We start from the raw sequence: 140,104 nt of genomic DNA, 5'->3' as shown, positions 1-140,104 counted from the left end.
AAAAGAAGAATTACCAACAGCTGCAGTCCTGGTGTTGAGCACTCCTTTCTCCCTTACGCTTTTAAAATGCAAAGATCCTCCAAGCCCTCTGTAGTGGAAAGCCCATCAAGTCACTTTTCATAGTAATAGGAGAGGCAAAAAGAGAGAATGGAAGGAAACTAAAACCTATTTGCCATAAACTGAATTAATATGTTGAAATCTAATCCGTATGTGATGGTGTTTGGAGGTGGAGCCTTTGGGAGGTGACTAGGTCATGAAGATGGGGCCCTCACAAATGAGATTAGTGCCCTTATAAAAGAGACCCCAGAGAGCTTTCCTGCCCCTACTACCATGCAAGGACACAGCAAGAAGAGGACCGTCAATGAGGAAGTGGATCCTCAACAGACACCGAATCTGCCAGGACCATTATTTCGGACTTGCCAGCCTCAAGAATTATGAGAAATGTATGTTTGTTGTTTGTAAGCCATCCAGCTTGTGATATTCTTGTTGTAGAAGCCCTAATGAACTAAACACTATTGATTACCTCTGATGTGCCAGAGACTATTCAAAGGCCCTTGCAAACATTACCTTATGGAACCTTCAAAACAGTCCTATGGGGCAACTACTTTTACTATTCCATTTTACAGATGAGAAAACAGTCCATGATGAGCATTCTACCCCAGGTCTTTGCTGCTCTGAATGTGTTCCTTGCACCAGGAGCATCCATCATTGCCAGAGGTCTTTTAGAAACAAGGTCCTTGGGACATGCCCTAAACCAGCTGAATCAGAATCAGTATTTTAACAACATCCCCAGTGGTTCTTCTGCATACTAAAGTTTAAGAAGCACTGGGTCTTGATGACACAAACAAGAGAAGAATTAGGATACAGACTAGAGCTAACCGCTCTTAACAGGTTGGACAGCAGAAACGCAAGCAGCATGGTGTGAAGAAAACAAGTTGACTCATCACCAACACAAGTTGGACATGTCACTGCTACATTTGATTGCCTGTCTACTCTGACAAGTATCACTCCAGAGCCATCTGCAATATAGAGAGACGATGACTTGGTGACACGTAGAGGAAGCAGGCCTGGGAGTCAAAAGGACAGGGCCAAACAGCTCAAGCCACTCCGTAGCAATGATGTTAAGAAAGTTGCTGACCCTCCCAAAGCCTCACTTTCTTCACTAGTAAAGTGGGGAGGCTGGAACACTCCTTTTCAGCTTGATCGTGCTGTACTTTCCATTGCCAGCATGTTGGGCTGCCTGGGCTCCTGACACAGAGTGGAAACCACTTGCTTCTCCAGATTACAACATCTATCTTAAGTCAACTCCTTTGGTAATTGCTATGTCACTTTCCCCAAACATAAAAATAGCTTCCATTTAGCATAGCAAATAGCCACCACCTTCCAGGGGCACTGACAGTCTAACAGCACCCCCAAATCAGAGCTTGCAGCCAGCTGGATCCCACAGATGCTCAGGGTCTCCTCCCAGAAATCAACTAACCACCACTGTGATGCTCCCTTTTTCCTAAGGGCAGAGGTTGCATTCGTGCTCTCTCCTATCTTGGCACTTTGGGATGGGAGTCCCTAAATACCGGGTCACTGTTGTCCCTGCCACCAAAGTCTTTTCTCTGCCAAAGAAACCAGAGCCAGCCCCCCTAGAGTGGAGCCAGGGTTTCTCTCTTGTCATCAGAGGCCACTTCATCCCCATCATACAGGAAGACTTCTTGAACTCATGGCCATATTCCAGACCCAAAAGAAAGACTGCCAAATCTTCTTGGATGCCCTTCAACCTGGCCCAGATTTTCTCAGGGGCCGGAAGAGAAGTTTTCCCTGAGTATTTTTATAGGGGGGGGAAGTCCAAAATTTTGTTTCCCATTCAGTCGGTACATCCCCACCATCATGAGCCCTTCCTCCATGAACAGTAGATGTCAAGACATAGATTCCCAGAAACCGGGTGACTCAGTGCCGGCTCCCGTTGGCTCACCAATAACTTCCCCAGGAAGCCCACTAGCCTTGCACACCATCATCCTGCCCGAGAGATTCGAAGACATAGTTTCCAGCATCCACACTGAACTGGTCACTGCAAAGCTATAACCTGAGGAATTCTACTTACAAAAATATCAGTAGTGGCCCCTGAACATGGTCCAACTAGCCCTGTGTTCTGGCTCTGTGGTTCCCAAGCAACAGCCGTGAGACCAGGCTATTTGGCTTAATGGAGTCAGTGGTTGGTAATCTTAGTACTCATCTGGCACCTGTCTCTACTTCATCTTTCTGGGCTCTTTTAAAAGCAATCAACCTGTTTGCTTCAAGCAAAAATCCGTTTTTCTCACCTTTCTCTTACACTTTCTTTCTCCAGTTGTTCAATCCTTTAAGCAAACCCTCTTTGAACGCTTGCCACATTCCAGGCACTGTGAATACAAAGATGTGTAAACATAGCCCCTGCATTAGAGCAGCTGCCCAGAGAGCAGAGGGGACAAATGTGCACAGAACTGTGACAGGGCACTCAAATCCCAGTGCTCAGGGGACATGAAGTGGAGGAGGAGGGTGCTGGCCAAACAGGGTAGTTCAAGCAGGTTTGAAGAATCCATTTCTGATTATCCTTGATCCATGTAAGAAGCAGCCTCAAGTAGGCAAAAACTGACCAAATAATAAGGTACAGAACAATATGGGTAAGATATCCCTTGAACACAAATATTCTTTTGTCTCATGTCCCCAGGTTTCCAGTTCTTCAGACAAGAAAATGAGCCCTAAGGTGGCTTTGGAGGCAGAAGAGAATGCCAGATATTTAAACCCTGGTAGAACTGAAGGCGGACCTGTGATTTCAGGGAATGTGCTAGCCCTGTGATCACTCTGTGGTGCACAGCCTTCAGGGCATCCTGTGCTTCCCCTGCGATCATGCTTACTATACTGTATTATTCCTTAAACTCCATGAAAGCAGGAATCACTTGTGTTCTATGTATTGCTCTACCCTTATCACCTAGCATGTGCCTGGCAGATGGAAACAAAAACAGACTTGTTTAAAAAGTACATGAAACAGAATACCAGACCAGTACTCCTCAAGACAGTCAGGGTCATCAAAAACAAGGTCTGAGAAGCTGTCGTGGCCAAGAGGTGCCTAAGGAGACCTAACAACCACAGGTAACGAGGTATCCTGGATGGGATCCTAGAGCAGAAAAAAGACATTCAGCAAAAAGTAAGGAATCCTGAATAAAGTATGGACTTGGTTAATAGGAATGTATCAATATTTGTTCATTAACTGTGGGAAGTGTGTCATGCTAATGTAAGGGAAGGTATGGGAACTCTCCGTACTAGATTGGCAATTTTTCCTTAGATTTGAAACTCTTCTAAAATAAAAGGCATATTAACAAAAATATGGGCAATCATCTTCAAGCACCTTGGTGCCCTCCCCCTTCCCAGCTAGCCATCCATCGTAGCTCTGAGCTTCTGCACTTGCTCTTCATATTCTCAATAAAAGACCTTCTCTCCTTTCTAAGCCTGGAGCTGTAGTATGTGCTCTGACCTGGCAGTGGGAGGCCTGAGTCCTAGTACCACCTCTGCCGGCATCCCACCGTCCGACCTTGAATAAATGAATAAATCGTTCCCCCTCTGTGGGCCTCGGTAATCATCTGTTCAGCTGGAAGGTAAGACTAGAAGGCTTTAGGTTGCCGCATGAAGGCAAGGACAGTATCTGGCTCACCTCAGTACCCCCAGCTTCTGAGGTAGCCCCAGGTACAGAGCAGGTACTGAATATGTTTGTTGAATGAAAAAAATCAATGAACATTGCTTAGTACTCTGACTCTAACTATAGTCAAATTGAAACCTCTAAGTCAGCCCAACATTTCTGAAATCTCCTTTCTTGTGAATTTGTTTTTAAGCTCCCTTTGTGGGAAGCTTAAAAGAACATTGCTCATAGTGGTTTTGTAAGTATTTGGCCAATAACTGAGAAGAGATATACCCCCTGGATCAGGCCCTGCCAGCTTGGAACTCTCCCGAGTTTGGACAGAGTGGAACCTGTTGAGATGGCAGGGATGTCACCTCTAGACTCTGTCATGCTGAGTGTCATCCTGGCTTCCAGAGGGGTTCTTCCCGAGGGACCCATCAGCCCCTTCTTAGCATCCTTTTCTAACGAGCCCAGTGTGAGAGAAGCCTAGAGCTCCCAGGCCCTGTTTAGGAGACCCTGGCAGATATCTCAGGTGAAGACAGTTCAAGCCCAAGGAATGAATAACTGGAGGTCACAACAAAAAAATCTCTGGTTCCCCAAGTTGCCTAGAGGCCTGGTTTTAGTTCCAGGCCCCTCATCTGCTCATCACCCACAATCACACTGGGCAAGCTTTTCTCATGCCTCTGCCTGGCCCTCCTCCCAGAGCTGGGGTGGGGGTGAGCAAAGACAAACACAAGCGTTCTTTCCAGCTCCTCAGAGGGCCTGCACTCCCGTATCTCTGGGTATCCCCTCTGCACAGAGCAGGTTCCCTGCTAGCCGCTCACCCTCCACCCTTCAGACCGCAGGCTCCTGGCACACGCTGTCTCTCAAGTCTCCCCTGACGCCTTGCCTAGACTCATTCCATTGTCTCTATGAGGCCCGGAAGACACTTTGTGCTTTCCCTGTCCCAGAACTTACACACTTGACTACAGTCGCTCATTTATCCGTCTCCACCAGCAGACCAGGAGGAGCCCATGGGTCCTGGTCACCACTGGGTTCAGAGCCCAGAGTTGCTGCCTGGCACACAGGCCATATATCGGGTCTTGTTGACTAAACAGATGGTGGTGATTGAGTGAACACATGCAGAAATGTGTGGACAAATTTTTCAGATAACCTACCCCAAGTTTCCCTGGAGGGCTAGTGAGGGTTTTTTTTACAGCATCTGTAAAAAAAATAGCTCAAATAGCTTGTTGTCACAGTTGTAAATTCCTGCAGGGTTTTCCCTGGTGTGCTTCAGAAGAGGGAAAACCACCCCCCAGCTGCCCTCTAGCTCCCTTCCTGCCTCCCAGTTTCCCCTTCCCGACTACCTCCTCACTCCCTCTGTGTCTCTGTCCTCATCTCTGTCTCTGGTTCTCTTTTGCTGTCTCTGTCTCTATTCCTTTCTCTTCTCACTGTGTCTCTCTGCCTCTGTCTCTCTCCTGCATTTCCCATCCATCCCATTCGCTCCACACATTGAATTGGTTTCCAGGTGCCTTACAGATGAGACGTCACTTTCCTTCCCAGCCACCTGGCACTGCCTCATTTGTACTCTGGGAGAAGCAGTGGTCAAAGAGTGTGAGCTTGGGGGTCACGCGGATCTCACTGGCTCCAGGCCCAGCTCTTCCATGCGCTAGCTGCGTGACCTGGGTCAAGATATCTGACTCACCTCTCTGAGCCTCAGCTTCCTTATCAGCAAAATGAGGTGAGTGCCCCTCTCAGTGGACTGCAAGGATTAAATTAGATGATGGGGAAGATGCTCAACAGAGCGGTAAGGTGCAGGAGACAGGAGCTCTCTCACTACTATCCATCCTTCTATGGCAGGTACTTTTGTTATCCACAAACATGAGCACCAGAAGTCTTCGTGGAAGATGGTGAATGTGTCTGAACTGAGTATTTCCCCCCAAGGATCATTTCAGCTCCTTCCTCCCCCAAACCAATGATCTTTCAGAGCCCAGTTTCCTCTGGCTCTGACTCTCTGGCTTGTGTGCCTACTTTAATCTGGGCACAATCTATCTCGTGGAGACATCACCAAACCTGGCCTCCCCAGAAATCATCTGAGGAGCTTTTAGTTCATTGCAAACATCCAGGGTGAGTCCAGGAGCATCTGATTCCACAGGCCTGGGGTGACACTCAGGAATGGATATCCTCAAAACCACCCAGAGTGACTCTGATTAGATAGCAGGCATTTGAATTTCTGGTCTAAACAGAATGGACACTCATGTGACAATGAGTGAATGAATGGGTGAATGAATGAATGAACGGTAGGTCTGCTTCCGTGGGAAGAAACGTTAGTGTTTTCCCCCAGACCTGTGCTCTGGACTCCCCTATGTAGGTTCATTTGTCCCACAGCTTTTCAAAGCACAAAACCTGAGCTGTCGTCCCTCCCCTGCCCCTTTAGTTCCTGTAGTTTCTCCTGTCCTCCCTGTCCTGAGGAGCCCTGGGGCCTGTTTCCTCCAGCCTCTCCCTGCCTCCCTCCCTTCCTTTCTGATTTCCCACCTCACTGCTCTTCCTCCTGACCCCGCAGCCTGCTCACTGCACCTCCCACTGTAACACTGGCAACCTGGGAATCCTTTCCCCATCTCAAGACACCGTGTGAGAAGAGGCTTTGGATATAGTTACACAAAACAGATTTATTTGATCTGTTAAAATTTTATTTATTTTATTGCAGTGACTAACAGGGTCAGAAAATAGCACAGTTTCCAAAGAAGGGGTAGGTGGGGGATGAGGGAGCCTCACCACTGGCAGCCTCTCCGACTCTCTGTCCAGGACCACCAAGGCAGGAAGTCTCTGCAGGTGCCCCAGAAGGCCTTGGAGCATTAGACAAGAAGCACCCTCTTCCCTTCTAGAATTTTCCTCCAGCCTTGACTGGGTGCTTTCAGAACAGCCCTAGGCCAAGAAAGTGAATCTGGAAGATTCTGAGTGATGGGAAGACTAAGCTGAGCAGAGACCCGTCCCCTTCTCCCTCTGCCCCCAGAGCTGGTGCCATCCCACAGGTGGTCAAGACGGCCATTTACATGAGGCTGGGCTCTTCCTGCCTCCATGGCTCATGGCTTGTCCTTAGGCGCAGAGTCCTCCAAGAACAAAACCCGGAATACACACACCCTGCCCCCAGCTCACCAAGGCCCCACCATCAATGTCATCCTCAAGGCCTATCTGGCGGCATGATGCCGGCAGCCCTGACACGGCGGCTCGGGTCACTGTTCCCAGCCCCCCAACCCGGCAGGAGGAGCCCAGGGGTCTGATTCTGATGGTGAAGGAGGAAAAACACCACCCAGCACTTTCTACCCCATGGCCAGCAGGTGGCCTTCTTAGAAAGAGGGCCACACACCCTGGGAAAGGGGAGAGTGACCAGGGCAGAGGGGAGGGGGAGAGGGCCAAGGGAAGCTCTTAGCCAGCCCCGTTTCCCTCAAGGACCTAGCGAAGGACAGGGACCAGCGCACGGGATTTCTCCAGGCCTTGGGCACGATGGCTTTGAGGAGACATCTCCCTCCAGGACACCAGCGCCAGCCCAGACTTCTCTCTTAAAGCACGGACCAGCCGTCAGAGCCCCCAGTCCAGTGGGGGTGGTCTCCTTCTACTCTAAATTGCCTCACTATGTCCTTTCTTCCCTCAAGGACACTGTATGAAGAGCAGAGGGATGGTACAGAGTAAGGGGTGAGGGGATGTCCATCCGAGTGACAAATGACACAGGCACAATGCTCTTCCTGTTATGCTCATCTGTGCTGATACATATACACACACACAATTATATATACACACACACACGTACACAAAGCAAGCATCCCACCCCAAAGTGACTTGGCACCAGGAAGCACCAGAGCACAAGAAGTGTCCTGGGATGATGGGATGGGTGAGGAGACAGGAGGAACCCCTGGGGCTCACAGTCCAGGAGGAGGCTAGAGGGATGTGGATTTGGGGAGGGAAGCCAAGCAGCATTAGACTAAATGCTGACTCCCACCTTCTCCAACTTCCCTTCCCAACTCCCCGCTCATATAAAGAAACCCGGGAGCCCATTGTTTCATCAACCCCATTGCCTTCCAAACTCAGGGAGACGTGAGGTTGGATGAAAGGGTCTGAAGAAATCTGTAGAAACCTTACGTAGTTGGCATCATGGAGGGGCTGCAGAAAGGGGGGACACCACCCTTTCTGGATTGCTCTACCCACAGTGCCTGAAATTACAGCCAACCCATACAATTTGGGGGAAGTTTCGGAGCTCCCAGCTGCAGAGGCTGGAGCACACTCCACTGAGACCCAGCCCACCCCACCCTGTCCAGTCCCTTCCGGCTCTGGGGAACAGCATAGAACAGGGGCAGTGTTTGCAAGCCTCAGGATTCTTAACCCTTAGGAGCCCTTCAGAGAAAGGAGGTAAAATAAGAGGGAGGAGGATGCGCTATGGAGACGGGGTTGGAACCAGAAGTTAAGAATTGCAGAGAGAGGGGACTCTCTTGTCCCTTCCTGGCTTGAGCCAGGAGCTCTGTCTTTGTGCTTTCTCTCCAAATAAAAGCCTCTGCCTTGCTCTCCTGAAAAAAAAAAAAGAAAGAAAAGAAAAGAATTGCAGAGAGAGGGAAAAACCAAGGGGAGAGGGGAGAGAAAACTAGAAGGAAAGGAAAGGAGAGAGAAAAAAAGAGGTGGAGGTCCAGGGAAAGGGGCAAGAGAGGAACTTTTACTGAGCCAGGACATACACATCATTTTAGTGTCAGTACGACTTCCCCATTTTTATACAAATGGAGAAACTGAGGCTCAGAGAGATTAAGAGACTCATGCAAGGTCAGTCTCACGGATACTGAGTGGCTGAGCACAGGACTGCAGGTGCCATGTCCTTCCATGAAACCACAAACTCTGAACAAGACTGCAGGAGAAGACAAGCCAGAGGCAGGAGGCAGGGAGCGGCAAAAGGGCCACGTGCAAGGGATGGGTGCCCGGGTGCTCCCTGACTTCCAGACAGCAAGGGCAAAGGCTGGGGAGGGCCAGAGAACGGACGCCAGGCTTCTCTCTGAGCTCGGCTCTAGTCAACCACAAGGGTCTCTTGACTATAGGGGATGGATTTCTCCTGCGTCTGCTCCCCGCCCTTCCCCGAGTTGGCGCCGGGCCCCTGGCTGTGCCCCGAGGAGTAGCTGGCCGACTTCTCACCGCTGCTGCTGTGGGAGGCAGCCCCGCACCGGCTCTGGCGCCAGCAGAGCACAGAGGTGCAGGCCTGGCGAAAGCGGGGGTCGAAGAAGGCGTAGAGGAAGGGGTTGAGGCAGCTGTTGACGTAGCTGATGCAGGTGCAGTAGGGGAAGACGTTCATGAGGAAGAGGTCGAAATCGCAGGGCCAGTGCAGCAGGCTGCCCAGCATGTAGAGCGTCTTCACCAGGTGGTAGGGCATCCAGCACAGGGCAAAGGTCACCACCAGCACCACGATGATGCTGAGCAGCCGGCGCCGCTTGCGCAGGCCCTCGATGCGCTCCTTGCGGAAGTGGCCGGCGATGGTTTGCGCGATGAAGAAGTAACAGGTCAGCATGACGGTGAAGGGCAGCACGAAGCCCACGGCCGTGGACGAGACGCCCAGGCCCACTTCCCAGGCCCACTCCGAGCTGGAGCTCGCCACCATGGAGTAGTCCATGTAGCACTGCACCTTGGTGGTGTTCTCCAGGTCCGCGGTGGAGCGGAACACCATGACCGGCACGGCCAGGAGGGCGGCCAGCACCCACAGGACCGCCGTGGCCACGGCGCCGCTGACCCGCAGCCTCAGCCGAGCATTGGCCACCGGCCTCACGATGGCCAGGTAGCGGTCGAAGCTGAGGCCGGTGAGGCAGAAGACGCTGGCGTACATGTTGACGAAGATGAGATAGCTGCTGAGCTTGCAGGCAAAGGTGCCGAAGGGCCAGTCGTAGTCCCGGTACGTGTAGGTGGCCCACAGCGGCAGGGTCACCACGAAAGTCAGATCGGCCACTGCCAAGCTGGCGATGAAGATGTCAGCTGAGCGTCTCTTCTCACGGCTGCTCCGAAACACGGTCCAGAGCACCAGGCCGTTGCCCGTGGTGCCCAAGAGGAACACCAGCATGTAGATGGCAGGGATGAGGGCCCCCGAGGACTTCCAGTCCGTGTACTCACACTCAGACTGGTTGTCTGCCCCGTAGTAGTTGTCGAAATCGCCGCCTTCCTCCATGCTGGGGAGCGTGGAGGAGATGGGCAGGGGGCTCCCTGGGGCACCAGCTCCGTGGCCGTGTCACCAGCTCAGCAAGCACCCTGAGCTTCTGGCCTGAGCCTCAGAGGCGGCGAGAGGGGCTGAAGGTGTCCAGAGCCCTTCCCAGGATGCAGGAGGAGCTGCCCCCTGATCCTCCGGACTCCGGAGGGTGCCTCACTTCTGCAGACTTCTCCCCACCCTCTCCCTCTGGCCCCAGCCTCAGCCAAGACACTTCCTCGCGCCCTCCTGGGTCTGTCTCTCCTCCTTGGTGTGTCACTCCCCACTCCACCTCCAGACCAGCCCCTCACTTGTGAGTCTTAGGATCCTTAAGTTACAGCCCACTTTTTTTTCTTGTCCCTGGGCAAGTGAACCAAATTGACCCCTGCAGTGCTGGGCAGAATGTTATCTGCAGTTTGCAGCCTGCTGTCCTGGCCCCACCTCCCTCTCTCTGGTTTTCCTCTGGCCTTTGGAGCACCCCCTCCTCAGTCCTCTCTACCCGCAGGTTCTCACCCCCTCCCATCCCCTCTAAATGGGGTAAATTATGCAGATTGGGATCCAGCCTGAGCTGGAGCCGGGCTGTAGGGGGCAAGGAGGGTGTGAGATTTCTCTGGATGGTCTGAGCATCTGGCAAACCCTCCTGGCAGGCCGGTCGGGCCCCCACCCTCCTCTCCTGCCCTCCCAGCCCCCACCCAGACCAGACTTCACTCCTCTTCACCCCCATCATCCTCCTTCACACCTCAGCTTGGACCCCCTCTCTGGGAACTTTGTGGTTTACAGACACACTTACGTGGAGATTTCTCTAGAATTCCTAAGCTGTTAGACTTCAATTTGCAGATGGCATAGAAAGTTTTAGAAGGTCAAAGACATAGTCACAGAAGAAAAAAACCCCAGACAAAAGGATCTCTAATCAAATCATTAAACCTATGGGGAAACTGAGGTAAATGTCTTGGCTATGGTCCCAGGATAAATTTTGTTATGGTTTTGTTGTTTGCTTTCCTTCTTTTCCTAACACCTAACAGTGCCTTGCCAGTAGTAGTAGGTAATCACTAGATGGTTGCTGAGTGAATAAACAAAAGGACAGATGAACTGAGGAGTGAAAAGAGAAGCCCATATGTAGAAGAATGAGTATATGAATTACTGTGAGATGCAAACATGGGTACATTTCAGTCCTCAGGTTCTTATTGTCCTTCATGAACCAGAAGGTGTTTGTAAAACCTTGTGGGGGTCAGGAAGTTGCAGCTAGAGGAGGGGACAGAGAAAGGGGCAGCCACTGAGGGGATGCTGTGGACACAATCCCATAAACACTCACTTTGCTCTGTCCGTTCACCTTTCCAGGAACTCTGGGCAGGAAGGAGGGAAGAATGCACAAGATAAGATTTTTTAAAAAAAGACATGTAGCCCCAAGAATGGAGGAGGCTGTCTAAAGCTGGGCAGGGATGAGATGTAGCAAAATCAGGAAAGAAGTCTTGGCCACATTCAAAGCAAAGAGCTTACAAAACTAGAATCCATGTCTCAAGGGAAGGCTGGACAGAAAATCTGCAGGCATCTTAAGGCAGGGGCCCCAAACTGAAATACCCACAAGGACCAAGTTAAGAGTGTATATGGGTAAAACAGCCAGTCTGAGACAACAGGGAGTGGTGGAGACTGTGGCAAACCAGAGCAAGCACACCCCATGAAAAGGAAGCCTCCTGTTCCAGTCTCTGGTTGCCATGCAGAAATGTAGAGCCCAACATTACCATATCTTCTGCTATTTCAACGTAATTTCAAACTCTGGATTTTATGAGCAATTTCCAGGTTTGCAAATTTGGAAAATTAATCCCATTTAAAAGACACAGGGCAGGACATGTAAAACATGTCCTCAGGCCCCCAGTTGGTGCTCTTTGAACAGGAGCTTGCCAAGTATAGAAAGTGGGAGAACAACAGAGTGGAGAGGCCAGGAGGAAGATACACAGAGTACATACAGAGAAATGGAAACAAACATGGCCAAAGTCTTAGGGGCCAATGGAGAGATACAGGAGAGAAGGCTAGAAAGAAAGGTAAGAAAGATAAGGGTCTTGGATGACCTTTACCTGAGGCAATGTGTGAAGGAAACATTGGTATTTCTCCTGAGGATTACATAGTGAGAACTCGCTACATGCCAGGCATTCTTTTAAATATTCTGCACATTTATACATGTTTACCAACTCTTTTAATAGGCACAGTGACTTTAGGAAGTAGGTGCTCTCATCAATCTCAATTTACAGATTGAGGAGACTGAGGCACAGGAAGTGAGGTAACTTGGCCGAGGTCACCCACCTAGTGATTCTCAGAGCCAGAATTTGAACTAAGGCTATCTCGAGCCCAAGGGCTAACCACTAACTTCACAAAGGAAAGAACTCTAGCTTTTCTTAAATTTGGTTTGTCTTCTGTTGAGCATTGCAGAAATGTAGGATGGTGCCAGGATACATGTAACGTATTTTACAATAAGCTTTCTTGGGTGCAATTAAAAACAGATTGACTAAAATATTTTAGAGATATGCCCTACTCTTGATGGAACAGGGAATAAGAACCCTGCCAGGCAATAGGCCATGGTCTGCCCAGAGGGTTAGGGCCATAGCTTAATCCAGAACTTCCCTGTGACCAGCCATTCCCAGAGAGGACTCCTGGTTGCCTGATGCCATCTGGAAAGTTAACAGGACCCAGCCTCTGGAATCTTGGCAGTCTGCAAAATGGTGATCGGGACACCTGGTAGGACCCAGAGCTGAGAATTCCTGTTTCTATGGCACCCAGGGTAGGGGCTTCTTGGGGCCTGCTTGCTTTTGCATGTTTGTCTAATGGAAGTCTACACAGGACACAGAGCAGCATTCATTATAACCTGAAAGCAAGCCTGGGTGGAAATGGTTAATCTTCGACCACATCAGACTTGCTCAACCTTGACCTATCAAAAGGGACCCTTGAGAGTTGTGCAGGAACAAATTTGGCTCAGGGCAGGGTACAATCAATGGCCCCATTATGAATAAAAACAACGACTGCTCCGGACATCCCAGGATAAAGGTCAAGTTCTACGACACCGGTGAATCCAGATCTTGTCTGGCTCCCCCAGAAAGAGGCAGGTGCCCGTGCCCTTTGCAGCTCAGAACATGGAAGGAGGAAAGCAAGTGAACTCAGGGTGTCCCCAAAGGCAGGTCTCTCTCCTGAGCTGTTTCCACGTGGATCAGAAGCCAGATGGAGACCCCAGGGAAAGGACAGGGACCCATCTCTTTAATCCTCTGGCCTCCAGGCTCTCTGCCTCAGGGGGTTAAGGAGCCATTAATATCACCAGACAGGCCAAACTGGTTAAAATGGGAGGGAATTAGGGGCCAAGGTTGGAAGGGGACCCCTGACTGGAGCAGGTGGGGTGGAGTGTGGATGAGATCAGGCCTCTGGCCAAAAGTCACCTGAAAGCAGATGGCCTGAGTGCCCCCAGCAATGGCAGCCAGGGACAAGCAGAATCAGCCAGCCTCGCTCCGCACCCAGCCTGACGCCCAGGGCCCCTGTCTGTCCAACGCAGATGAAAGTTGAGTGAGTAGGACCAGTACTGCAGGCTGACCTTATGTGTCCCCACGGTCTGAAGTAAGCCCTCATCAGACAGAGGGCACCTCACCTGGGCAAACACCTGCTCCCCATTCTGGTACCCCCGCCTTGGCACCTGGTAAATGCCTGTTGAATTAAAGCCAAAGGAATGCACTCAGCAAAAGGATGGGAAAGGCTCGGACCAGGGCCCCCATTTGCTGAACTGACCCAGAAGAAGCCACCCTGAGCCATCTGGCAAGCCAGCAGCTAAGGCCGGACTGTGGGCCAGTGTCCCGGGGCTGGCGGGCCCTGGAGGGGCCAAGCGGGTTTCCTGGGAGACCTCTTTCTCTCCCGGGTGATTTCTCTGAGGTATTGTGATGAGCCAGAGATGGACAGCTCCTGGCAGAGCAGCGCCCCAGACCTGCCACAGCGCCTTTTCAGGAGGGCCCAGACTGCTGGCGACCCCTGGAGTCAGGGATTCAATAGCCCTCACCCACCCCTCCCCCGGGCTGTTCCTGGCCCAGAAAGCAGAGCCTGATTTGGGCCATTGCCAGTGATCCTGTGGCTGCCTGCCCTTGCGAGCAGGGCTTGTGTGTGCCATGGGCCAGGTGCACACTGGGTGCCTGCTTTCATGCACCTAGTGTGTGCTGGGATCTAGGATCCAGATAAACATCCTTCCCGAAGGGCAGGAAGGGGTGGTTCATTGAATCTCTCTTGGCTGGGATGAAGGGAAAAGCCAAACTGGCTGCGGGACCTCGCCCAGAACTTGCCCCACGCACTGGGTGGGGGACATCAAAGTGGAGCTGCCTCTCTCGACCCCTGCTGACTTCTCGCCTCCTCCCTGCAGCCCTGCAGCAGCCCCTTTACTTCACAGGCTGCTTTGAACTCCACAGCCTAGATCGCACCCAGGGTGGCAGGGCCCTTTTCTCCCCTTCCTAAGAGAAGGGCGCAGCTGTGTCCCTCCCAGCTGGTGGCGTTACCTGAGGGAAGGGGGGGGGACGACAGGGAGCAGGCAGGGTGAAATCCACTGTCCAGTCCACTCTGCAACCCCTCTTGCCTCCTCCTTCCCCATCCCAACTCTACACACACACACACACACACACACACACAAGCTCTGTTTTAGCAGCAATCAGACCAAAAAAACAAATGGCCAGCTGCTTTCTTACAATCAAAGCAGATCCTCCCTCTGGCCATTTGGTGCTACTTTAAACTCCCAAGCCGTATTCCAAACTCCCAGAACTTCCCCAGGCTCTGGGGACAACAAATGTGGGAAAATCTGGCAAGCCAGGAAATATGAGTTCCAGGCCCATCTTGGCTACTAATTCATTCAGTCAGTAAATGTTTATTGAGCAGCTACTATGGGCCAGGCTCTATTCGAGACCCTGGGCACACACTGACTGTGTGAACAAGTCAGACCGTGTCCCTAGTCACCTGCAAGTACAGTCTACAGGTGGGAAGAGACCAGATGGATGAACAATAGGTAAATGCACTGAGCTCAGATAATGGTGAGTGCTACAAAGTTAAACTGGAAGGTGACACAAAGAATAAATCGAAAGTGGGTGGTGGTAGACAGGGCAGACCACCGGCAGGAGGGTCCTCTTAGAGGTGCTGACATGCTACCTGAAACCTAAATGACTAGCTTGCTGCATGACCCTGGATGAAGCCTCCTATGTTCTCTGAGCCTCAGTTTCCCCATCTGTACATGGCACATTGAACCAGCCGGGTTCAGCTTTCTGTGACCCTGGGAACTGCGGCAGTGGCTCCCAGAGGTGGTTGGAGAAGCGGATTTCTTGCTAAAGAGGGAGACAAAATAACAGTGTAGCAGGTCAGTGGTGGGCAGAATCGGAACAGAATCCATTCTCCCCACCACGGCACCAAGCCCCACCTAATGGGCTGTTTGCTAAGCCATGAGCGATGGGGGTCTGGAAGCCTTTTCTCCTTGCCCCCCACCCTTACCCAGCATTCCCACCACCACCACCACATTATTTACCACAGCACCCTGTACATATGGGCCTCTAATAAACACATGGGACCATTTGGCTGCAGTAGGACCAGCATCTCTATAAACTCAGTAGTAATCAGGGCTCTCTTTAGGACAACCTGGATGGGGGCGAGGTTCCCGTGGCTTAGAATAGGAAGGCTTCCCAAGATTCATTTAGTTCATTGGTCGCAAGCTGAGCTCAGAGGCCCTGGGATATAGTGACAGGGGAGAGGAGGTAGCACAGAGCCAGCCTTCCCCAAAACCTTTTGGAGATGGCACATAGCCCCCTAACCCTTATGAGGTAACCCTCTCTAAATGTCAAGTGATTCGCACTACTCAGATGGTGGCTCTGGTTACTCCATGCTGTGCAGTATGGCTTTGATGAATAAAACACAAGAGAATAAACTAATTATGATTTAATAAACAGAATGGGTTAGACAAACAGAATCCTCCCCAAATGACAACTCACTGTGGGGGTAAGAACAGAAATCAAGCCAAGTGGCCTTTGCCAGTGAAAAGGTTGCAGCCGCTACTCTATTCCACATCCTCAACTTTGCTGACAAGGAAGGCGAGACCCAAGGGGGAAACAGGGCATCATCCAGGTGTCCCCACCCAGTCAGCACACCACCTTCTGTGCCACTCTTTGTCTCCCACCCCTAAAGATCATGCCCGGAGGAAGCCTTTCTCCTTGGAGCTCTCTGGCCTTTGTTAGGTGCAGGGGAGGGCCTTGGGCAGCAGGCAGCCAGGACAGGAAACAGAGCAGAGGCCGGAAGGAGGTCAGGAAGAGGCGGACAGGACCCCGGCCCCGCTCGCGCCCAGCCCTACCAATCTTCAGGAGAGCAACACAGTATTTCCAAAAATATTTACAGTGAGTCTAAATTAATGAAGTACTGTATCAGTGCTGACAATAGGAGGATGTGGGGCTGGGCCCTCCAGGGGAGAAGATCAACGCAATCAACCCAGAGTCTGCACAGGGCGACTAGGGCTTGGGGAAGGCCAGCCTTTCACAGCTGCAGGAGGCAAGCAAGCCTCCACCCTGAGACCAGAGCACGTACTGAAGACAGTGGCGCCCCATCCACCCTGCCTGGAGACACCCTCCCCAGGGTTGGGAAGACATCCTAGACCCTCACAACTGCACAGAGCACCATCAACCTACCTCCCTGCCCCAATCCAGTGCAGAAATCTCTATTGCACCCTGGCCTGACCAGCCAGGGGCCTCTTGAATACCTCTGTGGACCAGACACCCACTCCTGCCCCTGCCAGCCTATGCACATCCCAACTGGGGGCACGGCCACTCATTAACCAGTATTGCCTTCAATAGAGCTGCGTGGTTCAGAGCACACTGCTGCAAGGGGCCCGATCATGCCAGGCCTCAGTTTTCTCATAGGCAAAATGGGAGTCATAGTACCTACCTGATGGGGTTGGTATAAGGTATCAATCAGAGGGTGGAGGTAAACTACCCAACATGGAAGGATGCCATGCACGCAGAAAACCATACAGAGATGCAAAAGAAAAAGCTTAAAATGTACTGAGGCTAAAGTTAGATAAGGCTGGAAAAGCCAACCACCATTTGATTGCCATTAAAGTGTCACTGAAAAGCTTGACCCACATACCACATGTGGCCATCAAGCATCTGAAACTTGGCCAGGATGAAAAGAGAGCTAGAAAATTAACATTACATACGTAGTTCTGCTTAGCTGAAAGATCCGATCTAAGCTTTAAGACGTTCCCTCTGGAGGCATCTCTGAGGGTTGGCTGGAATGGACAAGCTCACTGGGAAACAGATGCCACTGTCTGGAGCAAAAGCCTGTATAAAGGGGAACACTCAGATTATTTTTTTTTTTGTTACAGGGTAGAATCTGGGAGGGATGTGATTCCTCTTCTCCCTAAGCTAGAACACCACATAAACAGAAGCACAAGTAATCAGTAAAGCTTTCCCATCCCCACAGGTAAAGTTCGTGAGGCAGTGCATAAGCACATGTAAATGCTTTCCCCAACATAATTTTCATAAAAATAAAAAAGAGTTTTTCCAAAAAATTTCATAAGATAACTTAGTGTATGATTCCCATTTTATAGGTTACTAAACCAAGGTTCTGAGAGTGACATCACCGGCTCAGGAGCACATGGCTGACAAGTAACAGAGGGAGGATTTGAACTCTTGACTTTGATCCCAGAAGAGCTCTACAGCCAGGATATTCTCTCCCCGTGCAGGGCCAAGCCTCTGCACCCAAATAGGACCTGTTGGTGCTTCACTGAAGGGAACATCAGGAAATCTACACAGAGCCTGCACTACCCTATGGCATTAGCCCAGTTGTAAACCCCAGTGTGAGGTTGAGTGAAGGAAATTCACTGAGGGCTCTCATCCAGCACTCAGGAATTCACAGGGCTGTGATAGCAGATGCATAATTTGCAAGACCAACATGCTTTGCAATCATTAAAAGAGTAAACTCTACGAGCAAAATGCCTGGTTTCAAAATCCTGGCTCTGTTACTACACCTCTCCAAGCATTGGCTTCATTAACTATAAACTAGGGGTAATAACATACAGCCATTGTCAAAATTATGAGATACTAGACGCAGACTTGGGTCTGTGCCTGGCAGTGAGCAATGCTCAGTAAACACAGCCTCTGCCAATTTTCCCATTTAATCAGTGACATTAGACATTAAGAAATTTGTCTAAATCCCTCAATTCCTAAGTATTAAAAGCAGGATGTGAATCTAGGATGTCTGGTTTCGGGGTCTGTGGTATTAACCACCATGGTATACGGCTCATGATGTCAAACAACTTGTAAAGTCATGTTTTCTTCTTGTCTTTCATTTTTAATGACACCTTCTACCTTAGTCTCTTGAAGTACGGCAGGTGCCTGCGCTACCTGCCCAGTGCTTGGATAGCAGTCAGGGGATTAGTCAACAGCTTGTGTGAGCGCATAAAGGTAGCTGCCTCGGGACGCCACAGGGCTTGCCCCAGGGCTTCACAGATACCACAGGAATCCGGCTGCCATCCACCTTTGCCTAGAAGGCACGGGGCAGGAACTACAGCATCTTGTCTCAGGCCTAGAGGTGGTTGGGAGATGGAAATGAACACTGGACATGGACGTCACTGCCAGACAGGAGCACAGAGCTGCCTCCCGAGGTACAGTGAGAGCCTGGTGGGCCTCCACTGGGCAATGCTGACCTCTGGTGGACATGACCTGGTACTCAGCCTTGTCCTTCCCCAAAGCCCGATTCCCAGCACTGGCTTCCAGACCTCACCTTGGGGCAGAGACCCCGCAGGCTGTTTCCACGCAGCTCAGGTAGGTAGACCTCCTCCCTCTCGGCTCCTGTGGCATCTGGAATGGTCAGTCCCAGAGTCTTCCAGCTGTAGGGCTGCGCTAAGAATCCTTAGCAAAAGGGACTACCCACAGGGTCAGAGCAGCTGATGATTCTTTGAACCCAGCTCGGGCTCCCCACCTCCTGGAGAATCAGGCTCTAGGCCCCTTCACCCAGCTCAGGGTGTTGAGCTATATATTCTTTCCTGAAATGTGGTTGCATTTCACTGTAATTACCCAGTATCATATTATGACGCTGATATGGGAAATGTTCTTGTCATTTTTTCTTTGGGTAGTGCAGGAATAAAACCCATCATCCTCAATATTATTCATGTCTCTCCTTCAAGCATGTCATTTTCTTAAGATACACATGAAAGGGGAAAATGTAACTATTTTATTAAAGAAAATGATGGACTAGAAAGAGACTAAGGGATCTTTTTAAATAAACTACAGATAAGGAGGAAGTCCCCTCTCTGGAGGCAGGAATCTCATCGCTGAGCACGCAGCGCCACCTCGTGGCTGCTCGCATGACCGCAATCCCGGCCTCCACCACTCACTTCCCACCTAGCCAATTCGAACACTGAGTATTTATCTGAACCTTTTATCTCAACCAACTTTGCACTGAAATCTCTCCCACTACACCCACTAATTCTAGCACTGGAGAAAAGGGACTCACAGTTGAGTGGGCCCAAGCAAGAGGTGTGAATATACAAATATTCTTCGTATTTCAACCTCCAAACCATTCCTACTTTGAAGCCCTGGGGCCCCAAAGGCCACACAGATTTGACTAATCATAAACTTTTTAAAGTGTGTATGCTTTTCCTTTTTCTCTCTCTGGAAATACATTTTCCTATTTCTCAGGCGCAGAGAGGTGGGAGACAGAGCTAATCAGAGGCAGAGCCGTGACAAGCCTGGAGCGCCAGACTCCTGTGATTCACTCACTCAGGAATGCTTACTGCTTCTCTCCTCTGGGGGAGACCCTGTGCTAAGCTCGACAGTGAGTCAGATCACTGCCTAGGCCTCTTCGAGAGAGACAGAGCCTTGAGCAGAGAACCAGCACCCACTAAGGGCACAAAAACTGCAACTGTGGGAAGTATTACAAGGAGGGTATATGCACAATCAGAGTTTCGAGTCTCTAAGAGGCTGTAAGTACTGAAACGATTAGGACCATCCCCTCCATAATCAATTTAAAATAAAAACAGAATAAAAAAGTGCAATGAGATCCACAAAAAGTCCTGCTATTCCATATGACATCTTCTTTGAAGTTTCTTTTTTTAAGTTAAATAGCATTTTATGAAACATCAGGAGCGATCCTGTTTTACTAATGCCTGAAACACAAAATACATACCCAGACTGCTTATGGGGGAATCCAGGACCGGATACATTTACAACAGAGGTCTGACCTACTCGGGAAAAGGTCTTCCCTGGGAAATGGTAACTGCTCTGAGAGCTCCAAGAGGAGAAGGCAGGCGGGTCACAAGGGTGACAGAGCATGACAGCAGGCACCAGGCAGACCACCGTGAGGGTCCTGCGGCTGCCTGGGGCTCAGCAAAGCCGAGGCCGAAGGGAGGCAAGGGAGGCTGGAACAGAAGACAATGGGGACTGTGTTACAAGAGGAGGCCAGGGAGGAGGCCTCCGGGCTCAGTGGGCCACCTTGAGGATTTTTGTCTTCATCCTCCAAGCAATGGAAAACCACCTACAGGTTTTAATTAACAGGGCACAGTGACAAGATCCAGTTGGTTACAGAACAGCCACTCCTGCTATGTGTGGAGAATGGATCCAAAGGAGGACAAGAGTTCAATTAGAAGACATTTATCCCCAAGAGAGGTGACAGGAGCTTCGATGAAGTGTGCAGTGGTCAAAATGGAGAGTGAATAGATTTCAGAGATATTGTGGACTGGATGGAGGTATAAGGACAAGGGAGATGGGAGGGCATCTGTTAGGCTTCTCACAGGCTGGAACTAAATGAATAGGGATGTCATAGGTGGAAACAGGGTGCGGCAGGAAGTGGCAAGTGAGCCTCAGGATCTATTTTTCCCTCTCCCTCTAGTGATTGCACCGAGGTCCTCTTGTGGGTCACTTCAGATTCCTCAGGCTCCCCTGCCTTTGCTCTGTGAGGGCTCTGATGGACCGGAAGCAGGCACAGTCTGACCTATGACCTGTGGTCACACCTACTTGCCTTCTGCTCTGGGGCTTCCATATTGAGGTCACTGGTGCCCATATCCTTGCATGCAAACCCAGAAAAGCAAAAGAATTACTATCCCAGAGGACATACTTTTGATCAACAGGAGACAGAAGCCAGTGGAGACCTTCCCTCCCAAAAGGCTGGTTCTTGGGGGCAGTTTATACAACTTGGAGTCACAGCCTAACAGATTGGCCAGTTCATATGGGCAAGTTCATTTTCTCTCTCCCTCCTTCCTGCCTCACTCCCCGTGTTTCTTATCCCTGTTCCCTGGGAGTTTATTCCCTATTAAATTAAAGTACATAAGCTCCCTGCCTTAGACACTGCTCTGAAGGAAACCCAGTCTAGGCAGTAAAATAAGCCCCCCACCATGATTTAATGGCCCAGAAACAGGAGGTCCCAGCTTCCTCACCGCAGGTGACCCTCTAACTGCAGCCTCTGACTAGTCCCCAGGATATGAGTAGAAGTGATATGTGCCTTTTCTGGGTCACATCCTTTAAAAAGGAAGTTGCTTAGTCTTCACTCCCTTTCTCTCCCCTTCCTGGAACACGGACCTGGGGCCAGCGAGCCAGCCTCAACCGGGCAGATGAAGACCGCAGCTAAAAGAATGGCAGCGCATCTGGACACCATGTGGAAGACAGCTGGACCGTGCATCTGTCTGTCTGTCTCCCGTCTTAGCCTGTACCATAACCAACATACAGGAAATAGAGGAACAGGATCCTGTTTGGGGAAAAACCCATGAGTTCAGTTTTTATATTTGAGCAGTATTGGAGAAATCCAAGTAAAAGGGCAACTGATCAGTTGCCTGTGAACCTGGAAGTCAGTGGAGAGGCCTGGACTGAAAATATCAGTTTGTGAATCATCTCCCTCTCATGTGTGGCTGGTAACTAAAGTTGAAATGTGTCTGAGGTGGTCTACGAAGAACGCAGAGAGTGAGGAGAGAAGGGAGCCTGCAGCACGGGGCTTCTAAGGTGGTCCCAGTGCTCTCCACGTCTTGTTTTTATGCCCTTGAATGTGGCCTGGACCTAGTGACTCACTTCTAAAAAGTAGAGTATAGTAAAAGTGCTAAGATGTCACTTTCAAGACTATGTTGTAAAAACTAGCTTCCAAGGGTGCCCGCCTTCTCAATCACTTCCTCTGGGGACTGTCAACTGCCATGGGTTTAAGCTGCCCTATGGTAGACCACACAGCAAGGACTTGAAGGAGGCCTCTGGCCAACAGCCAGTGAAAAAGTCCCCTTAGTTCAACATCCTGTGAAGAGGTTAATCCAGTCAATAACCACATAAGGGAGATAGGAAGCAGATTCTGCAGTCCCAGTCGAATTTCCAGATAACTATTCGGCCCTGGCCAACACCCTTAATAGCAGGCTTCTGGGACTCCAATCCAGAGGCACATATTTCTGGCCCAGAGAAACTGTGAGATGATAAATGCTTGTTGTTCCAAGCTGCTAAGTTTGGGGGCAATTTGTTTCTCGGCCTTCGATCACTAAGACAGAGCGCGCATGCCAGAAATATGAGGATCTCTATCCTTTTAATGGCTGGCAGAGGAGAACAAGCCTGCAAAGGAGGCAAAAAAAAACCAGCCATGGGGCATAGGAGGCCATCCGGGTGGATGCCAAGTCACAGAATACAAGAGAAGAGGACATTTCAATAAAGAGGGATGAGTTAGCAGTGCTGGGATGCTACTGACAGATCAAGGAAGATGAGAGAAGAATACTTGGTGGACTTTGAGGTGCAGAAGTCACTGGTGACCTTAGGCTATAAGCTGATCTTTCAAAGTGAATAGGTCTGGAAAATCTATTTAGAATGATTCAGGGGAAAGTTAGAAAGGAGGAAACAGAAATTTTACTAGAACTTTAACAGGAAAAGCTAAAAGAAATAGAGCAGTAGTTGGGAGCAGGATAGAATTATTTATAATGGCAAACAATAGAGCTTATTTAAAAGCCAAGGGGGACTTCTGGGATGGCAGGATGAGAATTTAGTGCAGACCCACTCCCCAGGAAACAACCAAAACTAATGGAAATAATTATTAAGCCCAACCACTTAAAGTCTCTGGTAATTATCCTAAGGGAGTACAGTAAATGAAGAAACATTTATTCCAAAACTAATCTCAGTAAGAACAACAACAGTCTGTGAAAACTGAGCCATGACATGCTGCCTTCCTCCCACCTCTTCATCTTAACAAGACAATGGAAGCTCCAATCTGAGCAGATATGGTTTTAAAAATGGACCTCCCTCTTAAGTTCCCAGTCAAAGAATAAAGTATCTCACTGGGCAAGGCAGACTACTAGCCTTTCTCATTTCCCCAAACCCCAAGCTGCAGAGGCTAACCCCCTGGTAAAGGTGGCCAAAACATCAGGGGCTCACTTAGTCCACTCACCTCTCACTCACAGACCAGAGGCTCACCACCAGGCACAGAAGGCTAAGAATATAGGAGATGACTGCCCTCAGGCCAGTTCAGTTGTAGGGTGAAGGTTCTATACCGTATAACCTAAAAAGACTAGAATGTCCATCTTTCAATGCCCTGCTCATAAATCAGGGTTGTCACTCTGAAGGAAGTGGGCCCCCAGCTCTGGAGAAAAGGTTCAGAGATTTTGCCCAGGAGGAGAGGAAGTTAATTAGACTGGAGAACTCCAAAGCTCTCCCCAGAGGAGCTGAATTTATTTGGAACAGAGTGTGGGGAATTTCCAGTCTAAGAGTGCCCCCAAAAACAATGAAGATTTTGATGGTAGCAACAGAGAGGCAGCTAATAAATAGATCCATTCCGTGCAACAAGTTAAACCACAGGCCAGCCGGTTTATCAAAGAGAATCAGGGTAAGAGACAGCTAAGAAGAGTCTTCCTGGGGTCAGAACAAACCTCAAAGACTCGCCAAATTTAATTGGATTAGGTTGCAGAGCAGTGGATGCCCCAGGGCACTGTCTACAATACTAGAACAATCAGAAAAATAGAAAATTAGGGGAGGCTAAAAGCCAGATGTAATAATAACAGAGGCAGACAGCTTAACAGAGATATCAGAGAGAGAGATATCAAAGAGGGTCCTGCTGAAACCAGTCATCCCAGGATGGCTGTGTGAACGCCCAAAGTTACACTCCATAAAGAGTAACATTACAGGCTTCATATTAAGGGGGAAATATAATTTGCTAAAGTAGTTCAGCAAAGGAAAGAAACATACACACAAAAACAAACCATGCAGGGAAAAAGTGTCAGTCTCCAGGGTTCCTATACTGAAAATGTCCACGTTTCAACAAAAAAATCTCAAGACATGCAAAGAAACAGGAAAATGTGGCCCATACAAAGTGTGGAGAAGCAGGCATCAGAAATCGCCTGTGAGACAGCCCAGATGTCATGTCTGTCATACAAAGACTTCAGAGTAGCCATTATAAACATGTTCAAGGAAGCAAAGGGAATTGTGCTTAAAGAAGTAACAGAGATGTGATGACAAAGTTTGATCAAAAAGCAAGTATCAATAAAATGGGAGAGCTTATATTTTCTTTTTTCGTATCATTAATATACACTTACATGAACAACATTGTGGTTACTAGATTCCCCCCATTATCAAGTCCCCACCACATACCCCATTACAGTCACTGTCCATCAGCGTAGTAAGATGCTTGTCTTCTCTGTGCTATACAGCCTTCCCCGTGCCCCACACACACATTATGTGTGCTAATCATAATGCCCCTTTTCCCCCTTATCCCTCCCTTCCCACCCATCCTCCCCAGTCCCTTTCCCTTTGCTAACTGTTAGTCCATTCTTGAGTTGTGTTAGAACTTATATTTTTTTAAAAGAGCCAAATAGCAAATCTGAAGTTAAAAAGTACACTACCTAATACGAAAAATTCACTGGAGGGACTCAACAACAGATTTGAACTGATAGGAGAATGAATCCGTGAACTTGAAGATAGATTGATAGAAACTATGTAATCCAAAGAACAGAGTGAAAAAAATAATGAATTAAATGAACAGAACCTTAGAGAAGTGTGGGACACCATTAAGCACATAAAATATACATAATGGGATTGCTAGAAGGAGAGGAGAGAAAGGAATAGAAAAATATTCAAAGAAATAATGACTTAAAACTTTCCAAATTTGATGAGAAACAGTTAACACATCTATGAAGCTCAACAAACTCCAAGTAAAATAAATATAAAGAGCTCCACACCCAGGCATATTCTAATAAAAATGCTGAAATCCAGGGATAAAAAGAAAAATTTTAAAGCAGAGGAAAAATGCATTTAAAGAAGAACTAATACTAATTCTTCAAAAATATGTCCAAAAACAATTTAAGAGGAAGGAATATTCCAATTCATTCTCTGAGGCCATAATTACTCTGATACCAAAACCATATAAAACATCACATGGTAAGAAAACCATAGGCCAAAATCTCTTATGAATATATAGACACAAAAATCCTGAAAAAATACCAGCAAACAAAATACACCAACATACATACATATATACACCATGACAAAATGGGGTTTATTCCAGTAATGCAAGGTCAGTTTAACATCAATTAATGTAATGCACCATATCAAGAGAATAAAAAACAAAAATTGCATAATCATGTAAATATATGTAGAAAAACCATTTGACAAAAATGAATACCTCAACATCATCAAAACACTTGATAAACTAGGAATGAAAAGGAACTTCCTCAACCTGAAAGAATGTCTACATAAAATCCACAGCTAAATCGTTATAGTGCAAGACTGATGCCCCCTAAGATCAGGAACATGACAAAGATTTCGGCTCTTGCCTCTTCTATTCAACATCGTGCTGTAGTCCTACACAGAATAATTAGTTAAGAAAGTGAAATTAAAAGCACCCACATTGAAAAGATGTGTTTTTAAATGACGTTTAATTGCCTTAACATCTTTAAATGCCTATTTAAAGATGGCTTAAACCTTTATAGAAAATCCTAAGTAATCCATTTAAAAACTATTCGATCTAATAAAACAATATTAATATACAGAAATCAATTGTATTTCTATATACTAGCAAACAATCTGAAAATAAAATTAAGAGAACTTTCATTTATAAACAGCACCAAAAAGAAAAAAAACACAGAAACAAAGCTAACAAAGACAAACAAACTTATACTCTGAAAAATGTAAAACAGTGTTGAAAGAAATTAAAGAATACCTAAATAAGGGCAAGGCATCCCATGCTCATTCATGGATTGGAAGTCTTAATACAAATACTGCTCCCCAAATTAATCTACAGATTCAATACAATCTTCATCAAATTTATAGCTGGCCTCTTTTCACTGATTGACAGGATTACCCTAAATTCTTATGGAAATTCAAGAGACCCAGAACTGCCAAAACAATCTTGAAAAAGAACAAAGTTGAAGGACTCAAACTCCTTGATTTCAAAAACTACTACAAGACTATAGTAATAAGGACTGTGGGATACCAGCATAAAGATGGGCAGTATAGACACACGTATCAATGGACATGAATAGAGACTACAAAAATAAACCCTCAGTTATGGTCAGTCGATTTTTGGCAAAAGTGCCAAAACAATTCGATGGGGGACAGAAAAATCTCAACAAACACTGCCAGGACAACTGGATATACACATGCAAAAGAATGATGTTGAATCCCTATCTCACAACACATAGAAAAATTAACTCACAATGGACCAAAACCTAAATATAAAAGCTAAAACTACAACACTTTTCAAAGAAAACATAGGCCTGCTTTTGTCATGACCTTGGATTTGGCAATAGTTTCTTAAGTCTGACACCAAAAGCACAAGCAGGAACAACAAAAAATAGATAAATTGGACTTCACCAAAATTAAAACTTCTGTGCTGCAAAGAACCCCGTCAAGAAAGTAAAAAGACAGTCCATAGAACAGGAGAAAATATTTTCAATAATGTATCTGATAAGGGACTTGTAGCTTGAGTATATAAAGGACTATTACAATTTAATAATAAAGACAACCCGATAAAAAATTGGCAGAAGGTCTTAGTGGACATTTTTCCAAAGACATACAAATGGCCAATAAGCATGTGAAGAGATGTTATCAACATCATTAGCCGTAGAGAATTAAAAGCAAAACTACAGTGAGACACCATTTCATGCCATAGCAATGAGATACCACAAGGAGAGCTATAGACAGATGATAACAAGTGCTGGCAAGAATGTAGAGAAATTGGAAGCCTCATACTCTACTAGTGGGAATGCAAAATGGTGTAGCCACTTTGGAAAACAATCTGGCAGCTCCTTGAAAGGTTAAACATAGTTATCTGGTAACCCAGCAATTCCATTCCTAAGAGTACGCCCAAGAAAAGTGAAAACACATGCCCACCCAAAAACATGTACATGAATGTTCATATAAGCATTATTCATAACAGCCAATAAGTGGAAACAACCCAAATGCCCAGCGAGTAAAATGTAGTATAGTCATACAAGGAATATTCTTTGGCAATAAAAAAGAATGAAGTACTGATATATACTACAACATGGAAGATTCTTGAAAGCATTATGCCAAGTGAAAGAAGTCAGTAATGAAGAATCCCATATTTTATGATGTCATTTATTTTAAATGTCTAAAATAGGCAAATCTATAGGGACAGAAAGTACATTAAGGTTGCCTAGAGCTGGAGGGGAGGAGAGGTGGGAAGGGTGATGATTGCTAATGAGTATGGGGGTTTTTGCAGGATTATGAACATGTTTTAAAATTGATTGCAGTGATGGTTGCATACTGACTACATTATGAACCATTAAAAGTTACACTTAAACAGGTAAATTGTACGGTATGTGAATTATATCTAAATAAAGCTGTTATTTAAAAAGTAAATGTCAATGGAAAGGATCCAGTTGAAAGGAGTAAAATAGAAGAAAGCAAAAAGGGATAAACTATAGTTTAAGCAAGGGAGGGACCCAAAGCACAGGGGGGAGGCCTAGCTTTAAGCAGGACAGAGAAACTCTGCTTCCCCAGGGACTTAGGATGAGTGCAGATGTCAGGAGGTCTGAAGGCTTGGATTTGAGAATATGGTTGTTCTCAGATGACAGATGAACAGGGAGACAGAGGGTAGCAGGTCAGAGGACTGAAGAGAATGGAGACAGTACGAAGCAGTTGTTGTGGACAGTGAAATGAGGGTCCCAACCCTGATGTTGTCCTCGAGCACTTCCCTTCCTGCTTTTCCCTTTGGGCCTCCCCGCAGTTCATGAAGGACGTCCCAGACATAGGCATCTATGGGTTGGAGGGAAATGGTTGTCAGGCCAATGAAAAATGGACAACTTAATTCAGACCTGGAAAACAGAAGGGAGAGGAATGCAAAAGATAGGAGGCCGACCAAGTGGAAGGCAGAGGAGAGGAAAGATAACCAGCATGGACTAGATGGGACCTGAGGTTCCCTATAAACAGGGCAGCTTCCTGGGTGTGCAACGTGTACAGCCAGCCACCCAGTGCTCTGTGCTGAAATTGACTCCGTGCTTGGTTTACTGCTTTGCTGTCACTGTCTTGAAATTCTTAATAATTTTTTAACAACGGGCCCCACATTTTCATTTTCCCACCTTATAAAGAACTATCCAGAACATGGCCAAGAATGGCTACATAAGCAAAAATGGTTTCTTTATTGCTGGGAAAAATGTTATAAAGCTTAGTCTTAGATCAACCCAAGAATGAATCCCCATGTCACCTATCTCCCTAGCTTATTTCTCATACTTTAGACAAAATTTCAGTGAGGATCTGTGGTGGCTTTCTTGTTCAACAGTATTTATTGCCACTCCCTAGGAAGTGGGGATTATACCTCCCCACACCACCGGCATCTGGCTTGGCCATATGATTTGCTTTAGCCAGAAAATGTGTCACTTCTAAGCAAAAGCTATGAAACCCAACACGTGGCTTACCATGTTTTATTTTTCCTCTGTTACAAGAGCAGTGATGTCCCAGATACAGGCTGCCCCATCAGCAGAATCCTAGAGAGAAGATACATGGGGTAATGTGGCTTTAAGTCATTGGAATTCTAGGGTTCTTTGCAACTGCAACATAATCTAACTTACCCTGATACAGAACGGCCTCTGTTTTCCAGGATTGCCTCAACTGAAAATCAGCAATGATATCCTCTAAGGATTTTCTCTGACTTCTGGAACCCAATTTGATGCATAATGTGTATTTTTGGAGCTCATAAGAGAGAACTCCTGTTTCCTCTGAGTAATAGCCAAGCTCCTTTGTGTGTATCCAGAACTCTCCTTGGTCAATCTGCAGTTTTCCCTCCCACTAACATCCAAGCAGCTGATTTGCTCACTTACCTCCACACACATTTCATTTGTTCATTCATTCATTCTTTTATCCAGTACATACTGGTACCTACTCTGCCATGGTGATTGTGTTAGATGCAGAAATGTTTACCAGGCACGGTCTCCATGTCCTGGTGCTCTGAGTTCCCAGACCTCGGTTGTGATGTTTCTCTCTGCCAAGAGAATTGTTCTGACCCCTCTCTGCCTACTGAATCTGCTACCCTCCTTCCAGACACAACATAAACCCCACCTCCTGCTGACCCGTCCCTCACCCCACTTCCTCTGGAGCACCCTCTCCTTCTACACCAATCATTTTCTTATAAATCACTCGGCAATTAGTAATATCCTGCCTGATGGCCTCACTCCTGTTATGCTTTGAAGAGCTCTTTAAATCTTATTAAAACATTTATACCTTTTTTTTCTCGTGTCCTTAAATAGACACATATAGGCAACACATTGCCTAATGCAGACAATTAATTAAAGTCAAGTGAAGTGACCTTATTTATTTTATAAGTCTTGCTTATACTCAATCAACTTTTGACCTAGAAAAATAGCAATATCCCATGGTTCAGCCTAAGAGTTGGCTTTGGAGGCCACCCTCTCGCTTGGGTTTCTGTGAGAGAACATGCACATCGGGCTCTTGCAAGGGTCCCGCTTACTGCCTCTCAGCTCCCACCCTAAACGCAAAGGCCCAGGCACCCACTAAACTCTACGTCACTCAAAGAGTGGGTAGGGGAGGGAATTGTCTCTGGAACATCACTTCCTTCCAACCTCCTGACCAAGTCCTTCCCTCTCCTCCCACACTAGGAGTGTTTCCAGCAGAAAGACAAGAAAAAAACGAATGGGGAGAGTAATGTTTGCTGAGCATCTGCTCTGTGCCGGGCACCTGGGCCAAGCGTTCCATGTGCACATGCTCACCTAATCCTCCAGGACAATCTTAAAGGTGAATGTTCTCCATTTTCCAGGGAGGGCCACAGGCTTTAGGGACGTGAAGTGCCATGCTCAGGGTCACTCAGGAGCAAGCCCAGCATTCATGACATCCAAGACATGACATGCAGCCTGACTGACCGTGGTTCTTGGAGTATTTTATGATTTGCAAAGCCTCTTCCTGACTCCTCACAATCACAACTGTCCTGCTCCATGGGGATGGTCTTCTCCATCTCACAGATGCAGAGCAGGGCCCCTGAAGATGCTGAGTCTTGCCTCTCCCATCCCATGGAGAAGGGCAGGCAGGGGGCTGCCACAGGGCCCACTGGAGTCACCCCGCTCAGCAGCCTGGCTCACTTGGCATGGCTGAACTGGCAACAGGGCGTACATGCCGGGTGGCTGAATCACCACAAGCAGCACCGCCTGAGCTTTAACCACTATCATTTTAAAGATTATCATTCACAGTTGTTTCAGCTAATTAAGCCTTGAGCACCGGCCAGCTCGGCTTCCAGCTCAGAGAGGGAATGCAGGCTCGACCGCCCATCTCTCTCTCTTCTGGGATTTAGAGCTCAGAGCCTGCTTGGAAGAGTGAGGAGGTAAGGGGAGTAAGGAGGGGTCCTCAACCTCCCCTGTGCCACCACCCATCAGGGAAACAGGAGGTCTGGTCACTGCCGCGCGGGAAGGATCCTGACCTTCGTCACCTCTCAGGAATGAGCAGCCTGTTCTCTGCAGGCCCAGTGGGGAAGAGCCAGGACTGGCTCGGAGCCTGGGGCTAAAGCCAGGAGAGGTGAGTTGGAGTCCCCACAATCTGGCTTAGTAGCTGTGAAGGTTTGGCCGCTCCCTGTTTTACTCACTGCGTGCTGTCTGAAATGTGGTTCTGGCACATACATCAAGAGGCAGAATGTCTAGTGCTATGCCCGCCACAGTGGCTATGAGCCATGTGTAGCTACTTAAATTTTATTGAATTAAAATTAAATTCAATTAAAAGTCACGCTCTTCCTTTGCGCTAGCCACGGTTAAGTGTTCAGTAGGGTAGCTGCATTGGACAGGGCAGCCAGAGACCATCTCCATCATCACATAAAGTCCTACTGGACAGCACCGCCCTGTGACTAGGGGACAAGCACCCATGTTCCATGCACAGAAGCGAACCCCAGCCCCGCAGTCTCCTGGTAATCTTGGGCAAGTGACTTAATCCCCTTATTTTCTCATTTATAAAATGGGGCACGATAGGGCCCAGCTCACAGACTAAATGAGAACTGTATGTAAGACAGAAGAATGCCCCGTAAAGGCAAGCGTGCACATGTCAGCTCTTATGATATCTACGGGGGTGTACATTCCCAGTGATACAGGGCTTTAGTTTTACAAAGCGATTTCACAACTGCTATCTTGCCTGCATGTCACCATAACTGTGAGGCAGGCAGGGACATGAAGAGCCAGCTGAGTGTTTTACAGACAAGCAGATACATGACTTGTCGAATGAGTGGCAGAACCAGGACTTGAATGAAGAATTCAACAACTAACATTTGTGGACCCATTCATGTCCACCGTCCTGAAACATCTGGGAGTGTCCTATTTCAGCCTTAGCCTGAACTCCTGAGGCCAGGAACTTTCCTCCCTTCTAAGAGGGAAGTGATCCTTACGCTCACTAGCACTTGCACAGCCTTTACTCTGCCAGGCACCGTTCCAAACACTCCTTTAATCTCCACAGCAACCCCATGGAGTAGGTATGCCTAGCAGTCCCAGTTTAGTCATGGGAAATATGAAGCACAGAGAGGTTGAGTCACTTTCCCAAAGTCACACAGCCAGGAAGTAGCGGAGTCAGGACATGAGAACCCAGGAGTCTGACTCCACTCTGGTCCGAGAGATCTCCTGCTCCACACACCCACAACCCCAGACAGGAAGGCAGCAGGTGAAGGACAAAGCCACCTTGTTCTCAGGACTCCTCTCTGCCTGGCCATTCTCTTCCTCTATCTCCCAAGTCGGAGGAGAGTAGAGCACAGTCTCCTCCCCCAGCCTCAGGGGCTGCAGGCGGGAGGTGGGGGTCAAGTATCCAGGAATCCCTGCCAGGCAGGTGGCCCAGATGCCCTGCTATGCCTGTCACATCACCTCATTCATTTGCTCAGGCTTCCATATAAATACCACAGACACGGTGGCTTATGCAGTGGACATTTATTTTCAGTTTGGAGACCAGCCTGAGAGCAGGTGTCGGCAGGGTTCGCTCCTTCTGAGGGCTGGGAGAGAAGGCTCTATTTCAGGCCTCTCTCCTCAGCTTGGGGGTGGCCTCTTCTCCCTGTCTCCCCCTCTGTGCATGTCTGTCTGCACAGTTCTTCTTCTTATAAAGACAGTCACATTGATTAGGGTCCACCCTAGTGACCTCATTTTCATTGAATTACCTCTTTAAAGACCCTGTCTCCAAATACAGTTACCTTCTGAGATTGAGAGGGCTAGGAATTTGGGAGTGAGGGGACACAATTCATCCCAGAAGACACCCTGTCTCGAGATCTCCATGCTGCCTGACCCATTTCTCAGCCACCTGGAGGAGCCAATGGGGGCATTCCCAGGGCAGAGCTGTGGCGAGCAGGTGAAAGGGAAGAAGGGTTCACAAAATGAAAACAAAAACTCCAGGAACAAAAATGACCGCCTAAAGCACTATCCACCAGGGATGGCAGGAAGGAGAAGGTGATTAACCACTGCTCTTGACTGACAACTCTCTCTGCCAGGGCCGTTCACACATCATCTCATTTAATCCCCTGGACAAGCCTGCAGAGTAGACATTGTTATCCTGTTGATAGATCAGGAGAATGATTCCCAGGGTGAGGAAGCCTGCCTAATGTCACAGTTAAACAGCCAAATAATTTTTTCTATTTGGTCGTTCTGCTCCTTCCAACTACAGGACCCTTGCAGATGCTGTTCCCTTCTGCCAGGATGCTTCCCCATGTCCACACTCCATTTGTTCTACTTAATTCCTGCTTCTCCTTCCACTATCAGCCCAAGCATTTCCTCTTCTGGGAAGCCTTCTGACTGGATCCCAAAGCCGAGTTCCTTGGCTATTTGTCCTCACAGCACTGTGATCGTGCCCTGTGCCCACAGCTAATCCTGAGAAGTCTGGTGCCCCCACTCCCATTAGACTATCAGCTCCTTGAGGTCAGGGACCATGTCTGTGTGTAATCACCACTACACCCCTAGTGCCTGGCATATAACAGATGCTTAATAAATACCTATTAGAATAAATGAATATTCCCTCCTCTCAACCGCCTTAATTAACACTCCTTGCCCTCTGAGATTCAGGCTTCCTTCCTCCTTTTAGTTACCAAGGCAGTTACTTTTCATTTTATCTCAGCTCATCTCACACTGAACTGTTCTAGTGATGTTTATCACCCTTTCTACACTATGATTATTTGAAGATAAGGCCCAGTTCCAATCCATTTTTCCATTGCAGGAGCCTAGCTCATAAGCTGGTGTAAATAATCCACTCTGAACTGACAGCAAGGGTAGAGACTGGAAATGCATCCTGGTAGTGAGAGTCCCCCATCAGATAGTGTTCAGAGAGCCAAAGATGCTTCTTGGAGAACCAGTTGCAGAATCAGGATAGAATCTACATAACTGGAAAGTTTTTCAGCCTTCAGGTATGGTTGGATCTAGGAGCTCACACACAATGGCATCAGGAAGAGGCCTCTGTTCTCTCAACAACACATTCTGCTGTGTTAGCCTTAGACAGATCTCCTCCCTGGACTTACTAAGTTTCCAAAAACTCCAGGCCCATGTCTTCCCAGCTGTTAGTCCAATGAAAAAGAGACTCTATTCTCCAATAGTACAAACAAAAGTGCACAAATGGAATCCCATCATGCTGGATTGGTCACATACCTCCCCCTGAACCAAGCCCATCAGCCTAGAAGAATTGCTATTGTGATTGGTCAGACCTTGGTCACTTGCGCAGCCCTGGAGCTGGAAGCGGAGCCAACACAACTGAACTCATGTACCCAGGAGAAAGGGCAGAGAAGACCCACCACACTCACTCTGACCAGTCTTTACGAAGCTGTCAGAAACGTTGCTGTAGACTCAGGGAGGCACTTCCCACTCTCTGCGGCTCTGAGATTTAACTGCAGTGAAGCACCACCTGGCTGCTCCTCACCCTGCTCGCTCTCCTCGCACCCCCCCCACCCACCAGACCTGGTGGAAGCCAGGGAGTCCCGGACTGCCGGACTGCGATGCCCAGGGATGGAGGTTCCCGCCCCACCCCCACCAAGCTCCTCATGCAGGGGAGGACCCACCACGAGGGCAGAGGGGAGGCCCGCAGCCCTGACGCTGGTTTCCTGTCACTGCCCTTCCCACCAAGAGGCCACCTGCCTTGCTCCCTTCCACACTCCCCTGTTTCTTCCAGCTCCTGTTAAGGAGGCAGCAGGACTGTAAAAGGGTTTCTCCAGTTGCCCCAGTGCGTCAGGCTCCACCTCCCTGTGGAGTAAAGACTCCCTCACAGATTCATAGAATTAATTTTTAATGTTTTAGTTTGGCGGGTGGATGGATAATAGGATGATGGAAGGCAGAGTGGATGGATGGACGGATGGATGGATGGATGGATGGATGGATGGATGGATGGATGGATGGATGGAATGCAGACTGTGTGAATCAGTTCTAGGTACCCTTAGAATACCCTGTCTCCTTGTCTTCTCCTTTTTACCATCTCAGGCTCCAGATTACTGTAAGAACAGAAGGCACTTTTCTTTGTCAGGCAATCAGTTTCCCAGAACTCTTGGGAAACAACCAGCTGATATCTATCTAACTTGGTACGTTTATATCAGGCATTCACCCTAGTTAGGTCCTGAGATAACCACTCTCTCAGTCTTCACAATAACTCCATGGTCTTGTCTGGGTGCTGTCATTGTCTGCAATGTACAGTTAAAGAAACCAAGGCTCAGTAGTAATTTGTCCAAGGCATCTAGCCAACCAATGGCTGAGCCAGATCGCAAAGCATGTGAGCTTACCCACTATTAGCGGGCCCCGTGAGCGAGGAACCTCAGGTGCATCCACACCAGTGTTCTCATTCTCCCTTTAACATGACCTATCTTCACTCATGCTCTCTGCCTGGAATAGGGGCTTCTCCCCTCCCCTCTCTGTAGACTGATAGCAGGAAATACATTAGTCGGGGCAATGCTAGGCTACATTGCTAAACGAATTAACCCCCACAATCTCAGTGGCGTATCACAACACAGATTTATTTCTTGTCCATGTCACAGGCCGATGTGGCTCAAGTGACCTTCCTCTGTTTTACAGATGGCCACCCACAGGGGAAAGCAGAGATGGAAGGGAAACCTTGGCTTTAACCTGCCACAGCCTAGAAAATACACATGTCGTTTCTGCTTACATTTCATTGGCCCCAACCAATGAGTGTGTGGGCATTTGGTGAACACCTCCTGTCTCTGCTGCAAAGAACCACACAGCTCCCACTGAAGCACAAGCAAAAGGTAAAGATTCAGCCAGCCCGGAAGGTGAAGCTGCAGAGGACCAAGATTCAGGCTGGCGGCTGGGAAGTCGGGAGGGAGGGACAGGATTCGAGATTGACCCAGTACCACAAGCTCCAAAATCCAATGCTGGGGGCGGTGCTTCATGTCTATTGTCTTGAATATTGTTCAGAAGAAGTGAGCCAACCCTGAACTTCTTGGCTAAGCCTCAAAACTCTTGTTATCTAGGTTTGGGGCGGCTGATTACAGGATTTGACCTGTATTAACGGAACAATGTAATAAGAATAACAATCCTGCCTTTCCAAACTTTAGTTCACATGTTTTTCCCACAGCCAAAATCTCATTTGACCTTCACAATACCCCTATGACGTAGGTACGTTATCTCTATTGTATGGTAAGGAAGTTTAGAGAAAGATGATGTAATGGACCGAAGTCACAGAAAACCTGTGCGTGCTAGCACACGTGTCCTTGCCAGTTTTCTGAACCCAGGCTCAGGGATTCTTTCTTCTACAGCTCGGCTGCTGCCCATGCAAATTTCTGTGGAACTGATGACATGAACATGAACATCAACAGACTTTGGATAGAAGAGCTTAGGTGTTGTGGGTATGGAGAAGGAGACAATTTCAAAGTGCAGGTTCTCAAGGCAGCCAGGCTTTGAATCCCAGCTCTGCCACCTGCTAGCTGGGTGATAGTTAGCAAGTTAATCTATCTGGGCTCACTTTCCCCATTTAGAAAACAAGGATGAACTGGACTTAACCCATAAGGTTGTAGTGGAGATTTAATGAAATAAAGACTATAAAAGAGTAGAATGCCTGGCTCAACATTAGAGCTTAATACACATTGACTGATGCTGCTGAAACCCTTCTTAGAGGTAAAAAGATGCCACTGTCCCTTCCTTCCTCCCCAGAGCATGATCGTGTCTCACTACGTTACACACTTGGCTTCAGCCAGATGATGATCTGACCCCCTAACCCAGCTTCACACACAGCTGCCTCCAAGAAGAGAATGTTCTTTCCTTTTCTTTAATTTTGTGGGCTTTTTAAACCACTTTACTTAGATATGATTGACATACAAAATCCTGAACATATTTATTGTATACAACTTGGTGAGTCTGGAAATAAATATACCCATAAAACCATCACCACAATCTATGTATGCATAAACACACCTATCACCTCCAAAACTTTCCCTCCTGCTCTCATTCTTTTTTGCGTGTGATAAGAACACTTAACATAAGATCTACTGTCTTACCGAATTTCCAATCTACAACACAGTATTATTAACCATAGGCACTATGCCGTACAGTAGATCTCTAGTGCTTACTAATCTTGTATGACCTTAGCTTAGTACCCCTTGATTAACACCCCCCATTTCCCTCTCTGCCCATCCCCTGGCAACCACCATTCTATTCTCTGCTTCTCTGAGTCTGACTATTCTAAATTCCTCATATTAGTGAGATCATGCAGTATTGTCCTTCTGTGACTGACTTATGTCACTTAGCATGATGTCCTTCAGGTTCATCCACATTGTTGCAAATGGTAGGACTTCCTTCTTTCTCAAGGTTGAATAATATTCCACTATATGTTTAGGGCACATTTTCTCTATCCATTCTTCCGTTGATGAATATTTAAGTGGCTTCCCAGTCTCGGCTATTGCCAAGGCTGCAGTGAACGCGGGAGTGCAAATATCTCTTCTAGATCCTGATTCCGAATCTTTTGGCTATATACCCAGAAGTGGGATTGCTGAGTCATACAACAGCTCTACTTTCGATTTTTTGAGGAGCCTCCGTCCTGTTTTCTCTGTCTGGGGATCAGCATGGGCCGTTGCCGGCTATCTGTGGGTCATCATCTCAGTGTTGCTGCCACCCAGGGGCCATTTCATGCCATGCAAGGGTTACTTTTTGGGCAGTAGTTCACAAAGTGGGAAGGGGCTTGGTGGGGGGAACATGTCCCACTCCCTGGGGTCAGTGAGGCTCTGACGGTTGCAGGAGCCCCATGGGGGGACCTGATATGCTCCTGCTCTCTACGCCACTTGAGACCCACCAACTGAGGCAAAGCTCAAGAAAAGAAAAACGAGGGGAAAGGGGAAGTAGATGGAGCCTGTCTATTTCACCAGCACCAGGAATGCATGTGAGCTGTGGCCTCCAAGGGCCACAAGCTCTGCCCCGTGAATGAGCCAATATTTTGTTTCTGACGCAGTTCTCCAGCCCATAAACATGGCAACAGGGAAGTTATGAAACAGCCGTTCCTAAAGATTCTGAAAAATAAACTGGCAGGAGGGTCTTGTATCCAAAATATAAAGAACTCTGACCACTCAGTAACAAAAAGACAAATCAGAAAAGGCTCTGATCAGACACTTCACCAGAGAAGGCATATAAAAGACCAATATGCAAACGAAAAGATAGCAACATCAGCCATCAGGGAAATGCACACCAAAACCACAAACCACCCCACACCCGCTAGGATGGGTAGAATCAAAAAGGCAGGCTGGCCAGGATGTGGAGAAATCAAAACCTTCACACACGGCTGGCAGGCATGTAAAATCGTGCAACTGCCTGGAAAACAGTCTGGCAGCTCCCCCAAAAGGCTAACCATCGAGTTAATTTATGACCGTATGACCCAGCAATTCCACTTCTAGGCATATACCCAAGAGAAATGAAAACATATGTCTACACAAAAGCATGTACACAAATGTTCATAAAAAGCATTTTATTCATAACAACCAGAAAGTAAAAACAACCCAAGACTTGTCAAATAAAATGTAGTCTAGCCGTGCATGGAATATTATTTGGCAGTAAAAAGGAGTGAAATACTGGCCATGCTGCAACACGGATGGACCTTGCAAACATTACGCTAAGTAAAGGAAGCCATTCACAAAGGGTGACGTAGTACAAATCTGTATATATGAAATGTCTAGAATAAGCATATCTATAGAAACAGAAAGTAGGTCAATGGTTGCCTAGGGCTGGAGGTGGGGGAAGGATAGAAGATTATGGCTAAGCCGTGCAAGGTGTCTGTATAGGGTGACAAAAATGTTTTACATTGATTGTGGTGATGTTTGCACAGCTCTGTGGTTATACCAAATACCACTGTATGGGTGATTTGTATGGTAGGTGAATTGTATCTCAATTAAGCTGGTAAAAAGAATAAAATAAATCACATTCTCCCTTTGACACCTGCTTGAGGCAAGGGCAGCTTCTAAGCCCCTGCATCCAGTATAGATCACAGGTTAAAAAACAAAAAAAGAACAGGGCCTTCTGGCATTGTACTACAGCCCCCATGCCCAGAGGGCTCTTCAGTGGCTAAGCCCAGCATGGCCAGGGTCCCTGAAGCCAGAGGTCATGCCACAGTGGGCTACCACCTAGCCCCGAGGAGAGTAATGCACCTCCACCAGCCTTAGACATGGCTGCAAGGTCATGCACGGGCTCCAGACCCACAAGAACCTTCACTAAAGACAGAGAAACAGAGTGGAAGGCACATGAGCTTTGGCAACAGATCCAAACTAGCACCATGTCTCTTCTGCCTATTAGCTCATGACCTCAGGCCTTTTCTTCATCTGTGAAAAAAAATTCAATAATAACGACACTCATGTAAGCTCCCTTCCTCCCTGTTTTGTCTTATTCTGTTTGGCCAACATTTATTAAAGTTTTACTCTATACTAAGCAAATGCTGCCCATACATTATTATCTCTTTTAGCCTTCTCGGCAGCCCTGGGCAAAGCCAGGACTATTCATTATTATGCTGTTTATGACAGTGGGCACTGAGGCTCAGAGAGGTCAGACAATAATTAGCTTATTGTCACACAGCTAATAAGAGGCAAAGCCACAATGTCCAGTCAATCATTTTAAGTGCCATGCTGTCTATGCTCCATCCATACAACAAGGGTGATATTTCATAGTGTAGGAAAGGAGCTTGGCCCAGAGCTGCACCGTCAGAAAGGAACTCCAAGAACCAGGGTGCCAAAGTCCTGCTCCCTGATGGTGTCCCCATCCAGAGGCCACAGAGAGGACACCTGGCAGTGACAGGGGAATGATAATGCTTCTGATACACACCTCTCTTGAGTACTATGTATCGGGGGCTATATTATGCGATTTCCTTGCACATACCAGAGACTGGCTATGCTCCCTAAATACTGACCAGAGGATAAGGCCCAGGCAGGGCCGTGAAGCAGCCAGTAGGTTCAGGAAAACAGGTTTTCTTGCCATTTCCCACCCAATGAGAAGGCTAAATTCAGTCTTCCTGAGTCCAGCCACTTCTCACCCCATGTTCCAGGTATTATTGGGGTAACAAATTACCCCAAAACTTAGCAGCTTACAACAACCATTTTATTATGCACCTGTATTCTGTGGGAATTTGGACAGGCATGGGGTAAACAGGATGACCAGGGGGGTGACATCGCTGTTCCATGATGTCTAGGGCTTCCACTGGGAAGACTCAAAGTTAGGGAATGATTTGACGGCTGGGGGCCCAATCCTCTGGGGCCCGTTCACTCACTTGCAGGATGCCTGGGCTGGGCAGACTTAAAGATGGACTAATGACAGAGCACCTAGGTGTGGCCTCCTGGAGCAACTCGGCTTCACGGCAGCCTCGAGGTAGAGAGACTCCTTCCATGGTTGTCCAGCATTCTAAGTGAAAGCATTCCATAAATACAGCCAAATCACCTTATATGCCTCAGACGAAGTCAAAGCATCATTCATTCCCCACGCACCACAAGCCACCCAGATTCCAGGGCAGAGACATCCTGATGGAGGAATGCTGAGGAATTTGGGGACCATGTTTCAGGGAGGAGGTGAGCTCCAGGGTGCACACGGAAGAGACCATCTAATGAGGAGCTTGCTTCCCTGTTTCCTGCAGAATCCAGGGGGAGCAACTCCCGGGCGGAACAGTGAGCTAACGAAGCCAGACACAGAAGGCTGCGTGTGTACTGTGTGATTCCACTCACACGACATTCAGGCACAGACAAAACCAACCTGGCATCGGAATAGGAGACACCTGTGGGGGGGGGGGGGGCAAGGGGTAAAAGGGAGGGAGCCTTCTGGGCTCTGATATGTGCTAGATCTTCATCTCCGTGGTGGTTACACAAATGTATTCTTATGTAAAAATCCATCAAGCTCTACCCTTAAGATTCACGTGCTGGACACACTGGTCAGTGAAGGATTTTCAAGAGTTAGCAGGCAGGAGCAGCCCCACTCACCATCCCTGCCCCAGCCAAGCTTTACATGCCCTAGAAAAAGAAGATCCCCAATCCTCCTTTCCAGCTGGTGGGTGGGGTGAGGAGGCTCTCCCCAGGGGCAGGCGGCGGTTCTACCCCTTCCTTTGGCCCTTCCGCCCCAACTTCCTTCCTTCGCAGTTTCAAATCCTAAAACTTCCCAGAGTCAGTGCCAGAAGGGCCAGTCTCCTAGCGATTATATCCCGACTCCTGATTTTATGGAGGAGAAAAGCAGGAAGCAGAGGGGTGGAACGTGTTGAGTGTGTACCCAGAGAGGCGTCCCCAGCTCCCAGCCTGGGACACCGGCCCCACTAGAGGGACCAGGCAATCTGACACCCGAGGGTTGTGAGGGCCCTGAAGGCCGACCTCGGCTCCTTTTCCTCTCTGGGGGCACTGAGCAGTCCACGGCCCATCAGACTCTGCTTAGTGAGCTCTTGGCACAACCATGCCCACCCAGATGGGAGTCTCTGGAAATCAGGAAGGTTTCCCACTTTATAAGTTTCTGGGACCCACCCAGCTGGGCGGGGCTTTCACAGAGCCAGGCAGAAAGCCAATGCTGGCCCCTCCTTGGGGCGTGGCCCAGTGACCAGCCCCGAGGAATGCAGGCCTGAGAGATCTCACCACTCCCAGAATTTCCCAGCACTGGGGCCTGGAAAATGACAGCTTTCTCTTCCCAACTGTACTTCCCAGGCCAGATCAGATGCAAGCACCTTTAAGTCCTAAAACGTGAAGCCTTTTCTACTCTGGCTCTGTTCATTCCCATCCAGGCCCTTGTGTCCCCTCTTCCACAGTCAACTCCTGTTATGATGGGCTGATCAGTGGCCCCCCACAACATTCATATGTTGAACTCCTGACCCAGGTACCTAAATTGTGACTGTATTTGGAGACAAGGGTAGTTACGTGAGGTCCTATAGATGGGCCCTAATCCAGTATGACTGGCGTCCTTATGAAGGAGATTAGGATACAGTCATCCACAAGGAAGACCATGTGAAAACACAGCCATCCACAGGCCAAGGAAAGTCTTCCAAGGCAACCAGCCCTGCCAGCTCCTTCATCCTGGACTTCAGGCCTCCAGACAGTGAGAAAATACGTGTCTATGTTTAAGTCCCCCAACCTGCGGTGCTTTGTTAAGGCAGCCTGAGCAGACCCAGACAGCTCCCATCCTCAGTGTCCCACGTTGTCACACCCAGCCTTGGCCCAAGCTGATACTCCAGCCCCGCCCCACCGGAGGTGCCCTTCCTTCTCTTTTCCTCCCACCCTTGACTAACTCCACCCTCCAGTGGTAGTTACGTGCGTATCTTGGGGTTGAAAAGACCCCAAATTTACCTGTGTGGTGAAGCAGGGATAGAGGTTTCTGATACCCTAGAGAGAGCACAGGCCTTGGAGTTCAGACAGACTGGGGTTCGAAGTCTAACTTCTTTGCTGCCAGCCAATCAAATGAGCTAAACATTTAGGTGAGGGGGCCCAGCATAGCTCTGGGCCTTTGGCGGGTGCCCTTCATCCATGGGGTGCTACCCTTCTGATGTCTAACTTGCCCTAGTATTGAGCATGGACCACAGAAGGCATTCTGTTTGGGGCCAGCCTGGCAGGGGTTAACAAGAGAAAGGCAGGTTGTTTCTCAAAAACAAAAGGCTGAGCAAATAGATCTGCAGCAGCAGCCATTGATCTCTGAGGGCAAAGGCTTTGTGGGAAGCTGCCAGCTGGTTTCTCTGCAACATCTAGAACAGAGCGATCCGGGAAAGCCAGGCGGAGGCTCCAAAGGCCCAGCGGCATGTCTGTCCTGGGGTTAACATCCTTGGTGCACAGGGCTCCCTCTCCCCACTCCCCAGAACCCCTGGGGACCAGATGGAATCACATGGGTTTGAGAACCAGAAGGGGGGTCTGGGCATCCTCTAATTCCATTCTTCGTCTGGGGGTCCATGTTAGGATTTCAGCCATCTGTGAACTTAGATTGAAGAAAGAAATATTCAAAAACCACAATGAGATACCACCTCACACCAGTCAGGATGGCCACCATACAAAACACAGACAACAACAAATGTTGGCGAGGATGTGGAGAAAGGGGAACCCTCCTACACTGCTGGTGGGAATGTAAGCTAGTTCAACCATTATGGAAAGCAATATGGGGGTTCCTCACAAAACTAAAAATAGAAATACCATTTGACCCAGGAATTCCACTCCTAAGAATGCAGGAGCCAAGTTTGAAAAAGACATATGCACCCCTATGTTTATCGCTGCACTATTTACAATAGCCAAGAAATGGAAGCAACCTAAGTGTCCATCAGTAGATGAATGGATAAAGAAGATGTGGTACATATACACAATGGAACATTATTCAGCCGTAAGAAGAAAACAAATCCTACCATTTGCAACAACATGGATGGTGCTAGAGGGTGTTATGCTCAGTGAAATAAGCCAGGCAGAAAAAGACAAGTACCAAATGATTTCACTCATATGTGGAGTATAAGAACAAAGGAAAACTGAAGGAACAAAACAGCAGCAGACTCACAGAACCCAAGAATGGACCAACAGTTACCAAAGGGAAAGGGACTGGGGAGAATGGGTAGGAAGGGAGGGATAGGGGGAAAAAGGGATATTACAATTAGCACACATAATGTAGTGGGGCGGGGAGGGGGGGACATGTGGGAAAGGCAGTATAACACAGAGAAGACAAGTAGTGATTCTACAGCATCTTACTACGCTGATGGACAGCGACTGTAATGGGGTATGTGGTGGGGACTTGATACTGGGGGGAGTCTAGTAACCACAATGTTGCTCATGTAATTGTACATTAATGATACCAAAATAGACTTTTTTAAATCCCCATGAAAAAAAATTAAAAAGAAATACTCATAAACTTGTAACTGAAATTGAGCATTTCTTCCTATCATGAACACAGGCATCAAACCACAGTAGGATTAGGAACACTAAAGATAACAACAGATCTTTCCATAGCTCATTTGTCACAGCAGAATTCTCAAAACATTATTATTATTACTACCTGAAAGTTATAATAACAATTGGACCTACCACTAGCTCATGTTTAATATGTTAATAAACACATATATTGCTAATCACAAATTTGTATTTTAATATTTTGATAGCTGTATTTTGGTATAATTAGTTTCCCTTGTGATCCTATGTATTTTATTTTAGCAGCCTGCCAAAAGGATCCATGGCTCAAAAAGGGTTAAGAACTCCTGCTGTGGTTCACACTCACTGTAGGTAGGGAGACCAAGGCCTGGAGCAGGCAGTGCTTTCAATGGATGGGTGGGTGGGTGGGTGGATCAATGGGTGGACAGATGGGTGAATGGATGGGTAGGTGGGTGGGTGGGTCATGAGTGGATAGATGGATGGATGGATGGATGGGTAGGTGGGTGGGTGGGTGGATGGATGGATGGATGGATGGATGGATGGATGGATGGATGGACAAACAGGTGGGTGGATGGATGGGTGGACGTGTGGGTAGGTGAGTGGGTGGATGGATGGAGGGATGGATGGATGGATAGATAGATGGGTGGATAGGTAGATGGATGGGTGGGTGGGTGGATGGATGGATGGTGGATAGATGGATGGTGGGTGGTTGTGCAAATGAAAAGACAGCACAGTAATTATAACAATAACTCTTATTGACTGCCTACCTTGAGCCAAGCATTGTTTTAAATAATTTAACACTCACAAAAGCCCTAGGAAGAAGATAATGTTTTTACCACTGAACTGGTAAGAAAACTGAGGCATAAAGACATGAAGTGACTGGACACTTGGCACCCAGGAGGTTCCCACCTCTAGGGCCTGGCGCTGTCCCTGGGGTGGGTGGTGTGCGGCTGAAACCTGCCAACACTCTTCCTGTCTGTGTTCAGCACTTGCTGGCAGGGGAGGGGCTGGAGACAAGGCGACCGCTGCAGCTGCCAAAGGGCTTGTCCCAGGTGAGCTTAGGCTTCTAGCTTGGAGAGAGGCCCTGGAAGCAAATCAACCCAAGAAAATCCCATCCACGAGCGGCAGCCTGCTCTGGGCCCCCAATCTAGGGCTTACGCCTCCATCAGAACTACCTGTCTCTGACCCTCTCAGGATGGGCTGTGACCACGGGCAGGTGCCTGACCCCATCTGGGGGTAGGATGGTGGAGGAAGGCAGTGCCAACAATGGGCAGCAACCCTTCAGACTTCCCACAACACTACCACGCAAATACCGAGGGCACCGTGGGCAAGAGCTAGCTTCTGAAAGGCTCAACACGGTCCCAAATGCCAATTCCAGCTCCTAGGTTGTAGGGAATGGGGGACTTGCTCTCTGGGCCCCGCTTCTGTTTAGTTCCCAACGGCTTCTTCTGTTGCCTGGCATCCAGTTCCTACATGACGGGCTCTTGGTGAAGGCCTCAGAAGCAAGGGATGTGGGGGGGAAGGGGGAGCCGGGGCTGAGACCCTGGGATGGGGACCGAATTCTGAGAAAGGACAGCTCAGCATTCTAACATGTAGAAAAAAGGTTTCATTTCTTGATAAACACACTGAGTTGCGACCTTCAAAGTGGTCCCAGAAAGGCTGTACACTTACTCTAGCGACTCTTCCAGAACTCATTCCACAGTTCACACTGCCTTTGGAGCTACCTTTGACCAAAATTGATCAGCCTGCTTGATTGTCTAACATTCCCCCAGTACAGGCATCCAAGTGATTTTCAGCTGTTCCAAAATCCAAATCCAGGTTCAAGAGACCACAGCCTGCCCCCTGGGAGGCCACTCCTAAGAACCCCCAGCACAGTCAGATACCTGCCTTTATGGTCAAAGCTTGTACATGTTGGTCCCCCCACCCCTAACTCCCAACAAAGGCCATGAACCATTCTCCCGACAGAGGGAGGGTGTGGAATCACCCCCAGCCACATACCAGATCTGGCTCTGCCTTCCCAGGAAGCAGGGCCCCTGTCTCTGCTCCCTCCCAGCAGAGCCCAGGCACCAGGACCAGTCCAGACTCCATTTGTCCCACTAATGAGTCTTAAGTATTTGGCTTGGGATCCTGCCAGTCTGCTCCTTTGGGGACAGGAGGGTGGAAGAGAACAGGACAAAACTCATGCCAGTTGGGCTCTGCTGGTTCCTGGGAGGCTGGCATGGAGACTGCCTGGCACAGACCTACCCAGGGCACAGCCAGGCACCCCCATAAGGCCCCCTGCCTTTCTTTCTCCTCCACTTCAGGGGTATCCCCAAAATTCAGATAGCCAGGCATACCTACTAGATGGAAACCTGGGGTTGGCCCCAGGAATGTGCATTTTAAGAAGCACCGCAGGAGATCGTGTTGTACAGTGAAGATTAAGAACCACTGCTCTAAGAAGTCGATGATGGGAGTTCCCAGCTGGTTTGTGAAATTGTGCATGCATGCTTTTACAGATCACAGCAGTAGTCAAATTTTCAAATTATATCAGTAGCTCCCATACTTACTAAAAAAAAAAAAAAGAAGGTGGTGGGGCTAAGATGCTCTGGTGAATGGGACGACTTTAGAATTCACCTATAGCTCTGACCTGCAGCTCAGTGACTGTTCAGAGCTCATCAAGGCGGGACCACGGGGGCCTCTCCTTTCCCCAAGCCCCAGGGAAAGACTATGCTGGCCCTAAAAGAGGCTGGCAAGTCTGGGGAGCCCAGGATGACAGAGGAGGCAGCTGAGGGACAGTAGGATGCCAATGGGCAGGGGCTTGGGTGGGAAGGGCCAGAGCCTCGGGGACATTCCAGAATGCATGGTTTGAAAGGACTCTTAGAGACCACAATCCCCTGGAGGGGAGGATTTATTTTTCTTCCAATATCCGGTCCTCTATCTCTCTGTGGCCACACAGCTCAGCTGCATTCCCTAGTCTCCCTTGCAGATAACAGGGTTCATGAGTTGAATTCTAGCCAAAGAAACGTAGGTCTCCAACAGCATGTTCCCCTCTCTCCCCTGGTTGCCACGGAGGACTCCACGGCCCCTGCAGGTGACTGAGCCACCACAGGGAAGGAGCCTGGCTTCCAAAAAGACAGCAGGGTGCAGAGTGGCCCCATCACTGGCCCACCTTGTGCCATGAACAGAAAATAATTTTATGTGTTATGCTACTGACATTTGGGGTTGTCTGAATCTGCAATCAGCCTATTATAACCAATACACCCTCCTTGGGGACACTGAGCCCAGGAGAGCAAAGGAAGTGACATACTCAACATCAGAGTGAGCTCCTGGTGGGCCAGTGCCAGGACCACACACCACACTACAACCTGGGCAGCACCAATTCCCAAAAAACTTTATTGTTTCAAGTGGCAAAATGTTTGGTCTCGGTGGGGCACCTGGCACGGTGGAGGGAGACCTGGGGTGGGGCTGGGGCAGGGCTTGGCCCATTACAAAAATCAAAGGCTTTTATAAAAAATGCTATAAATTGGTATCAAAAGAAAACCCAAGGGAGGCTGGAAGAGGGAGCAGAGAGGGAGGTGGAAGGAGAGCAGGGGAAAACCGTCGACCACCAATGCCTGAATCCAGGTTGGGAGGGGGGTGGGGGGAGAGCTGGGGCGGTGATACAAAGTGCATAAATGTGCCGCCCCCAACGCCCCTCAGAGGTGGAGGGGGGCAGAGGCCGCAGCCTGAGGCATGGTGGGGCTCCAGCCGTCTCCTCGCTGGGGACCCCACAGGACTGGGCACTGCCTGAGGCTGCCAGATGGGGGGACCTGCAACACAGAGGGCAGAGAAGTCAGGCGGGAGAGCTGGGCTCCCTCGCCCTGCGCCCAGCCCAGCTCCCCCAGCTGAGCCCTGCTGTGAGGACGCTCCCTGCTGGGGACCTTGAGCCAACTGGGTGAGCCACTGTCCCCAGGGGTCCCAGACCGGAAGGGCTGGCTGACCACACGCAGGCCAGCCGCAGGGCACGGAGGCTGAGCCCAGGGAGGATTACAGGGATGGAAGCGCCCCCTCCTCACCCTGCTCTATGGGCACAATCTAGGGAAAGCCAAGGGACCCACCAAATCCTGGAGCCTGGCCTCCCCTGCCTGCTTCCAGCCTCACAGAGAAAAGGGGATGGGGAGCGAAGGTCTACAGGAGAGACTGGGCCTCCTGAGTCCTCCAGGGCAGGCCCCCCTCACCCGTGAACCCCACTCCCCACCCCAGGCTGGCCCCAAGCCCAGGAACGTGCTCTCACCTCAGGGACTTCTCACACCTTCTTTTTCTTCAGCTTCAGGGCTTGTAGCCAGTTGGGTGATGATCCTTCTGACCTGAAAGGCAGAAGGCAAACCTTAGGAAAGCTGGACAAAATGAAGGGAATAGCAGGGACAGGAAACCCCCATCCCCTTCAACCAGAAGAGGCAGCCTGTGGTTTGGCTGTGAATTTCAGATCTCTGACCCCAACTTAATACAGTTAATTTGAGGCACATTGACCTCCTCCCCAAATCTCAGTTTCCCCTTCTGTAAAGTGGGGTTCCCTTTTCAGGCCAACCCAATGAGGTCAGTCAATGCTGAGGCCAGTCAGAGCTGAGGCCACCTACCCTGAGGATTTCTCTGGCTTGGGAGGTAACACAAGAGGCTTCCCCAGCCCCGGGACTTTGCAGGACTTGGAGCGCTGGACCGCCGAATCCTTCTGGCTCGACTTGCTCTCTGCCAGCTCCCCCTCTTCAGCTGAGCGGTTCCGGGAGCGCAGTTTGGCCTAAGAGACAAGTCCAGGTGCAGGCAGGTGTTGGACAGGCAGAAGGATTTCCTTCTGAGGGCTGGGTCTTCCCAGCAGTATGCAGTCCCCAGAATCAGGCACAGACCCCTCTGAGGTTCTTTTACCCGAATTGATGGGAAGTCCCTTAAAGACAAGCCTCCCCTAAGAGCCGAGCCATGCTTTGCACCTTGCAGGCCCTCAGAAAGATCCTGCGGAATTGAATTCTAACTAACTGAGCTGGCCAAAGCCAGTGGTGACTTCCCGTCCTGTGCCTCCGCGTGCACTGTTCCCTCTGCCCGGAATGCCCCACCACTCTGCCCTCCACAGCCAACTCCTGTGCATGCCTCAGCGAAGGTCAAATGCTTCCATGAGGCCTTCCCCAGCATGCTCTCCCATCCCGCAGCACCTCAACGTTAAGAAATACCTCCTCTCTCTCTGGACAGGCCCAACCCTTATTTGTACCTCCCCAGTGACTCCTAGCCCTCCTCCTTACCAGAGCTAATTATAGACATGGCTGTGTCCCCCACGACCCCGTGAGGTTCTGGGACACAAACGCCGCTCTCAGCATCCCCCTTAGCACACAGCGCAGGAGCCACCAGGGCCCTCGCCGTTGAGTGGAATGAGAGGAGGAACAGGATGGGGTGGGGCACGAAGAGGCAGAGAGGAGAAAGGCTGGACGCGAGGTGGCCCGCTGGCCAGGCGGCTGGGTGCATCTGCCGAGTGATCAGATGGTACCTTCAGGGCTGATGGGCTCAGGCCAGGAAAAAGGTTGACTTTCAGCCCCTTGGTGCCCAAGGACATCCGTGTCCGGCGGTTCTGAGGCTCCTCCACCACCTCCTCATCTGAAGATGGCACCCGAGAAGCTCGTGGCTCTGCAAGGGCCCAGACAGGGGGCTCAACACAGACAGCACGCCCTCCCTGCCCCTGCACGGCCCCCAGAGGCAGAGCTGTCACCCAACAATCCCCCAGCCCTACCCGTAGAGTCCTGGAACAGGCGTGCATCTGAGTCTGCTGCCTCCGACAGGCCCAGGGTGCCTCCAGGCCGGATGGCCGGGGCCCGGTGCCCACGCTTGCGCCCCAGGTTGGCACGGCTCCGGTACATGGCACTGTCAAGGATCTCAGTGTCCTGCTCAGGACAATGGCAACACCATGTCATTGCTGTCCCATCCCAGAGGAGCCTCCACAGCAGCTGGCCACGAGCTGATCCCTCCAGCAGCTTGCAGTGCCCCAATCATGTGACTGTCCACTACCCACCTCCCACCCTGAGACTGCTCAGGGCACCACGCGGCTCAGGGCAGCCCAAGGAACGTGGCTCTGGCTGTGCCACCCATGTATCAGCCCCCAACCTCAAGCCCACCCACTGCCCTGGGCCCACCTTCCACTGACCTCGATGAAGGAGAAGTCCTGGCTGGGGGAGCTGGTGGGGAGAGGACCCTGGGCTGGCTGCTGCCTTGTCAGGCCCTGCTCGCCCTGCCCAGACCCTGAAGGACCGCAGGTGCCGTCCACCTCTTCTGCCTGGCTGGCTTCACCATCAGGCTGCGGCCTCCAGGCGGGCAGAGGGTCCCTGCCAGGTTCCAGGGGCTCCCCTCGGTCAGCACCTGCTGTGGCTCCTTCCTCCTCCAACAGGCCGCTGTGGTTTGAGGCTGCTGACTCCCTGCGGGCCACTGTCTTGGAGCTGCTGGCAGCCAGCATGTCCTCCACGAGGCCCAGGGAGCCAGAGGGTGGGGAGCGGGCCGGGCACACGCCAGGGCTGCAAAGGAAACGGACCAGTTCACTACAAGGCCACATCTCCCCCCGCCAGCAAAGCCACTTCACCAGGTCTGCTTCCCCCTCCCTCAGGCCTCCCTCACTCGTTCAGGAGGACATGGCCACAGCCTTGCACAGCAAAGAGGACATGAGCTGGGCCAGCCTGGCAGTTTTAAATCCCAGATCTTACTGAGACTTTGGATAAGCCCCTTCACCTATAAAAGCCTCAGGATCCTCAAACTTTATAGAGCCCTTTGGGAGATGTAAGGATTCTAAAGCACAATGCCTGACACTCAACGTGCGCCCTATAAATAACTCCTATTGTTATTGCTGCCATTGGGGTTGTTGATACTGTCCATGTGTCCCTCCCAGGGGCACCTGCGTGTGTGGTCCCTCTCCTTGGGAAAAACCAGGTGTTGGCCCATTGGGCTGTGTAATCTCTTCAGCCCCCACCCCATGCCCCAGTCTCACAGGACAGCCAGGGACTCTCAGAACATGCCAGGCCCTCGCAGATGGCTGCATGTCTGGACAAGCTGTTCTCCCACCCCCAAAAGCGTCACCAGCAATCCCTCACTCTCCCTGCAGCTCAGCTCCTCTTCCGACGCTGACCTGCTCTCCTCCCTGAGGACAGCCCCTCCTCAGCCCTGCAAGCTCTGGGCTTCCACCTGTGCCAGGCCTGCCCAGAGTCTGCACTTTTTTGTTCCCACAGCTAGTCTGTAAGCAACTCAAGGGCAAAGTCGGGGCCCCGTTTGCCTTTGTGCCCCCAGCACCTGGCTCGGAGTCTGGCCAGGAGGATCAGGACTAAGCAAATGTTTGCCAAGCAATTGAGAGGCTGGGTCACCTTGCAGCTCAATGCAGCTCATGCATCTTCTGCCTTCCGCTCCCTCAAACATGACACAGATGCGCCATACAGAGCACACCACACACCCACTCACACACCCCACACGAGGAACCTGTGTGCCACCCCCGAAATACAGACACACTCACGGCACGCCCATGAGGGAGGTGTGCCCTGGTCATCAGTCACTCCCAGACACACCTAGTACCCATCCCCCCTGAAGCACAGCTGAGCCACACCCGGTCACCCACACCCACACCCACACCCAAGGGCGTGGGAAAGGCCGGCAGGGCCGTGCCCGGAAGCCAGGCCTTGGAGTTCCCGGGATTGGAGGGGGAGGACAGCGAGGCAGGTGAGTCAGTACCAGGCAGGAAGCGGGGAGGGCGGGAGGGAACGTGTGTCAGTCTGTCCTTCCACAAGCTGCTGACAGATGGAAATGTAAACGGTCTGGGGAGAGAGGGCGGAGGCGGAGGCAGAAGTGCAACAAGCGGGAGCAGCCCTGGATGGGAGGTAAACCCCTCACCCTGCAGCTCCAAACCAGAGGCTGGGAGGGAGGGGCAGTGGCCGCGCCCCCACCCCCAGGAGGCCCTGCCCGAAGCCCCTCCCTGGGGTGGAGCCGAGGAAAGGCTTAGGGCAGGCCCCCTGGGGCTCTGGGGAAGGCCATGAGGGGACATGGGGAGGGCGGAAAAATCACAGTGCACATCGTCCTGGCCAGCCTAACCTCACTCACCCTTCTCCCCCTCTCCGGAGAAGCTGTCCTGCCTCTGAGCACCCAGAGCACCGATGACCTGAGCTCCTCCCCAGCGGACGACAGGTCAGGGGCCCGTGCTGAGTGCTGCCACTCCAGCACAGGTAAGGGCTCCATCCCTCCTAGGCCTGTGGCCTTGGCAAAGTTACCCACCCACTCTGAGCCTCAGTTGCTTCATCTGTAAGGGAGATAATAAAAGTAACACTTTGCTGGGCTTGTTGGCAGAAATATGAACCCAGCACATAGTTGGCACATGATGTTTAGGCTAATCATCTTCCTCCTCAACACAGGTTCCTGGCCTAAGGACTTCTCTCATTCCACGGATAACCCTCCCCCACCCAGACTTTGAGTATCTGGAGGGCTGGGACTGCATCTAACCCCACCCACACCCACACCCACACCCCCTCTGGGCACAAACCAAGGGAATGGCATGTAATAGATCTGTAAAAAATCCCCAGTGTTCAAGGCTCCAAGATCCAAAATGAGGGCAATTCAGGGCTGGAGCTGGAATGATGTGCCTGAAGGGGCAGCAGCTGGCCTTGACCCCAGAAAGGCAGAAAGAGTGCCCAGAGGCCAAGCACAAGGCTGGGGCTCAAGGGAACATCACAAGCTGGGGGCCTTGAGTCACAGTGCCTCTCTGGGCCTCAGTTTCTCCCCCCATGAAATGAGGGAGCTGGCCTCAAAGATCCCTGAGGGTCCTCTGAGAGTCTATGTCCGGGAAACCAGAGACAAGGGGGCAGTGCACCAGCTCTCGGGGACCGAGGAGCAACACTCCCCCCAGGACAAGGTGGCCCCAGACACAGCACAGGGGCCTGAGCTCTCCCCACATCCCGCCCACCCCTATGCTGGTCTGGTGGCAGCAGAGCTGGACAGCACCCCAGCCAAGGCCCGCCCACCATCAGGGGGACCTCTGTCCCACACCGGGATGATGTCATCAATGTCCCCAAGGGCTCTCACACCCACCCAAATGTGAAAAACAGATACAACTACAGGTATTTTCCAGTGATCACCATATGCGGGTTCTAACTCAAGCCTCACAAGAGCCCTGGGAGCAATTACTCCCAATCACAGGCAAGAAATAGGAGGCCCTGCAACAGAAGGCATTTGCCCAAGGTCACAGGGGGGGTGGCAGAACCAGGGCCCAAACCGGGCAGACAGGCCCAAAGCCAGAGTACACTGAGCGATTCTCAAGGACCTCTCATTACCAGAGGAACCCCGAAAACGTCCTTTAAAGAGCAACTTCCCAGGGTGTAGAATTTCCCTAAGTCAGATGCTCGGAACACTAGCCCCTTGGATATTAGTCAGATCCGGGAAGCACTGCGTTAGGGGAAGGTAAACAGGTGTCCTTACTCCTGGCTTTCAAAGCGCTAATACACACTAATGCACATGATGCTCTGCATCTCCTGTCCGGCCAGAGTGCAGGCATTTCCCAACTTACACCACAGCCAGAAAACCTGAGGGTCTTTAAAGGCATGGTGGAGACCAAAGCTCAGACAGCTGAGGGCTGAGGACTCCCGGCTTCTCTGTGAATCCCCCCACCCCCCACCCACACCACCGCACCCCCAGCATCCAGGCAGACCTCCCTCCATCCTTAACAAAGGACAAGATATCCCCACTCTCCCCTTCTCAAGAGCCACCCAACCGGAGGGGAAAGGTGCAGGGCTGTGGGCCCCACTCCTCGGGAGTCTGAGGGTCCGGATCGCAGCGGCCACACCTGACAGCAGTTAAAAAGTCAAAAAAAGGCCCAGCTGCTCTGTGACCTTAAGTGGGTCACACCACTTCTCAGCCTGCAAACTGAAGATGATAAAAATCCCTTCTGCTTCACAGGGCAACTGTGAAGATCAATGAGGTCAGAGGTGCAGCTGAGTGCCAGGCTCTGCGGGCTCCGGGAGTCCCAGGAAGAGAAATGGGGAGCAAACACAGGGCCCCTCTAGTGCCTGCAGCAGCGATGTCAAAGCTCCGAGTCTTATGTTAGAAAATGAGGCTCAGAGTAGCCCAGCAACCTGGCCAGGATGCCTGAAGCCTCTGAACACCAGTCCTACATACAGCCATCCCTGCAGTCTTAATACCACCTCTGCACCCCTCTACCTCTCCCTTAAGCAGCTGAGTCCAAGAACGTCCCCTCCTCAGCAACCCCAGCACCCTGCCCCAGGCTCTGCCCACCTTCCTCTCCCTCCTTCTCCTCCATCCACCCCAAATGACAGCCCAGTCTAGGATTCTCTCCAGCCCCCTTCAGGTACCTCCTGCGCCTGCTCCCACTTACAGCACAGCCCTCACCCAACGCCTCCCTTCTCTTCCCCAGCCAGAAGCCCACCCAGAAGCTCTGGCTCTGAGGTTAGAAGAGATGTAACTTTCCACTCCGCCAAGAGGATAAAACCAAATCTCAATGGATGGAAATGTTAACAAAATAGACACCATGTCTTTTTAGCACCCTTTCCAGGTGCAAAATCACCTCAGTTTGTTTTAGAGCATAAAAATCCCTGAGAAAGACTGTGGTTGGCTTGTAAAAGTACCAGTTTGTTCCTTTGGAAAGCTCTCTTTCACCAACTCTGTGCATGGAGGCCAAGGTCACAGGGTCAGGAGCCAGGCACCAACACCCTCGAAGTTTTGGACTGTTGCTCCTACAGCCTTAGCACAGGGCAGGCAAGAAACACCACGTTCCTAACCTCCGTAAGAAATATATAATGAGCCACTGTCCACTCTACTCCTGCCCTGCAGTGGCCCAGGCAAGAGGTCACGGGGTCCTCCCTCCTACAACTGGGAAAGCATCCGTGTTCCCTGGCTTGGGAGCAGAGGCCAGCGGAACAGCCTTTGTGCACAAGAGTGGAACCCACCAGAAACCATCGGATGGGACACACACCAGTTCCTCCAGGACAACCACAGGAGAAACCACCAAGAAAGCCTACAGCATGGACTGCAGAAGAGCACACCACAAACGTCCCAATCTTCATCACAAACAGAACTCACCTACACGTGTTATATTTCATTTAACAAAAAAAAAAAAAGAACATGACTTTTCCCATGTCGACTTTACAAACACTGAATGTCCCCGGGGAAAGCTGTTTTTCTCCTCCTCGGAAAGGCTGCAACCTTTCAGCCGGCCATCAGTCACACCTTCCCTCCCACCCAGGCACGGGGCTCCCTTACCTGGCTCCAAAGCTGGGGGCTTCTCCTGTCTCCATTCTGAGGTCTGCAGGGCAGGTCTCCACGGAAGGACAAGAGTTATCTTCACCCTGGGTCTCTGGCCCACCTGTCTCACCTAGCCCCATGCCCCTGGCCTCGGAGGGGTCTCTGGCCTCCAGGCCAGAGGACAAGACACCACTGTCCCTGAGGCCTGGCTCTAGGCACTGACTGACCTCTCCCACCCCACGCTCCCTGGCTTCGCTCGGGGCCCCAGAGAGCTCCATGTTGTGGAGTCCCAGGTCTTGGGTCCAGTCCATCTGCCCCACTCCACATCCCCGCAGCTCCAGAGAACCTCCAGACTCCAGGTCACAGGGCAGCTCCAAATTCCTCGGGCCCAGATTGTTGCCCCAATCCACCTGGCCTGCCCCTGGGGCCACGTTTCTCAGCCCAAGGTCAGGTGTCCAGTCTGCCTGCCCCACTCCACGCTCCCTTGATTTAAGGAACTCCCCAGCCTCCACACCCAACCAGTCAGTCTGCCCCACACCACTCTCTCTGGCCTGGCTGAGGCCTCCTACCTCCCCCACACCAACCAAATCCCTGCTCCCCACCCCAAGGTCAGAAGTCCAGGCTTTCTCCCCAACGCCAATCCCCCTGGGCTCCTCAGACCCTCCAGTCTCCAAACGGCTGGCCAGGTCCACATCTCTCAAGCCCAGGTTGTCCGACCAGCCCATCTGTCCCATGGCATCCTCCCTGGTCTCACTCGAGCCCCCCGAACCCACGCAGCTGGACACTTCCAAGTTCCTGAGGCCCAGCTGGTCAGTCCAGTCCAGAGGCCCAGCCAAGGCCTTTTCGGGAGGCACAAAGCAGCCCCCTCCCACCTTGCCGGCAGGGGTCGGGCCAGCACCGCTCAGCCGGTCATTGCCAATGACACCAAACTGAGAGCTCCGGCCTGGAGCCTCCACGCAGAAGTCGCCACTCCAGGCCCGCTGCCCTGGGCTGAAGGTCACATCCTGCTGGGGGACCACACCGAGGCGGAAGTCGCTGGCCCAGCCACGCTGCTCCCCCTCCCTGTCTGGGAGGTCAGCAGCATCTGGGCCCTGGCCCGCGGCCTGCTGTCTCCCCTGAGGCCCACCAACATCCTGGCCGGCAGGGCTGCCCTGCCAGCTGCTCCGGTCTGTCTGCTCCACAGCCCCATCCTGCGGCTGGGGGGCACTGGGCCCAAACAAGCCCCGCGACTCTCCCTCTTCAGGTCGGCCCAAGTCCCTGCTGGCCTCGCCCTGGCTGTCTGCCCCACTCGGGACCTTCTTCTCAAACTCCTCGTCCTGCTGTTGGGCTTCCTCGGGGCTGAACCCGGCGCTCAGGGCTCTCACTCCAAAGACTCTGTCCGGGGGTCTGAGGGCAATGGGGCTGCCACTGCCGCTATAATCCCCCAGCCAGGCATTCCTAAAATCCTGGTCAGGCTGCTCTGCACCCAGGCTGCCATAGGTGCTGAGCAAAGGATCTCTCTTCCCAAACTCCTGGTCCTGCTCGCCTGCGTCCTGGCTGCTGTACCCTCCACGGTGGTCCTTCCTTCCCAGTTCTGGACTCTGCTCGGTCACATCTCGGCTAGCGTAGGTACCCAACGAATCTCTCTTCCCAAATTCCCAGTCCTGAAGGCTTGTATCTTGACTGCTGTGAGTACCCAACGAATCTCTCTTCCCAAATTCCTGGTCCTGGAGTTCCGCATCCCGGCTAGAGTAAGTGCCCTGGGAATCCCTCTTTCCAAACTCCCAGGCCTGAATATGCGCCTCCTGGCTCTGAGTGCCAATCTGAGCTGGCTTTCCAGTCACCCAGTCCTGGGCTGTGAGCCCCCCTGGGGCAGACGCTCCACTCCCATTTTGGCTGCCGACCTCTATTTCCTCCTGGCTGATGCCACGCCTGCTGGCCCACTCCATGGCGCTCCCTTCCCCCACTCCTTGCCCACACTTGCCCGCCCAGTCCCGCTCTCCAAGGTCTGGGTCCCCTCTAGGGCTGGCCTCCCCGAGGCCATAGTCCTGAGAAGAGTCTTGGGACCAGCTGGAAGGACGAAAACTGCTGGGATGTGGGTCTGCTGCAATCCCAAATTCACTCTGCAGATCTTTTTGGGCCCAGCCAAGGAGTCCCTGGGAATTAGAAAAAAAGACAGTGCTTAGAGTCAAGCAGGGTGGGAGTCAATCCAGAATGAGAGTCAGCACTGCCTAGTATCTGAGAGCCCTAACACCCTACCCTAGCAACAGAAACCCTAGGTTTGGAGCCTAGCTGTGTAACCTTGAGCAAATCACTTAACCACTCTGAGCCTCAGGAGCCTCATCCTTAAAACAGGTAATTCCTACTGCCTGGAGTGGTTTAAGAGGATTAAACAAGATCACCTGAGCCAAGTCTCAGCCAACAGCCTGGCATGCAATGGTCACTCAGTGATCCCATGGTTATGTTTACAGTCCTTAGGCAATACTTGGCTGACTGCCACAAGAAAGGCCACCTGGTAGAGTGGTCTTCACATGGGTATGGGGGGTGGGGAACACTTCCAAGTAGGGAAGGTCGAGACTCAAAGCCCCTCCACAACCTACTTTCCAACCAAGGTGAGCTTCCAACATGACCCTTAGCCCTTCCAAGTCGCCCCCAAGCTCCCAGGCCCTTGCTCCCTAAGGAAGGCACCCTTCTGCCTAGCCCTCCCCAGGAGGACCTCCCAGCCCTCATCTGGGCCCTGGGGGAGACCCAGCCAGGGCTCCCTGCACCCCCCATCCCATACTCCCGTACTCCCTGACTCACTCCCTCCGGCGGCTGAGCCCTGGGCTCAGGGCTGCGGAGCCTGCCGGCCTCATCCCGCAGTGCTGCGTTGGCCAACAGCCTCTCCAAAATAGACATGCTGGGCTCCACGTCCCCAGGCTGGGCCATTGCCCCAGCCCCTGCCCCCTGCCTGCCCCAGGCTGCTGGGTGCGGCAGGCGCCGGGACAGAGCTGCGCCGCTCCCCTCGCCCAGACCTGTCCGACAGCCCTGGCCCCGCTCCCTCCAGAGCAGCTGCAGCTCTGGCTGAGGCCCCAAGCCAGTTGAGTCACCCACATCCCCTGACGGACACACCTACTGCAGGAGCCAGCTTGGTCTTAACTCCTTCCTGCTCCTCCTCCTCCACTCCGGCTCCACTCCCTCTGCCCCAGAGGCCCGCTGGCTGCGCCTTCCTTCCAGCCCTGCCCTCCACCAGCCCAAGCTGGGCTTGAAAAATCATTTCAAAAGCCACCTGGACTCCAGCCCTTAAATTCAGAGGCAGCCTGGTAGGAGAAAGGGCACTGGCCAGGGGAACTGGTGCCCTGGCCCAGGCCCAGCCACCAACTTGCTGGGTAACCTTGCAAAAGGCTCTGCCTCCTCTGGGCCTTAGCTGCCTGTCTACAGGCAAGTCTTGAGCTCAATGGTAGTAACATTCACAGAAGCTACCACTTAGCACTCATGATGACCAACACTATTCTCAGTCCTTTTTAAGTATTACAGCTCATTTTGTCTTCAACATCAGACGGTGAGGGAGAGCTCATTGCTGTTATCCCTGTCTTACAGATGGAGAAACTGAGGAGGCACAGGTAGAAAAGTAACTTGATCAAGGTCACATCTGGGCAAATAGAGAGCAGAGCAGGTGAACCCAGGCAGTCCAGTTCCAGAGCCCACGCTTTAAGTGGCTGCACTGTTACCTTTCACAGTAATACTTGTCATGATGGACTGACCGCTCAGTACATGCCAGGCATTGCACCAAGCACCTTCCACAGCTAATGTTACCTGCAATATAGCCCCAGGAGGCAGATATTATGAAAGGACTCTCAGGCTTAGTGGTTAGGGTACATCCCCAGGCCCATTCAGATAGTGGAAGGAGTCAGATATGAACTCACACTAAACCCTGGGCACCATCCCGTACCCTGTGCTCTGTCAGCTTTGCCAGACTGGACAGCTATGAGGGCTGCATCCACAGGTTCTCTGCTCATGAATCCCAAGTTCTTGACACATAAAATCCACGCGGAAAGAACAAAGCCCACCAAAGCCCTGGCTTCCATCCCGTGGCCCCCCACCCTCCCTGTGCCCCCAGCCTCACCTCGGAGCAGGCACTTGGGGTCTGCGTGTCCTTCAGCTCAGGCCCAGCTCCCTGCCTTGCACTACTGGCACTAGGTGGTGGTGAAGCCAGGAGGTCATCGAGCCAGCGGGAGCTGCTCTCAGGGCCTGCAGGTTCAGGGGACGCCCTACAGCAGTCTTGAACCTCTGTTCTGGGTAGGGTGGTCTCAGCCTGGGCCAGGGTCACGGCCTCCTCCTCAGCAGGCAGTGCCTGCCCCAGGTCCATGGTGTCAGCAAAGAGGACACAGGGCTGGTCAGGGGATACTGGCTGCTGCTGCCCCAGGATCGGCTCCAGGATGGGCAGAGCAGCTTCCCTGGTGGCCAGAGGGAGCGGGGACTCCTGTCCGGCCAGGGGCTCCCCCTCCTCATGCCTCTCCTCTGCCTGCAACAAGGCTGACCCAGGGGAGACCCCTGTCGTTGGTAATGGCTCAAGGGGCACAGCTGGGGACCGAGGCTGACTCTCGCCATCGCCTTTGTGGGTTGAGAAGATGCCTGGACCATCCACCTGCGCCCAGGAGCCAGGCCTTCCTGACCCCTCTGGGGCTGACTGGGCTCCGTGCCCCTGCTGGGACACGCCTTCTTCCCTGCCAGACGCAGCCCAATCACCAGCCTCAGCAGCCTCCGCAGCCTCAGTGGCTTCGGTGATAGGGGAGGGAGGCGGGGAGTCCAGCCTCCAGACCCCAAGACCTGAAGGCCGCGTGGGGAAGGTCCATTCAAAGGACTGTGATAAGCTCCAGTTGGACTCTGTCCCACTCCCAAAGGGATGATCCAGGGCCAACTGGCTCCCCTGGGTTTGGGGCAGGGCAGCCAGTGAGCCCCCCAGCTTCTCCTGGTCTTGGCTAGGCGGCCTGAGCACACCCTCAGAAAATCGGCGCTGAGCCAGGCTGATGGTGCGCAGGTCTACATCACCCTTGGCCACATCCCCAGATGGAAAAGTCCGGGCAAGGTCCAGCAACTCACCCCCCTCCATCAGGGGCCGGGGCGAGGTGGCTGGGGGCTGCTCTGGGCTGTGGCACCCCAAGACCTTCTCAGGGGCCGGGCTGCCAGGTCCGTGGGCCTCTGAGGCTCCCGCAGCAGGGAGCCCTGGGCTAGAGGGACGGCAGGAGCCCTCATCCAGCAGGACTGCCGTTGAGGATGCTGGAGTCACAGGGAGGCAGGGAGAAGGCCCAGAAGCCACGGGACTCTGGGCTTCTGGCAGCTGAGAGCGGCACAGAGGGCTCCCATCAGGTGAGTGAAGTCGCAGGGACCCGGGATCTGGGCCTGAGACTTCAGTGGGGAGGCCTGGGCTGGTGGTGCCTCCATTCTCTGAGGCAGGGCCTGGACTTGAGGGGACCCAGGGCTTGGAAACCTGCAAGAGAAAGGTCAAGAGCCATCACTCACCTCTCAGCTGGGTTGGGGAGGCCCCTGCAAACCCCATATAGACCCCCAGGCCAGCTGCTTCCTCACACTCACACTCCACAGACCAGGGAGAAAACTAGAGCTCAGAAGGGGCCTCTCAGGACAGTAGGGAGAGGACCCAAACACGATTCAGGGCTTCTTAAGCTTCTTAGGGTTTACAGACCCCTCCTTTAGGCCCTTTCCCCAGAAAATGCACACAACCTCATTCCCATCATATGCTCACACCACTTCAGGTGGTTCAAATCCTCCCACCCGTCCCAAAGGTCACTAGAGATCTCCTAAGACTCCATGGTTCACGGGTCAAGATCACTGGCTTTGCAAAGAGAAAAGGAAAATTGGGCATTTGTCTTAGAACAGGACTCCAAGCCCAGTGCAGGCCCAGACCAGCTCTGAGGAGTAGCTCCGGGGAAGGTATGGAGCCCCCCACTCTGATCTGTGTGTCCACAGGTCCCACAGCTACCCAAGGAAGCAGGCAGGCCTCGGAATTGAGGAGAAAGACCCTGGGGGACGTGAAAGCACCTGGCCGGGTGGCACCCCAGCATGGCCACTTTTAAACTGGTGCCTCCCACATGGTGGCCACTTGGTCTTTCTGAGCCTCAGCTTCCTGATCTGTACATTGGGGTTCACGGCAGCAATATCGGTTCATGGTGTGAGGTCAGGATTAAGTAAGATTTGTGCACATGCCCCTTGGGTTAGGACATAAAGAAGAGCAGATGGATGCTGGTTGGGGAGGCAGGGGCGGGAGCAAGGGGAGGAAGGGGCCCCGAGCACCTAGCCCTCCTCCTCTCCGCCCAGCCTGTCCCTGGACGATGACGGAAGCCTTTCTCTGCCTGACTTTGTGCCCATAGAGGTTACGCCTCCCTTGCTGCCTCCCCGGTGGGGCTCTCCTCCGACATCACCACCCACTGGGAACGGGCAGGGAAGGGGTCCCGCTTGCTTCTCAAGGCCCCTTCCATTCCCCCCTCCTCCCTCCTCTCCACAGAACTCTAGTTTTTAACTAGATTTTACTGAAACTGCCCCACCCACAGGCCCGCCTGTTGGAGCCCCTACAGACCCTCATTCCCTGAGAAGCTTAGCCCCTGGATCAGTGCACCACCACCACCCTGCTACCCGCCCCAGCTCTGAACGTTTCAACAGCTGCACAGGAGACACTTGGGCAGCCAGGCTCTGCTCCTTGACCTCCCCTCCCGCAGGGTCTCCCGTCCCTCTAGCCCAGGGTCACTGTGACCCACCTCTCCCAGGCTCACACCCAGATTTGCTGGTAACAGCAAAACCTCCACAATCTCCATCTCAGGGGTCCCAGGCCATGCCCTCCTCCTGTCTGTCCAGCTCCCAGCTCCCTCGGCCCTTCTGTGAAGCCTGGTCCACGAGCCCTCCTTCTAGCTTGCCGTCCCCCACTTCCCTCCTGCCTCCCTTCTCTGTTTACCACCATTCAGGTCACTTTCTTAGACAACCGCCTCACCTGGCCCTCATCCTGCGCCACCTGTCCGCACACAGCTCTCCACCTCAGGCTGCCCCTTGCAGCCCCCCATGGCCGGAGAGAAGTATGTGACCAGGAGCTTCAGCCTCACCACCACTCAAACCCCTAAGGCCCCCGAGGTACCCAGCGCGCCTACTACATCCCCCCTTCACTCGCTCACCCGCGCTCCCAGGCAATGCTTAGCATCTTGTCTCCTCAGGCCTCCAGCCCCTCCCATCCTCTCTCAGCTGCCGGCCTGGCTTCCTGTCCCTGAAAACAGAAGCCATGGGCAGAGAGCACTCACGCTGGCTACCTGCGTGAGCCCAGCACGCTGCTCCCCTCCTACCATCCAACTGTCCTTGCTCTGGGCTAAGGCCAACCCCTCCCCTCTCCTATATCATTGATTTTTCCTTCTCTGCTGGCTCATTTCCTTCAGCACACAAACTGCTCTCATTTCTTCTATCTTAAAAAACAAAAAAAACACTCTTGGCCCTCACCTCTCTCTCCAACCACCACCCATTCTCCCTTGGACGCAGTACTTCCATTCACTGTCTACCGCCTCTCGCCGCATTCTCTCTGGAGCCCACTCCAAACAGGCTTCTTCCTTCACCAGGCTACCTAGCTGCTCTTGTCAAGGTCGCCAGTGACCTCCCTGAGGCTGATCCCATTCCCAGTGCCCACCCTCCTTGGCCTGTCCGCAGCATCTGACCCTGACAGCCACCTCCTGCAGTCCTAAAAGCTGACTTGGTTGGGCCTCCAGGGCTCTACCCCTGCCGGACACTCCTGCCCTCACCGTTGCTCCTGCGGTCTCCTGGTCTCCTGGTCTCCTGGTCAGGCCTCAGGCCTCTTCCCTCCTCCACCTCACCCACTCCCTTGGTGATCTCAGCTGATCTGAAAGATGATCTGTGCACTGATGAGTCCCTGGAAGCCCAGACTCATACCCAACGGCCCACCTGACATTTCCACTTGGATGTCTAAAAGGCATCTCCAACTCAACAAATCCTGAAGCAAATTTCTATGTCCCCCAGTTCTGCTCCCCACTTCCAAGTTCTTGTCTTGGTAAATGGTCAGCGCATCCTCCCAGTTGCTCAGGCCGAAAGCCATGGACTCATCCACAATTCTGAACTCTCACCTTCCTCGTATCAGTCTATGTGCAAATCCTGTCCACTTGTCTTCAAATGCTATCCAGACTCGACCACCCCTCACCATCTCCACCTCCAGGGTCCAAGCTGCCTTCATCTCTTACCTGGCCTATTACTGGCCCCCTAACTGGTCCTTGCTGCTGCTCTTAGCTGCCTGCCACCAAGAGGGTGAGGTGCTTCTTTACAACTAAGCCAGTAGCATGTCACTCCTCTCCTCCAAACCCCTCAATGACTTCCTCACCCACTCAAGCCAAGGTCCTTCAAGTGGCTTACAATGCTCAAAACAACCCAACCCTTCACCCACTGACCCTCACTGCCACCCAGCTCCTCTCCTCTAGGCAATCTAGGCATCCTGGCTTCCCTGCCAGAGAGGTACGTGACCCTGGGTACCTGCAGTTCCCTCTGCCAAAAATGTGTTTCCCAAACATCTGCACAGCTGCCTGTCACCTTCAAAGCAAGGCCTTCCCAGTTACCCTAATCCCAGAACCCTCTACGTTCCCAGGTCTCCCCGGCACCTGTCTGATGCACCACACATCTGCTCGTTCACACACATTATCTATTTCCATGTCTGCCTCCCTACATTAACAGGTGAGCTCCCCGAGAGCAGAAATGGTATGTATTTTGCTCTATACTATTTCCCCAGCACATGGCTCATAGTAGGTGCTCAGTAAATATTTGTTGGACAGATGAATAGAGTCAGATCTCCACCATTGGGCAAATGGGAGAGACACTGGCTAACAAGGCCTTTATGGGCCAGGAGGGCCACCCTTTACATCATTTACTCAGGAAAGCTGGCTGACCACCCTCTGAGCTCAGGGTAGGGAGAGGAGGGGCTCTAACAGGGAACCCCCAGGAAGAAACTCTCTTCTCTTCTGAGCCCTGAGAAGGCAGCCCAGTCAGACAGTGTCTCCAGCCCAGAGACACTGGAGTCAGGTACCTCAGATCCTCCCTCAGCCCGTGAGCCTTGGTGGCCTCGCCTGGGCCTCACCCCTCATGTGGGACCAACAGGGCCTATTCTTTTCTAGTTATTACAAAGATTAGGTTAGTCAGCATCCCTGGAACATGCCTGCACACAGTAGGTACTTAGTGAGTGGCAACTATTAAGGATATTGTAGTTATTCTTTATAACAAGGAGCTCAAAGCCTGACTCACACTTAGCCACCTTAGTGATCTAGAGCACAAGCCGGCTGCTGGGCAAGTCACCTTCGCCAAGGGCCTCAACTTCCCCATCGGAACTACAAGGAGGTGGAACACATGATCTCAGATGACCCTCCCAGCTCTAAAATACCATGACTCTAATTTCTAACAGGAGGATAACTCACATCAGTACATGGTTCAGAGCTGGCCGGCTGAGTCAGGTCCCCGTTGAATGCCAGGTCCGAAGGGGAGTTCCTGTGAGGGAACAAGACAGGAAATGGAGGCACAGAATGGAGAAGCCTCTCCCAGGATGGGTAAGGCGACAGCTGATTAAGAGTCTGCCTAAGCACCTTTAATAGCACACCAAGTTCGGTCCCTACCCCAAGGCATTTACTACTGAGCCCTGCCCAGAACCCGCAGACGTAGTGCCCACTCTCTACCTGCACATCAAGGGTTAAATTCCCCCAGCTCCTTTGGGAAAAGCACTGTGCATGTCCAGACCCCACAAAGGTTCCCCAAAAGATAACTCCTCTTTCCCCTAGCCCATGAGGAGTTAACGCTCCCCTCCGGCCAGCAAGAGTGCAGCTGGTCTGGGCTGCCCTGCCAATATTTCTTGAAGGATTGCAGAGGGAGGAGGAGGAGGAAGAGCATTTTTTCCAAGGTTGAAGTTGTTCCTCTTAAGCTCTGCTTGGAGCCAGGGAAGGGAGGAGGATGGAGGGCAAAGCCAGCCCAGGCAGGGTGTGACCTCCTGGAGCCTGGGCCTGGGACAAAGGAAGGTTAATTGGAGGCCCTGCCTCCTAGGCACTTTCAGGTGAGAGAGTCGCAAGGCTGGAGAGCAGGGTAGGGCAGAGGCAGGGGCAACATATTCCAGCTCAGCCCAGACCAAAGGAGCCCTGCCCTGCACAGCAGGAGGCGGCAGGGAGCCTCTGGGCCCGTCAGAGCCACAAGGGCCCAGGGGGCCCACTGTGCTGACCTGGCTCTCCTTGCCCTGAGGATGGCCTCCAGGCAGCTGCGGCTAATGGCAGATCCCCCATCCTCTTCCTCCAGTGCCCTGTGCCCACCAGTCCAAGGGGCACCTCCTTGCCTGCTTTCCTTTATACTGGCACCAACCCCGCATAAGTGTATCACATGCAACAAGTCTCCAATCTGGCTGTAATCTCTGTGCACTGACACCAGCTGGCCTGGCATCAAGGTGGGTTCATGTCATATCTTTCCCATCAGACTCCTCCTCGTGGGCAGACTGTGCCCTACTCATCCCGCTGCATGGATACACACACACAGAGCCCCTGGCATGCTGCTCCACCCACAGCAGGAACTCCCAATTAAGAGCACATGCTGAGAATCAAAGAGACCTGAATTCAAACTCCAATTCAGTCTCTTACTTGCTGAGGGACCTTGGGAAGTCACTTTGAGTCTCAGTTTCCTCATCTCTAAAACTGGTCTAATATTCCCTTCACTGAACAGCCTGGCTATGGATTAAATGAGGCAAAGGTCAGCCTTCAGTATAAAAAACTAAAAATAAGCTTCCATTACTGTACATTTGAGCTCTATTGGAAACACACATCAATTCTGTAAAGAGAATCACAATCGTGAAAAGAATATAGTAATGAAAACACCATCTGCCGGGGGGGGGGGGGATGCTTTGTGACTTCAACCAGGCTCTGCCTCCACTCACAGCGCACAACTCGCCTGAAAGTGAAGGTCACAGCCCCAGATGGGGCCACCCACGTCATCCTCCAGGCTGCAACAAAACATTCAGCCTCCCACCCCTCACCTCTCCTCGGGGGTCTTGTTGTTCTCCTCCGGGCACTCTGTGGGAGACTCTGCCGGCCCCTCCTGGGACCACCTCCTGGAGAGGGTCCCGCCATCCTCATCCCTCGGACTGGCAGCCACGCCATAGGTCCTGGGGCCGTATCTTGAGCTGCCATCATGGTTGAAGGTGAGGCGGGAGCCCCAGAGGCGGTCAGGGCTGGCGGGCACCTCCTTTCGCGGCTGCTCCATCTTGGCCAGGATCTCCTCCACCGTGGTGGCTGCAAAGCGCTCCGAAGCTAGACGGAAGGGGGCAGGGGCCTTCCGCACGCCCCCCGGGGCAGCACATCGAGCTGGGGGTGTCAAGGGGGGCATCTCTTCTTTCCCAGACTCCTCTTTCCCAGTCTCTCGGGGGGCTTCCCCTCCAGCAGAAGCCTCAGCCATAGGCTTTGGTGCAAAGGGAAGAGGACGCCTGCTGCCACCGTAGGGCTGGGGTCCTGCCAGCATGTTCATCTTCCGGGCAGAAGGCAGCTCAGCCAGGGGACCCCGGGGAGGCCGAGGCCCAACAGGCACCAGCAGGCTAGGCTTGGCAGGCAGGGCTGGCTTGGCAGGCAGGGCCCGGGGTTTGGGCTTGACAGGGGGTTTGGCCCGAGGGTCACCTACCAAAAGGAAAGGATTGGTTGGGATGCTATCAGAAGAACCAGAAAGCAGAGACGCACCTCCAACCCTACAAAATCATAACATTCACATCCTCCTAGGCACAAGCCAAATGCCACCTCTTACATGAAGCCTTCCTTGATATTCCATACACATCCCAGAATTATCTTCTCCCAGCTCCAAATTCCCAAAATGTTTTAGTCAATCCCCCTTATAAGCTAAAGCTACTTAAGGGCCCAGGTGGCACCTCATTTCTCCTCATATCCCACTTTGCACCTATCACACATTCTTATCAAATGGGAGATTGAATGAATGGCCAAACAAGCCAAAAATGAATGCCAGCCTGCCATATTAAGCAGTCAGCCCCCCATCTCCCCAGTCCCCTCCTTTCCTCCTATGTGACAGTCTGCTATACTACCATTCACAGTAACCATTTTACCCCAGCTGAGCTTCCCCACTCCGCCTCTCCGCTGCACCCTCGCCACCGTGCACACACAGGCTGCCTCCCCACTATCATCCAGTGTGTGATCAGGAATGCAAACTTACTATTTACCTAAGCCAAACAGAAGTAAATCTGCTACAAGGAAAAAAAACAAGGCTCGAAACCTACCTTCTATATAAGGCATTCCAATGCCAAATAAAAGACCTTAGAATTACTCATGGCCATGGCCCTTCTAATAGAATCCTGTATCACCCACTCATTCGGCTCAGAGCAAGAAAGGAGTCTAGACAGGGAGCCAGGAGACCTGGTTCAAACCCCTCTACGTGCATGCCATTGCCCTCTAGACCTCAATTTCCCCCTCTAAAATACCTGGCTTGATCCATACCATCTCCAACATCATCTCAAAGGTCAGTCTGGTCTCACTTGCTGGCCATCTATGACCTCAAACGGTCCTGAAGGGCCTCAACAGGAGTGTAGAACCTTTCAAACTCATCCTGCACCACCCACCCACCCATTCCCCACCACCTCACATAATCATCACTTGCCCACCCCTCCAAGTTGAGACTCTGCCTGTCCCGCCCTGCTCCAAGACACCCTGCTCCACCCTGCACCCATAGGTACCTGGCTCAGAGCCAACAGATACCAGCCCCTCCTCCATTTCCCGGGGCGGCGGGGAAGCCGTGGCTGTACCTTCCCTGAGAGCAGACACTTTCATGACATGCGGCAGAACCTGCATGAGAATTGGGGAGAGAGGGTTGTGAGCTGGAGCAGCTGAGGACCCAGGAAGAGAGAGAGAGAAGACAAATAGGGCTGGGCGCCGGCAGTAGGCACAGCTGAGGGAAGTCCGCTTCTGGCCCAGGCAGTGTGCGACACCAAGAGAGAACTTCAGGAGGGGGTGACAGGAGGTCAAGGAAGGGCCTCAGCAGCCATACCCTCCACTCCTCCCAGATCCCTCTCCACCTCTCATCTCCTAACCCCAAATCCTGAAGCTTCAGGAAGCCACCCACTGCTCCCTCCCCTGGCAAGCTCTCCCAGACACCCCACTTACCACTGTTCCCAAGCCACCCCTTGGGTCTGATGGTCCCACTTGAGGTATCTACTCAGGGGCAGAGCAAGAGGGCCACAAAGCCTGAAGTCTCTCTGTGAATCACCTCAGGGGAGACGGGAAAAACCCGCTCCTCCCCAACCTGGGGCTCCGCCCCACTGCCTGCCCCCTCTTCCCGCTCACCCTCCTTCCCCCCTCCCTCCTGCAGCTGGGAGTGGTTCCCTCTCCCCAGTCTTTCCCCCTCCTCCTTCCTCATCCATGCCCACTCCCGCCTCCCTCGGAGCTGTATCATCCAAACACGGAAAAATAAGGAATAAAAAGTAAACATCTGGAATACATTTTTTTCTTTAATTTCTCAATCGCTTTGGCTTCAGCTTGGAATTTGATGAGGTAAAGCCAGGGCCTAGTCCTGTTGCCATAGCAATGGCCTCCCACTGGATTTCCAGAGCCCAGCCAAGAGGAAGGAGGAGCCGGCCCAGGCCGGGCCTGGGAGAATGGGACAGGGCTGAGAACGTCCGGGGGGTGGGGCAGCTTGGGGGGAAATCTCCCTGGGGTTCCCCCTTCTAGGACAGTCAGAGTGGGACATCCTCCGCCTATAAAACAGGGATATGTGGACATCACTCACCAGCCTAGGCTGGCCTGAGGGGCTTTGAGGGTCAGAAGAAGACATTTTAAATCAAGTGACACAGCCCTGTGATAGAAGCCAAATGGTGCCCCTCCTCTAAGCCTGTAACAGGCGATCCAGGGTCTGTTATACCAGGACTCAAATGCTGGCTGGGTCTACCACTTTCTAGCTGTGTGACAGCTGGCATGCTGTGAGGCTCTACTAAGCCTCAGTTTCCCTACGTGAAAAATGGAGTTACTGAGACTGTTGGCTTACATGAGACGCATGCAAATTGCTTAGCACAATGCCTAGCACAAAACAAGTGTCCAATAAATGTTGGCCATTATTAGTATGATTCCACTGTCATCAAGAAGCTAACACCCTTGGTAATCACCTCCTCCTCTTCCGAGACCACAGGCTGCCAGCATTCCAGACCATCCCTCACCCCCTAGGCCCCATGTCACCTGTTCTTCAGACACCCCACCTCCTCCTCAGGTCCCATCCTGGCTCCTGAAGCACCATCCCACCCAACAGACCGACACTGCCCCCCTCCCCTCCCTTTCCAAGGGAAGGGGCTGTTCCCTACCACCTGGTATGCACACAGTCTGTGAGGTGAGGACAACCCAACCCAACCCTCTCCAACCTGCAGCAGTGCCGTCACTCCAGCCGGTCTGCAAACACCGCTCCAAATCCTGAGGAACCGCTGCAAAACCCACCCACCACTCACCTTTGACCCTGCCCCCAGCTTGTTTCAAAGATGGGAGACACCCTGAAGAGGGTAGGGAGAAACCCAGGGCCGTCAATCCCTTGCTTAGCGCACAACCAAGGAAGACCGCTCGCTGCGGGTGGGGGGGTAACTGCAGAGCCAGTCCAAGTGTACGTGGGGAGGGGCACGTGACAGAAAATATAAAATTAAGAAAACACAAGACCGTTTCCTTGTCCTTGAACATTACTACAACTGACATGGTGTGGGTGGTTAGAAATGAGGATGAACTGGCCCAGAACCGAGGAACCCTTTCACCTGAGGGCCTGGTGGGGACACCTCTACGGTTTGAGGAGCTGAAGCAATGAGGTGGGGGCTTGGCTTCCCCAGTTGAAAAGTGGGGCACAGCAGCTCAGAGACACAGCACCCCAGCGAAGAAACCCAGGTGACAAAAGGCCGGAGCCAAAAGCTATAGAATTCCGGTGGCACTGAGCGCTCCACACCCCGAGTCTGGGAGACTAGCTGACCCCCAAGAGCAAAGACCGCCTAAGGGCTGGGGGAGGCTGGGAAGTTCCCGCCGGGGGAAGGAGCCCAGAGAGGCATCGGCACAGGCGGGGTCGCCCCTATGGACCCTGGGATCTCCGGCCGGATCCGGGGCCAGATGGGTCGGCAGAGACAGCCTGTAAACTGGAGGAGGGCGGACCAACGGGAAGACGGAACAGCCCGGGGTGAGGGGCCGTCTGGAGGGGCCCAGTGGGACGCTCTGGACACAGAGGGGCCGGCGGCAGCCGAAGAGAAGAGGAGGGTTGGGAGAGAAGGGGGCGGCGGCGACAGAAGCGAGGATCTGCGAGCGGGATGTGAAGCAGCCGGCGAACAGACGGGGGGGGTACTGGGGACGCGGCCTGGGTGGAGATGGACTAGGGTGGCTGGGGGTGTGCCGAGGGAGCCGGGGGAGGGAGGGGGCTAGAGCGGCCCGGGGAAAGGGGAGGCGGGGGTCCCTCCAGCGGCTCCGCCCGCCCCCGGCCCCGCCTCAAGCCCTCGCCCCCTCCTCCCTTTCTTCTGGCTCAGCCAGCACGAGCTCCAGACGGTGCACCCTCCGCCCCCGAGCACACGCGCCAGCTCTCCCGCGCCCCCGGCCCCTGCAAACTTTCCTGGTGACCCCCGCCCCACCTCAACCCGAGGTTCCGGCTGGAAAGCGCCCACTTCTTCCATTCCTCTCCCCCGCCCCAATCCTGGACCCCGCCCCCGCGCACTCACGCGCTCCCCCTGGATCTGGCTCCGCTCGGCTAGGGCTCGGCGCCCCGACGCCAGTTGCCGCCGCCGCCGCTGCCGCCGTCACCGCGGGACCGAGCCAGAGCGAGCTCCGGCGGGGCCCCGCCCCCATCCCCGCCCAGGCCCACGCCCCCAGAGCGCCCTATGAATATCCATGAGCCGGCGGGAGCCGGCGTGGGAAGCTCGTGCCGAAGTCGCCTGATCGTATGCAAATAGAAGCTGCCCGGGTACTCAATTATTCATGATCTTGCAAATGAGGGCCCCGCCCCAGGTTCAGACCCAGGAGAAACTGACGCAATTCGACAGCCAAAAGAGCTCGGGCAAAATGGCCACCGAGACGACTGCCTAGAGAGACTACCTTGAGACGGCCCAATCCTCAGGCTCAGAGCCCCGCACCGATTGCAGCACCAGAGCTAGAAAGAAGGGAACCGTTGGACAACTGGAGGGGTTTCCCATGACAACACCTGAGAACCTACGTAACGTGGCCCACCCCACATGTGTAAGTTCAGACTTAGAGCCACCGTGAGGAAGACTGGAAGCTCTATCTTCCTCGTTCCTTATTTTTCTCCTGTTATGCCTCCTCCCCAGAGACGTTCCTTCCAACCTCAAAATCTGGTGTATACTCTTCCTCACTGCACAAAAGCTTCACATACTCCATACCTCTCCTGCATCCCCATCAGACTGCCCCTACCCCCACACACACCACTCACCCTCCCCAACACTCCAGGCTCAGGTTTCCATTCCCCTGGCCGCAGGGAGGCTAGTCAATCCTGATTCCATTATCTAAAGCCCTGGAAGACCCTTGACTCATAGGTGATTAAGGATGGAGCCAGAAGCTGCCCCCGCCAGCCCCCCACTTCGTGTGGCTAATGGAGTGGAACTGAGAAGAGACTTCCTAATCAAATCAGCTCTCATTTCTAGACTCTCAGGTGGCCCATCCCGGCAGGAGAGTTAGAAAACCAATGCTTGTCTGGCCGGGAACAGAAGACGACATACCTGGAGACCAGCCCTCTGTCTAGCCAGCAGGGCCCTCCCTTTCAGAAGTGTGGTAACCACCAAGAGTGGGAGCAAGACAACAGGGTTAGAGAGAAGGCATAAGGACATGGTTTCCAAAGTCAGTTCCCTTTATTAAATGTTGATTTCACAGACCAGAAATACAAAATAAAAGTACAAATAGGCCCCAGTTAGGAGCTACAGGCCTGACCTCACATGACCCTGCTGCAGCAACTGGAAGGAGCAGCAGCTACATGCCAAAGTCAGGAAAATAGGATGAGGATGTGTATCCTGCATTGCCCTGCCTCCCATCCTCTCTCTCCCCAAATTATAAAGAGCCAGGGTAAGATGCCTGCCCTGCTGCCCCAGTGAAGTGCATACCACCAGGAGAACTTGCTCAGATGGCACAGAATCCAAGGGTTACATTTCATATGAGAAACTGGTACTAAAGCATGGGGAGGAGACGGTGGGGGGGTGACAAGGCAAGCCCAAGGAGAGAGAATTTTCCTCCTCTCTACTCATCGGATCCTGATGCTGAGTCTTCTGAGCTGGGGGGAGTACTGGCCAGTTCCTCCTCTTCAGAGTCCTGAAAATCAAAGGTCTCTTAAGGGGAAAGATGTAGAGTCCTGGTCTCCCAGCCACTTCGGTGGTGAATGGCCCCGAACACTAAACCCCTCTCCCGCATCTCCAGCATTAGCCTCAGAACCTCAGAATTCCACCCATTCACTCCATCTCATCACTCTCAGAGACCAATCAGAAGCCCAGGCCCCAAAACATACCCAACCCCCACACAGACTCTGATGCCCCACACCCCCCAAACTCCCGCCACACCTCACTCCGCCTTCGCTTCTTTTTGCTCTTGTTCTCTCCTGAAGAGCTCTCGTCACTGGACACGAACTCCTTGCTCTTGAAGCTCTCACTGAGCTGCCTTGAGGGTGACTTGGATGACGAGCCCCTAGAGGGCGCTGATTTCTTTTCCACCTTTACCTTTACTTTCTTCTTCTTCTTTGACTTGTCCCTATAGTATCAACAGGGAAAGGGGCTGGGCCTTCAGATTCCATCCATCTTCAAAGCCAAAACTCTCCTAGCTTTACAGGGCCTCTCCCAATACAGCCACAGAGTCCATCTCACTCGACATGGAAACGGCCAGCCACGTTGGCCCAACGTGCCCCACAGGAGAGCACCGTAAGTGAACGAGCAGAAGAATCAGGGACTGGCCTAAAGCAGCCTGAGAGGCAAAACTTGACATATCTTGCTCTACTTTTAAAAATCCATGTGAATTGTGCTACACAATGAATTTTTATTAATTCCCCTATGCCTTCAAATAAACTGACCCTCAAGAAAGGGCCCTGTTTATCCAGTGCCTCCAGGAATTCTCTAGCACATCACCCATGTTTGGGCAACTGCCTGACCAGTTTGCAGAAGCACTACCCTGCTGCAGTCAGAAACATACCTATTATCTTTAACATCCTAATTCTCAACCCAGACCTGCAAAAGTATCTGCTAAAAAAGCAGTTACTGGGCCATTCTGCAATTGACACTCACCTCTTAGAAGACTCACCCCGGCCCCCTTCATATTCTTTCATGGCTTTTTCATACTCCCTCCTGGCATCTTCAGCTTTGCGATCCCACTCCTGTCTCATACACACACACACAAAAAAAAAAAAAAAAAAAACAAGAGTGGATAAGACCTCTTCCCTGATGTAGGCAAAATTTATACAGAGAAGCTCCACCAATGGCCCACTTCCCTCTATCAGCTGCAAGAGTCACACCTCTCATCTTTGCACCTACTCACCTCTTTCTTCTCTTTGGACATTCCCTTCCAGATCTCGCCTGCCTTCTTGGAAAGATCCGTGATACTGATGCCAGGATGGTCTGCCTTGATCTTCTCTCGGCTGGCATTGAGCCACAGCATGTAGGCAGACATGGGCCTCTTGGGGGCATTGGGGTCTTTACCCTTCTTCACCTTCAAGAACCCAAATGCCTTCAGCCATCTATTTCCCACAGACCCCGCATTCTCCCAAAGAAATTATCTGGATCACCTACTTGGGAGAAAAACTGGAGAAAGGACTAAACAGCATCAAGCTAGACTGAGAGCTCCATGAGGGCAGGACCCATGTCTTCCCTCCGCTCCCATGCCTAGCTTACCGGGGGCCCTTTTCCTTGGGCTCCTGGGACAGAAGAAGCCTGTCTCCTACATCAGACATCCCAAAAGCTAATTATCTCAAGGACCTGAGAGAAACCATTTCCAAGAAGATACTCCTCAAGGCCACAATCACTGGCTACGAAAAGCAGCCCCAGGAAGACCAATGGACAGGTCCTACTGGTGGTGGCCCCAAGGTAAAGGGAATAGCTTCCCTGACACCCTCCCATTTAGAGGAGAGTCTGCACCTCCATAGGCTTCTTGCGGCTCTTGCGATCCTTAGCCATCTTGGCCTTTTTAAGCTGTTTCCGTTTCTTCTCCTCCCGGTCACTGTCACCCTCATTACTGGAGGAGCTGGCAGAGGCGTTGCTGTCAAACCTGCCAAGGAGAGGGGGGTTTAGACTCAGAGTGGGAGGACAGCACCCCAGCACCTCGGGGAAGGAGGGAAACGAGTCCAAAGCTACCGGCCCAGAAGGGAAGAGGAGGACCCCCACAGGACCTCCACCACCAGTCCCCAACCCTGCCTCCTCCCCTTTGCTGACGTGGCTTCAACCATGCACTCTCCAGACGCAGCCATGACTATGGGGTATTTGCTGAATCAATCAATAAAAAATGAAAGAAACCAGTGGGCTTCGGCTGCTCTTTGGTCATGGCGTTGGCCAGGTCCTACTCTATCCCCATGCACGAGGGACAGAAGCACTGCTGTACCCCAGAGTATGCTCCAAGTCTACTTTACCACTTCCTCTGAGTTAGTCACCTTGATCTACTCTAGTCTCTGATGAAGAGATAACACATTACTATAAAGAGTAAGGAAAACCAACTTCTGTCCAACCCAGAACATATGCATACAACTACAGTCCTGTCTGATACACGTGGAACTCCTCAGTCGATGGAACACCTGCTACCTACACAGCGCTGAACGGTTTTCAAGGCATTTCACAAGCCTCTGCTCACTGATCTTCCTAAGTATGGGGTAAGCAGAATTAGACGACTCCTGTTTTTTTTTTCTGCCTAACATTACATTACCAATTCTCCTGGATTAAGAGAGCTCCAATTTCCAGCAAGGAACCACCCTGCTCCTGCAAGGAGGGGCTCATTCCAACCACAGGCTCCAAAGGTGGGCACAGAGCCTCATTCTGGCCCAGCAGGGCACATCTACCTCAGACTGAGGAAGAGGCAGTAATCATGCTATTTACTGTGGCTCTGAAAGAGGAACTTCCGGGTGTTAAACCAGTAGGATTAAGCCGTCCCTGAGCTTCTGAGGGTCATTTGACACCACACAGGGCAAACCTACCTAAGAAAAAGAAAATCGGAAGAAACCGAAACAGATACCCCACAACTTTTGAGCACCTGGATCAAGGTGCCTGAAGCCAATCATATCCCTAGACTCTCCAGTCAACACCAACTTACAAAATTTCTTTTTATGTTAAAGTTAGAGTCACACTTCTGACACAGGCAACCAGCACAACAGGACTCCCACGTCTCAGAAGTGAGGACACTGAGATTCAACATTGACCCAAGGACTCCCAGCCAGTAGGTGAGCACTGCTCTCAGTCCCATTCTCTCCCCACCACACTTTCCTGGCTTCACAATGTGGCTTACACTTACAAGAAGCCCTTGACAACTTTCAAAGCATTTCCATGCATCATCTCATTGCAGGTCACTTTTCCACCCTGGGTCGGTAGTGAATGCTGGGACATGAGAAATGTCCAGAAACCTTCTGGTCCCTTAAGCTTATAGGCCACCACCTGACCCCTAAGAGGTGAAACCAAAACTCACTCCTCTGCCAGGTCTTCCTCCTCTTCACCTGGGTTGAATGACTCATCTGAAAAAGAACACAGGCTACATCAGCTGTGCCCCCACTGGAAATCCCTCCCTCTTACCCAGACACCCAGCTTGTCCCCAGGGTAAGCCCAGCCCTGGCCTCAGTGAAGAGCCTGGCACCCCTGTGCCCAGCACTGCCAAGGCTGGCCCACCGGTTTCTTCTCCTGAGTCATCACTGCTGTCGTTGGCATTCTCTTCCCGGATCTTGCCCTCCTCCTTCATCCGCTCCAAGTAGGCATCATGCTGATCTTCATCAGAGTCAGCATAGTCGTCGTAGCTTGGGTTCATGCCCTGGCCAGGGAAGAGATGAGAGTGAGCGCCAACTCAGCCTGGCGCCAGAACCACTACACACTCAAAAGCACTCCCCATGCCTGTAAGACCAGAGCAGCAGCTCCCAGAAGACCCTGGGGCTGGATTGTCCACACACAGCCAGCGTGCAGGGCCTGTGCCCAAGGACTTCCTGCCAGCTGGGTTAGTCCAAGCCCCTCCCTCTCCCAGCCCCACTGGGGGCTCCTGCAGGGCTGCACAGACTGATCTACGGTCATGCTGAGGAAACCTGCACCAGGAGGGGGAAGGGCCACACGCACCTCTTTTTTCTATAAGGGTAAGAAGAAAAGAGAAAGTAAAAAAAAGAAGCCAGACAAACCCATGCCCCCTCCCTCTATAGAGAGAACAGAAGTGGCTCAGCCTTCCCCGCCCAGAGATACCTCTTTCAATCCTCGGTTTTTGATGTTGAGTTTTTTTGCATTGACGAAATCAAATAGCTTCCCATATTCCTCCCTGTGAGGGGAGATGCACCATGTTACCACACTGATAGGGCCATAGGGCCAACACAGGGGTGAATGCATGCTGCTCTGACACCATCAGCCAGGACAGCCTGAGGGGCCTGGAGTCCTTGACCACATTATCCAACCCATCAGCTCTGAGAGCCCTGGAGGACAGCAGTAAGGCAGGCAAAGGAACATACAGGGTCTCAAGAGTTCTGGGAAAGAAAAGGCAGGAAAGGGTGTGCACTTGCCAAATATACACAGAGCAGGGAGAGGACATCAGAGGAAGGACATCTTTTTACTGGTCTGAATTTCAGACTTCACAGAATTGTTATGGGGATTAAGTGTGAAGATGTTCGTAAAATGTTTGGTCTGCAGTGAGCACTCAATAAACATTAGCTGCTGTGTTCTCAGGCCAAAGCTCATTCCAAGAAAGAGAAAGAGAGAGCATTTCCATCACAGAGGAATGGAAGAGAGTAAGAACTAGTACTGAACACATACATTTTTCGTAATAGGAAAACAATTTTTCAAATGCAGAAAAAGCAACAGAGAAGCTTCCAAAGGCTGAGTGCTCCAAGAAGGACCAAATCCCAGGAAACCAAAGAAAAATTCTGCTCAGAGCCTGAAGTCACAGGGGAGTGTCACAGGCTGGAAAGGGCACTGGGCCATGCTAGCCTTCCTGGATGAGGCTGGGTCAGGACCAGCATGCCCAGGAAGTGACTGGCAGAGGCTCTCACCGCTCAATGCTACTGAAGGTGTACTGAGTGCCCTGCTTGGTCTCAATTTCAAAGTCAAAGGAACGAGTGGTGGTGGTGCCACGGGCAAAGTTGACGAAGGAGATCTCATCGAAGCGGATGTGCACAGGTGGCTTGTGGACGTATATGAAACCCCGCTCCAGCGGGTACAGGAGTCCCGAGCTCGCCTTGTAGGAGCAGGTGATGCACTGGGCCCCTGAATGCCTGGTGGAGGACGCAGGGAGCCTCATCAGTGCCTACCATGGAAGCAGGTGGCAGAGCCAAAGGGCACACATCTTTGGCAATGACACCTGTGCTTAAATGAGTAAAGCTCACTAAGCTGCTCTGATGGAGGCAACCAATACCCATCACAATCCATCCAACCAGGCCTCTAAGAGGCTACATTCCCATCCCAGGAGGGGTTTACTGAGGAGAAATGGTATAGCCCATCCCTGGGCAGGCCAGGACCCCAGGCCAGCACTCACCCTTGGAAGTTACCCGGGACTGTGATCTTACGGTTGACCAGCGCTTTCATGACCCGGCTGACCATCTCATAGAGGGAGCCCGACATGTTCTTGGTAAGCCGCCCCTCAAAGCGTTTCTCCACCTCTTCCCTACCAACAGAGGCAAATGAGGCCATGCACACAGTTGCCTTCTCATGGCACACTGTCTGCTGCCAGGACAGCATCAGGACGCGAGCCCAGGGAGACACTCACTCATTCATGTTGAGAGTCAAGGAGATGTCCTCATCCTTGGAGAAGAGAAGGATCAGAAAGTGGTAACGGGTTTGGCCCTGCTTGATGGGGGGATCCAGGCTGATCTAGTAACAAAGCGCCAACAAGGTTTAGCAGCAGTTGATGCTTCACAAGAACTTGCTGATTAACTGAACACCAGTGAGATCCATCTACAAGGGACTCGGGCAAAACCAGAATAATCCACCCACAGTAGTGTAGTGTCTGCTTACCACGAAGAACATCTGGCGCTGGTCCTTGTGGGGCAGCAAAAAGAGACGCAGCACCGTGGTGTAGGGGATCTTGTAGTCAAAGGTCTTGCCATGCAGGTGCAGAAAGGTGGGGTAGATCCGAATGTCGTAACGGCCTCTAGGAGTCAGACACTGCAACTCCCGGAAGATGCAGATGGCGTCTCCAGTGGCCTGGATCACATCTGCCTTAGACAGCACATTCTGGGCAAAGGCCTGAAGAAGCACACACTGGTCATCAGGCAGCAGGAGTCCTGCTCCCAGGCCAGCTGGGGCCTGCACAGCACCACCTGCTCCTAAGGCAATGTGGGGAGGTCTCACCTCAACAGGGTCCACACCATCTTCCTGGGTGGGAGGCACGTAGAAGCGCACCTCCATGAGAGACACCTCTGCATCATCATTCTGGTGGAATTCCAGGGTCACCTCATTCTTGCCTGTGGTGCACTGGGACACATTGCTGAGGGGTATCTCAAAGACCGGCTGGTCACCAATGTCAAAGGAAAGTAGCTGCCCTGTGGGAAAAGAGCTTATCAAGCCATAAACTCCTTGCCTCATGTCTGCATAAGCAACATTCCCACCAGACTGTAGGTTCCCTGAGAACAGAGCACTGAGCTCTTTTGTTCACACTGTACCCCCCAAAACCAGGCATGATGTCTGACACATGTTGGTCGTTAATAAATACATGCTGAGTTACAAACGGATAGGGAATCAAAGAGACAGCAGTAGGAAGGCAGCAAAAGGAGGTAAACGCTGAAACCTTTCATCCCTGGCCTCCCCAGGACTCACCACCAAACTTCACCGTTCCCCAGTTCCAGCCCTTCACACATAGGTCCTTCTCCATTAGCTCAAGGCGATAGTGAGTTTTAAAGAAATCAGAGAGTTTCTCAAACTCCTGTGGGTGGAGGGGAGACAGCAATCCCAGTGAACCCTGGTGGTCTTCACACAAACTTGAACTTGCTGGGATGATCTATTTCTGAGAAACTGCCCCAATATACATTTTATCAGAAATTCACGCTGACTTAGAACCTCAGCTATAAAATTGTTTAAAAGGCTGTTGGAAGTTGTTTCTGGGCACCGGATCTCAGGCTGGGAAAGGACGAAAGTAAGGAACTGACATTCCTGGTTATGGGCTCACAGTGCTATCTGACTTTGTACATGTATTGCTTTAATGGAAGTGGAAACTAAAATGCAGTAAAGTCTTCAAATCAAGCAGTAGAAATGGAGGAACAAAACCTAAACTAAAACATCAAGCTAAGACTCTGAACCTGGATAAAGGCAATGAGCACCCACCAAAAACTCCAAATAGCAGAAAATCTTCTGGAGTCAAGGCATAAGACACCCAAAGGTGAACAATGCTTAACGGCCTCAATGCCCTGCTCTAAGGAGCCAAAGCTGGCAATTACAGTTATCAGAAGAAGACTACCAACTCTCTAGAAAACAAAAAGTAAACAAGACAACACAGTACAAAGGGGATTTACAGCAAAAGGACATCTCACCGACTCTCGGAAGCCATCATACTTATAGACATGACCATTCTTTGTGAGTAGTTTAAGTCCATGGCCCAGAGCAACACGGCGCCAAATGCCTTCTGTCAATTCTGCAGCCTGGATATTGTCCACTTTGCCCGTCTTGCTATTCTTGAAGATGATACCCTGGCGGCTCAACCTCAGCCGACCATCATTCTATTGGAAAAACAGGCCGAAATGCACGGGGATGGCACATGTTGAGTGACTCACAGTCCCCACCCAATGCCCATACTGAATGTGCAACAGGTGAAGTAATAAAGGCCAGAAAGAAGAAACAAGTGGCCAGGAAGTCTGGATGCTAGTCCTGACCCTGGTATCCAGAAACCTTGCCAGGTCCTCAATTTCAGATTTGGTCCGAGCAGCAGGTACAGTCCCTTCCAACTCTGAGACCCTATCACTCATATCAACAGTCCCCGGTTCTTGATGGCTCAACTTAACGATTTTTTGACTTTAGGATGGTGCAAAAGCAATAAGCATTCAGAAGAAACCATACTTCGAGTTTTGAATTTTGAACTGGGAGCCACAGCTCCATCAGTCATATAGTCAGGAAAGTAAACAACCAATACACTTGCAAACATTCTACATCTGTATGACCATTCTGTTTTTCACTTTCAATCAAGCATTCAGTACATTGCATGAGATATTCAACGCTTAGTAGGCTTTGTGTTAGATGATCTTGCCAGATTACGGGCTAATGTTAAGTATTCTGAGCACAATGAAGGTAGGCTAGACTACGCTATGATGTTCTGTAGGTTAGGTGTATTAAATGCACTTCCCACTTATGATGGGTTTTCGGGAGGTAACACCATCATAAGTCACTCGATGTCTGTACTATTCCATCACTACTGCCTTTCGCTGGGGAAACACCAGGTACACCTTATACTCTGAGTTCTTTTCCAAAGTAGCAGTATTATCAAGGCAAGCTCCTGTTCGTGGACAAAAATCCACTCTCCTCTCTCTCCACCTGTATTAAAAGCCCAAGCCCTTCTTACCATGGAGCCTTTCACTTCCTGGTAGACATCGTTGAACTCCAGTGTTTCTGCCATGCTGACCTTCCCCTGTTGGCCTCAACTGGGAGCTGGCCCCAACTCCTGGGTGGGTGTGCAGATACTCAGCAAGTTGGGAATCTGAATTCAAGAGAAAGATAGATAAGCATGAAAAGATAACACCTCACTAGGCCCACGGATGGAGCAGGTGGCAACCCTGGCTGAGCCTGGGTGTCTCAGGATCTCCACTGACTGGAAACCTAAAAGCGGACTCTGCAGAGCTCGAGGGACCAGGCCCAGCCCGAGCTAGAGAACCGGGCCTGGAGAAGTGCTTACACCCCAGGAGACACCCGCTCCGGGCGCCCCACCGGGCGCCGTGGCAACGAGCGGCGGAACCCCAGGGCCTCTCCGTAGCTCGCACCTCGCCCGTGCCCCAACCCAGCTCAAGGGTGAGGGTCTCCCTCCCAGCGCTCCCACCGCGATGCGGCCCCAGGCCCACAGCTCCCGCTCCCCGTAAAATGGATTCACTCTCTGCCCGTGGATTTGAACGCTGGACGGTCGACCTCGAGCATCCCGCGGGGAAGCAGGGTCCAAGCCCTTCTGGGCACGGGGTGGGCGACCACCCACCTCCTCAGGCTGCAGCCTCGCAACGGCCCTGGTGAGGGCGGTGGGCGCACTAGGGGACGCGAAAGGGGGCGGGGACACGGGGGATGCGGAGAAGCCGGGGAGGCTTTTCCCGCGTGCGCGGCCCCGCGTCCCGCTACCGGAAGTCGTGCACGGACCATCGAGAGGATAAGCTAGCTAGAGAGACGCGAGCCCTGCCCGCCGACGAGGCGGTGGCCTAGAGCGTCGGACCCGTGGATGACCTGAGGAAAGCCGGGCTGCGGTTGAAGTCCACCCGCCGGAAATCCGCCTGGAAAATGGAAGTGTGTAGGACTCTTTTAATAATTACAGTCACTTCTTCGGTGGAGGCCTAGGTTCTGAAGAGAAATCGTAACGTTTTGTCTCCTCAGACTTTCCACAGATGCGTGTGTGTGTTGGAATGATGTGTCCCTTTCTGCTGCACAATAGTGGTTTCTTTAGAGTAGAAAGGAGTCAGTGGGACAAGAAGAAAAAAGTTGTGGAGAGAAATGATCCCTCTCACTGACTGCAAAGAAAATGCTGGTGTCAGTGTCATAGTGACTGTACTCTCCCCTGTCACATGGGACTGGGACCTTTTTGAAGTGAGTTCACTGTCCGCACCCAAAAACACATCCACAACCGCAATGTGTGGGTTGCCTGGAAGAGGCTGGCAAATGGCAGCATCAGTTTCAAGGGCTGGTGTCAGGTTCACCTTGGAGCCAGAACTGATTTGAAACCTCATCAGCCTGGAATTCCAGGAGTCATGCACCCCCAGGTAGTCCTAGGGTTCATCTTGCAAAATCGGAGGCCAGACCAGGAAAGATGTTTGAATTTGTCTACTCCCTCCTCCTTTTTACAATTGGGAAAATTGAGACCCAAAGAAGATTCGTCCAGGGTGTCAACGGGTTGGCAGCAAAGCCAGAGACTAGAACCCAAATCTCTTACCCCCAGTCCTGTTCTCTTCAGTCATAATCACAGTGACTTTACATTCAGAAAGATTGATAATATGTGTCCTGTATGAAGACATTAGGACAGAATATTTAAACTCAGCATTTCTCTGACAATCTGACAAAATAGTTACACAAGCTTTCTAACTCAATCCTGGGACAAGAGACAATAGGAATGTACTCTTGCTCCCTGAATTTAGGGCTTTAACCTCTGGGTAATGGCTAGTGAAGCACCATCTAGCAGCATAAATTCAACCGGATTCAATAAAGATGTAATGAGCTCCAACACAGTTCTAGGATGTGAGGAAGCTACTGAAAAAGATGGTAACAGCCCCAGCCTTCCAGGAGCATGTAATCTAATAAGTGATTCAGATAAGTAAACTGGCAATTGGAAAAAAAAAAAAAAAGTGAAAATTCTGTGCGTACAGGTAGAGCTGCATCCACTGTCAACTTGAGTTAGAGGAACTACGGGACTCTTTACTCATCACCACCGCCCAGGAGACCAAGAGAAATGCTCGAGGGACCCCGCCCCCGTCCCATGCTATTGGAGGCAACTCGGGAAGGAAGTGGGTGGCTGCAGAATTAAGTAGCTTTAGGAAGAAGCTCGGGAATGAAGGGGATACTCAGCTCAGTCACGCTACTAGGTGGCTAGCAGGGGGCATTGTGAGGGGGTTTGAGGAGAGCATGGAGCAGCTGGTGAGCTGGGATGAAGATGCAGTGTGAGAGAACGGAACAGAAACGGTAGACAGAGTGCAGATAAAACATGAGTCCCAGAGGGCCCTAGGCAGCTGCATCCCAGGCAATCAGGAGCCTGGGATTGGAGACCCCACCCCTGCCGTGACATCACAGGGGAGTGGGGTGGAGACGAACAAAAAGGGGGTCCCCCGCCCTGGCCTTGGACTCTTGGCCGCCCAGAGTGTCAAGAGCAAAGAGAGCCTGGGCACTGGGCTAGAGGTGCCTGCCTTAAAGGAACAGGCGCCCCACTTCTCGAGCCCCTCTAAGCTGCCCCCACCAGGCCTTGATCTCTGTCTCCTGGTCCTGAGGACCTCTCCCTCCTGAGACCGCCACTGGGACCCTTCTGAGTGACCCCTGAGCGCTCTCTCAGCATGAACTGCATATCAGATTTCTTCACCTACGAGACCACCAAGTCGGTGGTTGTGAAGAGCTGGACCATTGGGATCATCAACCGAGCAGTTCAGCTTCTGATCATCTCCTACTTCGTGGGGTGAGTCTGTGGGCCTTCAGGGCCTAGGATGGGGGCTTCCTGGTGTCCTCTCCTCTGGTCCTCCCCTCGGTGTTGCTGTCCAGCTTCCTGAGCTTCTCCTCCCTGGGGGAAACAGTCCCTTCCGTGGAGCCACGTCCCAAGGACTGGCCTCGGCCACCCCCATCAGGGATCTGGTCCCCAGATGAGTTCTTTTTCCCAGGAAATCCTTGGAGTTGGAGAGTGGTTTCTAGGCACACACCCAGAAGAGTGGAAGTGCTTCCCTGAAGTCCACCAGGAGGGTCCCAAGTGACCACCTCCCCTCTCTTTTCTTTCACTCCCCTGACCTGCGATCAGAGAGACCACACATCTTCCAGTTCCCCTCAGTCAACTCTTTGGGGTCTCAAAAAGGCAGGGGGCACAGGAAAGGAGAGGGCGGCATTGGAACAAGGGAGCTGATGACAGGCTGATCAGGTTGATGGCAGGGAAGGGAGGGGAAAATTGGATCCCATTAAGACGAGAACTCCCCATCTGGCATGGGGAGATGGTGAGAAAACGTGGGAAGGGGAGCAGACCTCATGCTTGGAGGGTGGGACAAAGTAGGGGGCATCTGCTACTTTGGAGCTGGAGAGAAACACAGGCACGAATAATGCTAAAAGGGAGAGTTGCTAAGGAAAGTGTCTTTTTGAACATGGTATAGGATCCCTCTTCAAGCACCCAGAAACACTCCCCTTTGTCAGAAAGCATAAACTCCCTTCTTCTACCTGACTTTGTACCATATAACCCATTCTGGGAGTCGCTTAAGAGCCAGCAAGGTCCAAACACCCCCTCTCAGCCCCCACCTCTTGAAGGCACACACACACACATTTACAAAGGGCCATGGAGCAGACAATGGCTGGAGAGAAAACATAGATTCTGTCCTTCATCCACACACACCGGTGGCACCAGGAAAGATAGGCAGAAACCTCAAAGGTCCCTTTTCGTGGTGTGCAGGTCTCTAGTCTCACGCTGTTGCTGAGACAAAAGGGTCTGTTGGTGTGAGATAACGAGCCACTGACACCTGCCATGAGTGAATTCAAGCAGGTGAAGCAGACACCCTGTCCTGTGTGCTCTGGGCTGGAGCCGCCTGTGAGGGGGCTGCTTGCCTGAAAGGTCCAAGCAGCATGTGAAGCTGTGCGTAGAAAGGTGGTTAGGTGTGAATTAAGGGATTTTTGCCCTGCATGCTTGGTGACAATCAGCAGGCTTCATCTGTGCAGGTGGTGTAGATAAGGCGGTATATCCCATGCTCCTCTCAAGGATATTAGAGAAGGGAGTCAAGCTTTGGAGTAAGATTAAATGGCCTGAAGTCCCTCCCAACTTTGAGGCTTTGTGAAATAATGATGTTTGCAAACATTTCACGTCTGCATCTCCCCAGCCTGACTCAGAGCTGGTTTTGAAAGGTTCCGTGTTCACGTGCATATGCAACGCTGTGATTGTAGCCACGAGACGGTATGTCGGTGCAGGTGAGTGCATGAGCTGCCTCAGCACATTCCAGCCTGGCCTGGCTCTGGTGGCTCCAGGCAGGAAAGGGACGGAGGAGAGGCAGCTGGCTCCTGGACCGGCCTGCTCACCCCCCACCGCCCTTGTCTGTCTCTCATCGTGGTCCAGTCTGATGCTCTGAGCCTCAGTGCTGGAGCCCGGCCTGCTGGATCAAGCAGGAAAGGCTCTTTGGCGTCTTGATATCCAACCCCATCCATCTCCGGGCCTGACAGCTCCCCATGGGCAGCTCCTTCCAGTTACATCAGTGCACTCTGCAGCTCAGCCCCCTGGCTTGAGCCCCATCTCTGTGCACACGAGCCCATGCACCATTAGGACTTCATGAATCCATTGTCATTAATTTAGTAAACATTTATCAAGCATCTCTTCATGCCAGGCATTATGCACCAAGGATAGAACAGTGGTCAAAAACAGACAGGACCCTCACCCTCATGGAGCTTACAACACAAGAGGTGGACATTAATCAAACAATCTCCTCGAACAACTATACAATTTCTACTGCGGCTCAGGGTTCGAAGAAGAGGTGCACAGTGCTGAGAGAGGTTTTTGAGCTGATTGGGGAACTAACTAAGACTGCCAAGCCAAGGTCTGGCAGACAAGGAGGAGCAATCCAGGTGAAAGAAGGAAAGAAAGAGGGTTCAAGGCAGAGAAACCCAGCTCCGCAAATGGAAAGAACCTGGGACTTGGGGAGAAGAAAGAAGGTCTCTATGGCTGGAGCAGAGGGAGCCCCAGTGTGGGTGGTGTGAGATGGGGTGGGATCGCAGACAGAGAGTAAGTGGATGAGAAGCTGCTGAAACAATTTAACGTGTGTGAGTGAGTGAATGTGTGTGTGTGTGTGTGTGTGTGTGTGTGTGTGTGTGTGTGTGAGACTGAGAGAGCTGGACGTGCTGAGATCTGAGCTGGGAAGATTGCTCTGGCTGATACACCAACAGATAGGAGAAGGTAGGAGTGGTTGCAGGGTAACCCGCTAAGAGGCGGTAGAGTCCTATGGAAAGACATGATGGTGGCTAGGACTCAATAGGATTGATTTGAAAGGATTTTTAATGCTGTGATATTAACACTTAACTAGTACTTGAGGCTCTTCTGTATCAGCCCTGTCAAGGCAGACCAGACACACACACTTAGCTAGGACGTGTGTAACCCAAGCCAACCGTTTCCCTCATACACTCACAGTGCCACCCCACCTCACAGTCTCCACACATGCTCTCCACCCCACCTCTGCTTATCTTTGGTTGACACCTCTTCAAAGCTGGTTCTGTTTACCCAGCCCAGGTACACAGAGGACTTACCCGGTTGTCTCTCACATTGTCCTGCACAGGCCCAGGTGGGAATCCCCAGGCTCCTCTGTCGGGGTGGGACTTCCCGTGGGAAGCTGAGGAGGAAGCAGAGGCCTCTGTGGGGCCCTAGTCCCCGGAAGCGCTGTCTGACGCAGGCCTTCCTGGAGGAAGCTGCCTCCTCACAAACATGGCCAGCCCTTTGATGCTCACCTGTAGGGAGAACCCGTGGGGGCCGATGGGCCCTCTGACCCCAATGCAGCCCTTCTCCTCCCCCTGCAAGGCCTGACCCGCAAACCCATCATCGCACAGCTACCCGCTTTGGTTCATAATTTTCAGCCACATTTCAGACTTTATGTAGAAGCTCAATACATAAAGCACTTAAAAGGGGGACTACTCTAAAGAGAAGGACCTGAATTCTGCCTTCTTGGCTCTCCCCTCCACCCTCACCGCCCAAGGTGCCTCTTTGGCACACTGGGCGACAGTTATGTTGGGAAGACCTGCTGGAAGCCCCTCTTTTACAGGTTTGGAGAGGGCACTGGCTTTCATGGCTGTCTCCCCTCTCCCCTGACTGCAGCCCCATGATCAGGAGGCCGTGTGGTTCAGGGACCACCTGATTAGAAGACTTGCTCTCACACTAACTAGGCGTGGGGCTTGGACAGGTCATTTAATGTCTCTAAGCCTCAGTCCCTGTATCCAGAAATGGGTGTAGGAATGCCTTTCCTAGGGAGTTATGGCGAGGGGAGGGGACATGCGTCAAGTGTCTTGCCTGGGGTGCTGAGGCGGGTGACTCAGTAGTAGATGGGAACTATGATTCTTGCACAGCTCCCCATCACGCCTTCCCCTTTCCCTCTGCCTAGCTCACACCTTCCTAAGAGACCCCGCTCCTCCCAACGCACGCACCGCACACTTCTCCTCCCACACCCTGGCCTCCTCCCTGACCCCCTGGGGGTGGCCAGGAGGGCGTGGGGACACTGCTCTGGCCTCCTTCCTGCACCTCCCACCTGCCAAGGAGTTGCCACCCGCCTTCCGCTCTATAAATAATAAACCAGGAATACGAGAAAAAAAATAAGTCAGAGCAGCAGAGTAAATGCCAAGAAATGAAGGCTCAATCCTGCCCCATCTCCTTGGCCCTGGCCTTTGGAGACGGGCTCAGCCCCTCCATTCTGGAAATGAAACATTCCCTTATTTCAAGGTGCACTGATGATGTCCTTGGGCCCTGTGGGCCGCTGAAGTGGTTACTTAACTTGGAAAGAGAATGTGTCCTCTCCTCCCCACTGGGCATAGGAAGGAGGCAGGAGAGGAAAGAGGTTGGTTAACTGTTGCTCCAAGCCCTTGGGTCCTTCTTCCCAAGACCTTCCTAAGCTAGGAAATGCTCTGTCCCCAGGAGCCAGCAGGACAAAGGCCAGGATCCAGGGTCTGGCCCCAAGCTGGGACACAGCTTGAGTCCCTAAAGTGAAGTGGTTGTGAGCAGTCTGCCTGGGCTGGAACCCATATTCCAGCTTGGCAAGTTATCACATGGCTCTGTGCCTCAGTTTCCCTATTTATAGCATAATGATAATAATAAAGCTGTCTCATTGTATTGTGATAAGGATTTAATGAATCCTTAACACTTATAGCACTTAGCAGGCTGTGCTGGTTAGAAGATAATAAGAATCTGAACTCTGCTTCTCATCTGCAAATGTTCCTGGACTTTGAGGACAGAGAAAGGGGCCTCAGGAAACCATTTCATTAGCTCAGCACTCAGATGTGTCCATTCCGTGGCCGGGTACACTGAGGTTCCAGTGGATATGTTGCAACTGTGGCCACTGAGGTACATGCACAAAGGTGCTCTCCACTGGGAGCAGAGAGACCTGGGCCTGGACCTCAGTCTCTCTGCTCCGTCTCTAATGCCCATTTGGATAACTTCACAGTTTTCATAGTAGAGATGCTCTCTTCTCTTCTCTTCTCTTCTCTTCTGCTAGGACATAAGATAGCAGATGAGATTTCTATGTGAGCCATACTTCCTTGCAAGGCTCTGATGGAACCCCTCCCCTTCCAAAAACAGAAGACAAGCGCTGGGAAGTAAAGCCCACTGGCACCACAGGCTTCCACAGAGGCGTGGTGTTCCTGAGAGCATTTTACAAGTATGCAAATCTTAATGGTACATTTATGCAGATGCTGGCTGCTCCCAGGATGCGACAGGAAAACAGGCGACCTGTTAGCGCCATCCTCCAGCGCTAGCTGTGACTCCACCTTTTCTCTCCCATTCAGAAAAGCATTTGGAATTCAAGTGCATGAGGGAGGCCCCATCAGGGGGATAACACCAAACCCTCTCACTGAAAACTGAATGAGGAGTCACTGGCCAGTGTCACCCTGTGCTCACATATGCATGCCGGGCAGGTGACCATCCCACAAGTGACTGTGACCCCTGCATGACCCAGCAGCTACTCCCAGCATCAGGAACCCCAGAGGCCGTCCAGGCCAACCCCCTGCAAGGACGATGCCTCCTCTCAGCACAGCTGGAAGGTGGGCCCCAGCCTTCCTGGGCATGTGGTGCTCACCACCTGACAGCAGCCGTTTCATGGACAACTCTCTGGGAGTCAGGAAGCTCCTCGGCTTAGAGTCCTCACCCCTCATTATAAACTCCCGAGAGCAGCCCACGTACTGCCCTCAGCAGCTTCCCAGCCTAGGCCTCCCCCAGCTTTGTCGCATGCTACACAGTCCTTCTGCTCTTCCTCATCTGCTGGGGTCTCCAGCCTTGTACCACCCTGGTCAGCACACAGGAAGGGACCCTAATCCAGCATCTCCCAAAGCGCTTGCCTAGATTCCACAAGTTGTCGCAGGTGTTTCTCCAAAACAGAGAGTGCACAGCATTTTCCAAACCCATTTGATAAGGTTTTCTCAACTGTACAATGCAGACAGTGACAGCATCTGCCTCCCAGTGTGCTGTCGGGAACAGACACTTTGGGCCGCACGCAGGCTGCAAGCACGGTAGTGAGGCGGAGAGAGGCTTGAGCCTTGAAGGCTGTGGTGGGAAAGGCAGGCACCCCGCAGAAATGCAGAGGGAAGGGTCGTCTGTAGGTCCTTCTGGCTGCTGGGGAAGTCTGCCAGAGTCTGGAGAGGGAGGCCGGGATGGAAGACCCAACGGGCCCGTCCCTGATCCACTCCGCCACAGGCTGGAAGCTGCAGGGAGAAGCCAGTACAGGTAAATGTCCACTGGGTGGCAGCACAACCCAAGAAATAAGACTACAGCTCTCTCCTTTCCAACCCAGCTCCATTCACCTGCCCGGTAAAGGCCCCCACGCTGCTGCTCCCCTCCGCCTCCGTCCTCCTAAGTGCCTTCGTTGACTTGTTAACTGAACGCCTACTGTGTGCTGACACTTAGGATACTGCCGTGAACAAAGCCTGGAATGCACACCTGGTCAGAGGCCTAGGATCCTCTGCCCCTCCTCTCCCAGCCTCTGGCCAAAGAGGGGGCCTCCACCGCCAGCCAGCGGGATGGCCATGCATCCTCCAAGGGGCCACATCACCCTCCTGGGGATAAAATTGGTTCTTATGGGATTAGGAAAAAAATCACCTTTTTAATGCATGAAGCACAAATAAACACACAGCGCCTACACTGATAACTGTAGCATTAAAATTTTATGGGTGGGAATATTAGGAAAAAAAGTGCTCCTTAAGCAAGAAATGGGGAGGAGATGGAGTAACACTGTAGGTCCCACATAGCACAGGTCCCCAGCACAGGCCTTCCCTCCACCAGGCGCCCCGAGTTGTCTTAATGCTGGCAGGAAGGGAGCCTCTCCCATCCACTGCCTGAAGAAACCAGACCCTTCTCTCTTGCTCTCCATCCCTGCTCACCTGCCCAGGTGGGTTTTCCTGCACGAGAAGGCGTACCAGGTGCGGGACACAGCCATTGAGTCCTCAGTGGTCACCAAGGTGAAGGGCTTTGGCCAGTATGCCAACCGAGTCATGGACGTGTCTGATTATGTGACCCCACCCCAGGTAGGCCCAGATGCTGGGTCAGTTGGAGGGGAGGGGGAGAGACAAGAAGAGGGCCAGTGGGATTCCCAAACCAGAATCTGTGGCATCAGTCACCCAGAGAGCCCCGCATGGCAGCTGGGAGTGTGGGGGAGCGTGGGCCGCCCTCTGGAGTGTAGCGCCAGGATTCAGGGAAGCAGGGCTCCCCTTGAGGTCTGCTGTAGGTCCTGTAACCAAGCACAACACACAGAGGGGGCCCAAGGGGCCAGTGGGTGGCCAGAGGAGCCTGGCCTGGACCCACCTCCGCCCTTCGTTAGCCCTGTGACCCTGGCCAAATCAGAGCCCGAGCCTGGGTTTCCTCCTCTGCACGGTGGGGGTGGCCATAGTGCCCGCCTCGGGAACTGGCACAGTGCTCTTGTCTCTCTCCCTTCTCCTCCCAAGGGGACCTCTGTCTTTGTCATCATCACCAAGATGATTGTTACTGAAAACCAGATGCAAGGATTCTGCCCAGAGGTGAGGTGGTGGTGGGGAAGTTGGATGAAGCAGATCAGAGAAGAAGTTGGGGGTGGAGAGCAGGGCCGGGAGGGCTGTGGGGTGCACAGAGGTCCGGGGTCCGTGCAGCTGGGTCCCGGGGCCTCCAGCCTCCAGAAGCCGCCTGTGGGGAGTCAGTGGGAGCCGAGGGGCCCTCCCAGGGCCAGGCAGGGTCCTTTGTCCACCTGCGGACCTTTCTCCCACAGAGCGAAGAGAAGTACCACTGTGTCTCAGACAGCCAGTGCGGGCCCGAGCGCTTCCCGGGAGGGGGTGAGTGCAGCCCTCCCCACCCTGTCACAACCCCAAAGGGGCAGTGGCACCCAGGACAGCACAGCCCCGTGGGGGAGCTCAGCCTAGGGGAGGGAAGGGGATTGGCCCGTTCCGTGTAATTCTGCCCGCACATAGAGATGCCCACTGCATGCCAGACCCAGCAGGGCCTGCACCCAGAGGGGTTGCCAGCCCAGGGATGGTGGCGACAGACAGATGTGCCGTGGGGTGGCACATGCCATCAAGGAGGTACTGTGGGAGCCATGGGAGGGAGAGAGATTGGTTCCGGGCGGGCAGGTGGCCCCAAATGGCTTCTTAGAGGCAGAGGCATTTAGACAGCCCTGGAGGATGAGTGAGATTTGGCAGGACAGGGAGCCTTTAAAAAGGCCATTCTAGGCAGAAGGGAACAGCCACAGCACAGGCTCAGAAGCCAGCAAGAGCACGATGTGATGCGGAACAAGGCGAACGAGGGTGTCAGGGTGGCGGGGGCTTGAGATGTGCAAGAGGACGGCTGTCACCTCCCTCCGGCTTGGTCCGGAGCTCAGGAGGAGAGGAGGCAGAGAGCTCGGCAGGGCTGCAGTGCCGCGGGCCACCTCTCTGCCCTGCCTGTCCTTCCTCTCCACCTGCCGAGTCCCTGTGCTTGTGTCAGGGGGTCCCTGCTGAGGAAAGGGGGGGTGAGGGAGTGACAAGGGCCAGGCGGTCCCCCAGCACTGCGGCTCCCCTCACAGGGATCCTCACTGGCCGCTGCGTGAACTACACCAACCTGCTCCGGACCTGCGAGATCCAGGGCTGGTGCCCTGCCGAAGTGGACACAGTGGAAATGTGAGGGCCTGTGCCAGGGGGAGGAGAGAGGGCCCCCCACCAGCTCTCCTCTGCCAATGTGGGGAGCTCCACCTCTCGGAGCTGTGGGCACCCCCGTGCCCTTAGTGTCACTCCTGGGGTGGGGAAGTGAACTTGGGATAGCAGCCCACCTCACCTGGCCCCTCCTGGCCGCCTGACCCTCAAACCCAGAGACCTTGGGAGACAAATACTGGGAAAGGTGGTCCCCAGGGTGAAGAAAGCCCCCACGTGTCCCTGTTCTCAGCCCAGGAAGCCAACGCCACCTGTTCTTGCCCACAGGCCTGTCATGATGGAAGCGGAGAACTTCACTATCTTCATCAAGAACAGCATCCGGTTCCCCCTGTTCGACTTTGAGAAGTGGGTCCTAGCTCCCTCCCTAACTCCTGCCGCCTTCCCCGCCCTCCCCATGCTTCCAGGCCTCCCTGGTCTCCCCTCATCCCCGTCACCCATCTCCCTGGGCTCCGAGTCCCAGTCCCCTCACTGGCCTCAGCCACGGAGCATTGGGTGGGCTCTGGCAACAGTTTCTCTGCTGTCAAGGGGCTCATGCCATTTCTCTCTCCCCACACCAAGCTCATTGTGGGTGACCCTTTTCCCTCAGTCAGACCAGCCCCTCCTCACTGACTCCTTCATTCCACACTCCTCGTGGGCGTGGGGCGTGAGCACAGATCACTGCCACCATGACAGAGGGACCAGAGTAACCAGATGTGACTCCTGCCTTCCGGGAGCCCCAGTCTGGGGACTGAGGGGTACTAGACATGAACCCACACCTAATATGGGAGAGAAGATGGTAGGAGTTACAAGACAGATGGAGGGACAGAGGTGAGGGAGGCGGACAGTGTCTAAGAGATCAGGTCTCAGATCCCCTGCCTGGGCGCGGGGGGTTCAGAAGGTAGAGAGAAATATGTGCATGACTGTCTCTGCATCAACTCCGGCGCCTGGCCTCTCTCCTCTGCTCCTCCCCAGGGGAAACCTCCTTCCCAACCTGACAGCCACCGACATGAAGACGTGTCGCTTCCACCCTGACAAGGCCCCCTTCTGCCCCATCCTGCGGGTGGGGGATGTGGTCAAGTTTGCAGGCCAGGACTTTGCCAGACTGGCTAGCACGGTGAGCAGCTAGACACCCTTCCAGGACGGAGTCCTGGGACTCAGCCCAGCCAGACTCCGCCCTTTGGCAGGCAGAGGGGCCACGCGGGGGGAGGGAGCCGCCGCGAGGCCGCGCCACCCCGGGGAGGCATCCCAGGCCTGCAGCAGGCTTCGTGCCTTGCTCCTTTCTACTGGCTCCTGTCCTGAGTGGGCTCGCCTCCCTCACCCTGGTCCCCCAAACCTCAGTTGCCCATTCCTGTCTTCACCCGACCCCTGCAGGCAGAGGTCTTAGGTCTGTGAAAATGCCTATGCAATGGGAAAGTGGACATATGGCCACTTTCTCTGTCCCAGGTTGTAGCCAAGGGACTGAAGATACCAGAGTAGGATTCAGAAGCCCAAGGCTCTCAGCCCTGGCCGCCCTACTTCTCTGCTAAGCGACATGCAGCAAACCACATTCCTTTCTCCCTGCCTCCGGCCTCCACCCAGACAGTGGAAGGAAATCACTAGTCCATTTGTCATGACCCCCAGCCTCCATGCTGGCTGAGAACAGGGAGTCGGAGGGCTGCGGAGACAGGCCTTTCTCCTCACATGCGGACCCTTTCTCCAGGGCGGAGTTCTGGGTATTAAGATCGGCTGGGTGTGCGACTTGGACAAGGCGTGGGAGCAGTGCATCCCCAAATACTCCTTCACCCGACTCGACAGTGTTTCTCAGAAGAGCAGCATCTCCCCAGGCTACAACTTCAGGTAACCCCGCATCTCCTGGGACGTGAGTGGGGCAGGCACGTGCTATTCTAAGAACCACATCTCAAGCAGCCATGCATTCTGGGAAGGAAAGTTCCCTCATCCTCCCAACAGGTCTCAGCTCAAAATTAGGAAGGGCTTTCCGACTGTTCCTTCCTGGGAGCCGGATCGGCCAGTCCTGTGAGACTGTGGCTCCCGTAACTGGCAGGCATCAAGCCCAGGACTCATGCTCCCGGTGGGCAATTGCACCACATGTCAGCGTCCTGAAATGCTGTGTTCTGTGATTCTGAGCCCGATCTTAGCGCTGGCTCGGAAGCTGTAACATGCCTATGTGACTCCCTGCCAGTCTTATTCCTTCTCCTGTGACCTGAATTTTCTAAGGTTCCTTGCTCCACAAAGCAAGGGCAATAGCTGGTATCATTTTACAGGATGGAAATTTTATATTTCTGTCCATCACCAGAAAAGTTCATCCAAGTCACAAATAAGGATCGACAATGGTCATTAATTCTTCGATGCCTTTTCAGAAGGGAATTTCAAACCAGCCTCAAAAAACATCTGATTTATATTCCCATTGCTCATGAGACGTAAGGGAACTGCCCCCAACCCCACACACAGTTTGAAGAAAGAGAAAGGGCAGAATGCAGGGATAAACTCTGTGGAACCATCTGAAAGCCCTTGACCTTCTCCATCCCAATTTCTCCACCTATGAAATGCATCAGTATCACTATGACCCTGAGGGTCCTACCGGCCAATGTGTGAAAAGCTTCAGCCCTGTGTTTGGTTTTTCCCTTTATTTTTGAAAATCCTGAAGTTTCTGGCAGGGCCTGATTAAGTACACAGTATTCTTATGGCAAAATTGCCTAAACAGGCTACATAGGCAGCGATCAGGGAAAAAAGATACGTATAAGAACATATTTCAGTTATATGGTCAGAGAACTGTCACTCAGATTCCCTTTGTTGTAGCAGTGTTTTCCACTATAATAGCATACATAAGCAAAAAATTTTTATTTCACCTATTTTTCACCTTAATTTATAATTTTAAAAGTAATTACCCACCCTATTACATTTTATATTTAATAGTTTAAAATATATGTCTATGCTGTGGAAAGAATTTTTTAAAATTGAAAGTGCTTTCATAATCAACTCCAAACTTTAAAAAACCATAGGAAACAACACATATTTTAAAGTAGGTTAAAAATACTGTTCGGCTCCCTGGCAGAAATTGGCGTATTTATTCAGTCAGTACATCACACTGAAATCAATACAAAGGATATTTGTATGGCCACTTAAAATAGTAACATGTTAATAAAATTCTCATGATCTAAAACGCAAAGTTTTCATCTTCATAACTTCCCTCTGGCCAGTGGGAATTCTTCAATCTTCCAAATAAGTCATCTGGCAGGAGCGCTTATAAGAATATAACTATCTTGAAGACCCCAAGCTCTGGTGTCACACACAGGCTTAGAACAAGGTCTTCCATTTAAAGAAAAATTGGTTTGGGGTTCTTTATCTTCAGTTTCTTGCCCTGCCACTGTCCCAACCTCCTCAACCCAGGCTCAGCCAGACATGAGACAGCCCTGATCGTAAATCAGCCTAGATTGCATCTGAGGAGACAGATCAGGGGATGCCTAAGGCTCCTGTGAGTGTAATTCCCGGGAGCCTAAGAGAAACCCCAAATAACTGACGCCCTCACCAAAGGCCTCCAAGGCCAGAGTATGAAGGGGCAAAGCTACTCAATTCCACCCTTGTGCTTTAGAAGAGTTTCCAGAAGGCCCCAGGAACAGTACTGGCATGTGGGGCTGGCTCCCTGATGGCCATGGCAAGCAGGGGCCTCTGCCCAGGCTCCCTCAAATCCCTCCCTTGGGTGCCCACCCACCACCTTCATGCTGCCTTCAAGCTGCTGGCACCACAGAGACACCCAATGCTAAGCTAAGAGCCCACATGGGCGGTGCTACGGGCCGCCTTTCTGAATGTCTGTAAGATAAGAGAAGGGTCACACGCAGGCCGAGTGCAGGCCACACTGTGGTTTCTGTGGCACAGTATAATTGGTGCTGCTCTTTAGAATCCCACCAAGTGCCATGCTGGCAGGCAGGCACTGGTTCCCAGTGTGCAGAGTGTTGTGGGCACTTTGGCTCATCGTTCCCCACCCGCCCTGCAAGGTAGGTGCTATGATCCTTCCACTTCACAGATGAGAAAACAGAGGCTTGCAGAGTTAAACAAGTTTCCCAGGGTCACAGAGCCAGTAAGCATGGGAGCCTGAATGCACACATTTTCTGGGTGATCTCCACCCCAGCCAGGAAGACAAGGGACATTCATATTTGTTAGTGCTCAGGAAAACATCCCTATGTAGTCATTCCATTCATCCTCGATTAAAACACAGAATCCGAGGTCCAGGGAGTCTAAAGACTGGCAGCTGCTGGAGGCACAATTCATAGCCTGGCCTTTTGTCTCCCAAAACAAATTCATTCGCTGCTTCCTCTACAACAGAGGCCAGATTTTTTTCAACAGCTCATGTTGCCGTTTGCTCTGGATTCATTCAACCAGGACTCAGCCTTGTTTTCATCCGCAAACTCAGACATCCAGAGGCAGCTGGAGATCTGCATTTCCATCCCTAATTACTTTTGCAGCTCCTTTCCAAATGCCCCCATCCCTCCCCGCACTTTGTGCAGCTCTTTGCCTGCAGAATCAGAGACTTCGAGAATTAATAGCTTTTGAGGACCTCTTGGAGACACCTAGACTGAGGTAGTCATTTTACAAATGAGGAAGCAGAAACTTCAAAGTGGGAAGTGACCTGTCCAAGGTCATCTTCGAGTAGCTTTAGAGGTCATGTGCTCCCAACACCTACATCAGCCCCATACAAGGGGCTGCTTCACAAGACGGCTTGCCGATCACCAACGGCTCCAATTACTGGAAATGTGACTTTGTTATGAGCCAGGTCATGCCTCCCTTCAACTCCCACCCAAAATACCTGGGGCTGCCCATCTAAATCAGTCTTGTTTTATGTGATCTCCTGAAGGTTTCCATCTGTCCCTACCTGGAATTTGGTTAAAAGATTCTATTTATACCCCCGTGCCTATTCCTTATGGCTAAAGACCCCAAGAACCACCTTACCTCGGAAGTTTTATGAAGCCTCTTTCCAACTATGCTGAAAGTGTGTGTTGGTGGGCTGGTCTCATTTAGTGGTGGACAAAGTGCCACATGGTTAAAAATAAGAACTGGCAAGAGTGGCCAATTCAAAGGTGTGCAGGTGACAGGTACCCAGGGTAGGGGTGCCACCTTGCAGCTTAGACCAGGGAGAGTTTCCTGCATGGCCGCAGGTGGACCCCAGTTCTACAGAGCAGGATTTTAACCAGAGCCCTGCATTCCCCAAAGAGCTGGGAGCAGGTGGGGATGTGTGTGAGTTTTCGTGTGAGTGGGTGTCTTTGCTCGTAGATGAGTGTGCATGTGTAACCGGGAGAGTTTGCACATGAATGTGTGCATCACTTATGTGAGTAAGTGAGTGTGTGTGAGTGTATAGGCAGAGATGATACAAAGACAGATGAAGAATACTGTTTCAGTCAGGGTCCCAGCAGGAAACAGATGGCACATGCAAATTGGGTGATTTGAGGAGACTTTAATAAAGGGGCTGTTTCAAAGGTGCAGGCAGGGTGGAGAGAAGCCCCAGTGGGAAGTGCAGTGCCTGGGGCCCATAATAGGACATTGGTGACCGTCCAGGTCTGAGGAGTGAGGGCAGGGAGTTCTGGAACAGGGAGCACAGTGTGAGGAGGGGGCAGCCTGACAGGAGCCGTGACCCCACCAGGCCCACCAGAAGCCAAGCAGCCAGCTGAGGCCCAGGGCAGGGCAGGGAGGGAGGAGCACGGACCACCAGTGATGCCCTTTCCTTTGTGAGACCCCAGCCCTTCATTAGCTCTTGGAGGTCTCTAACCCTTATGTGCCCCTGATGAAAACACAGCCCATTGCCCTATAAAAATGCACGTATTTGTAGACATGAGCAACTTTGCAGTCCATTTCTTTTTTTTTTCTTAAGGATATTTTACTTCTACAAATTAGATGTAAATACATCCTCAGAGTGATAAATCCAAGCAGTGCTGACGTATGCAGGGTGATGACTCCCCTTGCTCCCGCCCGGCTCTCTCTCGGGGGAAGTTAGCTTCCAGGCAGTTTGGGGACTTGCTCTCCAGTGCTTTTCCTCTGCATTTATGCAGCAAAAAGTTCCGGGACTTGGAAGGTCTTTAAAAGCCCATCCCCAGACCTCCGATTAAGAGCCCCTAGAGTTAAATTTGCAAAGCCTTTCCACACCTGTTTTTGACAGGATTCACAGCTCACTGCCACACCCACCCAGTAGGCACAGAAAGATTTTGAGACTGGCCCAAGTTCACGCAGCCTAATCAAGTGGTGTATCAGGACTCAAACCCGGACCTGATCCTCAGCTATTGCTTCTAGCACACCTTCCACCATCACAATGCTTGCAAATAATAATAATAACAAAGCCACTGTCAGAGATATACCCGGTAGGGATTGCTGGGAATGATGAGAGAGAAGCAAAATGGTGCAGTTAGGAACGTCAGATTTCTTGTTTCTTCCCTGAGTGTTCCTAAGACAGCTTTGCTACTAAAAGGCAACGCCGTTTTGGATTTCCTCACTTGGTGTCTAGGACAAAAAACACTTGTTCAGCTGCTAGATGTTCCTCATGCTGTAGGTGTTTCTAGTGATCGTTTCGGGTTGGAAATGTACCCACAGCAGCTTTCACGAAGCTCTGAAATTTGGCGCCTGCTCTGCTTCCATGCCGAAACGTGCAGATCAGCGGGATCTTAGGCCAATTGACAGAGACGGTATTGAAATGCACCCTTGGCTTTGATCATTCTTTCTGCAATCTGGATTTTCCTCCTTCCAAAAAACCATAGAATATGTGTTAAAAGCAGCACTCCCATCATCTCCACAGAAACACTTGAAGGCCCCTTTGATCGGGCGTATTTCCATTTTCCTCTTCACTCTTTTTTAGGTTAAAGCAGAAGGCAAGGCAGTTAGAACCATCCTGAATTTATTCAGCCCTTTATAATTTTCGTGTCTATCCATCCTATCCTTGCAACCAATAATTTTGCTAGAAAAGATTTGCTAACCCTCACGGAGTGCTCACCAGGGAGCCAAGGATTTAGGAAGTGTTCTTTGCAGATTATCTCATTGACTCTGAAGAGAGACTTTGGTAGCTGGAAACCTGAGGCTCAGAGGTTTCGTATTTCTGCCCAAACAATGCAGCCTGGCTCCAGTGTGCTGGCAACCACAAGTATCCTGGTAGGACAGGTGTGATTACCCTCATTTTACAGAGATGAAATGGATTCCTCCCAGGAGCAGACAGGTAGTAACCTGGCTCCCTGGCACATCTCCTAGCTTCCACGTCCACTTTCCCTGCCATGTTAAAGATGAATTAATAGTAATATATATATATATTTTTAAAGATTAACACATTCTTTTTTAAATGCCTGCCTTTGAGGTTGATTAGGTTCCTAGGCTATGAGTGAATAACTATAGCCTGGGGGCCTGGTCCCAGGATGTAGCCGCACCCCATTGCAATAGATCTGCCAGCAGATATTTTCTTAACAGTATAACATCGACTGTAAAAGTGTATTTCGGCTGGCAAAATTACTTCCCACCAGGCAAAAGCTTTGCTGAGAATACCACCCCCTTCCCTTAGAAACTCGGATTCCAGGCCCAAGTGTTCCCTTGCAAGTCCAACCCGGATCCCACAAGTTTATTGCTGTTTTTCCTGCTGCTTTAACAGCTACACGTTCCCCGCTTTAGGAAGGAATTTCCACCATTCTATGGGACCGTTTCTAAACAGATGTCTGAGAGCTTCCAAGGGATTCGTACATTGTGATAAAAACCCTTCTCCATTCAGCAAACATTTATTGACTACCGACTACTGCAAATGTCAGCCCGGCGCGGGGAAGTGCTTCTAATGGTTGGAGCTGCCCAAAGCTGGAACCGGGCCACTTGTACGGGTAGTGTTTCCTCTCACTGGAGATGTTCAGGCAGTGAGGGAAACCTCTTGAGGCTAATATAGGGAAGGGGTTTGAAGGTCTCTCCCAGCTTCCAGATTATACTACGTCCTGAGCTTTGTGGCTGATAAGAGATGAGCAAGACCAGTACCTATGATGGAGGAACTTTTTAATATAGTGGTAATGATAAGCCTGAGCCCAAATAATAAAAATGTTTATACATAAAATATTCTGTATGGAAGCAAGTCAAAAATTAAGGTGAAGCAGAGACAGCCCAGGCTGGGGATCAGGAGACCCGTCGGCTACGGTTCAAGCCTTGCCACAGATGTTTAATGTGATCTTGAGCAAGTCTCATCCTCTCGGTGGGCCTCAGTTTCCTCCTCTGTAAAATGGGCTGGCTAAGGTGACAAGGCACAGTTGAGCTCTAAAACGCCTGAACCAGCACATGCGGGAGTCTGGGGAAAGGCTTCGGAAGCAGGCTGCTGAAGCATGCGATATTATTTATAGGCCTGTCACACTGGAGTGCAGCTTCAACACTGCCCTGCAGAAACACATCTGACAGATGATTTATTATGGTAATTGGTGTTTGTTCTGATCCTTTATCCGTTGCTGCTTGTGACATGAGGAGCAAGCACGTGCATGTGTACACACACACACACACACAGGCCCACATGAGAGGGTCTCAGCCCTGTCCAGTTGGGCCCTGTGTTGGGGGTGTCCTATCTGGTCACAGCTGTCTCAGGGAGGGTCTGGTGGGAAAGCACTCTCAGCTCGGGTTTGGGAAGAGACACACGGAGAAGCTGAAACACTCAGGGCCTAGCAAGGAGGGACGCCATTGCGCCCCAGCCCCACAGCCACAGTGGGAGGAATGGGGGCCTGGCCAAGAGCCGGGCCAAGAGCAGGAGTCACAGAGCAACAGCCATAGGCGAATCACAGCCCAGAATAAATGCCACCCACTCTCCTCCCCGCCCTCTGGTGGGTGCCTCCTGTTGCCCAAACCCCCCAGGCAGAGAGGAAGCAGGCAGGAACCCACCCAGCCTGGAGAGGTCGGCCTCCCGGGGCCCTGGCCCAGCAGCGGAGGGGAGGTGGCCCTCTAATCACTTCAAATGTGGGCTCAGGTGGCCCAGCAGGTCCTCAGAGAAGCCTCCCAGACTGCACTGCCCCGGGGCCATCCCACCCCACACCCCTGCCCCTGGCCTTCCTGCTCAGCAGGCAGGTGTCTTGCCCTGTTCTCTCCTCTGATAGTTCTCGCATCGGCAACAGTCCCAGCCACGCTGTGCTTCCCTCACAGTTTTCACAGGCACCAGTTTAAGGAGGCCCTGCCCACCGAGGCTGCATTGAACTCTGCTTCCCGGCCCTTCTCTCAAGAAAGCAGCTGGGGGTGGGCAGGGGCCTCCGAGTCAAGCATCCCGTTCAGATTCCCGCTGTGCTCCTCGCAGGCTGTAGAATAAGGAGAGCCGCTATGCTTGTCCCCCGCCAGTGAAGTCCACACGTTACCTGATGATCTGTACACAACGTTCATTGGAAGCTCTGTGCCAGGCACTGTGCTCAGCCTTCACGGGCTGCAGCTGCTGTATTTTGACAACCTGCAAGCTGCTGCTATTATCTGCATTTCACAGGTGGGGAGATTGAGACCCAGAGAGGTGAAGTACTTCGCCGCCCGTTAAGTATGCTAATTCAAGTGGCAAAACCAGGATTCAAGCCCAGGACCCTCTCCCTGCAAAGCCCCTAAGCCACCAGCATTCCACGGAGCTGTTGTCTCAATGAAATAACAGCTGTGGAAGCCCCTAGGCTAGTGCCCAGCAGGAATAAGTGCTCCACATATTTTATGTCTCTACTCCTTTCTGTGTTTCCCCTGGACAGGGGCTGGTTCCCACCAATAGCACCTACTTTTGCACTCAGCCAGCTGCCAGATCTAAGTGTTTTCTGTTTGGGAACAGCCTGTGAGTTACCGCCCTATACCAGCTCCACCTGAAGAATTGGGAGAATTTGGAGAAGCTCGAGTCAATAGGAGAAATCTGGAGTCCAGCATTGCTAAGCTCCATCTGTGAGATGTCAAACAGGTCCGAAATCCATTCAGTCCTTCAGCAAACATTTGCCCTGCCCCTTACTGAACTAGGTAGGCCCTTGGGCAAAGACAGACTGAGGTCTGACTCATAGTTGACAGTCCAGATTACCAACCACAGTCTGGTATGGCAGTACCAGTCGCAGAGGCCTGGGTTCCAGCAGAGACCCAGGGAGATTTTCCACCTCAGCACTGCACTGGAAAATGGGCTGTCTGGAGAAAAAGAAATCAAAGCCCTGATGTGTACTGTTTGCCCATCTTCCTGGCAAATATCCCACCACAGTCAGTTCCGAGCTCCCAGCGTGAAGTCCCTGAACGTGGAACTGGGAGGAGGTGCATATAGCTGTTCCCCAGCCCACCACACTCTTTCCCATAAGAGGGGTCACGGTTCCCTCAGCCAGGAGAGCTGCCCCCACCTTGGGCCTTCCTACCTTTCAGCTCCGCATCCTTCAGGCCTCAGCTTCAGGGTCACTTTACGAGCAGCCCTGACCTTCCCAGCTGGGGTCACGTCTTGGCCAGCTCTGCCCTTGGAATGGGGCTCCTCGCCTTCCCAGCCCTTATGTCTGATTTTAGCTGTTTATGGGATTCTGTGATTAATTAGTATTCCTCTTGCCAGGGCATCAGCAGTGCCTCGTACAGGGCCTGACAGACAGCAGGTGCGCCCTGAATATCCGCTGCAACCCAAGGGTGACTGGGCATTTGCAAGGTGGAAAGGGGAGGCGAGGGGGAGGTGTGGTTAAGGCTCAGAAGTCTGTGTCTCTGACATGCGTCCAGGAAACCCAGGGCAGCAGGGGGCGTGTGTGGCTGGTACTTGGGATGCCCAGCAGAGGTCAGGCGGCGGGGTGGGGTGTCTGCAGATGAGGCCAGGAAGGGGGACTGGGCAGGCCTGGTATCCAGGCCAAGGTGTTGAATGGTGGTGTCACTCTTGCCAACCCCATTTCCCGACCAAGGAAACCAAAGCTGAAGAGGTAGGAATTGGAGGATTTGGGAGCAGTCAGGATGCAGGCGTGGTGTAGCTCGGTGCTTCCCCTTGGCAGATGAGGAGGGTGGGTGTCCGTCCTCCCACACCTCATGGCTCTCCTCTGCTTCCTATTCCACTCCCAGCCAGTGTCTCTGGGTGTTGAGACCCACCTTGCCAATGCAAAAGGGTTCCCCAGCTGGAGAACTGAAATAAATTATCCAGGACCTAACAGAAATCAGGTGACCAAAAGAACAGTCTAGAATGTGGACTAAGAACAGCTAAGAGTGTGGACTCTAGAACTGCACTGCCTGACTTTAAATCCCAGCTTTGCTCACTGACTAGTGCTTTGTGACCTCAGACAAGTTGCTTAACCTCTCTGATCCTGGTTCCTCATCTGTAAAATGGGAATAGCAACTGCACCTAGGACTGTTTGAGTATTGAATGAGAAATAAGTATATAAAGCACTGAGCACCATGCTGGGCACACGGTGAACACTTCATATATGTTGAGTGTTATGATTGCTAATGCTACCTCCAGGAGTCAAGAGTTAAGGTAAATATAGATATGACTTTATTTTATCTTGATCTGGGATAAGAAAGAAAAGGGACAAGCTTCAAGCATTTCCTACATATGAACATTATTTCATCTCATCCACAACTCTTTCTACACTCACTTCTCAGTTGAGGTAAAAAGCTCAGAGATGCTGGGTGAATACCCAGGGTCAAAAAGCCTTGTTAAAGACAGCATTAGGACCGCACCCGGATGGCCTCAGAATTCCTTAGAGGGTTTGTTCCGAGGAATGCAGCATCAACTGGAATTTGTCCTCTCTCTGGCTAATCTTGAATAACTCCCCAGTTTTAATGTAATCTTTGTCCTTTGGCAAATAACTTCTCCCTGAGCCTCAGGCATCTCGGTTTAAAATTATAGCCATTGTAACAGTCAGGGTAAACACTGCTAACTGCTGTAACAAACAGCTCCCTCATCTCTGAGGCTTCACACAAAGGTAGGTTGGTTGCGCAGGGCACAGGGCAGTCTGAGTCAGGGGAGGTGGGGCGCTCCACGTGGTCATTCAAGGATCTGGGCTCCTGCCACCTACTGATTCAGTCTCCTCTGGGCCTTGAGTTTTCACCTAGCTCCCGAGCAACTGGTTATAAGAACAGGGAAGATGAAGAAACACTGTTCTAACATGCCTCAACCCCCAGGTAACAGACCTCACTTGCATTCCTATTCCATTGGCAAGAAATAGTCATGGTCATGGGGACCCCAGCTAGATGCAAGGCAGCTGGGAATGACAATCCGGCCGTGTGCCAGGACAGAAGATACCCCAGACCCCAGTGTGACAGAGCTGGGCCCCATTCTGTGACCACCACCAGCCTCCTTGGAGCACAGAAGTCAGGACTCCTGGGTCCTTCCCTGGCCTGCAGCCTGGGCGCTCCCTGCCTGAGTGCTGTTTGTCCTCCCTCCCAGCCGGGAAGAGAACCCGTCCCTGCCAGCCCTCCTCTGGGGGTGGGTGGCTGGTGAGATAATGATCTTATCATGCTTATTGCCTCTTGGAAGGCAGGTGCTGGAGAAAAACCAAGTCCGCTTTGGTTTTTTCTCCCTGTTCCCTTCACATTCCTTCCCAAGATAAATTTAGCCAGCACTCGCTTTGAACAGCAGTGGCCAGGATGCTGACTTTTTGTTCCCTGAATCAATGTTAGAGCAGTTTTCATGGCTGCAGTCTCGGGCCAGGAATGCAGATTTCAGGGCCACGGTCCCAGCCTCAGCCCTGCTCCAAATGTCTGGGACGCACCCTCACACCCCTGGCCAGTCCCCATGCATATCAATTGCCACACCTCTCAGCCAAGGGCCCTGAGCTCCCCAGTGATGGAGGACTCCACAGGACATGGAGGGCTTTGAGGGCTGGCACAAGGGCTGCCGTGTCCCTGCAGCTCCATAGAGCTCAGCGGCAAGACAGCTGAGGGCAAAGAGCACAGACTTCGGGGTCATTGGTGTGGCTCAGAATCCAGGCTTAGACAAGTTACCTTCTCTGTCCTCCCATCTGTAAAATGGGTCAGTGTGCCTTCTTCATGAGATTGATTGAGGTGCTTATATCAAGAGATCTGCATATTTTTCTGATCTATAAATGGTGGGTGTGGGGATGGGGATGGTCTATACTTAGCTTCAGGCCAACCTGGAAGCTTCAGTGAGGACCTCCTGGACCTTCTGCCCATTCCAGGTGCTTCTCTTCTAAGCTTTTTCAAAATCTCCTAGAGGTCTCTTTGGAGAATTGTGTTCTTGGACCTCCGCACCTCTACAGAGCTGATCTCCTTTCTGGTGTCTATCCCCTTATCCTCCTGCTGGTGCTGCTTGAATTCACTCCACTTTGCCGTGGTCTGTGAAGCTCTCTGCCCCCATGCCCCAGACCATGACTTACCGTATTTTTCAAGATGAATTAACACCTCCCCTCCCTGTCCTCCGGGCCTCTGCTTCTTCGGTGAGGTCACGGTGCTTCCTCCAGCCTCCTTCCCGGGACCACTCTCATTCTCACTCTAGGTCTCAGCCTCAAGATATCCCGCCTTCCCTACATCTTCCTCCAGCTACAAAGCCCTTGGGAAACACCTTCCCAGGTCACGTGCCCAGGGAACCTGTTCGTGACCAGTTTTCAGCCTTTCTCAGGCATGCAAACCCCAGCTGTGCACAGGCACAGGCAGAGGCACAGGCAGAAAATGAGCGGCCCAGACTCTGCCCTCTTTCCCAACCAGCTAACCCTCTCCAGGCCTGAGCTTCCAGCTCTGTAAATGGGGAAGGGAGAGGGGCAGGTGTCCAGGGAGGAAACAGTCAATGGTCCCAAAAGGGATGATTAAAGGAGGGGACTATTCACAAAGGTGGACGCAGGCCAGGGGGATCCAGGCAGCCTGGGGAAAGACCAGGGCTGGCCACACAGGAAAGCTGTGCCCCCTAGGTTGGCAGGGCCTGGAGAGAGGCCTGACAGTAGGACAGGGCCACCGTCTAGGCTCTGGGCCTTTGGCGGGAACTTGGCCGCTGTCTGAGGCCCAGCAGAGAGGAGCTGGGGGACTTACTCACCCGGCCTCTTCTTCCTCCCATCCTCTGGCCACCTTCTAGGGCCTCCCACTAGCTGAACCCAACTGGAACCAGAGGGCAAGGGGCTTGGGGGAAGCAGGCTCCACAGGCCAGGCTCCCAGGCACTGCAGAGAAGGGCAGAGAGTGGGTGTGGAGCGGCAGGCCGACAGGGAACCGTGGCGCCCGCCTCGAAGGCCTGCAGGGGGGTATGAGCCCCCACCCCCATTTTACAGACGTGGAAAGCAAGACCCTGAGGGCTAAGTCACGTAAAAGGCCACACTCCTAGCAAGTGGTGGAACCGGATTTTAGACTCGCTTCTGCCTGACTCTGACGTCCCCCACAGCCAGAGGAGATGGCTGACATTTTATGATTTAAGATGACTTTCCCACGAATGATCTGTGATCCCTCCCTAATCTGTTCACTTGGACTGAGCATTTCATTCTCCCTGCTGCACAATTTCTAATGCAAATATCCCTGGAAGGGGTGCCACATGAATCACTGAACACCTTGAGGAAGGGATGTCTCAGGCCCCTCTTTCTGCTGCAGGAGGCTGGGACGGGCCTTGGGAATCTGTGGGGATCAGACACTCTGAAAGGGAGGCAGCTAGAACCAAGTAAGATCTGTGTCGGCCCCACACAGTACGGCGCGCTCTGCGCTCTCCACTCCCAGCTTCTCACCTAGTCCTCACCATTTCCCTGGGACCCCCCTGGCATCAGGAGCCCACTTTAGAGCTGTGGGACAGTAGCCCAAAGAGGTCACACTCTGCTAATGCGAGAGTCTGCCTGCGAGGGGTAGTGCCCCCTAGTGGGAAATGCGCTGGCTTCAGAAGCCAGAAGGCAACTGCAGTCCGGGTGCTTGCTCACTGAAATCACAGGCGATTCCCTTCACCTCCACCGCCACCTTCAAAACTGGGGCGTGAACACCCGCCTCGCTGTGTCCGGTGAGAATTACATGTGATCATCCTTTCCCGTCCCCAGCCAGTTCCTGCGTCCCAGCAGGCCAGGCACAGGTGTAGAGGGCACAGTCGTGAACATGGGCAAGTAGTGTTAAGTCTCAGCTGGCTAGGTAGCCCTGAACAAGTCACTTAAACCCCTTGAAGCCTCATTTGAAAAACAGAGCAGTCACAGCCCTCTGCCACAAGTTTGTCACAAGGGTGAAATGAGATGAGGTGTCTGAAAGCAATTTTTAAACTCTTCCGTAAATGCAAATGCATTTCTTCAGCAATAACAACAGCCAACATCAGTCAACATTTCCCAGGTGCCTTCTGCGTTGCAGGCACTGTTCTAACCCCAGCTGTACGTGGATTCATTCAGTACAAAAAGCGGTCCTTTTGTACCATCCCCCATAGCAGTGAAGAAATTGAGTCTCAGAGAAGTTAAGTAACTGGCCCAAGGCTGCACAGCTGACAAATGTCAGACGAAGGCTTTGAATCCACATAGGCTGAGAAGCCTGTAGGGAGGGGAGAATCTGCCATGAGCCAGGCCCTGGGATACCCAAACAAATAGAACTGAAGAAGCCTGGAGTCCAGTGTGGCTCAAACTTTCCACACATCAGAATCATCAGCAGGCCCCACCTGCTGAGATGCTCATGCCAAGGGTTTGGGGTGGGGCCTGGGAATCTGCCTTTTTAACAAGCCCCCAGGATGATGCCTGTGCCGGGGATCAGCTGCCCGCACGGGGAGGTCTGTGGCAGGTGTCCCACCAAACCATCGGTAGGGGTTGCTCAGTCAGTGAGGGCCCTGAAGTAGCAGGCAGGAGCCCACAGTAGGACCTTCCTTCACCTCTGGCCCCCAGGTTTGCCAAGTACTACAAGATGGAGAATGGCAGCGAGTACCGCACGCTCCTGAAGGCTTTTGGCATCCGCTTCGACGTGCTGGTGTACGGGAATGTGAGTCCTCGGCCGGGCAGATGGGTAGACAGGGGAGGAAACCCAGACCCAACCTGGGCCCTGAAGAGCCTCCTCCAAGGGCACCGACCAGCTCTGGGGACCCCACTGGTCCTGTCTTGTCTTCTCACCAGCCCGTGAGAGGCTGGGGCCCATGAGCCACCGAGACCCCTCCGGGCTCCACAGTCCTGCGGGCTGGAGTTCCCGTGCAGCCTCGGGCCTCACCCCCGCCCTGCTGGACCCTCTGCCCATGCGCCCGTGTCTTTGTGCATGCAGGCTGGCAAGTTCAACATCATCCCCACCATCATCAGCTCCGTGGCAGCCTTCACCTCAGTGGGAGTGGTGAGTTCAGGCCCTCCAGGCTCCAACAGGCCAGTCAGGGTGGCACCCCGGCTGGCGGGGTGGGTGCGAGAGTGACCCTGGGAGGCCCTGCTTCTGCCTACAACGCAAAGCCCGACCCCTTCCCAGGTGCTCCCGTCTCCTCCACCCCCTCCCCGCTCAGCCCCTTATGTGAGCATCTCCAGTAGTGGGGAGCACGACCTCCCCTGTGCATTCTGCCTGGTACAGAGTTCCTTCCCCTCCCTTTCGGGGTGGGGAGGAGACTCCAGGGATCCACAGACCTGAGGAGCCTTGGCGAGGAACAGAGCCCGGCTGGCAAGGCGGGGACTCTGCCCAGCACCTCCAGCACCCTCAGCCCCTCGGCTTCTCCACCAAGTCATCTGTCTGCATCTTGGGCTGGGATGGTCCCCAGAAACTGGGGGGCAGGTCATGAAGACACTTCTTGAAGACCCTGGACATTTTTCCCAGAAGAAATGTCAGTCAGGCATCTCTGGAGCACTTGCCCTAGCCCTGGTCCTGCCCACGTTCCAGGGGCCCCCTGACCGCCTCCTGCCCCCACCCATCCCAGGGCAGCCCCTCCAGGCCTCCCTACCTCCCTCCTCCAGGGGACTGTGCTCTGTGACATCATCCTGCTCAACTTCCTCAAGGGGGCTGACCAGTACAAAGCCAAGAAGTTTGAGGAGGTGAGTTGGGGGCACAGAGAATGGAGGGAGAGGGCAGGGAGGGGCACTAGACCCTGGGCCTCTCCGTGGCTCCCCATTTGGGGGCTCCTTAAGGGAGGTCCTTGGACCTCAATGCACATTGGGGTTCCAGAAAAGAGGGGGTTGGCCGAGAGTGGGTCCTCTGGAGAATCTCGGGGGCTCTGTGTGTCATCTCCGGGAACATCCCCATCTTCTGCTCATTGTCCCCTCACCACTGCTGGGAAAGGACAAATCCCGCTGTGGGTGAGCGCGGGTTTTATTTGCCCTTGAGGTGCACATAAAGAATCTTGGGATCGCACAGACTTGCTCCAGCCCCTCACGAGCAGGCTGTGAGCACCAACTGCTGAGTCTGTCGAGTGGGGTCCCCGAGGAGGACTCTGCCCGCGGTCAGAGCCAGACGGTGCCGGGCCTTCCACCTGTAGGTGACTGAGACGACGCTGAAGAGGGCTCCCTCGGCCAACCCGGTGTACCCCGGCGACCAGACCACGGAGGAGAAGCAGTCCACGGATTCGGGGGCCTACTCCATCGGCCACTAGGCCTCTTCCCGGGGCCCCATGCTCACCCTTAGGCTCCAGGGCTCCCAAGAGGGCACCCCCCCTGGGCTCCCCATGCTCCAACAGACAGTAGTGTTCCCAGCTAAGACCTTCATCGCCCCTTCACCCCTTACCTCCACCCTGTCTGCTTCCCAAGAACCCCCCCACACACACACACACACAGAGCAGTAGCACCTGAGTTGACCCCCCTCCAAAGAACAGAGATAAAAATCATCATAATAAGGAGTGGCCACGGGGCTACCAAGTACCAGGCACACACATTATCTCATTTAATCCTTAGAATAATCCTATGAGGTAGATATTAGTTCCCCTATTTTAAAGATAAACTGAGGCTCAGAGAGACTCAAGGCCACACAGCCAGGAAGTGAGAGAGCTGGGATTTGAACCCAGGTCTAACTCCATTGCCCACACCCCACAAGAGACGAATGAACACCAGAGGGTGTCTGGCCCTGTTGTTCCAGCCTCCCCAACCCTGAGTGTGATTAGGTTCAGCATAATAAAGAGTAAGCCCCATGCTTTCCCCAGGAACTCAGGCCCCATTTTGGAGGAAACCAGTTGGACAGTGATGTGGGGTCCCTTTCTCCAACCTGGGTGGGTCCCAATTTGAGAAGGAAATAGGAGACGTGACTGTCAGTGAATTTTTCCTTACCTCACCCCACAGCTCTGTCCCCACACCAGGGAAGGGAGCCACACATACTACCCACATGCCCCTCACTCCAGGAGCCCCATTTGGGCACCCTGGCCACCACCGGGGTGGAATGTGATTCCCAAATCTGCAGCCATGTTCTGTGAGGTGAGGGGGCTTCTTGCTGCACCTGGTGCAAGGGCTGCAGGGAGACTAATGCCCTGTGAGCAGCTGGTCAGCCAGGTCCCTCCCCACAGGGCCCAAGAAGGTGGTCAGTCTGTCATGCTAGAAACTAAAGGGCCTTAGAAACATCTTGCCCAACTCTCCTGTTTGCAGATGAGCAAAATGGGGCCAGAGATGGCAAATGACTGTGTCACAAAGTTAGTGGCAAAAAGAGTGCCCAGATGTCGTGGCACTAAGGGAGGGAGGCAAGAGCAGGGACCCAGAAGGACTGCTGAGGGGGCATCTAGCCCCCCTGCCCCCATGGATCCCGATAACCCCTCCCCTTTCTGGGCTCTCCGCCCCAGAAACCACCAGGGCACAGCTCAGGAGCACATCCAGGTGTTGTGAGACCTGAAGCGTGCAATACAATTTGGGGCACCTTTTAAAATAATACAAAATTAGATATTAGAAGGGGCTCATGCAAGTGGGCTGCCCTGAAATATGTTTCATTATAGCTTCACGCTCAGTCCGCCTCTGGAAAAGTGGGAGTGTGGGCATGACTCGGAGGGCTAAGCAGTGTGAGCTCAACTGCAGGTGGAGGGCGGGCCCCTCTGCAGAAGGTACAGGGATACCGGTTGGGGGCAGCTTTGGGAGGATGAAGCCGTGGGCCCTGGGAAAGGCCTGACCCAGTGATTCCCCCCCCAGGGGAGGAGGGGTCAGATTCCCCCACACGGGACCCATCACTCCTCCCCTGCCTCTCCCTGCACCCGCAGCCCCATCCTCGGGGTGGTGGGACAACACCTCCCCGGGGACGGCCTCGGAATCAGGCAGTGTCAGGATCTCTGGCCGGGAGAGACGTCAGTGGAGGCAGTGCCACGTTCTCCAGCTGGAGACCCACAGGCATCCGCAGTGGAGCCAGCTCTCAGGAGGCGGGCTGAGGCTGGAGTTGCAGCGATGTCCTCTGAGGAGGAAATGGAGGCAGCTGTGTCCTGGAGGGACCCCCCCTGCCCAGCCCCTCCCTTTCCTCCAGACTAGGGTGGTCCTCCTGTGGGTGCTTTGGTCCCCCTGAGCCTGCCGGCAGGTGTGTGAACTAGTAAGCATGACCCTGACGTTGTCCTCCCCACAGCTGAACTAAGGTATCGTTTCCATGTGCTCACCTTCGGGTTGGTATCAGTAGTAATAACAATAGCTAACTCAGTCCCCGCTGCATCCCCGGGGTGCCGGGCACAACCACCAACGGAACCACAGGGACCTGCCCCCAGCCCTGGTGAGGTTGCTGTGGCTTGTTAGTCATCCTATTTGACAGGAAAAGGAACTTGCAATACATGGGAATTTGAACTGAAACCCACGTTCCTTCCTAACACTATTTTGCTTCTTTAATTACCCAGCATAAAAGCTGACGTTTAGTGATAAAGCTGCAATGGGCTAAATGCACTACAGGCATCATCTAATTCAGCCCTCATTGTGCAGACAAAGAAACTGAGGCTTAGGGCGGTTAAGAAACTGAAATGGTAGAACTGGACTCTAATTCACAGCTTTATGACTCCCGAGTCTGGGATCTTGACGTCTGTGCTCCATCTGTCTGGGAAAGATCAGGACGTTTGTTGGCACCTTCTTTTCTGTATGTGTTAGGCTAAACCAGGTTTTGCTGCAGTAACATGTAAACTGCAAAATCGCAAGGTTTAATGTGGCAAGGTAGGGAGACAGCCCCCTCCAGCTGGCAGCTGTGCTCCCAGATCACTGTGGCAACGGAAGTGAGAACTAGAAGATCACAGGGCATCATTTAAAGGCCAGGCCTTGAAGTGGCCTACGTCACTGCCAGCATTGGCCAGACTCAGCCCGCTGCAGAGCCCAACTTTACATCGAGGCATACTAGGAAATAGTCTTCCTGGGTCGCCAGGAACAGAAAATGGAGAACACAGCACTCAGCTTCATTATCTTCTTTTTTAATGTCTTCTTTTCGCCATAAACCCCCGACCCTTGCCCACTGACTGTTACACACCATCCTTCCCTTCTGTGTTCCTTCTTACCAAACTTGTTCTGGGCAAGTTACCAACCAATCTTCCAGAGGTATTAATAGATAACACCCTCAGGAGTTTTTTCTAAGAGTATTTACTTTTCAACCAAGGGTTATTCAAGACTGAAGGCCTTAAAACAGCCAAAGGTATGAACATATAATGGTTGAAATTGAGGCCAAAGAACAGACAGTGCTGGGTATTTGAGGGACATCTTATCTAACTTGACCTGCCTCAGGCAGTCTTCAGTCTGGAGGGGTATGAGGCCCATCCTTTCCCCTCCCTCCCTCTACCTCTGGTCTTGGCTAGGAGGATATTAGGCTACTGGGATGAGTTAGAGCCCATTCTCCATCATGGAGATAAGTGAAAGCTGATTAAGGGGGGGGTGTGATTCGGCTGAAACTCCAGTCCTGGGGCTACCTACACATGCTTCCCTTATGCCTATCCTTTCCGCCCCCTACAGCCAGATTCCACTGTTCTCTTAGAAGCAGAGCATCAGGAATCAGCTTGTTGCCAAATGCGATGCAGGGCCAGAGTGGGGGCCTTACCCCCAGGCATCTCCCCTTCTGGGTCCTTGGGGAGACTGACATGCTGTGCTTAGAAGCTTCCTGACCCCATCTCCATCCAAGGCAGATGGACAGAGCCCTCTACTGAGCACAGGCCTCTTCGCCTAGAAGCCTCCCTGGGGCCCAGCACTGGGGAAGTTCATGGTAATGCCCAGGCCCACTGTCGTGTCGCCACAGTCCTGCTCACGTTCAAGGGACTCTCCCCTCCTGTGCTGCTTCACCACCCACTTCCCTGGGGCTCCTTGAGCCCATCCTGTTCCCCCAACTCCAGTGCCTTTAGACATAGCACATCTGGCAATACTGTTCTTTTTGCTCCTAAGACTCCACATCCCATCAGATGCCTGTATAGATAACACACATGTACACACACAAACACAGACCATACTCAGGTATGCTCAGACATACACTGGTGTGTACACGCTCCCAGACGTCCTGGCCAAAGACACACAGGCACACACATACGCATGCACACAGACCCGGGCTATGAAGGTTATACTCAAAGCTACACAGACATACGCATTCACAGATGTACACAGACATCCAGGCTTATCCATAAATACACAAGAGATGTTGAGAACGTACGTATGCAAACAGTACACATACTGACTCATGCAGGTTTATGCACATTTACAAACACATTCACATAGACACAGGTATACAGAGATTGTGTACACACCGGGATACATATACACACATGTACCTGTGTGCTCACGATATACTTGTACATTCTCCCCATGCCCCATGTAGGACTTCAGCTCAGGAAGTATCTCTCTCTCCCCACCCCCAGCTCTGAGCACCACTCCCTCTCCCCCAAAACCCAGGCTCTCTGAATGACCAGTCCCGGGTCTGAGCTTCCTGCCTCATCAACCCCAGATCCTTCCTGGAGCCCAGCATCCTGCCTGGAGCAAAGGGCAGCAGCAGTGCTCCGAGTGTCCCCAGGGCCTGAGAAAGTGGGGTGAGGAAGAGAAGCTGAGGGGCGGGGCTGGAGAACCAGGATGGGGGCCACACTGCCACTTGACGCCCTGACTTGGGCCCCAAGGCCATCCTGGTGGTTGGCAGCTCCCTCCTGAGAATGTGGCTGGTCTAGGGAGGCAGGCTGGGGCGCGGGGAGAGGTAGGTGGGGAACAGCCACATCCCTGGGAATGGAGTGGGGAACACATCTCAGAAGAAGCTGGGGACTTTGAACTCACCAGCACGTGACTGGAGGAACGGAAAACGGGGGCCCGTTTCTGAGGCCAAAAAGACACAGGGCTGGGGGAGCAGGCTGGGGGGAACAGGCCTGCCTTCCCCTCCCTCCCAAGTGGTTTGCAGTGGGATCTCACCACTCCCAATTCTTTTGTCAATCCCATGCCTCCAGTTTGGAGAGCCGACCCACTCCCTCCCCGCCCCTCACTCCATACTGAACCCAGAGAAGGCAGGATGGCCGGTCTCCCGCCCCCACTCCCCCAAGCCCCCGCCCAAAGAGATCTTCCCGCATCCCCTGGGGAAGGGCGCGTCCCCAGCCGCGAGCGGGGCCGGCCGGAGACAGCCGCCCTGTCGCGCTCCGCCGCCAGGGGGCGCCGCCCGCGCCTCCGCGCGCTTCCCTGCAGGCCGGATTCACGGCCCCCTGGCACCCAGCGCTTCCAGGCGTCCCCGACGGGAGCGCCCGCACCACCACCCGCCGGAGTGGGCAACGAAGAAAAAGTCAGGAAGTGCTGTGGAAGGTCTGCATTTATGACCAGGACAGGCCTGAGGATGGAGCCCAGGGCCCGGCGGCAGCCAGGAGGGCGCGAAGGGAGGAGGCTCCAAGGCAGGGTGTCCAAGCCACCGGCTTAGAAGGAGCAGACGAAGGGCAGACGCCTTTTGCACCGAGTTCGGCGCCACTGACCCCCTAGCAGTAGAGAGCGGACTGGTGTCAGCGAGGGTGGAGGGTGCCCCCCACCCCTCAGGCACCCACATGACAGCCCCGCAGGTCATCCTCATGCTCTGTCAGCCGTGCTTCCCACACACCGCTGTGGCCAACATTTATCGAGCTCTTCCCCCAAAGGAGGCCGACTGCTAAGTGTGCAGACCACCGTGGGGAATCCTCACAAAGCTTCCAAGGCCAAGGTGCTGTGGTCACCCCCACCTCACAGACGAGGCAACTGAGGCTTAGTGGGGGCAATAACGAGCCTGTGGCAGAGCTGGGGTGTGAATCGCCTCAGCCTTACTCCAGCACATATGGTCTTAGCCACTGCACTCGGCCCCCTCACATCTGGCGTCCACGCTGCTGGAAGCTGGTGAATTATCTGTCAGTAACCCCTTGATCCTTTGTCTGCACTTTGCATTCACACCTGCTGCTCTCATCTGTCCCCGCAGTCACCCTCATATCAGAGGAGGAAAGGAACCCGCAAAGGGAGCCTAGCTCTGTGAGGATGGAGAGTCTGCCTCCAGCCCCCACACAGGGCTCCCCATCACCTGGTTTTGCTTTGAGGGATCCCTACCCCTCAGCCCTCTTCTCAGACAGGACCTCCAGGAGGGAGAACGGTGTGAGTTTGGGGGGGGGTGTTCAGGGAGCTCAAAGGGACAGTATGCAAGAGTCCACCTTGCCACCCCTTTCCCTTGCCCTGGTGCCCAGTCCCCCTCACCTCTGGTGCACAGGGCCACACATCGTCCTTTCCCGTTGCCAGGCTGCCCTGGGGCCCAGTATCCAAAATTCCAGCTGCTACCATCAGTCCAGTAAAATTTCTTACACAGAAACTAGAGAAATGATAGGCTAGGTCAGAGGGCAGAGGTCCAGGAAGACAGACAGTAGACTCAAGGGCTCCAGAGAATGCTCAGTGACTATCTATATACAGATAAAATCTCTAGCTGCCCCCCCCACCCGCCCCGGCTCTCAGCCAGATGCTCTAGAGACCATCCCTGTGCATTTGCAGTGACAACAATGGAGGAGCAACCATCAGTCCAACTTTACATGCATGTAAATGGCCTGAGAATCTGCTAAAATGCAGATTCTGATTCAGGAGGTCTGGGATAGGGCCCCAAATTGTGCATTTTTAACAAGCTACCCAGTGATGCTGACACTGCTGGTCCATGGACCACCCTCAAGTAGCAAATATAATGGCATTTATTCATCCACAATCTCAGAGCCAGTCTGAGAGAAGAAGGATCCCACTTTGAGGGTCCTTCTCAAGGAAACTCAGAGGAAACCGAGGTTCCAAGGAGGCAGACTAAGCTGGACATGGGCAATATAGCTGGCAAATATTTAACAACCAGCTAAGTAGGAAGGTGAGAAGGAAAAGGGATGGAGAAACCCTGATTTACAACAATCACTGGTTGCCTTGGTATAAATACATCCACCGTAGCAGATTTTGAGCTACAAGCATGAAGTCACTGAACACGGAGTTGGGAAGAGATTCATACAATCATCGGCTCTGAGCCAATACAAGCCAGCCCAGCACATCACTGCCTACCTCTCTCAGGTCACCTCAGCTGCTGGGATGAGGGTCGATGCCAGCAGATCACTCCTTGAAGCAATCAGAAGGAACATCCAGTTGGTCCTCACTTACCCGGCCCCTGATGATGCCTCCAATCCAGATCTGGCCTTGGTTGATTCCTGAGGTCAAGCACTGGATGCGATAGTTAAAGTTGTAGCTATGGATGGAGATGAGGTTGCCTCGGTAGCACCGCTTGCAGATACGCTGCAGAAAGAAGAAATGGGGTAGAGAATTCACTCTGGTTTTCCTCAAGTCCTTGGGTCTCCAGGAGACAGCCCCACCCCATCCTTTTTCCTAGCAGAAATCAGGGACCTATTTGCCCCCCTTCAATCCCATCTCTTGCTCCTTTTTCTGTTGTCAAGAACTTCTTACAGGAAATAATAAAAATACTCAGAATAATCATAGCTACCATTTAAGGAGAGTTTGCAGTGACTCAGGGACTATTCCAAATTATTTTCATGTGTTATCTCACTTCATCCCCACCACACCTTAACGGTTGGAACTATAATCTCCATTTTACAAATGAAGATACTGAAGCTCTGAAAATTGAAGTTAATTGCCCAGGTGACACAGTCACTGAAAGGCAGAGCCAGGATTGAACACAGGTATATCTAACACCAAAACCTCTGTCCAAATCAATGGTTCTCAAAGTGCAATCCCCAAACCAACAACATCATCATCACCTGGGAATTTGTTATAAATGCAAACCCTTAGGCCCCACCCCAGACTTGTTAAACCAGAAATGTGTTTTAACAAGATATTTAGGAGATTCTGACACACAGTAGGCTCTGGAAACCACTAGTCTAAACGAATAGGGAGGAAGGTTGAATCCACTCTTCTCCCCTGGCCTGTCCCAGGGGCCTCCCTGCCACTTACCTGAGCTTTCCTAAACTTCCTGGGGGTCCGCACCAATAGGTAGCGGCAGGTCTTGCACCCAGGACTGCCCTGCCATTGAACTGTGTCCTCTTCCCTGGGGCAGTCCATGTCCTTGTCTAGAGCAGCTGGGTCCGACTCCATGGCCTCCCCATCCTCAAAGTCATCTTGATAGCCATAAGCCTCAGCCTCGTCTGCCTCTGACTGAATCGCCTCCTCAGTCAGGGCCAGCTGTCCCTCCTGCTCCCATGAATCTTCCAGATCCTGGCTCAGCTCTGCCTGTGTCCCTCCGCTTTCCAAATGGGGAGCATCATTCTCTGGGAGGAAGAGGTAACCTGCCATGAGATCAGGCTCTCCCTTCTTCCAGAACCATGGACAGCTCCCACAGCCCCACTCCAGCCTTCCTGGGGACACCAGCAGGAGCCAGGACTGCAGGGGTCAAGTCACCTCGGTGTTGGGTGAGGCAAGAACTGTGGTCCCACCCACGGAAGGATGGGAACCTGGCTTCCAGCTGAATGGGAGGTAGGAGGAGGCGCCTGTGAGAAGCCCTTTATCTTCACAGGTGGGTGGTTTTTCCCTGTAAGGGGCCCTGACAGAAAGACCAGGTCACAGTTCTGATTTCATGGTTCTGAAATCTAACTGGAGATGGGCTGGGTCAGCTGAAGAGGGGAGGCTGTGGCTCTGGTCACACAAAGGCAAAAAAAAAAAAAAGTGCAGTGAAGAAGATGGACAAGGAAGGAAGGGAGGCTTACCCAGACGAAGAGCAGAAACTGTCCCCAGCAGGAGAATGGGCAGGAGCAGCGGGTGTTTCATAGCTACTCAGTCTTGTCACAGGGATACAGCTCCACCTTCCCTCTTTGGGGACGAATTGTGTGTCTGCACAGTCCCTGGCACATAGCGGAGATGCAGTGTTTGTTCAACTGGTTGCTAAAAGGGCAAACTAGAGCACTTCCTTCCCCAGCCCCAGTGAACAGATCCTGAATGGGAGGATCAGGGGAAGGACATGGAGGGATCAGCTAACACACTGAAGTCCCTTTTTCCTGTGAGCTCCACCACCCCTCCCTGGGACGGCACTCAGTCTGGCCCTCGTCCCAGCAGGACCAGGTCTGCTCAGGACCAGGGCTGACTTCATTCACACTGGGGAAGAAGGGAGAAGGACAGTGGCCATTACAGTCTCCGAGGTTTGCCATAGAGGCTCATGCTTCCTCCAAGACGCTGGACCCCACCTCCCTAGAGGAGCACTCACCTCCCGACAGTCAGGCCTCCACTCTCAGTGCTTCTGGCTGCTGGGCCCCACAAGTGGCCTTTATACTAGGCTTTGGGGGAAACAGAAAGAGGCAGGGATGATTGCCCCAGGCTGCTGTGGGGCCAGTGGAGCTGATAGTAAGAGGTTTGCTCAATCATCGCACCCCTGAGCTCTGCTCTCTGCTAGGACTTCAGGGACCCACCTCCTGGCATCTACTGCCTCATAGGGGTGTACACACCCCCTGGTGTGCTCAAGACCCCAATGACTATTATCCGCATAATTATTATTAGTGCCCCTAATGTGCCCCAGTCTGAACAATATCCCTCAGCCCCAGGAGCACACTTGCTCTGGTCAATATTCCAACAAATGAAGTGGAAAATCCCGGGGAGCTGGGAGCCCACAAGAGGAGGAGGTGGGAGGCAAAGGGAAGCCTCAGGCACTCCTGAGCGTATCCAGACCAGGTGCCTTCCATGTAGCACATCCCCCTCATTCCCATGAGAATGTGTGATTATCCCTACTTCACAGATGTGAAAAATGAGGTTCAGAGAGGGAAAGTGACTTGTCAAGTTTACACAAGAAGTGGGGGGGCTGGGATTTCTAAGTCTTTGGGGCTCCAAAAACTTCTCTCTGTCTCCCTTTCCCTCCCTCCCTCCTTCACTCTCCTTTCTCTCTCTCTCTCCCTCTCTTTCTCATCTTTAATATGTGAAAAACTTACACTCTTTCTTTTATGCTGTGGATCTAGATCAAGGTCCTCAACCTCTGCGCTACCACTGTTTGAAGTTAAATAAATCTTTGTTGGGGGGCTGCGTGGTGCAGTGTCGGAAGTATAGCAGCATCCCTCGTCTCTACCCACTAAAGGCCAGTAGCACCTCCCCCAGTCATGATAATCAAAAATGTCTCCAGAAATTTCCAAATGTCCGCTGGGGAGCAAAATTGCCCCAGTTGAGTATCACAGATCTAGAACATGCCTTTTTGTCCAACCTCAAAACATCTTGTGGCAAGGAGGCAGTCACTGGAATGGAAAGCTTCATGCACAGTCATTTGTTCTGTGGGCCACCCAGCCCCTCACCCCTCCATCCCACTATCCCACTGTCATCGCCAGGGTCCAGACTAGAGGGACATGAGTGAGGCACTCATCTCAGCTGTAAAATTTAAGGAGGCACCAAAGAATTCAGTAGCCAAGATAAATAATATTTTAATGCAATCTCTTATTAGAATCTTTAAAATATTTTAATGCCATCTTTCTTTAAAAAAATAAATGCAAAAAATCCATGATGCACAAAATATCAAAATGTGAATCAGTCAAGCACCAGCCAAATTCACTCTTCAGCTAAGGAAAGGCCAGCAAGTGCTGAGGCCTCATTTTGCTGAATATCACCGCCAAGAGCTAGTGGAGTCGTCAGGATGGGTAACTCAAATCCATGACATCTTAGCTGTGTGGTGCATGTTTACGCCTCCGGTTCCAGCACAGCTCTCTGGTGCTCCGGGCGCCAGGGACTCTAGACTGCCATCTAGAGGGTGAAAAGTTTTGGCTATCTTCCCCTTCTCTGCTCTCCCAGGGGTCCTACAAATGGAGAAGTACCTTAGAGGTCACTTCTGAGCCTGATTGCAGAGTAACGGTCTTGGCCGTTATCTCCCCAGCCCAACGGACCTCAGCTTATCTACCTGACTTGGGGGAGGGGGGATTGGTCAATTCCAGAACCCAAAAACCCAGTCTCCAGATTTCAAGCTTGAGACCTCCCTGGTGGGGGAGCAGGGGAGGGCCAGACCCCCTATCCATTATTCTCCCCCATCCTGGGGCCCAGGCCAGGGGTATCATTTCACTCAGTGGCTGGGGTGGCCAATAAGGTGGGATCTCCTCACGAGCCAGCACGACAATACACTTTACACGTGTCGTTTCTTGTGAGCACCCCCGTTTTACAGGTGAAGACATGGCATGAAGACATGGCATCTCAGAGAGTTTAAATAAGTTGCTCAAATCCTCACAGCAAGTCAGAGACAGGCCTAAACCCCAGTCTCCCAGCTCCTTGTGGCCGCCTTCCCTCTGCGTCCTTGCACTGACCTCCCTTCTCTACAGCCTGCCCCTCCGGCATTACCCTGTTCTGTTTGCCCTCAGATCCTGGGCAAAGACACTCCAGTGACTTCACTGACCGCCTCAGAGACCACAGCGATGCCTGAATTAAAACTGGAAATAACATTTTTGAAGGTCCACCACGGACCAAACACTCTGCTTCATTAAGGCTTTTACACCCATTATCCTACTTATTCACCCTGTACAATCATCCTACAGGTTAGGTATTGCCATCTCCAGCCCAGACACCCACTACAAACACTCAAAGAGGTTAAAGGACTTGCCCAAGTTCACACAACTGGTAAGAAGAGGTATGCCTGACCCTAGTCCTTCCTTTGATACAGCCAAACGTGTTACCCCCAGACAGCCTAGCCAATGACGCCAACATTTCCAGCATCCATGAAATGCCAACTCTCTGGCTTACCGTTTTCATTTCTATTCATATAGGTTTCAAATGCTGCCTCTTGTCTCTAGAGCCCTTCCAGCCCCACATTATGTATGCAGAGTGAGGGTCTCGCTGTCTTGAGAGGATGTATAAGGAAATCACAAGTCCAGAATCAGCCTCTTTTTGTCTCCAGTCCCTCACACATAAACTGAGGCTAATGACAAGACCTACCTCCAGTGAGAGCAGCTCCAGTAAAGCTCTCAGAACAGTGCCTGGCACGTGGGGCTGAGGGTGGCCTCTGTCAGGAAACCAAGACCGGAACTGAGACCCTAATCAACGAACAAGCACTGAACGTTGATTGAGCTCCTGCTCTGGGCTTTGCACGATGTAAGAGACTCCAGGAATTCGTTGTAAGGATGGGAACTGTTTCACAGAGCTTAGTTAGGATCCTGTTGGAGAGGGAATATGACACATGAACTTACATTCTAGTATGTAAGGCCAGCCCTCTTATTTCATTATTATTTTTCTTAAAACTTCGCTTGTGCACTAAACTATGTTTCCTACCTTTATCTTGCATCTACCTACCACTTCAGCATTGTATTAAAAATAATAATAATAATAATAATAATAAAGGGAGAAATGTGGGATCCACATATAAATCAAGTATAAAAATCAAACGAATATTCATATTTGACCTGATTGTTTATAGTTCATGATGCGCGATCAAAACCGAAAGTTTCTGTGATGACTGCCCTTGTACTGTTCACCATGTAAGAACTTATTCACTATGTAAGAATTTGTTCACCATGTAAGAACTTGTTTGTTATGCTTCAGAAGATTGGAGACTGACGAGAATTAGGCTTGGGGTGGATTAATGATTGTGCATTGAGCATTGACTCCCCTATACAGAATTTTATTGTTGTTAACAACCATTTGATCAATAAATATGAGAGATGCCCTCTCAAAAAAAAAAAAAAACTTCACTTGTGGACATGTAACATGCATCCTGTAACGTGGACTATAGGGAATATAGACACTCAGGGAATGTTTACAGGGTGGATGCGCACACATAACCATGCCCAGATTGACATGCAGAATGCTACCAGGAGCCCAAACACCACCGTCATGCCCCCTTCTTGACGTTAGTCTGCCAAAGGGGATTGCCATGGACCGGAAGTCACACTTCTATCAGAACACATACTCCAACAGCAGATATTTCTGAAGAATAAGATAAAGGCCACCTACCACTTAACACAGGGCCTGGCATCTAGTACACGTTTAACAAGTGGGAGATTCTGTTACTCTCTATTATTCCTATTGGAATAAAGGGAAGCAGTGCTTTCCCACAGCAGAATATAAAGTCTGTGAGGGTGAGGAGCCAAAGTTCTACTTGAGCTGCCATCCTCCAGGGCCCCCGGCACAGAGCTGAACCCTGAATGCATGTAAGAATTCTACCATCTCTGAAGTCAACAAACTATTATGAAACAGAGTTACAATGCACCTCAGTTTGATTTCTTTCTCAACTTAACTGTGCAAACTTAAGCAAGTGGCTTTTCCTATCTAGGCCATATTAAAAAAAAAGTTCTTGCTTTGCTTCTAAGACCCTGATGCCATCTGTAATTCTATGAATTTATGGAATCCCAAAGGAAAAGAACTTCAGAGCATGGACCTCTTACTTTCTGCTCACCTCCCAGACAAAGAGTTCAGAATATCTTCCTTTTTCACCTCTGATTGCAACTCCCTCATCTCCCTGTGGGTTGAAGCATAGGCCTCAAGATGAAGCCAAGACTTTGTCCTGCCTCCCCCTGTGCTTCAGCCCTATATGATCATGGCCAACACTTCCAGCCATGGAATCCCAATGACTAAAAGGACTGCTCCTGAAGCAGAGAGTCGAATCACAATATTGGTCACATTTAGATGTCCAGCCTTGAGCAGGTCTTTTAACAGGTCACAACTTCTCTGAGCCTAGTTCTATAAAATGGGATAACTATTATTGGTCCCAAAAGGTCATCTTTGTAAGGTGCCTGGCACTGCAGGGATTACTTTGCAGGTGTGCCATAAGAGGTGACACACAGTTAGTTAATGTTGTGTTTATATTATAAGCAATGGCATGTTCCCAAATGGCAGGGGCTGTGATTTGTTGTATTCGCAGGCTTTATATACAGTTGAATATAGAATGGGTTGTCTTATACTGGGTTTCCCGAGAAACACCCTAAGACAAATAGTTTACTTGGGAGGTGCAGGGACACTAGTAGGGAAGAGGAGAATTCACATGGGGAAGAGAAGGCAGTCAATGAAATGTGTGTTACAGAGCAGCTACTTGAGTGGACAACTGAAAATTAATCCTACTGGGAAGCCCTAGGAAGCTGCCTGATACATACCTTACAACTTTTCCACTCTACAGGCAAGGGATTAGGGCACGCACACCTGCTCCTGAAAGTTGTGCACTGTTCCCAGTGCTAATTTCCTGGCACATTAAGGCAACCACAATTTGTGGGAGGGAAAAATGCCCTTGGGCATAGAGATGCAAATACATTTAAGACGTTGAAAGCCCACTTTGAAAGGGTCCAGAGAGATGCATGGGCAGGTGCCCAATAATAGGGTATCTATGGAAAGAGCCACCTGAGTCCATTCCTCTGTCTCCAGGAAGGCCCCACAGCACCCCTGTCCAGTGTTCCTTTCTCCCTGAGAGTGTTGACCTCTGGCCCCTTTTATGAAAAACAGTAGAGTGGGGAGGGCAGTCATTGTGGGTCAGAAAGTTCATGAGTGGGGCTAAGCAGAGTAGATCAATGATCAGAGGGAAAATATCAGTTTCAGGAAAGCAGTTTTATTGCTGGGATGGAGGGAGGGCAGCAAGTAGGGGAGGAAAGTGAGCTTCTGGGAGGCGATGGCTCTGAAGCCCTGGCTGGGTCCAGCTCAGTAGGAACAGATAAAGGGGAGACTCCTGCTGCAGAGAGTTCGACGCCATTGGCCCCCTGCAAAGGCAGAGCAGGAAGGGGACTTCAGCCTCTTGTCCACCTGACTCAGCCCCAGGAGGGCCTTTCCCCTCCCCACCAACCCCACACCTCCGTAAAGGTGGAGTCTAAAGATCCAGGTCTCCTTCTTAGCACGTCTCCACAAGTCCCTCCCACATCCCGGGCCTCGCCGCCATTCAGCTCTGCTCCCGCCTCACCTCGGGTACACAATGACACACATCTGCCACCATGAGCCCAGGGCTGGCCGGGTGCCCAGTATGCAAAGTTCCAAGAACTGCCGTCAACCCACCGAAAACGTTTGCAGGAACCCTAAAGGAGGCAAGAGGGGAAGAGGTGGGCTAAGGTATGGGGCAAAGGCCAGACAGACAAAGCTGGATGTCCCTGTCTGATCCTCCAGATACCCGTCAGGCATTTGCCCTTGACTGCTGGACCATGGTGGACACTATCCTGGTCACCAGCATACTGGTCCACAGTGACCATCACCACCACATTCCGTGCATCTCAGTTACGCACATATCCTTCTGGCCCTCATGAGTTGGAGCAGGAGTTAACAAGAGGCAGAGAGGTAGAGCAGCCCCATCCGAGAGCCGAGGACCCAGGCTCACAGTCTTGACCAAGTCCCATAGACAGAGGCCGAACGGAACTTGGACACAAACTCCTCATTCTAAATCCTTGGCTCCTCCCAGTGCCTGGACAGCCCCCCTTGGGGTCTCACCCATGTGTCCATTTAGCCCCAATTCTTCCGAAGATCATACCGGAAGCACAGACAAATCCGCAGCCAGCTGGGCACTGGATGGAGTCAGGAGGGGCTCCCCACTCGGCGCTGGAGCCCCTCTTGCCATGCCTGTGACCAGGCCTCCGATCCAAACTTGGCCCTGGTTGAGCCCCCTGACTGCGCACTGGATCCGGGAATTGAAGTTGAAGCTGTGAATGGAGACCAGGTTGCCCCGGTAGCACCTCCGGCAAGTAAGCTGCAGGCAGGATAAGAGGGAGGGGGTGCCCCTCCCACCACAAGTCAGGCGACCCCAGCCTTGGGTCTCCAGTCTCCACAATTCACCCCCTTACCCCCCACCCACCTCCATTTGAAGGCTGGAGATCAAAATGCCCTTTCTGTTTCCACACGGCCCTCCCCTCTTGCCCCCATCACGTCTGCAGACCTCAGCCGTTGCTGACACCTCCGTGAAGAAAATAATCAGGGACACAGAGGCTAGAGGCATCCCCAGCCAGACCCCGCTGAGGCCTCGGCCACAGCCACAGGCCACTCACCTCAGCCTGATTAAAATTAAAGGCGCTCCGCACCAGGAGGAAGCGGCAGGTTTTGCATGCAGGGCTGCCTGCCAGTTTCACTGTGTCTTCCTCCTTAGGGCACTGAAGGTTCTTGTCCAATTCATTCAAGGCTGAGACAGACTCCAGAGCCCCCTCTTCCTCAGGGGCACCTTCACTTCCAGAGCCCCAGTCCTCTCCTGTCAGCAGGGGGGCATCCCCTGCCTCAAGTTCTGGCATCTCCTTATCCTGAGGCAGGGTCTCATCTCCCAAGGAGCTCTCAAAATTGGACATGTCAGTCTCTGGCAGGGAGAAAGGCCAAGTGCCCCTCCTTGACATTGTCCCCAGTTCTTCCCCAGAACCACGGACAGTTCCCACCTTGCCCCAGGCATCTGAGCTTTCAACCCAGGAAAGAGAAGAGCCTGGAACCAGCCTCATTGAGAACCCAATGTCCGGCAGGCAGGAAATTAATAGCAAGGACTCAGAGTCAGGCAGTTGTGCATTTGGTACCAGTTGCATCATCTACTAGCTTTATGTCTTCGTTTGTGAATGGGTATATAATACCACGTACCTCGTGAGGAGGCTATGAAGATTAAAGGAGACAATGCATAGGAAATGCTTAGCACACTCAGTGAGCTCAAAGCAAAAAGCAGCTATTCTTACGGCCATCACTAGCATTATGTAGAAATGACAAAATTGAGAACGTCATAGTAGCACCAACATTGCAGACATGCATGTTCTAAGGAGTCCCTTCAACTCCTGGCTCTAAAATCTCTGCTCCTCTAAGTATGCAGATATCCTGAAACAGGGGATGACCACACAAGGAGGTGGCTATGTGACTCTGACCCCATTTATTATAGAAATGAGCAGAATAGAAAGAAAGATTGAAGGCCAAGGAGACTTACTCAGATGAAGAGCTGATATGGCCCCAAACAGAAGAGCCAGAAGTACAAGGAGTTTCATCTCGGTGTTGTTCTGCAATGGAGAACATGGTTCGTCACACACACACACACACACACACAATGGCCACATCATGCGGGGACTTTGGAGTGAGGTGGACAAAGGCATAAAAAGAAGTCAGGATGGGCCAGAAAAGCTGACACTGAGCCCAGCCCCTGACACTCCAGGACGCTGGGACATCTTTCTGAAAAGCAGCAGACCAGGTTGGCTTCCCTGTGGGCCTGGATGTCAAGATGGGAATATTACCTTTGTATTTAATGTGCACCTTAGAGTCTGTGAAACAAAAGAGGATCAAGAATAAATGGTTGCTGGCCTTCCTAGGAACACAGAGCAGATAGCATGCCACCCCTACCCCTGCTGAAAGCTCTAAAAGCCACATACCGTCCCCAGCCATGGCCCATGCCCTCCACCCTCTGCCTTCCCCAACCAAGGAGGGCCTTTGCGTGTCTCAGGAGGAATATGAGTGGCAGAGGGTGAGAAGGCTTGCCCCTGCCGCCCTAGAAATCCACACAGTCCCAGGCAGCCCTCTGCAATCACTCAGACTGGGCCGGGTGCCTCCCAGGAGATTGAACATCTACCTGGAACACTGAACCAGCCGCACTGCAGGGGGGAAAGAACTTACCCACCCAGAAGTCCTCCTGGGTCCTGAGGATTCCCCACAGCCTAGCGCCTCCTCTGCTCCATCCCACGGTGCTGTTTTATAGAGGGGCCTTGGGGGAAGTTGCGCAGAGGAAGGAGGGTTTGTCCCCATCTGAGGAAGATTAGAGGCTTGAAAGAGTGGTTTCTTCACTTCCCCGGGGAGTCCACTCATCCGCTACTAGATTCTCTCCTGATGCACCTTTCAGGAAACTGGAAGCTGTTCTGAAATTACTCTGGGTCAGTGTTTCTTATGCTGGGCTGCCCTTCTGATCTCCTATGGAGCTTTTCTAAAATACTCAGCTCTCCTCCTTTACTGGTGGTAATGTGAACTGCCACAGGACTTTTGGAAATAAACATGTCAATATCTATTAAAATGAAAAGTGCACATATCATTCGATTGATTTCATCCTTTGGAGACTATCTGGGGATGAAAGCACCTGTAAGTAAGAACACTTGCAACATTATGCACCATTTTACCATTTGTGGGCATGGCAGGTTCCATGAAAACAGGGAAACTACAGTCCCCTGGATGAATTGGTGGTGAAGTGAAGGAAGGGACCAGGGCACTCCAGGTAAAAGGATCAGCATGGGCAGAAGTATGGGGGTGGGATGACCTTGGCAGATGCACGGGACAGCGTCCTTTCCTTCGTAACTAAAGTGCACACGTTGACAAAGGGCAGGAAAAACAGAAGAGGTAACATTCCACCATGAGCCAAGGAATGAGATACCCTTTTGCTATAGCCACCAACTTAAAGATACAGAAGCAGGAATCAAGGGGATGAGTCAAGAAGGGTCTAAACCGAGAGCTCTGAGCTGCATTTTGCTCACTCCCATCCCCGGGCCCTCCCTGCAGCACAACTTTGAGTGTTAGATGGAGCTATTACAGTCAAACAATGACAGGATGGAACTGATTCCTGAGGCCCACTGTGCTTGGGCAGCCCCACCACAGGGGAAGTCTCTTCTTTAGGTCACACAATCCAGAGTCTGAAATCCACAGCTTATTGGCCTTAGAAATTCCATTTCATTAACATCCAGTGGGGGTTTAAAGTAGTGGCTGACAGTGTGCTTTCTGGAGTCAGACAGTCCAAGTTCAAATCTAGGATCTGCCACTTCATAGCTGTGTGACCTTGGACAACTTTCTTAACCTCTCTGTACCTCATTAACATTGCTTATAGAGTGGGGATAATGATACCTACCTTACTGGGTAGTGAGAAGGAATGCATGAGATTATGTGTATGTAGCAGACATGCTGTGAGCTGCCAGGCCCCCTTATTCCTTCTGGTTTCTCGAACTCCACTTCCTATTGATCTTGGCAGGCCTTTCATCCTTGAAGAAGAAAGTGTCAAATAGATTCCCAGCCTCCTTTGCAGCTAAGGCATAGGACTAGGCCACTCTATCAAACAGAAACATCCATTCAAGACTTTGAATCTGGAGCTAGAAAACACGGGAGCCAAGAAAACCTCTCTCTGGTGGTGGTAATGACAAGGTCAAGTTCCTGGGGCTTCAGTGGCCATAGTGCTAGAGGCTGGATCCAGGGGCCAAGGGTTTCAATTACAAGCAGCAGTAGTGGGGCCTTCCCAGACCCATCTGCAGCCTGCAGTTCTAGGAGCTACCCTATTTCCTTTTAATAGACTCATTTTTCTACTCAGATCAACCAGGGAGAATTTCTTTTGCCTGCCACTAAGAGCTCTCACTGATGCAACACTCAGCAGGAAATGGCATTAGTTATTGCTCAACAAATGACAGCTACTCATGTTAGTAGGCCTGGAACTGGTCAACATCTTTAGGGGCCGACCCACATTAATCAAATTCTCAGAAGACCAATGTTTGCATTTGGTGCCAAACGACATAATTTAGGTTGACCTGTACTCACAAAGGGCCCAATTAGGGCTCTCTGAGCAGCATTCTCTCCCTGCATCACAAGCTGCAGTATGCCCAGTATACCTACATTCTGAGCGGGAGCAAAGAGCCGGATGTCTTATAGTCCATGCCTCTGAGGAAGGGTGCCTGATGGCCATCATCTCTACTCCTGCCCTCTTTCCCCACAAAGTGTCAAATCAACATTGCAGGATCCTGAGTGTCAAGAGTTCCCCTTTCTGGTCCCAAAGTTACTATGGGGCTTGGGTGTCCCTAAACAGATTCAGTCACCCATATCTTTACCAGCACTCCAGCAGGGCATTCCAACAGACAATCCCTGCATTTCATCTTTCCTAATCCCATTCTCAGGAACTCATCCCAACTTTAGGCTCATGGGAGAACTTGTTTGTGCCCTGGGACAGCCTCTCCAGGGACAGACCTGGCACTGAGGGGTCTGCCTTGCCACAACTGTAGGCTGCTGCATATCGTGTACAATATGTGTGTGCAAGGCACAGAGCGGAGGTCACCCTAGCAATGGTGGCCAATAGCAAGAAAGTCTGGTTCACATCTTTCCCATGACCAACACGCAACAGCTTGAAGGTAGAAGACTACAGCTGCGAATACCCGGCTCGCACTGTTCTTCATCTCCACTTGCATCCCTCCCCAAACCCTGCCCCAGGGTTTATCAACCTGGACTTGATGATTTGGGTTAAGGGGCCATGAACTGTGCAATCATAGAGGACATATAGTGTGATGCTTCCATGGTGAAGATCCAAACCTTTCATGAGATTCTTTTGTGGCCTCCAAAAATGCAAAACACCTCTACCTTTAATGGATGATTTGCTTTCAGATGGCTAGGAATGGCCTCCAGACTTCACCAATAAAGTCCTGCTTGGCTCTTGTGATAGGCAGAAGTCTAAGATGCCCCCAAGATCCTTCTCCCACCCTGGGACATGCATGCTGCCCAATCCTTGGGACTGTGAATATGGTGGATCTTCCTCCTGCAGTTGTGTTGTGTTATGGCACAGTTAGTTGACTTTAAGAAAGGGACACTATGCAGGTGAGTCTGACCTAATCAGGAGAGCTCTTCCTGAAGTCAGAGATTCCACACAGGAGGGGAATTCAGGCCAAGGGAGATTCCCCATTGCTGCCTTAGAGAAGGGAGGGGGCCACGTAACAAGGAATGCGGATGGCCTCTAGGACCCGAGAACAGCCCCTCTCTGACAGCCAACAAGGAAGCAGGGATCTCGGTCCTATAAGCACCAGGAACAGAATTCTGCCACAACCATGTGAGCTTGAAAGAGGACCCTGAACTCTAGATGAGAACACAACCCAGCCACGCCTTTATTTCAGCCTTGTGGAACACTGAGCAGAAAACCCCGCCATGCAGCTTCCACATCTCTGACCTACAGATCTATGAGCTGATTAATGACGCTCTATCTGTGTCGATTGGTCATGCAGCATAGAAGACTAATAAGATTTTATGCAGTATAAAAGGCCCATTTCCTTCCCAGGATGAAATTTATAGTTGGTGCCATTGGTAGTAGAGGGGATTGGCACAGGGGAGGGTCCCAAAGGAACGGACTTGAGTACCTGCTGGAGGGGAAGCCAGAGGCAGCAGATCAGGAAACGTGGACAGAGAAAGAGAGGTTTAATTTAGGCCAGAGGTCCCACCACCCTTTCCCTCAGACTATAACAGGCTGAGAAGCCCCTTCTAGTTCTAAATTCTGCCCTCAGAGAAGTGATGGGCTCCATGCGCTGGACATTCAGGGCTGATCAACTGCTTGCTAACCGGACTTGGCCAACATCCCTGTGGGGCAGATAAGAGGTGGTGAGAACACTAACACCATCCCAGGGGCGAGCAGCCCAAGTGATAGGGGCTTGGGCCGTTGCTCTGCGAAATCAGCCTCTACAACAGCTGCTCTTGACACTTCCCCATTTGGATGCCCCAACGACCGACATAAACCAAGAATGCCGGAGCCTGAAGGCCCCAGGAGATCCCCCAGATGTCCTGATTCCTAGCTACAGGGCTCTTCCTGCTCCTACACTCGCATACCCTTCTTGCCCTCCATGCACCTCTTCTCCCAGAGACTGAACACACAGCAAGGTTAGAAGCAATATGTCTTTGCAGTCGGTGCCCCCCACCCACCCCACCTTCTACCTTCACTATCTCCCAGTGCCTCTACTTCTCTCCCTGTCTGCTGTCACCTCCCCAGCTCAAGTTGCCGTGTTTGACAACATATGTCAGAGCCCATCATCCCCATGCTTTCTATTCAGTATCTTCCCTCTGCACCAGCAATTAATCCAAACTCATTGACAATGCCTGCAAGTGTTAGTCTGGCTCTTATCTACGTGTCCACCCTCACTGGTGTGAGTGACACTTGTCATACTAGTTTCAGCTCCATTGGCCAAGCTAAAGCTTTTGCACTGGCTCCTTCTCGTCCATCAGGTCCCAGCTCAAAGGTCACTTCCTCAGAGAAGCCTTTTCCAAGTACTCTTTCTAAATAAGCCCATCCATCCCACTCATATCTAGTTACTTTGCTCCACATCATCCCATTTATTTCCATCAGATCATTTACCAAATCTTGTTTATTTATTGGTTTCTTGTTTATCTGTCTCCCCTAATTGGAAATAAACTCCATGAGAACAGGGATTTTATCTATTTTATTCATTGCTTAGAACTCTACCCAGATCATAGAGTTTTTCAATTTTATGTTGCGTTTATTAATCAATTGATTAATCAACTTGAACTTTACTCCCTGAAGAAAGTTCAGTTTAAGTCAGAGTGTTAAGTCCATTAATTGCTATTCTACAGTTGTTTTTCTGAGTTCCACCTGCCAAGGGCACAAACCTGGGCTAGGCTCTGTTCTCTAGATTGTTAATTTATTCATTCATTCATTCACTCAACAAATACTCATAGATAGTCTCTATTGTTAGGGAGATTAAATGTAACTAATAAAGCAAGACAGAATGAACCTATTAGTCAGTCAGTAAAACAAGGCACGATATTGAGTGGACAATTAGAAAGACAGAACTTCTTCAAACTGGAAGGTATAAACTTTCAGTGCTAGCAGAGTCACCTTAAGGGCAAGGGCAGGCAGAGAAAGCTTCCTTGAAGAGGTGTTCCTTGGACTGGGCTCTGAAGGACTAACAGACAGCAGAGAAGAGGCAGCAGAGGAGGGTGAGGCAGTTGGAGAGCCAACCCATCGCCTGGTGCTGCTGGAATTGGAGCCCGGATATAGATGAATTAGTGTTTCCTGGAGGTTAAGTCAAAGAGTGAGTGGCTTCTGTGCTTTGCACCAGAGCCACACTCCTACAATGGGAGGCGTGGTCTCACCGACCGGTTCTTCACCCCTCCGACTTCTCACACCGCAGTGACCTGGTTTCTGCCCACCCCATTGCTCCACAGAAACTACTCTTGCCAAGGTCCCTACCGACCACCCATTTGCCAACCCAACAGACACTCCAGTTCTCATGGTACTTGACCTCTATAGGACAAGATACCCCTGTACTTCCTCCTTCTTATCAACTGTCTCTTTTCTTAGCAATCTTTCTAAGCATTCCTTCTGTTTCTGCTGGGATCCTCTTCATCTTCTGGAAAGTTAAATACTGGCCACCAAATACCGGTTTCTTGGTGCCCTTCCTCCATAACTATACACACTCTCCATGGGTTGCCTCATCTACCCCATGTCTCAAGCTGCCAAATATATACTGATCACTCCCAAATCTTCACCTCCAGCCCCAAATCTGTCCTTACCCAGTATAGTCCCCAGCTGCATGTACATAGCCACCCAATAAGCTTCCCAACTTGGATGTCCTTTGAGCCTTATGAATTCAACATGTCCAACTGAACTAACATGTGCATGCACACACACACACACACACACACACACACACAAACCATCTCTCCTTGTGGTCACTTTCTCAGAAGAAATCATCCCCTTCCACCCAGACCCCCAAGCCCAGACTCTGGGGCCATCCTTCACCCCTCCTGCTCCATCCCACACACATAATCACAGTGCTCTTCCTTCACCATCTCAGCTACCCACTCATCCCCATTGCCTGTATTGCTCTCCTGATCAACTGCTGACCACCTTTCACCTGGATCATTTCAATGGCTCCCAGGTCACTTTCCCTTCCTCCGGTCTCACCACTTTACCCCACCTCTGATACATCGTCCATGCAGTACCAAAATGAGCTATCTAGAACCCAGAGCTAATCACACCAACACTTGTCAATTACTCCTTCTTGCTCTTGGGAGAACATCTCTTCATGGTCTGGTCCCTGTGTATCTCAGTCTCAACACCACTGACATTTTTGAGTGGCTACTTGTTTACTGTGGGAGTCTGTCCTGTGCATTGTTAGTTGTTTAGCTGCTTAGCCCTCTACTCATCAGAAGCCCATACCTTCTCCCTAGGTTGTGGCAATCAAAAATGTCTCCATTGCCAAATATTCCCTTGGGTGCAGAGTTGAGAGCCACTGTTCTGAAACCTCAGTTCCCCCAACACATGCACACAGCTGTACATGCACACGTGTGCTCATCTCCAATAATACTGAAGACCTGCCATTTCCCTATCATGCCATGATCTCTCAGGCCTGTGTGCTTTCACACATGCCACTTCATCTGCCCAGAACGCCCTTTTCCTCCCTAATCACTGTACTTACCCTTTCTCTTCACCTAAGTCTTAGCCAAGGATTGCCTCCTCTATGAAGCCTGCCTGGATTCTCCCAGAGAGGGGTAGAAAGGAACCTAGTCAGGCCATGTTTGTATTCTAGCCCCTTCTCCATCTCACTGCTGCTGTCTTATTGTTTTGCTTCCCTGACAGACCAAGGCATTCATGGCAGTGTATCTGGTACCTACACCATCCTGCAACATGGTCAGGGTTCAATCCATGTTTGTCATGTAAGTGCATGGATGACAAAAGGCAATTCTTGTTTAACTCTGCCTCTCCTACCCTGTCCATTAGTCCTGCAGAGGCCAGCCCAAGCAATGAATGGCCCTTGTTAATTTTTGAGTGAGTTGGGCAGTTGCTCCCTGAGAGGAGAACTTAGGCAGGAAATTTAGTAACGATAACAGCAGCCGCTGATGTTTAGAAAGCACTTTCAATGTGCTAATTGTTTTACACGCACCACATTACTGAATCTTCCAAACAGCTAATGAGGCACATCATGCTGTCACTGTAAATTATAGACAGAAAGACTGACGCTCAGAAGGGTTAAGTGACATGCCAGGTAAATGTCAAAGGTGGGATTTGAATCAAGAGCCTGCACTTACCCTTAGCTCCAAAGCTCAGACCACATGGGGTGAATAGGTAGCACTAAGCCTCCCATTCATTCCCTGATGTGAGCAGCACCCCCCAGCCCTAATCAAAACCCGAATCTTAGTTAGCAGGGCGGGTGACGCTGCGAGAAGCATGAAGAACGTGCTCCTTGGAACTAAAAGACCCTCCCCTCACCCCAGCCCTGGCTCCGTTCCTGGCTCTGTGACTCATGAGCCGACCCACCTCAGCGGGGACCTTATCGCCACGTCTCCACTTGCCCATCTGGGAGTTAAGGGCCACAGCCTCACAGGGTTTGGGAAGAAGGGGAGGAAGTAGCTGTAAGATCTACTAAGTGTCTGACACGTGGTAGGTCTTCAACAAACAATACTGAATATTGTGCCCATTTTAGGAATAGAGAAAGACTTGGAAAAGTTAATGATGGTCCAAATTTCATGTATTAGCAAATGGTGGAGCCTAAAAAGAACTCTGACTCATCTGTCATCCACGAGGAGACACTTTTCTGAGCATCTTCTATGTGCCCATCACTGCCTGGGACAGACAAGTCACATCCCCACCAGGAGGAGCCCAGTCACTGGCACCTGAAATTACAATCACACTCCCTGCAGCCAGAAGCTCAGAGCCTTGATCAGAGGTCAGCCAGTGGGAAGAACCCGGACATGGCGCTTGCACAGACACGGCAGGGGAGGTTTGTGTCTGCTTAGTGAGGGCCTATGGATTTAAGCCAAGTTGGCAGATGCAAGCGGCAGTGAATGGGAAAGGCAGGCTGGTCGTGGTTATCATTATAATGGGTGTTCAGGCTTGCCAGTCTCAGCATCAGGCTGGCCACACACAGCATCCCTGCAGCAGCTTCTGTCAGGCCCCAAGGATGGAGCGGAGCTGGGCACCTCAGTTTCCTCCTAGACCGGCCATCCTCTCTTGGCCAGCTGAAAGAGGACAGCCTTCTGACTCAGAGCAGTCATCCTTCCATCCCTTACACACACAATGCTCCCAAAAATACCCCAAACTTCTCCAAGGCCTCCTAGCTCAAGTCACCCTGCAGATTCTGCAAGCAGGTCCCCATGAGCGGGACAGAAATCTCAGAGCAGTGGAAGGTTAAAAGAGCTCCTTCCTTCTTTCCCTCTTTCCTTCCCTTATTCCCTTCCCCTCCCCTTCCTTCCTTCTTTCTCTCTCTCCCTCCCTCCCCCTTATACATCCAGTATTTCTGATCCTCCATTCTGTGCCAGGGAGGGTACAAAGCCCTGGGGATAAGGTGGATAATAAAAGATACAGTCACAGTATGTTACATATGGAGTTCCCAGCCTAACAGAAGACACACATTAATTTTTTTTTAATCTGTATGTTAAACTGCAACTGTGACAAGCTCTGTGCTGGAGAGGTGCCTGTGCTCTGAACGCCTGTACCAGAACAGTCTGGAAAGGCGGGGAGAGCTGAGCTGAGCACTGAAGGAGCTGCAAGAGTTCCCTACAATTCGGGTGGGATGCATTCCATGCAAGGAAAATTAAACCCTTTCACTCTTAAATAATGCACTTGACCTTTAATGTAATTTTGCATTTATAAAGCTGCTGTTAATGAAGGCTAAGCGCTTTTCTTGTGGGGCCTCATGTATCCTCACCATCCTCCCGGTAGGCCCTATAACCCCAACCTCAGGAGAAGAAACAAAGGCATGGAGCAGTTAAGATGGGGTTAAGACAGTTCAGGACACCCAGCCCGGGAACTCGAGAAGATGAGACACAGAGCTGGCTGACCCTGCCCCTCCCGGGCCCCAGCCATCTCAGGCCTCGAGCCCCCAGCTGGGAAAGGAAGGAATACACAGCCCCACCCCTAGTGACTGACATTTCTGCGATCATGGATCCTCTGCACTGACTGCTGGACTGACTGACAAATAGCACAAAAACTGAATATGAAGGTTGATACTTTCCACTGACTTTGGCTTAAGATTTCAGGTAACTAGATGGTCATTCTTTTGCCTTTGAAGTTGTCATGTTCTAAACAGTACAAGAGAATCTGTGTCGCTCCCTTCAGCAGAAACAAGCTTGGGCAAACGCTTGCAGGGTAGTTTCCATTCTGAGCCAAGGCAGTGACATTGAGACTCCACCAGGAGTGAGATGTCACCACCACCTGCCCTGCCCTCCCCCAGGCAACCATCCCCACAGATGTTACTGATGACACTGCAGCCCCCTCACGGTGCACCTGCTCCACGCCAGGTGGTTTACATTCATTAACTCACATCATTCTTATGGCCCCATTATGCAGTTCAGATGAAGAAACTGAGGCATCGTGAACCTAAGTCCCAGAGCTCATGTGGGGAACAGCTGGACGCTAGTCTTGAGCAGTCCAACTGCAGAGCCAAGTGGCCTTTCACAGGTGTTTAGTCCTCCCAACAAGCCCTTTGGTACTTATTATCTCCACTACAGGGACGGAAACAGGGTCCTCATGATTTAGGGCTTAAGGTCACATAGCTGATCAGCGCCTGCAAAGCCGGGAGCCTTTTCCATGCACCTACCACTCAAATCCACCCCGAGGCCTGGGAGGCAACACTGAAAATAAAACACTGGGGGTCTACGAGCAGAGGTGTGGTCTAAAGTAGGGGCTAGTGTGACCACAAGCCGGGGTTTTGGGCTTATCAGCCCCACTGGTGAGTCAGCCCTGTGGCATCCACAGGCTGTGACATGGGCTGCGCTGTACCAAGGAGTGGCCAGACATCCCACCATGGGACCAAAGACCAGAGCCCAAGACGTGAAGTCCAGATAGAAGTGTCCTCTGTCTTGCCTGAGAGTTTCAGCCCCAGGCAGGTTCACTAAGGACTCAGGGAGACTGAGATATGACAACAGGATGCTCTTAGGGTAAAAGCATTTATACCTGTCTATTCTCATGGTGGTAGGTTGAGCACTAGGATCACATCTATCACCCAGCAGTCTGCAGGTCTGTAAACCATCTCCATTTCCACCTCTGCCCAGAGCACTGGGCAGACACTTTATATAGTGACTCAGTCAATAATAGCTCATTGCCAAAGGGTGTGGGAGCAGTAGCCTAGCAGCAGGCCAGTTACATCATCAAGTAGTTTAGGGTCAGGTGAGGATCTTGGCCAGAGGAACTTCCATTTTCCCCACACCCTCCCAAAGAATGTTAAAGGACAGACTCTCTCTGCACCTCCCTCACCCATCCCATTTAGGAATCATCTATCTCCTGGGGGGCTGGCAGGAAAAGGAGCCCCAGGAATAACCACAGGAGTCATTGCTCCAAGCTTCAAATTTTCAGTAAAAGGTCCAGTCCCTGGGAGGCAGGCAGACAACAGAGTAAGCACCAGAGTCACAATGATTGATGGATACCTGTCCTTCCTTGGAAACTCCCAAGGAGGCTCTTTTGGCAAAAGCAGGGCCCCTAGAGTTCTATTTCCACTACTGCTCTCTCTCTGCTGACCTAGGCTGCTCTCACGGTTCACTGCCACCAGGGGCCCCTGTCCCAGCAGCACAGGAGAACAGAAGTGGGGAGCCCCAAGATCCCAAGATGTGCATAAGGGGGAACCTCAGGACAGGGTGGGTGGGGACAAATAAGGGGTGACATAGCCATAAGATGGAATTATAAGAAGCCATTTACAATGACATTTTTGACAACTATTTGATGACGTGACTTATGACATCACTTCAATTATCAGACACACAGTCACATGCCAGGGAGGAATCATACCAACATGTTCACCAGAGACATTTCTAGTGGTGCAATTAACAAAGGCATTTCTTTTCCATGCACTTTACTTGTTGATGTTTTACAGCCACCACATGTTTCTTATATAGAATGAATGCTAAGAAAAGATAACCTCTAAAGTGAACATGTCCTTAGGGGTCAGGCAGGGCTGGGTTAAATGCCAGCTCCACCTGTGCTGGTTTGAATGCTCACGGACATAACTTGCACTCAGAGCCCAGCTTTCCTCACCTGTTATGATGAAAGGGCTGAGGAAAGGAGCCTGTCACACCAGTTCCTAATTCATGCCGGCGGCTGTCCCTTAAATGGCAGGTGTTTCTCCTTGTGATGGAACCGTCTCTGCCCCAGGGAGGCCCCACGCAGCAGTCTGCTTGTTGGTGAGACAGATCTGCCCCCAGTTTCTCTCTGCTGAGGCTGGTAGCCAGAGTAAAGGGTTGCACTGGGAGCCTGTTGCTGAGTGAGATCAAAACTCATGAAACCCCTGGGTTGCTGTGTCTTCATTTAAAAGAGCAGCTGGTCCCATCTGAGGAATAATTTGCAGGAAGGGGACTCCAGGAGCAGAAATATGAGGCTGTGCACATGGGCTATTTCTCTTGCTTAATCATACCCAGAAATCATCTCTGACTCTCTCTCTGGATAGAAGTGTTTCTGTACTTCCTAAGGAAGTGTTTTTTTTTAATTATGTTTTTTTTAATAACAGCTTAATTGAGATACAGTTCACCTACCATTTATTTAAAGTGAGAAGTTCAATGCCTTCTAGTGTATTCAGAGTTGTACAGCCATCGTCCCTATCAAACTTAGAAAAATTCCATCACCCTAAGGAAGAAACCCGTTCCCATTTGATGGTCACTCCCTCCTCCCCTCAGCAATGGCCTACTGTGTGATTTGCCCCGTTGGGACATCGGCTTTATGAACGCCCTCATCCCACACGCGGTCTCTTGTGTCCACTTCTTTCATTGCAAGGTTCCCATGTCACAGCATGTAGCACTACTTCCTTCCTTTTTATTGCCTAATAATAATCAATCTTATGAATATACCACCTTTTCTTTATCCAACTCACCAGCTGATGGACGTCAGGCATCCTTTTCGAATTTCTTGTTATCAACTGTGATGATAGCTATGAGCTGTTGAGTACCGACCCTGTGCCGGCACTTGAGCTGCTTTCTAATCCTGATAACAGTCCAGGGTGGCAGGCCTATTTCTCCCACCCTACTGATAAAGGAACTGAGATGTAGAGCTGAAATGGTTCATCCAAGGTCACACTACTGACAGAGCAGGATGAGAAAGGGGTCGGCCTGGCCCCACTCCGGTCTGGTTCTTCCCGCAGCACCAGGCTGCCCTCACTGACCCCACATGCTCTGCTCTCTTTGCAGCTGGCTCTGAGGCCCGAACAAGAAAGAATCCACTCAGTGATCATTCCTTCCACAAGCCCTCATGGCACCATGTGGGTGACAAGCAGGCATTAATCAATGAGCCAGGTAGGACCCAGATGCCACCTCCGGGAGCTTGAGATGTGATCCTGGGAAGGGCAGGCACTGGCCACCAGGAAGGGTGTGACCAAGTGCTGGGAACTCAGAGCTGTTGGAGAGCCCCAGGAAAGATTTTCAGAGATGGCACTTTGAGCAGGGCGCCAGTGGGCCAGGCACAGTGCCCTGGCAGAGATGAGGCAGGCCTGCTCAGAGGAGCTGACGTGTTCAGAGAACAGGAACTCGGCCCGTGGAGATGAATTCTGTCCTCCTAATGGAGGGATGTGAAGAGGGCGGGGAAGGGTGGGAGCCCCAGTGCCGAGAGCCTTGAATCCCAGGCTGGAGTCTGGGCGTTGTCCTGGGGCAGCAGGGAGGTAGGGTGAAAGCCATCTACTAGCACTCTGGCATCTATCTGCCAACCCAGGTTGCCAGACCCCTGGAAATTACCATTTGGCAGTTCACAGGGGACCTGGCTTCAGACTCTTGCGCATCTTCATATCCCAGCACCAAGGACAGTGCCTGATGCCTTTAGGGGCTGATAAACATTTGTTGAATGAGTGAGTGAATCAATCAATCAATCAGCCAGCCAGCCACCTCCGCCACACGGTCCTCTCCCAGACCCTCTCCTGGCTAAGTGGAAGGAGACACCTGGTGAGTTCCAGGTTCTGCCATCTGGCCCATCTACATCTCTCTCCTTCCAGGTCCCTCACCTTCTCCCTCCTTGCCACCCATCTCCTTTCTGGTCATGAGTAGATAAAAGAACACTTATGTGCTCTCCCATGTGCTAGGCAGTAGCAATAATTTAAATTCTCACAATTGCCCTTGGGGATAAAAATGATTAGCTGTACTTTACAAGTGAGGAAATTGTGATTTTGAGTGATCACCGGGCCTGCCCACTGCGGAGAGGCAGAAGCAAGACTCACCAGAGACTTCTCATACCGTCTAGTGCTTCCTGCTGGGGGTGTGGTATGTCGAGGTGTGTGCTGGGGGGTGGAGGAGAGGAGGCAAAGGAAGGAATTCCTGGAGGGTCTCAAGCCCACGTCCCAAGTCCATTCAGGAGGATCCCATCTGAGGGCTCCTGGCCCCACTCTGGGTCCAGCAGCCACACAGGACTGCAGCCGAATTTGCCCACCCCACCCCAGCGTCCATTCCCCCAGGTGAGCCAGCCTCAGGAACACAGGCACGCACACCTGCCCCAAAGCCTAGAGAGGCGGAGCAGTCATTGCTTTAGGACCAGAGGCTTTATTTTTCTATAAGATTATTCCCCAGAGAAAATGTTTGTATAATGCTTAATGTAAATAATCACCCACCTTCTTGAGGAGGAAAAATCCCCAACAGGCTTCCTCAGAAATCCTTAGGTCAAGCAGGTCAGCTGGTTCCCGAGGCCCTTTGCGGGGCCTGACTCTCTCTCTCACTGTTCTGAAAACCTTCTGGAACATTAGCTCCAGAATGAACCTCAAACTCCCAAGCCCTCTGCTTAAGGATGGGAAAACTGATGCACAGACTGGAGAAGGGTCTGCTCCAGGTCATCCAGCATCATCAGCAGAGCTGGGACTCAGCCCGGGGGCCCTGCCTGCCC

At 51.7% G+C, this 140,104-nt stretch overlaps 6 protein-coding genes across 8 annotated transcripts; 1 reads left to right on the top strand and 5 right to left on the bottom strand.

Annotated features, from left to right (window-relative positions):
• Positions 1 to 6,268: 6,268 nt before the first annotated feature.
• APLNR (apelin receptor) lies at positions 6,269 to 10,391 on the bottom strand. The gene has a single exon (XM_036880419.2). It carries the CDS (start codon positions 9,804 to 9,806, stop codon positions 8,664 to 8,666), a length of 1,143 nt encoding a protein of 380 aa, XP_036736314.1. The 5' UTR covers positions 9,807 to 10,391; the 3' UTR covers positions 6,269 to 8,663.
• Positions 10,392 to 46,892: 36,501 nt separating this feature from the next.
• TNKS1BP1 (tankyrase 1 binding protein 1) lies at positions 46,893 to 70,559 on the bottom strand. 2 transcript variants are annotated; one of them, XM_036880452.2, is made up of 12 exons: positions 70,453 to 70,559; positions 67,465 to 67,573; positions 65,770 to 66,403; positions 64,181 to 64,250; positions 58,843 to 60,207; positions 54,777 to 56,893; positions 49,684 to 50,047; positions 49,273 to 49,423; positions 49,033 to 49,169; positions 48,140 to 48,297; positions 47,797 to 47,869; positions 46,893 to 47,332 (listed from the first exon to the last, which is right to left on the bottom strand). In XM_036880452.2, exons 2-11 carry the CDS (start codon positions 67,556 to 67,558, stop codon positions 47,809 to 47,811), a joined length of 5,151 nt encoding a protein of 1,716 aa, XP_036736347.2. In that variant the 5' UTR covers positions 67,559 to 67,573; positions 70,453 to 70,559; the 3' UTR covers positions 46,893 to 47,332; positions 47,797 to 47,808. The 2 variants fall into 2 exon arrangements, with proteins under 2 accessions (XP_036736347.2, XP_036736348.2); XM_036880453.2 differs by lacking the exon at positions 70,453 to 70,559 and adding an exon at positions 67,892 to 68,054.
• Positions 70,560 to 71,570: 1,011 nt separating this feature from the next.
• SSRP1 (structure specific recognition protein 1) lies at positions 71,571 to 81,206 on the bottom strand. 2 transcript variants are annotated; one of them, XM_036880458.2, is made up of 17 exons: positions 81,047 to 81,206; positions 80,426 to 80,560; positions 79,404 to 79,589; positions 78,694 to 78,799; positions 78,229 to 78,419; positions 77,893 to 78,123; positions 77,645 to 77,748; positions 77,414 to 77,542; positions 76,932 to 77,153; positions 76,135 to 76,207; positions 75,580 to 75,718; positions 75,383 to 75,428; positions 73,852 to 73,981; positions 73,256 to 73,426; positions 73,006 to 73,094; positions 72,292 to 72,478; positions 71,571 to 72,046 (listed from the first exon to the last, which is right to left on the bottom strand). In XM_036880458.2, the coding sequence occupies exons 2-17, from the start codon at positions 80,477 to 80,479 to the stop codon at positions 71,975 to 71,977; spliced, it is 2,130 nt and encodes a 709-aa protein (XP_036736353.1). In that variant the 5' UTR covers positions 80,480 to 80,560; positions 81,047 to 81,206; the 3' UTR covers positions 71,571 to 71,974. The 2 variants fall into 2 exon arrangements, with proteins under 2 accessions (XP_036736353.1, XP_057363049.1); XM_057507066.1 differs by having other exon boundaries at positions 80,948 to 81,196.
• A 1,465-nt stretch (positions 81,207 to 82,671) lies between these two features.
• P2RX3 (purinergic receptor P2X 3) lies at positions 82,672 to 109,500 on the top strand. Its single transcript, XM_036880427.2, has 12 exons — positions 82,672 to 83,212; positions 89,847 to 89,982; positions 90,400 to 90,471; positions 90,696 to 90,759; positions 91,485 to 91,578; positions 91,876 to 91,953; positions 92,560 to 92,701; positions 93,287 to 93,423; positions 107,299 to 107,392; positions 107,666 to 107,731; positions 108,334 to 108,411; positions 108,852 to 109,500. Exons 1-12 carry the CDS (start codon positions 83,094 to 83,096, stop codon positions 108,963 to 108,965), a joined length of 1,194 nt encoding a protein of 397 aa, XP_036736322.2. The 5' UTR covers positions 82,672 to 83,093; the 3' UTR covers positions 108,966 to 109,500.
• Positions 109,501 to 114,049: 4,549 nt separating this feature from the next.
• On the bottom strand, positions 114,050 to 117,946 carry PRG3 (proteoglycan 3, pro eosinophil major basic protein 2). Its single transcript, XM_036880438.2, has 6 exons — positions 117,926 to 117,946; positions 117,432 to 117,566; positions 116,683 to 116,996; positions 115,879 to 116,010; positions 114,958 to 115,069; positions 114,050 to 114,221 (listed from the first exon to the last, which is right to left on the bottom strand). The coding sequence occupies exons 2-6, from the start codon at positions 117,490 to 117,492 to the stop codon at positions 114,163 to 114,165; spliced, it is 678 nt and encodes a 225-aa protein (XP_036736333.1). The 5' UTR covers positions 117,493 to 117,566; positions 117,926 to 117,946; the 3' UTR covers positions 114,050 to 114,162.
• A 5,256-nt stretch (positions 117,947 to 123,202) lies between these two features.
• On the bottom strand, positions 123,203 to 125,831 carry PRG2 (proteoglycan 2, pro eosinophil major basic protein). The gene is made up of 5 exons (XM_057506564.1): positions 125,525 to 125,831; positions 124,623 to 124,921; positions 124,112 to 124,327; positions 123,554 to 123,665; positions 123,203 to 123,356 (listed from the first exon to the last, which is right to left on the bottom strand). Exons 1-5 carry the CDS (start codon positions 125,685 to 125,687, stop codon positions 123,298 to 123,300), a joined length of 849 nt encoding a protein of 282 aa, XP_057362547.1. The 5' UTR covers positions 125,688 to 125,831; the 3' UTR covers positions 123,203 to 123,297.
• Between the last annotated feature and the right edge of the window lie 14,273 nt (positions 125,832 to 140,104).

Source organism: Manis pentadactyla, chromosome 9 (assembly GCF_030020395.1).
Source record: "Manis pentadactyla isolate mManPen7 chromosome 9, mManPen7.hap1, whole genome shotgun sequence".
Classification (NCBI taxonomy): domain Eukaryota; kingdom Metazoa; phylum Chordata; class Mammalia; order Pholidota; family Manidae; genus Manis; species Manis pentadactyla.
This window is presented reverse-complemented; position numbering and strand designations above follow the sequence as displayed.

Coding starts and splice junctions, on each gene's coding strand:
- APLNR (XM_036880419.2), bottom strand. CDS start 9,806: ATGGAGGAAGGCGGCGATTTCGACAACTACTACGGGGCAGACAACCAG.
- TNKS1BP1 (XM_036880452.2), bottom strand. CDS start 67,558: ATGAAAGTGTCTGCTCTCAGGGAAGGTACAGCCACGGCTTCCCCGCCG. Junction 49,424..49,683: donor AGGACTTCTCCTTCATCGAG/GTCAGTGGAAGG, acceptor TGTCCTGAGCAG/GACACTGAGATCCTTGACAG. Junction 48,298..49,032: donor TGAGCCCATCAGCCCTGAAG/GTACCATCTGAT, acceptor CTTGTCTCTTAG/GCCAAACTGCGCTCCCGGAA.
- SSRP1 (XM_036880458.2), bottom strand. CDS start 80,479: ATGGCAGAAACACTGGAGTTCAACGATGTCTACCAGGAAGTGAAAGGC. Junction 77,749..77,892: donor AGCGCCAGATGTTCTTCGTG/GTAAGCAGACAC, acceptor CTTTGTTACTAG/ATCAGCCTGGATCCCCCCAT. Junction 76,208..76,931: donor ACCTTCAGTAGCATTGAGCG/GTGAGAGCCTCT, acceptor CTCCCCTCACAG/GGAGGAATATGGGAAGCTAT.
- P2RX3 (XM_036880427.2), top strand. CDS start 83,094: ATGAACTGCATATCAGATTTCTTCACCTACGAGACCACCAAGTCGGTG. Junction 90,472..90,695: donor TGCAAGGATTCTGCCCAGAG/GTGAGGTGGTGG, acceptor TTTCTCCCACAG/AGCGAAGAGAAGTACCACTG. Junction 90,760..91,484: donor CGAGCGCTTCCCGGGAGGGG/GTGAGTGCAGCC, acceptor CTCCCCTCACAG/GGATCCTCACTGGCCGCTGC.
- PRG3 (XM_036880438.2), bottom strand. CDS start 117,492: ATGAAACACCCGCTGCTCCTGCCCATTCTCCTGCTGGGGACAGTTTCT. Junction 116,011..116,682: donor GGAAGTTTAGGAAAGCTCAG/GTAAGTGGCAGG, acceptor TTCTTTCTGCAG/CGTATCTGCAAGCGGTGCTA. Junction 115,070..115,878: donor GAGGCATCATCAGGGGCCGG/GTAAGTGAGGAC, acceptor TCATTTCTCTAG/TTTCTGTGTAAGAAATTTTA.
- PRG2 (XM_057506564.1), bottom strand. CDS start 125,687: ATGCCTTTGTCCACCTCACTCCAAAGTCCCCGCATGATGTGGCCATTG. Junction 124,328..124,622: donor TTAATTTTAATCAGGCTGAG/GTGAGTGGCCTG, acceptor TCCTGCCTGCAG/CTTACTTGCCGGAGGTGCTA. Junction 123,357..123,553: donor TGTGTCATTGTGTACCCGAG/GTGAGGCGGGAG, acceptor CTGCCTTTGCAG/GGGGCCAATGGCGTCGAACT.